Here is a 144179-nt window from a genome sequence, read left to right on the forward strand (position 1 = left end):
AAGCCAAGGAGAAAAGACATCACTTCGGAAACTCAGAACTCTTTAATGAATACGTCCTAAGCTTGAGTGTCTCTAGTAGGAGAAATATTTATTTTTCTATTTTTTTTCCATCCTTTTTCTTCCATCAGTTTCTAAACCCCTTTTCAAGTGTAAGGCCCCTTATGATTATGAGAGACTAAACCCTTAATTAGGGTCTGGTAGGTCTAAAAAGTTAAAAGATGTATTGTATACTTTATATTTATCAATGCAATCTTTTTTATTATCCCTTCCTATTATCCTTTCTTATTTTAATTTCATCCTTGCATCATCTTTAGGGGTTAGGTACTCGATAGAGGATAATCCTGAATAGAAATACAAGAAATGTCTTACATGTATCAGTTTTAAGGATTAATCATTTGACAGAGGATAATTTCTAATACAACTAAGCATCATATACATACCATATAAAATGGTACATACATGTTGTACGCCACAAATGAAGATAAATTATGGGCTACTCCATTTGTTATGTCAACCTTCATAATTTCAGTTATTTCAACATTTTCCATAATCGAGGGAGGTGTATTTTGTCTTTTCTAGAATTTTTGCATAAATGATTCTTGGAGGTATTGCACCTATGTAAATTGTCCCTAAGCCTTTGTAAAAGCTTAGGATGCCCTCCCTTTAATCCCTTTCATTATTGAAATGACACTCGTCTCATGATCCTTGAAGATACTTAAAGAGTTATCTTCATGACAAAAACAAGGTATAGTGCAAGCATAATACCGATCATTAAGCTTGTACTCGTTTGAAGTAATTTCAATAATTTAACTTACAGAAATTAGCGAAACTTAATAAATATATAGAGCTTAAGATAATAATTAAGTTCAATAGAATAAAAAACTTCCACCCCCAACAAAACTCCTGTATGGTCCTCCTACACAAACCAAAACATAAAATACACACTCACGACAGCAAAACATTAAAAATTATAAAGATAAAGGTTTGTAAGAAAAAATTGACATAAGGCAAATCCAAAAGTGTGCCTATCAGCAAAACTAGAAAGTTTTGCTCACAATTAAATAAAGAAAGAAAAAATGGTATTTACGAAGAGTGTCTTTTAGTATTATTTTATATTGTATGACTTTATTTTATTTTTACTATTTAAATTGTGTGGAATGTTTTGCTACATTAATTTATAATAATTGAAAACATGTTACACAAATAAGAAATTTACTACAAGTTTTCTTGAGATTCTTATTGGCCCTGTATGATATAATTATGGACTGTCTCCAATAACATATTCAATGAAGCTTTTATCACCCATCTAGAGGATTACTAATGAGCATGAAATTAGGTTATAATCACAAATATTAATCAAGTGGTTGATTATGACATCATTTTTTTTTACTAACAATAGATCTTCAAGTCACTTTTTTTTACTTGAATGAGATTCAAAAATAAATAAAACTGGTCATAAAGAGGAAGAATAATATATTTTGGACATGTGGGGTCTTAACAAATAATAAATTTGAGAATAATCCAACACATCTACAACTAATATTTGTCTGAGTTTTTTTTCTTCCACCAAATTATATTTTGATGGTAGAAAAATACTTCACTTTTCCAAATTAATATTTATACATTTTGTTCTATGTCCATTATTCTATCATCATAAGTCACAACATCTTCATTAAAATTATGATGAAATTTGCTAGCATGATTAAGAGCACAATTACTTTTCTATGATTGTGTCTACAGTCCATTACTTATGTTGTTGTGACTACATTTTAAAACAATGGGATATATTAATTTATTGTCTCAAGCAAGTTATTTCTACTCAATCGTATTTTCGATTTAAATTTTGCATCTCTTCCATTAAATCTTACCCACATTTACTTAGTCATTAAAAACACTCATACTTTTATTGGATTTCTAAATGACTCTATTGAAAAATAATCTAAGGTGCTTCTAATACTGAACAACTCAGGTATATTGACAATCACTTGTTAAGGTGGCAACCTCGTAACTTTCTACTCATCACCTGTTCTACATACCAAGAGAAAAGTTATTGTCATCATTTTGGATTACGAGAACTTGATCCTTAAAGAATATCATGCTAGTATATCTATGAGATGTCAAAAAGCTTTTATCAACCATTTGAAGTGTTGTTACTGAGCATGCAATTAGGTTTTAATCATAAAACTACTAAACTAGTAAAATATGATTAATTGTGACGTTTTTTGTTTCTAACCGTGGCTCTTTAGATTTGTTTTAACTTGGATATGATAAAAACAAACTCATTGGTCATAACGAGAATAGGAAAAATATTTTGGACAAGTGGGGTTTTAAAAAATAATAAAATTAATAATATTTTAGGACATTTACAACTTAAGCATGAATACTAAACAAGGATTAAAAATCCTTTAGCTATAAGTCATAATGATCAATCACAGCAGGTCGTTTATAATAACTAATACCTCAAGAATACAATAAATGAAACTATTACGTTCAAAATGGTTTTGGTTATGAAATCAGGGGAGGTTGTGAAATATGAAAAAAAAATCTTATCACAATATAAACTATTTATTATAAATCTGAAATGTAATTTATATGTTAAAAAATTTGTTTCATACGAATCTTAATTATAACATCTGTATATAAATATTTATTTATAAATTTTCGTTATATAAACACAAATATTTATTAAAATACTAATTATTTTGATTTTTTTTTTACAAATTTTTAGTTTAAATAAAATTAAACATCTCAGGAAAAAAGGGCCGAAATTAGGGTTTTTCGTTTTGGGCTCATTTGGGAATTGGATTAAACCAACCCACTTCACCTGGCTACCCTATTATTTAAAATTCACACTCTGCTTCTTTTCAAACCCAAAAAATTCCAAAGCCTTTTTTCAGGTACTTTCTCTCTCTCTCTCTCTCTCTCTCTCTCTCACACTTCAACCAGCACTTTAGGGTTTCTTAGCAAAGAAATTGTCTTCGTGGGGATAGTGATAAAAGGGGTGGATAAGGGTTTTGGACATTGTGGGTTTTATGCCCCTTTCTCTGTCTCTTGTTTGCTGGGTTAGATTTTTGGGGTGTTAGGGTTTCGTGGCTTGATTTTTTGGTTGTGCTGTATGAAATAGGTTTGATTTCGAAAGCGATTTTGAGGGAAGAAGAAGATGAGGCCGATTTTTGCTGGGAACTTGGAGTACGATACTCGTCAATCAGAGCTTGAGCGCTTGTTCTCAAAGTATGGAAGGATTGACCGCGTGGACATGAAATCTGGTAAAACCCTAGCGTTTGTGTGTTCTAATATACGTAATCACGAATACTTTAATGGGAATTTACTTGTTTAATTTTTTAAACTAGCTTTCCTTGCCTTGTGATGAAGTTTGAATATTTTTTAATTATATTTATTGATTTTTTTTCGTGTAAAAAACCCTTCTTTGTCATCCCATTTTGATTCTTGTTTCCGTTGTTTTTCTTTGGCATGTTCGAATGATCCATTGTCAAACCGGTTTAATGGTTCCCATACGGTGTCATTCAGTGATTGTGTGAAGTTAGTGTATCACTTAGGGCTGGTTTGGGTAGGTTAATTAAGCACTTATTCAATATAAGTGCTTGCTGTTGTGCTTATGTATAAGTTGGTTCGAAGAAAAGATAAGGTTTTTTCACATAGGTCGCAAGATGTTTTCATAAGTTATCGCAGAGAGCATAGTTTTTTCATATAGGTCGCAAGATGTTTTCATAAGTTATCGCAGAGAGCATATTAAAATAAGCTAGAAACAGCATATTGGCTGATCGTAGCTTATTTTCATAAGCTCTCCTAAACACTTACACAAGTGCTTATGCCATTAGATAAGTTCAAATAAGTTATTCCAAACATACGCAAACAAGCAAACAGTATTTTGTAGTTGAATAAGATGTTCATCTAAAAGCTAGTGATATTGGGGCGCCCATGATTTGGAATTTGGAACGTGGCTGCTTTTGTGGCTTAAATGTCTAGTTCCTATGTCCTGGTGGGAAATAAATGGAAGCCACAATTGCAATGCCTTGGAAAGAAAATCCTCTGGTTTTTAAGTGTTTCTTTTGGCGCAGGAACTTCTACTAAGGGAAAATATGCTGAGCTTCTGTCTTGGTTTGCCAACCTCTCTGCAAATTTTTTTTGGGAAGGAAAACTTCCTGCTTGTCTGCTCTCCTTCTACTCACAGATCTGCATTTTCACATCTGATCACTGGTCACTCACCTCATCATCTCCCAACATTGACATTTCCATCAGAATGTTGTTAGTGGGATCATCAATCAATTTATTAAGCCATGCCTAGCTTCTCTGAAAATAGGGGATCAATGAAATTCTGTCAAGTCATGCCATTCTATTTCTGAAATCACTTGTGCTGTCTGAATGGAGAAGCATGCTTGGCAGTCTCAGATATGAATTTTGGATTTAAACCTTTAATTGCAATCATGATTTTGTTCCTCATTCAACGCCTCTACAGCTTCATGTGCATCAGCCCTCACTTATATTCAGGTGTTGTATTCCTTTGTTCCTGACAGGGAAAATGATTTCCTGATTTGGCTGATGTACTTCTGGTGAGGAATAACATGCCGATGTCTTTCATAATCATTTCTGCCTCTAATACTAGTTATGTTACAGGTTTTGCTTTTGTCTATTATGAGGATGAGCGTGATGCAGAAGAAGCAATTCGTGCACTTGACAATGTTCCATTTGGTCATGAAAAGCGAAGGCTGTCAGTGGAGTGGGCTAGGGTATGATAGTATTTTCATGATCATGCTTTAGTTTTGTTTACTTATTGTTGAGATCATGAAAGTATAACAGTGTCATACCTGAAATTAATGAGAGCTTTCTTTGTTTTTTTGGCAGGGTGAACGTGGACGTCATCGTGATGGATCGAAGGCAAACCAGAAGCCAACAAAAACCCTTTTTGTGATTAACTTTGACCCAATCCGTACTAGAGTTCGTGATATAGAAAAACACTTTGAACCTTATGGGAATGTTCTTCATGTTCGAATTCGGCGGAACTTTGCATTTGTGCAGTTTGAGACACAAGAAGATGCTACCAAAGCTATAGAGTGTACAAATATGAGGTAAGTGATGACATTATATTGTCTTATGGTAAAATTCTTTTTTTATTTTATTTTACTATATACAAATAATGAATTTCTGGTTTCATTACACTTGCAGTAAGATCCTGGACAGGGTGGTGTCTGTGGAGTATGCTCTGAGGGATGATGGTGAGAGGGGGGACAATTATGACAGTCCTAGAAGAGGTGGTTATGAGAGATCACCCAGTCCTTATCACAGGCGACCAAGTCCTGACTATGGTCGTCCACGCAGCCCTGTCTATGATAGGTACAATGGTGGTGGACCAGACAGGCGGAGGAGTCCTGATTATGGCAGGCACAGAAGTCCTGATTATGGCAGGCGCAGGAGTCCTGATTATGGAAGGCGCAAGAGTCCTGATTATGGGAAACCCAGGAGTCCTGAATATGGTAGATATCGCAGGTATTGTAGTATAGTCAATATAATAATCTTCTGCAACTGTTTTCCCCCCTCTTGTCAGAGCTTATTTATTCTGTTATTTATCTGCAGCCGTTCGCCGGTGCGAAGGTCAAGAACATAGGTGATCTCAGGTTTTAGGGTAAGACGGAAGGCTTCAGTGGCACTGTTACTTTCTAGTTGTTAGAATAGCATGTGGTATATTGTAGTAAACGGTACTTCTCAGTTTAATGTGGTTTGCGTATTTGCTGTTTAGCAGTCAGTGCCAATGGTTCTATAGGACCTGAATATGAGACCGGAAACCCTGTTTATTGTTGAATTGATGCATATTTTTGCAATGACATCGTGCTTTGCTACAACTGAATATTTTTTCGTACCCTAGTTTAGACACTATTGTGAATTAGTGCGCTCGCTCTTTTTTCTTTTTTTCTCTTTTTCACAGCAAAAAGAGCATACATAGTTACATACATAGTTTAACCTTATTTGTCAGTTGTTCCTAAGTCCCAGACCAACCAAGTTACATACATAGTTTAAGATGGAACTGAACACCATTATACCTCGGGCATTTCCCCCATATAAACAAATCTATCAGTAACTAATAGCAGAAATGCCGGCATCAAAATCTTTGAGCAGCATCAATTTAAGCATCCAAACCCAACCAAGATCCCTTCACCTCGCAAATGCAACTTAGCAGTTATAATTTTACATTAACTGCTGTAAGCAAAAAGAAGGGTCCATGCGCCATACATACAAGGAGAAATCGATCCAAAATATAAATTGAAAATTGCTAAAAAAATTGAAAATTGAATTAAATTGATTCTTTTTGGATTTATAAAATATTGGTTTGATATGATTTGAATTTTATTTTAAATGAAAATTAAATCAAATTGCATATATTTTTAAATTCGATTCGGGTAATTTTTTTTGATGAAAAATTGAATCAAATTGAGTCGAAGAACGTGCCTAGTCCACGCTCTGAATTGGGGGTGCTTTATTCAAAATGCGTTCATTTCCTCTACATGACAGTTAAGTAAAAATAGAGGGGCTCTTTACGAAGAGAGAATATTTGGGATGCTTTTAAATTTGGTATGGTCAAATTGTGTGTATAAGCCTCAAAAGGTTAAACTCTCTTAGATCCCCTGAAAATAAACATTTTTGCTCGATTTCATAATGGGTGTCTCATATAATAAGGGTCCAAGGGAGTAAAAACCATAGTACATTTATGTGAAATATATCTTGTTATTCCGTGTTTTCCTAGCAGCAGCTTAAGATAAGATTTTAACGGTTGGGGTAGCTTTACCTTCATGAGATAAAATTTCTTGTCGTGTATGTGCAACTCTGTACTTTGGCATGTTTATGTGTGCATATTTTTGTTATGAATCAATTCTTAAAACAAAGTCCATAAAAAATGTTTATATTATTTAAGGGCTATTTAATTTTTTTAAGCCATCACATTTTAAGTTTTTATTTGCTTTATGTGGGATACAACAAAGTTTTAGGGGAAAGAATGAACAATGATGGGATTATAACACTCAGCAAGTGTTAAAATATGATTAATGTTGCACAGAAAATTTTCACACAATTCAGCCAAAACTTAGGAAGATTTGGGGGTGACACTTGGAAAAGACAAATGAGTTGAGATGACTTACATATTTAAATATCTTGGAGTAAATAACAATGTTAAATCATTCCGGCAAATGAATTTTTATTAGTAGCTTCTTAAAAATAGTTTTTTTATCAGCATTTTCTTAAAAGTATTTAATAGCTGATTATAACGATATTTTATCATTAAATTATCATAATCAATGAATAAAATGATAAAATATATTTTTCATCCTGTAATTTAGCATTTTTTTTTTTTAAATTTTTGTCTCTATAATTTTTTTTTTCATTTTAGTCTTTGTAAAAAGTATTTGTTTTGTTTTTCATAATAGCACTTTGAACAATAAAAAAAAATGCACAATTAAAATAAACACATTTTATAAGAATTAAAAAAAAATACTATGAAAAAAATGAAAAAAAAATATATTTAAAAATGTGTCACACCCACGTTAAAAGGAAAAATTACATGTTCAAATATAAAAATGTCAAAACAACTAGGTTGTTACTTTTTGTTGCGTTCCGTTTGATGCATACACAAACACACGCTAACCATGTGTTTGGTTTGGCACTAGATGTCTCTTATAAGCATCTATATCAATGTTTTAATTTGTTACTTCTGTGCCTTTCTATAATTTGGACGTGAAAATTTAGCAATAAGTGCGTTAGTGAAACTAAATCAAACATGCCCCAAGTCTTATTGCATTTACTCTATTTAATAACTAATTAAAGACATTAAATTTCATTAACTTTATCTTACAAAATTTAAGTTTTTACCAAGTAAATCAAATTTACGTAGCTTTCTTTTTTTTCCCATAATTTAAAAATTATATGATACTTACTATTAAAAAATATTATATGATACTTTCTTAAATAACTTTATTTTAATGTATACAATATTTTTGTAGGAGAATGTATAAAATATTTTAAATGTGAATAAATGTTTCTTATTGTAATTTACTTGCTTCAAAACTTATTTCTCAAAGATTTTGATCAATGGACTTGACTTCTATAAGTGAGGAGAGTGGACATTTGAAGATAAAATGTATCTACAATCATTGATTAAAAATTCAACAGATGAAATTGTAATTAATTTTTAAATTTATTGTATAAGTATATGATTTTTATTTAATCTCCATAACTATGTGTATTTTATCTTCTAAAATGCACTTTCTCTCATTAGAAAAATTGGATAATAATGACATCATGGTGTTTCCTGTTAATAACGAAAACCAACCAATTAACCATTTTTGAAACAAACTAAAAATTGATTTGAAACACCAAAACAAAATAACAAAAACCAACCAATTAACCACTGAATGATGAATCTGAGTTGGAATTTGTGGCTGAAAGTTAACGCAACTCCTTGCTCTTTAACTCTGATGTCCGCATCTTCTACATCAAGTTATCAAAGTTATTTTCCTCCGGATGGTCTTTTATTGACTGTAAAGTTTTAGGAAAAGGACTGACTCAATCATTTCATCAATAGCTATATTGATTGCTGATGAAGATGAAACCATCAAATGATATTAGAATTTACAAGTGAGGAAAAATGTTGTACACATGTACTCATAGTGTAAAAATCAATTAAAAACTATCATATATATATATATATATATATTAAATTTGATTTCTTAGAAGGATAAATTTGTTAATAACATTCAATTGATTGACTAAATAAACTTTTATACTAACGTATGTACCTGATAAACTCAAAACAACCTTACATAGATTTGGCTCATATTCATTTGACAAAAACGATATATATATCACATCAATATCGCGGTAACAAAAGAAATCAAAGAAATTCATTTCATAAGCCACGACCCATTAGGACAAAGATGAGTTTCATGGAACTTAAAAACTGGCAAGATTAAAATTAAATACATACTATCATAACTTACAATTGATTACAAAAGGGGACCAATTTATCTCTAAGATGATGACTTCCTAAGCTCTTCATCAATTGCCTTCTCCAGCCATGACTCAGCATCTTCCATCATTCCAGGGCTAAGCCTCACCATAAGGATGCAAAACTCAGTTTCATTAAGCTTTCCATCTCCATCAAGATCACCTTGTCTAACCATAGCATCTGCATCCTCCTTGCTCATCCCTTCCATGCCAAGAAGAGCTGAGTTTGTCCTTAGACTCTCGCTCGTGATCAAACCAGTTTCCGGGTCCGATAGAAGCTTGAAACCTCCACACAGTTCAGAGACAAAGGACTCCACATCAAGCTTCTCTGCCATCACTGGCAGCAAGTCCTCAAACTCAGTTTCCATGGTGCTTTGCCTCATGTTATGGCTGCTTTCCATTTTAATAGCAACCTTCCTTTTTTTCTCTTTTTCTTTGTGAACGTTGGAAAGAAAGATGGATGGGGAAAGCTACTTTGGAAGACTTTTCTATTATATAGGAATGAAGACTGAAAGAGAATTCGTTATTAGGACAATGGCCTTTTATAGAGATGTAAAAGTCCTTTCCTTTTTGGAATAACTCTATTCCTAGTGAGAAATTATTGTATAGCTCCAAACTATCCTTCCTGGTTTCGGTCAATTTTTACGTTACATGTAGTTAAGAATTTTCAATTTATAAGAAATAGCTAATAAAACTCGGCTACTTGTCACATAAAAATTAACAAGAATCATGGACAAGTAGTGTCGACCAATTTTTACATATGGAAGAGTTATACGATAATTTCTTCTTGCTACCGTTCTTGTACTTGAATGGTGTCAAATTGGCCAGCTTGTGTTTGTGATCTCAACCGTATGTTTGGAGGTTGTATTCTTGATATGCTTTACCTATTGATTTGTTTTTTCTGACTAAAGTAAGGAATCAAGTACTAATATTAGATTAGACTAAGTATTTATTTGGGGAGCTATAATGACTTAGAGTCTTCCTAATAATTGCTTACTCCTAAGTCTAACTTAGTTTAATTCCCTACGAGTAACTCACTCATCGCAACCAACCCATGACGCATATTTTTTTATGTTACAGTTACACCACTTTCATGCATAGGTACACAAATACACATATTGGGGGCATGTTCTAAACATAAAACAATAATATGGTAAATTTTTAATTAATTAAGAAATAGTAATGATGTGCACAAAAGAGAACCAAGTCTTAGTGATGAGGTTCACGAAGAAAACTAGTGTCTCCAATAATATTTAAGTTGGATTGAGGAGGTGGAAATTGTACTAAGTCAAGGACTTCAGGAATCTAGAGAAGACGGTATTGTTTGTCACAAGTAGATGTATTTCTGTGCCATTGAATTTTATTTCATTTTCATGAGTTTAATATGCATCCATCTATTTAGGAAGGTTTCTAGGAAGGTGCCTTTGGTGGGAACAGAAGGATATTCTAGCTAAGACGTAATCTTCATTGGCAGGAATTTTTCCATAGTTTGGCTTCCATGAAGCTTCCTCTTCTACTTATATGTTCTATCAATCGAATTTTGGTATTCTGTCGTGTTCTCAATCAATCATATATGTGACAAGTGCCATAATAATTTATCTGTTGTTAAACCACGCCAAGATTGCAACCTTTCCACACGGGACATCATTCTCAATCGCAAGATATTTGTTTTTTTGTTAATTTTTTTTATTTCTTTTCCGAAATAGCAAATCATATCACAACATCTTCTTTTACCTTGGTTTCGTTTATATTTTATATTTTTTTCCTTTACTTTTTTATTTGAAGATTGATCCAATGCACTCTTTACGTGTTTCACAACTCTACCCATCAAAGGTAGATCATTGCTTTTTTTTGCGAGTGATTCAATGAAATTTTTTAATCGGCAAAAGGAAACTAACCTCTTCAAAATGTAAAATTAAATCATCTGAATAGGCTTCATATTTATTGATAAAAAAAATCTTAGTAGCAATTTTTTTTATATACATGATTAGAAATTATTTACATCTAATTTATTGGATATGATTGAGCCAAAGGTTTGATGCTCAATCATCATAAGTTAGGAAATGTTGTTAGGCATAAGAATAAATGTCTAATTGTCCTATCACGAGCAACCAATTTACAATACTCGGTCAACCTACTTGATCGGCATTCTAAGTCTAAAAGAAGTAAGTTCTTGTTATGCAATATTGGCCTATCCAATTGTACAATCCACAATCTCTCAAGTGTTGAGCTTGAAAGTTGTGGGTGCTTATTATTCTTAGATGGCCTAATTGGTTGAGTGATTCGTAGTCCGTTGAGCTTGAATGGTGTAGGACTTTTTATGCTCAGTCAGCTTATCTAACTAAACGGTCCACAAACCCTCAAGCATTTAGCTTGACATGTGTGGACGCTTGGTATGCTTGGTTGACTTACTCGACGAAACAATCTAAAGTCACTTAAGCGTTAAGCCTAATTGCCTAAAAGGTGTGGACGCTTGTTATGCTCTGTTGGCTTACCTGACCGGATAGTTCACAGTCCTTCAAACTTGAAAGGCATGGACCCTTATTATTCTTGGTCGATCCACTTGATCAAATAATTCATAGTCCCTCAAGCCCTAAGCTTAAAAGGCATTGACACTTATATTTTATAAACAAACTCTAATACATATATTTAAGAGATTTAATTTTCTATAAACTATATTTACTTTAGTTGATTTTAAATTTTAAACATGGATAATGAATACTTAGGGAAGAAAAAACAAATTTGGAGATGTAAGAAAGACAATTAAGGAAATTGACAAGTTTCTTGAAATGGTGTTGTCATTGATGACTTGAATGGCATTCTATTTCCACATACGAAAACAAGAAAGGTAGAAATATTGGGTTTTTAATTAAATATTGCTCAAGTTGTTACAGGTTACTTATGAATTTATTCGTGCTACTGAATGATTTTTTTTATGCGAGTTTACGGAATGATTGACGAAGACGCAAGTATATATCGAATATATGAATAGATAGATGATCATGCAAACTGGAGCACATGTACTCTTGAATTTAAGCATGAGAATAATGCTTCTTCTTCTTTTTTTTTTGAAAGGCAAAGTTGTATTATATATATGATTGTAGCAAAAGCAACATGCACAAGGTGTACATATACATAAGATCTAACAATTTAAGTTAGATGTATTTCAAAAAGTCAATCTAAAAAAAACTGCCTCAATTCTCCTTATCCCAGCACATAAGTCTACTTATATCAGAAGGTTTTCACAGACAAGAAGTCATGCACATAACCGGATTTAAGTACCAATCTGATATGGAAATATAATGACATTTCTTACGCTTGTATAGTAGTCATTGCCATGTAATAAAGCGTATGAACTCAAAAACTTTAGCAACCTTGACAGCTTGTTGACGAAAAGCGCGATGATTTCTTGCGTTCCAAATGCCCCACATTGTTGCATGCCAAATCACATGGCTCCATTGTTTTTTGTCCTTTCAGAAATCAGGTGATCAAATTGTTCATACAGCTGAACTGGTTCCGCAGGTATAAACAAAGTTCACATTTAACCAATTGAAAATTGCCTTCCAAATCTGAGAGGCGATTTCACAGCTTAGAAATAAGTGATTCCTCCTTTCTTAATTGCTGCCACATAAATAGCATGAATTTTCTATATTCTGAATGTGGATGTTTCTCCTTTGCAATTGATCGCAAGTTGACAGCTTGTTCCACAATAGTCTCCAAGAGAATAATGCTTCTTCTTTGATCCTTAGAGATGCCAATTTGGCGCTAAGTGTGAAAAGTCAAAAGTTCAAATTAAAAAAAAGGTCATGTTTTAACTTTTATCTTTATCATAATCGTTATTAATAATATAGAAATCAGTAAGATTTTTTTTTAACGAATTTTTTAATACCTTATTATTGAGCCACATTCACGTGAGATTAATTAAATAGGAAATACGATTCAAATTTATAATGAGACTTGCTTTAATTTCATTTTAAAACAATGCGCGTTGTTAGACATTAAAAAGTGTATTGGGAGAATATCTATGTTTAATGTCCAACCTTGCTTTAAATATAATTGTCTTAATAAAAAAATATTTATGAGGAAAAAACTTATTAATATTTTTCTTACTAACATATATACACAAAAAAAAAAGCAAAACAAGATAAGAAATGGATGGCTAGAATTACTTTAATTGATGCTAGAACCTACAAGTTTTTCACAATTATATATCATATGTTTTTAATGAGGGACAAAGTTCTGCGGCTGAAAATTTTATTTTTGACCGTTGGTAAATGATAAGTATCACACCATTTTATTAGGGTAAAAAGAAATGCCTAGGGTCACATTTTTAAACGGACTCTTTTAAACACACTTCATCTTATTATTCCTCTAAGGGAGAAAACTAAAAAGTGCCAACATTACCAATCTGCTATCTGAAAGTGCTAGTCAAAATAGCAACTTTGAACGAGTCAGATTGCAGCTTAAAATTGCTATTCAAATTTCAAAATAGCATTTTCACTTGCCTTTTCTGCTCCGATTTAACAAGAGCTTGATTACTAGTTAGTGAATGTTTTTTGTGCTTCAAAAAAATTAAATGTATTTGTTCATTTTATTTATGAAGTATTAAAAGGATTTATAGAAAGATATAATTTCACTGGTATATAATAATAGTAAGAAAATGCCAAAAATATCAAAACACTTATTATTGATTAAAAATTTACAATAGAACTAGATATTTAAAACATGCAACATAAACCAATTAAGTAGACAAGCATTACAGTAGAGAAGACAGACTATGTTTCTGAAACCAGACAAATATGGGCTTTCTTGATTGAATTAAGAAGAACTTCGTCACTTTAATTAATCCACTCTTCTGCCAAAGGCAATAGATAAATATTGCAATCCTAGCAAATGCTGAGCTTTATTAGTTGGACGTGGTTCTTGTCTGTTGGATCAGTTTTAGACCATTCAATATTATTAATATAAACTTTGGAAAACTATTAGGAACATGTTCGTGTATGTTGGCATAATTAATAGTATTTTCAAACATCAACAAGTTTGCTGTCTTGTTAAGAACTTCAACAGATTGAGTTGGCTCTCAGGTTTAGGTTTATATTATAAATTTTTTTTATACATGTAATAATGACTTAATGATCAAAGTCTTAGGTGGGGTTCTAAAGAGAACCCCCTTAGAATTTGGATTTTTCATCAGCATAAAACGTATCTATGTGTAGATACAACCAACCTGCTTATGTGACAGAAAAGTGGCAAGAGGAAAAAATAAATAAATAAATAAAAGTGATGAAGAGACCGAGAATGGTGAGAAGAATAAGTGATGCAGTGTGGAAAGTGAATCAAAACTCTAGATAGTTTGTGTAAAAGAGTGGAGGAAGAATAAATGAAACTTTAATACAAATTAATCACTATGGTAATAATATTTATAGTTTTTCTAATTTTTTAATCTTTTTTTTGTTTGACAAAACTTCCTTATAATTAAAACTCATGATATAAAAATAATTTTATGATCCATTTTAAGTTTTTAAGGATTACACCATTGAGAGAAGACTAGTTAAAATTCTTAAATCTCATGTTACGGTAAAACTCACCAAAAATTTGTAAAGCTACTCTACCATAGAACTATTTGAGATGCTCCAACAGCTGAAATTTTGAATTAGTAGAATTCGAAACAGCAAAAGATGTGCCAAGCATATTCAATTTACTTTGTCCTTTAAAGGATAAAAAATCAATTTATTTTATGACAGAACTTAGTACAAATATCACAGATAATTTCAGACAGTACTTCCTGTTATCAATGCGGGGGCACAACGATATCTATATGGGGGTTGTGGGGAATCTGCTTAATTGAGAGTTACAATGTCTCAACTTTTTCTAACAGTTGAAATTTCAATTTTACAAGAAATGCTCACAAAGAAAAAGTTTCTACTTCATGCAAAAATAGAGCAGTCTAACTAGACGATATTCAGTTAAACAAATTAATCAAGTTATAAACTTAATAATAAAATTTATTAAAATAAATTATAGAAAATTATAGTTAAGTTATAAATTACTACTATAATATAAATTACTACTATTAATTACTTTAGTAAAACGCATAATAAACTATTTCATTAAATGTGAATGCAAGTTACGTTGGTAAAACCCCAATTGTGATTGGAGAACAACACCAAAGTACATAGAATTGTATCTCTGTTTTATCTATTCCTAAATAGTCTGTCATTTTGGCTGATAAAGTGAAAAAACAAAAGAGGGTTTTGCTAGTTGCCAAGCTTTATGTACCAAGACCAATGAATAACCTTCGTAATTTCTTGAAAAGAATCTTTTGTGCAACATGAAAAGGACCAACTAACTGTTCACATTAGGGGAGAAATCTTGTAACTTATTTCATTTAGAAAAATTTTAGAGTAACTATTAAAATAATGTTTTGAAATTTGAACAAATTCAATTTCTTTTCCCCCCTGATCTTTGCAAGAAACTCACAACCAACCTATGAGCAATTGAGATCATATGGCTTGGATCTAACATGGTAAAATACATTTACTATCCATTGCTCTTGATTATCTTGAACTTGTCTAGTACGCATTTTCCTTCTTTGTACTTTTGTGTTTCCTCATAAGCTTTAATATATTTCCAAACAAGTTCCTCTCCACAATCTGAGCAAAACACATCAACCAATGTGTGAAGACCAGTGATAAGCTGCCTAGCCTATCCTCTTTAGGACCCAAAATAATGTTCATTGCATGAATAAAAAAGCTCTGCCATTGCTTGCCTGTTACACATAACTCTTGAGAATCCTTGGTTAAACCGGAACTTGAAACATCTTCATCATCCACCCTTTTATCCAGTTTTTGCACCAAATTAATTCACACAAACAACTGAAAAATAAACTGTGCACTATATATACATACATATAGCCATGGTATGGACAAGTTTGAAGGAAAATTATAATATAATTTATCAAACTCAGAAAAATGTGTGGGTAAAATTGTGTGTTCTCCTTTGGAGAATTCTCATTTAAATAGAATTGATACAATATGATGTGTAGCCTTGAATATTGCTAATCTGCTAATCTACAATAATTACATAATTACAGCAATACAATCATGCAAGATATGTTGGTTTAAAGGGCCAATAAATCTGTGTAATTAAAGATAATTAATCTGGCAACAAATCTGTACAATTAAGGATAATTAATCTGCCTTGCCTTATTCTATTGTCATAATTTGAAGTGATTCACTCTAGATTAGTTTAATTTCAGGCCATGTTTGAAAAGGTTTTTGACATGATTAATACTGAGTATATAAATCTTAATCTTTAGCACAACAAGTTGTAGAAGTCTTGTTTATTATTATTATTATTATCATCATCATTATTATTAGGATCCTGTTGGCGCTTTAAGGGAATCATCTCGTTGGTAATTAGCCGTTTCAGACAGTTGATTAGTCAAAATTTAGCATCAACAGATCCTATTCTAAATAGGTTCAAATGGATGATCCATTTCAATCTAGAAAAGTAGCATAAACATGGAGAAAAATGCCAAGAATGGAAGAGAAAAAGGTTCACCTGGAAATCTTTGGAGACAATATCATCATGAAAAGCAACAAGGTTCTGGCACTTAAAGCAGCAGTATGCCTGTGATGCCATCAACTCCGCCATTGATGAATTTTCCTGGCACTGCCACTTTTGCTCCTACTCATAAATAAAAGTGTAAAAGGAAAAAGGTTGGTCAAAGACTCAATTATAGAAAAGTGACCAAACCAAACACTAGAAGCCTATCTTACCATGTCAGAAATGTGATAATAATGGTTATGGTTTGTCAAATGAGTATCTCAAACTGTCTATAAGGCTGGTTGAAGTGCATGATACGTACCTATCCAAACTGTGTGACGTCAACACATAGAAAATAATTTGAAGAAAAGAATATGCCTAAGAGGGTGATTGAGTAACGCAGATTCTTAAAAGAGTTTTGATAATAAGAATATTACTTAAATAAAAGGTGTCGATTATGATGGCATGAGAAAAGTAGTACAATAGTTTGGTGAGAAAGTGATGCAATTCTTTAAGAAATATTTTGTGTTGCTTGAAAAGCTAGGTATTCCTTTTAGCATAAGCACAAGAGAGAACAAACACATACAACATATGCAAAACTAGAATCAACAGAAAGGAATATTCCACTGAAAATGTCACCAATTGATATTGTGGAGTCTTGTGTTAATGTGTTTTCATTCATCATCTTGTACATTAAAGTAAAACCTACCTTTGCCCTTTTGGTTTTTGATGTGTATGTTTGTTGGTTTATGCATTAGTTATGCTTAGCGCTCGGTATTTATGTGTTTTATAATAGGAAAAAATGTAGTTTTTTATAAGAAAAAAAGTGTAGTTTTAGTCACTATTTTTGGCGAAATGTCCTACATTTTTTATATAAATGAATTTAATCTTTAAACTTTAAAATATATGGATTTAGTCTCTTCTAAGTTTAAAAAATATGTTGAATTTTAGAGAGGAATGATTAATTCTGCATGTTTTTTTTATAATTTGAGAAATAAATTTATCAATATAAAAGTATAAAGACAACTACTATATTTGACCAAAGGTATTGAGACTAAAGGCGCAATTTCTTTTCTATTATATAATCCTAGCTGTGGGAGTGGGTGTCGGTGCGAGAGAAAGGAGGGAGGGGTTGAGTTTCGGTTGCAAATGCTAACTAATTGACCCTTTGTATGTGCGGGGAATTTTTAGAAGATATAAACTCTGAATAATGCCTGATGTATTAGTCTAATTATTTTAGTTTTGGAGTTGTTAGTCTTCCCAACGGATAAGTCCTTATTTGTTGGGGGTTCAGAGATTTAATCTCGGTTCAAAGAATGAAAAAGATTATCTCGTGTAATTCACACGGTCACATTAATACACAAAATTTCTTACAATTTATAAAACTTCAATGTTCTTTTCCTTGCTTTTTGACAAGTATGGATCGTGATAATGTACATTTCAAGTCTCAATCACCACAAACGACTTCCTCCATCTAATTTGACTATTAAATATAATTTCACTTTTCATAATCAATATAATATGGTACTCAAACATACTTTTCATAATCACCACAAACCACTTCATCTATTAATTTCCTTTAAGGGTAAAGATGAATCACAGCTTTCACACCTGAATTTTAAAAAACAGGAGTTTTTTTTTTTATATTAGTTGGTTAAAATCAAGAGGATTAGATCCAAATTATCACTAAATATGGTTTAGTGGAGCTAAAGAAATGCTGGTTTTCTTTTATAAACACTTAATAATCATAAATAAAAAAGAATAAAGCACTTAATGTGATTATATTATCTCATGCTTAATTCGGGGAGTGAAGAAGTCTAATGATTTGCAACAATCCTGGCATGCAAAGTTGTAATGATGAACAATATACTAAAATTGCAAAGAGTCTGCATCAGAATGTGTCTTCTAGAACTATAAATTTTTCTTAAAGACACATTCTCCTACGTTATGCTATGCTAATTAGAGACTGAGAAATATCTCCAAAGCATGAAAAAATAGGTTGATGGTAAGGACACTCGCTTCCACTAAAAAGAGCCACATCCAATATACAAATTGCCGTTAAGATTACAAAATTTACAATGAAACAATTTTGACAAGGGTAAAAAGAGGTCAATCAACAAGCTCAAAATCACTGAACAGCCAATTTCTTCTTGGCCACCCAACTCCTTCTGGTGGAATCCAATGCCTCCAACATCATTTTCTTAAGTTCATCAATCCAATGCTGATAGTGTGCCTCAATTTCATCAAGTTTAAACTGTAGCTCAAGATCAATAATGTCCTCTTCTGTTGATGACACATAAGAACAACTATTTGTAGGGTTCTCAACATTAATGGACGTTCCAAGAACTGACCCTGAGTTCTTTGGGAATTCATTTATCACAACTCCTTCTCCAGAACAATATTCTGCTGGTTGCAATTTACAGTCCTCAAAATATGCACCCCCAATCTCAAGTTCAGACATGGAATTACTTAAGCTTTCAGAACTTACATCAGCATTGGAATCATGACAATTGTCATTTTTCATAGAAGTGTTTTCAACAATCATCTCAGAAGCTCTAGATCCTTGTGAATATCGATCTTCCAATTTAACCAGACTAGAAGAATTACAATCACCCTCAAAAGTAGCATTGCTATCATTTTTGGAAACGCTGCTCTTCTCAGATGCAACAAAATCTTCTTTGGGAGTTGTATCAGACCCAGAGAAGCCATCCTGATCAATAGCCAATTCAGAGGGAATACTAGTTAGGACAGAACCCCATGGCCATTGGCCATCTATATTTGTACTATAAGGACTTAATTCTCCACATGAGAAATGATCAGGTGAGGGCTTCCACCAAGGTAGAAGTTTCATTATCAAGTAATCAATAAGCTCAGCTATGAAATCTACATCATGATCTGCCAGCTCCAAATGTTCAACCATCTCTGTGGCCACAGAGACTGCAGTATCTGTATCAAGGTAAAAGAGAAAATGTATATTCCGGACTCGACCTGCTAGTAGCACAACAAACAACATTCAAGTATCAAATTCCAAGGCACAGGAAAGCATGTCAAAAACTAATTCAAAAGTTCTCTACTCCTCGAAACAAAAATAGCAAAAAGTGAAAGTGAAGCTAAAGGACAGACTAAATACTCACCACATGTATCAGCAATACGCAAGGTCAATGATACCGAGTTATCATCATTTTTAGTCCCTTTCAACCTAAACTCGTGTTTATTATTTGTCCGCTGCACTTCAAAAACAGGACAATGTGGGTTTTCCTGGTTGCTTTCAGAACAGATACTCATAGAAAACGGTTTGCAGTCAGAATCCATGTCCATAGATAGAGAACCAGACTTGAATGAATATGCTCTCAGTGTTCGGCTAGGCGGTTGTAAAGGATAAAGGATGGGATCCTTTGGATTCTCAACTTGTAGAAATGGGTCTTTAAGAAGCTCCTCTGCTGACAATCTCTCAGATGCTGGAACCAAACATTTCTCAATAAACTCCTTAAGTTGGGGATCACTCACCTTATTAAGGGAAGCAGGTTTGATGCCCTGCAATGACATGCATGACAATATAACATAAAGACGAGTTAAAAGTTTTTTATTATGAGCATGCAATTATAACTAATAAGGATATGCCAATAATTGATTTACTCACTGAGGTAACTTTCTTAAAGATTTGAGCAGGATTTTTGCATTCACTATAGGGATATTCAAGAGTAACCATCTCCAATATGCACATCCCAAAAGAATAGATGTCAACAAGTTCAGTGTATGCCTCTTCATATAGTTCTGGAGCCATAAACTCAGGAGTCCCTTTTAAAATAGAGAAACAACAAACAAAAGCATAGTTCAGTGCCATATGGGACCAGAATGATAAAAAAAAATCACATTTAAGGAAAGTAAATGTTACCAATAACACTTTGGGCAGTTGGTTGTTGCATGACAACTGCTAAACCAAGGTCCCCTATCTTAACTTCACCTTGGTTTCCATTCACAAAGATGTTGTCACATTTCAAGTCTCTGTGAATAATGGGTGGCCTGTGACTGTGAAGATATACTAAGCCATGAAGGATCTGCCTGGCCCAACCTTTTATAGCTTTCATTTCAACATATTTATGCTTCTTACGATATCTGTCAGCCAAAGATGTACAACAATTTCATATGTGCACATTACAACCAAATAACATAAAGGAAAGAGGGGACATCAAGAGAACCTACAGCCTTAAATTTCCTGATGTGAAGAGTTCAGTAATCATGTTAACAGTTTTCTGCTTATCATCAATCCAAGAATCATAGAACTTAATGATATTTTCATGTTTCAAAGACTTCAATAGATTAACTTCAGAATACAATTTCGCAAGATCATCTACTGAATGCATGAGGCCATCAATCTTAACTTGGTTCCAAGCAACTTCTATTCCATCAACTTCATCAAAACCCCTATAACTGCAAAAGAGAAAGAGATTAAATAGCATGCGTTAACAAGTAAAAACTGCCAGACCCTCCTAAATGTTATTGAGGACTAAATTTCTTGAAGAAATAATTCATAGCAAGTAAATTCTTAATCAAATTAAACTAGAAGACTAGGAAGAAAATATAATGAAATAGAGATAATGAGAAAAAAATATTAAAAATAGAAAGAAAAATAGAGATTAGGCATCAGAATCGTACACGGTTTTGAAGGCACCTCTACCCAAGATTTCATTGTACTGAGACAAAAACAAGAGAAAAAAAATCAAATGAAAATAACAAATATAAAGAACAAGTGAATCATAGAATTATTGAAAAGAAGTAAACAAATCCCCTTGGACGTTGTGTGCATATTGTAATAAATGCCCCTAGTTGTGTTTTACAGAAAGCAAATTTCTCATTCAGAGGATTATTTGTAATAATTAATCTTAAGCATTAGGTTTAACACTTCTGCTTCAAAAATGATAATCACTACCACACCTGATTTATAAAGTAAAAATGGAACTTAATATGTGATTCTGTCTTTCATAGCTGTATCAAGGTAATTCATTACAGATACAACCTATTAGGAAATTTACAACTTCTTTTCTCTAATGATAACAACACTTTCAAACCCGACAAAAGCGAGCACAATTCAAAGTGAAGGAGATGATGCATTTACACACATAATATACAGTCTGCAGCATCACGCCATTTATTCAACTTATATAGCTTAGGCCCCAAACGGGGCCTTATATTGCAAATTTGTAATCCACAAGTCACACAAGAAAAATATGGTTAATCAATATCAAATTACTATTGTTTGAACTTTGAAGGCCAGCATATGTGCAACCACGAATGCAGCATTGATTCCAAATGTGCCCGCCTAGCCCTCTAGCTCAACTAGCACTTTTTTTTACCACCAAACCAACCTAAGCAATTAAAACATTCCACCTCCCTCTATAAAACACAAAAACACAACACATTTCACACACATTGGTTAAAATGTAGTAGAACCACCAAAGTTGACCACAAATGAATCCAAAAATATATATAAATGAAGAATGGTCATCATGATACCCTTATGTACCGGCCAGTTGGATCTTTCTCCACAAAGTCATCCTCAAAATCATGAGGTTCCCTTGTCCTGAATACATTGCTTACTGGAGGCAATGCCAAGACAGCACCAGAATTCATTCTAGTGGCTGAGACAAACAGAACCAAACACAAAAAATTGCTTCTTTTTGTGTTTTTGTTTATTTGTGCTTATTGGATGGGGCCTAGTTTGTGATTGGAATGGAGAAAGGTTGGGACTGAACGAAGGAGGAATCGAATGCCGACCACAGCTGGAACCGACATTCGATGACAATGGTTGGAGGCAATGAACGTAAATCCAAAACCCAACCTTCCATGTCAGAGCAAAAATTCATAATCAAATGAAACCCACACCATCGCCTTCCTCTCAAAGTCCATTCTTTCCATCGACCCAGGTACCAAAACCTTCAAAGGGTTTAAAATTTACCAAATGGGTCTCCCATTATCCAATCTTCTGAGGAAAAAAATCAAAGGGGGAAAAAGGGGGGGGGGGGGGGGGGGGGGGATGGTGGTTGGTGAGGGAAGAAAGAGAAAATGAGGAAACAGGGGATGAGAAAGAGAAGGGGTGAACAGACAGGTGTATGGTGAATCAGAGAGCTAATTTGGTTAAGAAATTTGCATTTCAGAAGGAAGAAGATGAGGTTTGACTTTTGAGGTCAATTGGGGGAAGTTGTGAACTAAACTAACTAACAGAAAGAAACCTTAATATATATTAATGTGGAGATGAGAATCAGATGACTTTTATTATTTTTTATTGATGGAAAAAGAGAATATATATATATATATATATATATATATATATATATATATATATATATATATATATATATATATATATATATATATATAATTTAAAAGGAAGATTTCTTTTAAATTTTAGTTCTTAAAATAAGATTTTTTAAAAATAAAAAAAATAATTCTGCTAGATTTACGTTTCTCAATTTTACTTCCTTTAAGTTTATATATTTTTTAATCTATTTAAGTTTATATTTTTAGTATTTGAAATTAAAAAAACACAAATTTATAAAAAAAAATAAAAAAATTATAAAATAAAACTTACAGAAAATAAAATTAAAATAAAACTGACTAAAAATAAATAAAAATTATATGACCAAAAATTAAAAAAATGAACTTATAGAAACTTAATTCATATTTAAATTTTTATCATGTTTCATTAGTTTCATTATTCATATCAATTTTTATTAAAAAAATTGACTAGTTATTTTTAGTAGTGGAATTTTCCTTTCCAAAACAAAAACAAAAATTTACAAGAATCAAACATGGAGCAAAATTTTTGTAAAAATTAAAAATATAATAAGATTATATTTTAGAGAAATAGAAGAAAAAAAACTAGATAGTGTGCAATTTGTTCACGTTTTCTGTAATGCAACAAAAGGGAAGTTATTCTATTCGTTTATATTGCCTTTTATCTACAGCGGGTGTAAATTGTTATAGAATTATACAATCTTTATTAGAAATAAAAAGCATCGGTGTCGTGGTGTAGTTGGTTATCACGTCAGTCTAACACACTGAAGGTCTCCGGTTCAAGTCCGGGCGACGCCATGATATGTTTTTTTTTTATTTTCAGAGGAACTTCTTTCATTGTTTCTAAATATGTGGTTGTCCCATGCTTTTGACAGCTTTAGTCTTTTGTGAGGTAATTTTGAAAAGATGAATCCATTAAGATTTTTTTTTATTTATGAGAATAGAAAATAATATAAAGTTTACATCAAATCACATTAAGTGACATTTATATATGAATTATTTTTGTTACCGATGACAAACAAGAGCATTAACATTATAATATTTTAAATTTTTTGAAAATCTTTATTCTTGGGCCTCTATACACATTGAGTTTCTATAATGAGTAGATGAAAGTTGGGCCTATGACAGTAGCCTTAGTCATCTTCCCATATTGAGGACCTTCTTCATTATTGCTATGTTGAAAATTGAAAATGGGTGTAGTTACTGTTTTTTTTAGTACAAGGGGAGGCACATGTACCACTACCCCAAGGCTTCGGTAATCATGATATGCTATACTAGTGCTAGTAATTGAACAATTGTGAGGACTTTGCCCTGTATAGCAAAAGTGGTCTTGTAGTCTTGCTATATGGCCAAGAAGGAATGGAAAGTGATCAAATTTCTTATGTTATTGGCTGAAATGTTTCCTTATCCTCTTTAATGCCTAGTACTGTTTCAGTTGGTGTGACTAACTGACATTGATGTGATCAAGGGGACAGTTGAGAATTTGGCTTTGAATAAACCTATTGATATGCACATAAAACTGATGCATATGTCTAATTAATGGTTGATGTTGTTTAATCTTGTCAAATTGTTATTTCTTGCGGATTGCTATCTATTAGTTATTGATATCACTTTTATTTTTCTATAAATTTGTCTTTAGTTATTCTAGTTGCGTGCATTTGATGAAATGTATTGCCTCGAAATGATAATGCTGCGTTTGGATGTTTTCATCTCTATTTCCAATCAAATTACAGCAAAATTATCTGTTGAGTTGAACTGGTAAAGTGCTAGCAGTTAAATTGGGATTTATAAACCAATTTTATTTTATATTTTTCATGTGATATATTATATGAAAAATGGTGATATAAATTTGTAAGAGAATTACGATCAACACTCTCTCTATTTGTTTTATAAATTTTCATGTATTTTATTTCGTTCCTAACTTTATCTGGAAGCCGTAAAAGCTGATATAGTTCAAATTTATTTTCGTAAAGACTTTTAGTTCCTCTTCTCAAGTGCAATTGAACAAAAAAAAAAAACACTCTCTATTACATTTTTTTTTGTAACACTTTCCCTCAAAGCGTAACACACTTTCTCTTTAATTGATTGAAACATATTAAAAATTACAAAAAAAATTGTGGATTTCAATTTTTATTTAATGAATCTTTCTCTTGACATTATAGTTCAATAAATTTTAATAAGTAAATCTTTGTTTTAATCCTTAAACTTGTGAGACAGTATTGTAGTATTGCTTAAGGGACCAAAGTTTGTAATAAATGAGGATACTTCAGAGTATTAGCAAAAGTCAAATACTCTAACTACATATGATATTTATCATCTTTTTAATTCAAATAAGTTCTTAAAATTAAAACTCATTAGTCATGTTAGTCTCTTTTGTTAACTCTCTTAAAGATCATGAGTTTGTTTGCTTAAACTTATTTTAAAAAATATTTTTTAAATAACATAAATAATTTTATATTTTTATGTGTTTGTTTAAGTTATTTTTATAAAATAATAGTTTTATGTTTTCGTTAAGAAAATTTTATCTGCTTTTTCATTTATTTAAAAAAAAAATTTAAAAAATTTATTTTTAAACAAATTATTTGATATTTTTTAATTGTAATTTTAGAGACTAAAGACACAGTAACTTTATTTTTAAAAAAATATTTGAATTTTTTTTTAAATTCGACCACAGTGCTTCACAAATTCATCTCATATAGAGATTTAATCAAATTTTAACTAATTGAAAAAAGTATATTAAAAGAGTATATAAAAAAATATATGATTGGTCAAACAATCCTTTAAAAAAAGAAAAAAAAACAGAATTTAAAAGAAACTATGCTGGCTATTTCAATTTAGTTTTCCTTGTGTCAGTTGTGTGATAATACCCCTAAAAAAAGTTAAAAAAATAACAGCATCCAACTCTCAACAAAATCAAAGAAACCCCAAACGACGACCTTTAGCGCCCTCTGAATATGTGTATAAGAGGGGCACTTAGGCTTTTATTCGAAGATATTTTGTCCACTTTATCAATTTCTACTATCATTAATTTTCCCATTTAAAAATTGAATTTTCAGCTCTCATTTACATTTTTTTCAATTCCTCCACACACGCCATCCAATTTCTGTCTTTGATATTTTTAATTAGAGAGAGAAAAAGAAAAAGAAAAAACAAAGAGAGAAAGAGAGAAGAGAGAGGGTGTGTTTCTGGGTTTTGGAAATTTCAGCCAATATCGAAAAACAAGAAGCCCCATCAATAATAATCATCGAAGGAATTTGAAAGGTCGAAACTTGAGCATCTGGGATCGCGAAATTGGGGTTTTTGGTTAAAAGGGTATTATCTTCGGAACTGATTGATGGCAAACCTGTACGTGAAGGCGGTGCCACCGGCGGATCTGAACAGGAACACGGAGTGGTTCACGTACCCTGGCGTTTGGACCACATACATCCTCATCCTTTTCTTTTCTTGGATCCTCGTACTCTCCGTCTTCGGTTGTTCCCCTGGCATCGCTTGGACCATCGTTAATCTCGCACACTTTGCTGTATCCTTCTATCTCTTGCTTCCTGTCATTTAATTTAATTGTTGCCTTTTTTACCAAAAAAAATTGAATTTGAGTTCTGGGTGTCTTTTATTTGTTGATTTGGTTACCCTATTAGAAACCTTGCAGTTTAAGGCTTTTTAGGTTATATGCCTGTGTTGTTTCTGTTGAATCTTGGAAGAATGTGATTTATATCTTGGATAGAAGGAATTTAATTGTGCTTGACCTAGAGAAAAAATTGGGATGATAATTTATTGTGTCATTGGCGGTTGTTTAGTATTGGAGTTGTTCTTATATGGGGGCTTGATAAATGGTTTTAAGGGGGTGGGGGAAGTTATCACAAGGCATGTACAAATTGGAGGTACCTTGGTCATCTCATAAAATCACAATCTGGAATTGAAAGTTGAAAGTGATCAGTATTCCTATCATCCTATGTTTTACTATTTTACCTTAGTTTCCTATTGTCAAGGATTAAGGGTGGCCAGCAATTTGTTGTGTCTGCTCTATAATCTTGTTCATGTTATCTCATGGCCTGGAAAACTACTCTGCAATAATCTTGTTCTTATTCTCATGTGGCTTGAAAGTTAGTTATTTGGAATGAGGAATGAGGATGGGAATGTGATACGCCACTCAAGGGAAGCTTTGGAGTTATTATACACGCTTATTAAAAATATATGTACTTTGTGGATATAGTGTAAAGCCAAAGTAAATATTTAGTTATTAGAATATTACACAATTGATTTCTCTTTCCCATCTCCATGGCCCCACCATGTTCTTAACTATCTTTAATAAATATTTACTATATCAGATGTATCCTCTCCACGGCCCCAACCCTACAAGATACATAAGCATAGTTTGGTCTTTACTCGTTGTAGTCTCTTCTTAAACCATTATTTGCCTCTCTTAGTTTAGGAAGATGTTGATGCTATTAGAGAAAATTCACTTGGAAATGTACAAGGTTTCCTGTGTGTCTCTTAATCTCTTTGCCTGCAGATGATTTTGATGGTGATCTGACTTTGCTCCAAATTGCTGTCCATAAGTTTATTTTGTGTGTTATTGTGAAGGTGGAGTGCCAACTGTTTATGAAATTTTAAAAGAAGGCGAATGGGGTTCTGGGAAATTCCACAGTACAGAGGAGTCCTTCACATATTTGTTTCCTCTCTTGATTCAATTAATTGTTGTGGATCTTGAACTAGATTTGCTTTTATTTTGCTCTTGCTTTTCCTCTGTTTGACTCTAGAAGTATGACAGTTCAATTTTCATGGTTTCTTTTAAGGTGTGGCCATTTCTAAAAGTATAGTTCATTTGATAGTGCTTTCTCATAGAACCTTATATTTCTTATTTTCTTATCATCAAATAATTTTCAAACAGGTAGGTTTGGAATGGACATATTAACATAATACTTAGAGAATCCATTTTTGCTCATTTATTACTTCATGAAGTGATGGGCAGGACATTTTTTTTCCTTTTTATTTTCAATCAAAATTGAATGATTTAGTCAGGTTATAAATTAATATTTTGTTTGTAAATATTGTTAATGGATGTTAAAATAATTTAACTTCTCTACATGGCGCTTAATTGATTATGTTGTGTCCATCAGGTAACATATCACTTTTTTCACTGGAAGAAAGGAACTCCATTTGCGGAGGACCAAGGGATCTACAATAGATTGACTTGGTGGGAGCAGGTAGACAATGGAAAGCAGCTTACTCGGAACAGGAAGTTTCTCACAGTTGTTCCTTTGGTGCTGTAAGTTCTCTAATTTACTTGCCATCATTTTTATATACAAAGTTATCTGCTTCTGGTGATGTCATAGGGTCTATAAATGTGTGTGCACCCTTGTTATATAAATGTTAACAGTATTCATTTAAATATGGTCTACACTAAATCACTGGTGTGAACAAATGTCTGCCATTGTTTGTATGCATTTTATACTCTTTTTTTGGACTTAACTTCTTTTGGTGCTAGACTTGCAAATGAATGTTGTGTTTATGTGTGGAAACCATTAATCACAACCTATCCAGTTGCTAGTTGTCAATATGCCAATTAGTGGCAGTGGCACTATTGCAGAATTGTGTTGCAGAGCGACTTGGAGCATGCTACAAAAATTGAATAGCATCACAGTTTGAGGTAGAAGCCATTGCGGCTGCAGTAGTGTGGACAAAATTGCTGAAAATCACAGATGGAGCCAGTGTTCTTGGAGTGGGTTGCAAAATGCCTATTTTTAGTACTAATCAGCACCATTTAGGGCTATTGTGTGAATTCAGGATTTTGCCCCCACCTTTGAATCAGAACTGAAAACCATACTTTCTCAGCCACCTTCTTGCACTCTGTTATGAAGTGGCACCCACTGTTCTCCTTTCCAACAAACACTGACCCTTCTCTAACAACACTTCTTATATCTACGACAATTTTTGGCCTTCCCTAACCTCTGCAGCTCTGTTCTCCTTAGTTTCCAGTTATCCCTGACCTCTGGCCATTTTCTGGAGAACCTGTCATTGTTTCTGGCCAACCGTGACCTTTGCTGCTGTGCTCTGTTCTGTCTCTGTTGTTCTGTTTTTTAATCTATCTAAAGCATGTCTTTCATCTCACTGTCCTGTTCTAATTCCTACCCTTTAATTTTTTTATATTGTTTTAATTGGTTAAAATGTCAGCCATCCCACTATCCTGCCATAGCATGTTCAGGGATGACCACTCTGCACTGCTTTTTTGGGATTGAGAACTATTATCCAATTTAATAGATTTTTTTTCCAAAACATTTTTTTGGGTATTGTATTGCTTATTTATTGAATTAGATTTCCTTCTCTCTCATGATGTGTGAGCATGTGTGTTCACATGAACAGAAAATACCACTCTGCTGTGATGTAGCTTAATAAGTTGCATGCATTTTGTAACTCTGTTGTTTGTTAAGAAGTTCACGATACTTGAAGAGTTATATCTATATGCTTCATGACAATTCCACAAGTAATTACTAGAAAACAGGAATCTGTTTTAATAAGAAAAAGGAAATATAAGAAAAAGAAAAAGCCAAGTAAAATGGCTACATTTGAAAATTTCTGCACCTTATGATCTGTAGTAACTGTGGCCTTCCTGAACAACTTCTATACCATTGGATTGTGTCTGAAATCAAGATTTGTTTCCCACTTCTCTTGAGTGACATTTATTTCAGGAAGAGTAAGGATTTTATTAGCTATTCAGAATGAAAGTGTAAACCTTGTAATTATGGTCCAAAGAAGCCAAACCATATGTAGTTCTAATATATATTTCATTCATATCGTAAGATATTATATAGACAGGTTGTAAATCAATTGGGTAGCTAATACTAAATGTTGTTTCTTAAGGACAGTTTCCATCCTGTTACTATTTACATGGGCTGCTGGTGTGGGGAACTTGTAAAGTGATTTGAAGTTAGTATGCCTAAAGTTACGACCTATAAAATGGTTGTTATGGATGTGCAAGAGTTTTATTGGATGTGTAAGCATAAAAATATCAGGATGCAAATATAATTTAAGAAGCCATAGTGACTTTTCAAATGAGTAGTAATGTTTGCTAAATGAATTATATGAAACAAATAAGTTAGCTTAAGATGTGGTGGTTTCTATTCTTCATGGTGTGGTAAACTCATTAGCTGCCTTGATTCTTGGTTAGTTTTGCCATAAAATTGCTTTAATAGAAGAAATAATGTTTGATCTAAACATTATTAAGCCATTTCCTTTGAAACTAGGGGTGCTTTTTTAGAGAGTAGAAACTATAGCTATTTATTGGAAAATCAGTGAATTAAGTTTTAGCATGATCTATTATGCATGTTCATGATCTATTATGTACGTTTTTCTCTCTAAAGCCAGCCCCCCTTCACTTTAGAGGAACCAAATCTAAAATGAAAAACACAATTACATGACAGGATAAGAAATCCTCCTTAACGAAGGCACAGAAGATAAACATAGAAAAGAAGTTCAAACAAGTTAAAACAAAACCTCAAAAAGAGACTGTAGTAAGCACCAGAGAGGCAAAAAAAAAAAGTTAATTTACAATAGCAGATTTTTTTGCCTGAAGATATTCTTGAAAATGACTGCATTTAACATGCCAAATACTGCGGTGAGCAGTTTATATTTATATAGAAAACGTTGCCTAGAGCCATTACATTCTTGGTGCTACCAAAATCTATGGAGTTTATCATAACTGATCCAGATCAAGTGTACATTTAGTTCAATTTACTTTGAAGTTTTTTTTTATGGATGTTTTTAGGCGTTTAGCTTCCTGGAGAGCTTTTGAGGGGGCAAAAACAGTTATTTTCCAAGAACTAATCATTCCCAAAAGTGCCCTAAAAGGGTACACCCATCTTGTTTTTCAACTGAGAAGTTCAAAAGCAGGAGGTACTATTTATGGAAATGATTTGGGCTTCAGCTAGAGGATTGTATGTCAGCAGCTTTGCCATGATTCAGATTCTTATGGAAACTGTCTCTAACTTTAAAGAATTTTTTTACTGCACTGGTGTAAAACTCAGTGTTGTGTTTTGTTAAATGTTGGGTTATAGAGAGTCAAAAAGAGCATAAGCTTAGTGTTGCAAAGATAAATTATTATAGTGGAGGAGCAGAAAATCATGACAAGATGGGATCATGAATGAATGTGTTTAGGGCCAACATCTACGAGGAAAATATGGTAGAATCTCACCTTAGTTGGTTTGACCATGTGAGAAAAAAATGGATTTGCTGAGGATTTAGTTATTGACATAACATAATGATTTTGTTTAATCCGTAGCTGTCCTGCTTAGTGGGGAAGGGCTTGTGTAGTTGTTGTGAGGTTGCCTAACTTGAGACATTAGGTAAAACTAAACTCTCGAAGTAGTAAAAGCTCACATACTTCTAAAAGTTATTTTAAAACATATATGAATAATAATAACCAAACATAATTAAATAACATACTCATAATCAATATCAAAATTAAGACTTCTTAACAGAATAAGGTTTAATATCAATAGGCAACTAGACAACTAATCTTGTAATTGTATCTTGAAGATGAGAAGCACCGCAATACTTGATATTTCGAAGAAATTTTCCATATTTTGAAGGGTAGATAGAGTAGAGTGTAGTTAGAATTTTAAAACTTAGTAGTTATTTACTGTGTTTCTTTTTTGTACTTTTGGTGATTGTCAGGTACTTGATAGCCTCACACACAACAGACTATCAGAATCCAATGTTCTTATTCAACACTGTTGCAGTGATTGTGCTGGTTGTTGCAAAGTTCCCCCACATGCACAAGGTCAGGATATTTGGAATCAATGCTGATAAGTGAAATGTTGCTGTGGCCATGACACTTGGTTACCACTCCTTACCTGCTCAAGAGCCTCTTGTCCTTTTGTTCTGGAAAAAAAGGTCACACCTTTGTATAGAAGGCAGAACTGGAAGGATACTCAAGTAATGTTTTGTTGCCAACTGCTTTTTAAGCTGCTTCTAAAAGTATTATTAAACAAATAAATATGTTGAGTTATTTCTGTACAGTAGAGAAGTATATGTATCAGATTATATCGGTGCTTTTAAAATGTACCTTTCTTTTCTAGTATTTTTTCCTTTATTTGATGCTTTAGAACTGAGATATACAAGGATGATCCTTTCCGTTGGTATTAACTTTTTCTTTTGGAAATAATAGTCCTTTTTGATAACTCAAAAGCATAAATTGAATACTTACATTAGACGTCACCTGAAATTTGAGAAGTCAAATGGTGAAGACTTTGTGGTGTGAGAGACAAGTTGAATGGTGTTGTGGAAACTTGAAAACCACAAGTCACATTACGTTGGAATTTTAAGCATGTATTTTGGGCCAAATATAAATATTTGCTGCATGATATCAGATTCTGCATGAAAGTGCAAGGCTTATTTTGAGGTTGTTTTAAAAGCAAAAATATCTGTTTTTTCTAGATGTAATTATTTTGATTTTAAAAAAAAAAACTGTTCTACATGTAACCGAAGAAATTCTGTGGTTGGTCTCATACTAGCCGCAAGAAATTGTTATATTCCATTTTTCTTTCCTCCTTGATTCAAATTTATCCACTTATTTTTTAAAGATTAATTTGATCCGCCTCTTTAATTTTTAGAGAATAAAATGATGCCTTATTCGAGACTTCAAGCTAGTTGGTCTTCTATAATGCATTTAATATGTCAAGATGTTTTGTGACAAAAGTTAATGTAGGATCAATTTATTTGTCAGTTTTAAAAGGACGTATTTGACAATTGGTTTAATTACTTATATATATAAAGTACTTTTAATTTTGTTTTGATTCTTGCCATAAAAAAAATAATGTCATTAATAGTGGATGATATGGTGTTAACATGGCATTGATGTTTTTTTTTTTTTTTTGAATCAAGAAATGAATTAATTCAAAAAAACGATAAACACAAGGCGATCGCAACCGATCCAGCCCCAACAAGCCAAGAGAACAAAAAGACCAAGGAATTGGTTCTAAGCTAAACCAAAACCCCAAAAAAGAACCTATGTCATCAACTCAGCAATATACCTCCTATACCTCTTTCTATCCCACACTCTATAGATTATCGTATTGATAATCGAATCCTCAACTTTCCTGTTAATTACATTTCCACCAAAAACCCTATGGTTTCTATAAGCCCAAATATGATATATTGTTTCAGTAAAAGCACATTTGAGTAACATAGCACGCCATCCCTTTCCTTTACACTTCCTAGTAATCCAATTCAATTCTTCTGACCAAGTACTTGGCATATGAATTATCTGCAACCAATTAAGAACCGCAGTCCAAATAGTCTTCAACTTAATACAACCAAAAAAGAGATGTTCATGGGATTCCATAGAAGAACAAAAAGCACAGTTAGCATCAACATTCAAACCAAATTTTATCAGACGATCTTTGCTAGCAAGCCTGAAGTGACACGCCTGCCACAAACAAAAAAGAGCCCGCGGTCTGGCCAGATTGTTGCACATAAGAGTCCTCCAACTCATTTTCTCACTTTCCTCAAACAGAGCCAAATAAATTTTTTTCATTTTAAAAACATCCTGCATTCTGGACTGGTATTGCAGCAACAGGGGCCTCAACTTCATCATGTTGCTCATAATCCAAGAGTGACTCTTCTTCAAAACCATGCTCTAAATTGATTGACCTCGAATATAGTACGTGTGCAACCATTTAATCCAAAGATTATCAGATTTATTACAGACATTCCAAAGTAATTTCAGGATACTGATTTTATTCCATATAGCTAAGTTGATGATGTTCAAACCACCATTAATCTTCGGACTGCAGACTTTTTCCCAAGCAATTGGAGACTTACTAGAAATGTTGCTATTACCTATCCACAGAAAACTCCTACAAATAGCATTTATTCTCATGATCACAAATTTTGGCAGGGGCAGACATTGCATCCAAAAATTGATTGTAGCAAAGATGACACTTTGAATAAGTTGCACTCTACCAGCATAAGAGAGAAGACCAGCACTCCAATGAGTAATCCGACCAACAATTTTATCTATAAGAACTTGATAATGCTTTATGTTGAGTTTCTTGCTGGATAAAGGAATACCAAGATACCTAAAGGGCATTTTTCCTTCTTTAAAACCAGAAATCAACAATAATTGCTCTTTGACATTAATATCAACAGATCCGCAGTATATGTTGCACTTTGAAGGATTCACATGAAGGCCCATAGAACGGAGGAAAGTGTTGAGCTTGTCAAGCATAATCTGCACTGAACCGATATCACCCCTGGAAAAAAGGAGAAGGTCATCCGCAAAACACAAATTAGTTATCTTCATCTTCTCACATTTAGAATGATAATTAAAGTTAGGAAATTTATCCAGTTGGCTTAGAATTCTGTTGAGATACTCCATAACCAGGATGAACAGCAAGGGGGAGATAGGATCCCCTTGTCTAATTCCTCTCCTAGCCTCTAATCTTCTAGTGAACCTGCCATTGATATTAAAGACATAGGTGACAGATCTGACTGCGATCATGATCCACTTGATAAACTGATCAGGAAAACCAAGCTCTCTTAAGATATGCTCCAAAGCATCCCAATGCACCGTATCATACGCCTTTTGAATATCAATCTGCAACATACATTTAGGAGTACCATGTTTCCTCTCATAGCCCCTAAGAAGCTCAAAAGCCAGCAGAACATGATTATGAAGTTGCTGACCTGGAACAAAGGCAGCTTGATTCTTTCCCACTAAAGTGTCAATAACTTTACTCAATCTATTAGTTAACACTTTAGAAATAATCTTGTAAACAGTAGAACAGCAAGAAATAGGCCTAAAATCTTTAATCATCTTAGCTTCCTTATGCTTGGGAATAAGAGCCACCACAGAACTATTGAAACCTTTATGAAGCCTATTACGAAGGAAAAAGTCTAGGATAGCTTCTCTCACATCACTACCAACTATGCTCCAAGCATCTTTGAAAAAACCCACACCATAGCCATCAATTCCTGGAGTTTTATTCACATCCATACCTTTTATAGCTGTATCAATCTCAGCATTCGAAACAGGGCCAATGAGCATATCTCTTTGAAATTGATTTAGAGTATTGCCATTCCTAATTGCAGGAATGTTCAGACCAGCCAGATTGCTCTCACTAGAACCCAAAAGAGCACTGTAGAACTTTAAAACTTCTTCCTCGATATCCTCATGAGAAGTTATGCAGCTCCCATCCTCTTTAATCAGAGATCTGATAGCATTATGCTTATATCTACCTTTGATAGTAGCATGAAAGTAGCTGTTATTACCATCCCCCTGACGAATCCAATTAATCTTAGCCTTTTGTCTCAAATCACTGTCCTCCAACTCATTGAGTTGAAGAAGCTCAGAAGTCCTGTCCTTTACCCTGTTAATGTTATCCACATTGAATCTATCTCTGCATAGATCTTCATGAGCTTGCTGCAAGTTTCTTCTAGCTTCATCAATTTTCTCCCTTAGGCCATTTAGAGGACTGCTGAGGTTTTTCAGAACAGATTGAAGTCTACTGAGCTTAGTCCAAAGTTTATACATAGGATTACCATGTACACCCAAGTTCCAATTCTTCTTAACTTTATCATGGAAACCATTCAACCTAGCCAGACTGTTTCTGTACTTAAATCTACCCCTGAGCCTGCTACTTTGATCTTTACAACTGAGAAACATAAGGGCATGGTCTGAAACACTAGGAGCCAAAATTTTTAAAGTGGAATCAATATGCATTTGCAGCCAATTGAGATTACCCAAAAATCTGTCAATCCTAGAGTATATGGTATTATCAGCTTGTTTGTTGGTCCAAGTAAAGAAATCTCCACAAGTATCCATTTCATACAAACCAACTCTAGACATCATCTCTCTCAAATCAACATATTCAGACTCAGTTACATCTCTGCCACCAATTCTATCTTCAGCCTTTAGAACATTGTTGAAATCGCCCAAAAGACACCAAGGATCAGCCTGCTGAACTCTGAGATCTTCGATATCTTTCCAAAGCTTCCTTCTATCATCTAAGTGATTAAGAGCATAAATAGTTGTGCACCAATGCAAGAAATCACCATTGGGATTATAGACACCACAGTGAATCAGCTGAGAAGTACTACAAATGTGCTTGATCATAACTTTGCTATCATCCCAAATAAACCAGATTCTCCCATTTTCATGCTTATCATAGTTATCCAGATACTTCATATTCAGATTGAGTTTATTTCTAACAGTAAGAGTTTTATTCTTTCTTACTCTAGTTTCAAGAAGAACGATAATAGTGGGGTTGAGACTCTTGAGACGGGAACTGATCTCTATCGTCTTACCAACCTTATTTAGTCCCCTAATGTTCCAAGAAATCATCATGGCACTTTCTCCTGCACTACTAGAGAGTCATTCACAACTCCTAGTAGGCCAAATCCATTAGAGCAATTCAATTCAGAGGTACCTGTATCAGTAATTATCTTCTTTCCAGTTTTCTGCATTGTACCTGTATCAGTAACTGTCTTTTTTCCTGCCTTCTGTACTGTAGTCCACTCTGAAACCAGGTCCTCAGTATTAGTAGTGTTGATCATCTGTGTCTCCTTATTGCTAGGCCCCCCTTCCTCTTGCTCATTACTTTTCAGAGTAGGTTTTGGTACCCAAACTTTCTCTTTTCTGACTTTAGGTTTTTCACACACATGTCCAAACTTTTTACACTTTCCACAGTACTTCGGTTTCCATTCATACTCCACAGCTTGAATTAACTCATGCCCTTCATTATCAGCAATAGTGACTTCCTTTGGCATTTCTTGGGTGATATCAATCTCCACTAACATTCTAGCATAAGAGATTCTCAGCCTTTGAGCTGTGCATTCATCTGTAACTATCGGTTTTCCCAGTATACTACCAATTTTCCCCATGGTTTTCGCACCCCAAAGGTATAAAGGTAATTGAGGAAGCTTAATCCAGATAGGGATTGTTCTCAGCATGTCTCTCTTGAGATTAAACTCAGGGGACCAATCTCTAAGGAGCATAGTCATGTTCATAATTGTGTAAGGACCCTTCGATAAAATTTCATCCTTGTCCTGGGAAGAATGGAAACGCATAATGAAGTATCCTTCATCATTATAGAACAGATCTGGCAATTTCACAAAACTCCAATTCTTTTCCATGAATTGCTTAACAGAATTCATACTAAGATCTCTCCCTATGACATACATAATCAAAGCAGATTCCCAATATTTAAGCTCACCAATGATGTCTTCAGGTTCAATTTTAGCAATCGGCTTTCCTTCCACAATCTTTGGAGCAAAAAACTCAAGAGTCATCCCATTCTCAGGCTTACGATTTCCACTAATTACATCAGTCCATAGCTTTCTTGGTACCTTATTTTCGTTCGTCTCCTCTTTAGGTTTCTCTGGTACATTGCAGTTCGGTAGGTTAGCTGAAGGAATTGGGGTTTCTTCAGATTCATCATCCTCAGAGCTCACATAGTCTTCAACAGTAACTTCATGACTAGCATTGCTAGGTTCCGGGTTCAATTTCGGTGGTGATTTTTGAGTAGTTGTTGACGGTGGCATCGGAATTTTAGCCGGCCGCCCTCGCCCTCGCCCTCGTCCTCTCCCCATTCACCGGAATACAAAATTGAAAATTATCCACAACATGGCATTGATGTTTGTTTCATTCATTTTTTAAAATGCTTTTACATTAATTTAATTTTCATGGACTCTAAATTTGAGAATGTTGAGGTTGCAAAGTTCAAATGTGCTTATTGGACAAGACAAGATAGTTTGAGTAGTGAATTTGTATTGATGCTCCTTACAACGTTGGGGGCATACTGTATCGTTCTAATCTTGTTGCATGAAACACTTGGTATATTCGTCTCATGTAACTCTATTAACTTAAATATTTTTTATGGTTGTTAAATTGTTAGAAATTTAAGAATCAAAATGCTTTCATCACATATTGTTGTCAGAGGAGATTTTTGGCAATGAAAGTTGGTGAAAACATTATGTGATCTAGAAAATGAATTAAATAACTTTCATATTTCTATACAACAAGATCAAAATGATGCAACAAATTATTGCAACTAAAAGGACTGTTAACAAGAAATGCTACTCACAAGCTACCTCATATTGTCCAAGTGCCTCTAAATTATGCAACTTATACTCTTCAATTTAGGGTTAATGAGAATTAGTTAGTGTAGGAAGATTTAAAAGAAACAATCCTTAAAATAAAATGAGGAAGGAGATATTGATGAGAAAAAAAAGAAAAGAAAAGAAGGAAATAGACAAGGGACAAGAGAAGAAAGGGAAGAATATATAGGAATTTTTTAAGAGGAGTTTATAGGAATTAAAACGTAAAAAAATTAGTTATACAGGGACTAAAACAAAACAAGTGAGCATTATATCATGTACCTCTTATTTATCCTTACACTAATCTCTTAATTTTTTAAAAAAATATTAAGCTAAAAATATCTATATATTGACACCACGGCGGTATTACTCAAGAACATTATATCATGTACTCCTATAACTATAAAAAGCATCGATGTAAATGTTAAAAAATTAGAGTGATATGCAATACTTTGAGAGTGTTAATATAATTTGCTTTAGATTTTCTCATTATTCATTCGTTGACATCAAATAATTTCGATGAAGACTTTTATGTCCTTTAATTGTTATTTTAATACATCTTGAGTTTTTAATTAATTATATTTAGCGGACTGCACTTGTGCTCTAAAGTATAAACTGCTCTGATACTTTTATAAATGATTTGTGTCATCCGTTTCAAGATCGGTTATCTATCGTGGACAAAAAAAAACATTTTCATTTTCAAAGATGAATTTATACCCTGAGACTGAGAAGAAGAAAAGGAATAATTAAGAGATTGGCGTAAGAAGGACAACACATGAGGAAAGGTATTTTGTCCCCCCATCGAGCTCCCTCAAAGTGAAAAACATAACATAACAAGATAAAAATAAAATAAAATTAGTAGCTAATGAATTGTCCAGATGTAAAGCCAAACCATTGACCTGGCTAGTGGAAGAAATAGTTTCCACTTGCCCCAAGGGAATGTTTGAGGGCCCCACTAAAATACCGAACGAAGTTGTGCTTTTAAGAATTTTCTTAGTCCTTCCAAATAATCCTATAATTAACAGCAGGTGGATGGATCATGACATAGGAGACACTCATGGAATTAATTGAAGTCTTCAAATTAATTAAATTAAACTACAAGTGGGATGACAATTATATTATTATGTTAGTATATTTAGTTGGGGCAGGTAGTCCAATTTTCAAGATTTGTCAAATTATATGGTGTTACTATTATATATAGTATATTACATGTAATTAACTATTTGCTTGTTTTATTAATTGTAGCTTGCATTAAAAAAGTGGGTGTGTGACATTAATATTAATTCCTGATTCGGCTAAAACACTGAGATCTTAGAACACTCCCTTGTCCTTCCTTTTCAGATTTCTTTTACTATAATTCCTCCGAATAATTCCACCAAAGTGCTTTCATAGTTGGAAGAATCTCAGATGTGATAATGTAGACAACAAAGCTGACAGCCCACTAATTTATTGCACAGACAGAGATAGTAAAAGAGTAGCTGGAAAGAGCACAAAGCAACTCAACCAAAATTTATAATTATGGTTACACTTACAAACTTGGAAAACCTAATTAATTCTCTCCTTCATCACTCCAAAAGTCCTTAATTTGAACCAAACATTTGAAAATTCATACGTACAAATGAAGAAGATCTGCTAATTAATTCTCATAGAATTCAATGAATACAGGAATTGCATGTGCCATGGACAAAAACAGGTCCAGTATTCACCCCTTCTATGTCTATCTATATATAAAAATTGAAAACAACGGAGACGAGAAGTAAAATCCTCTTACGTTCTCTCAAATAAAACAAAGGAGGTGTGTACAAAACAAAGAAATAATTAACCATGTGTGTCCTATTGTTAGTTCCTGAACAACTTCAGCTGCCAAATGATATCCATATTGTGGAAAGAGAAAAAAAAAGGGAAGACCAAAATAAAAAAAAAAGATATATAAATATAATGTTATTAATGCATGTTCTCTTAATTTTCCTTTGTCCTCCCTTTTTTTTTTCTTTCTTACCATGTTCCTTCACCAATCATTCCAGTCCAATAACCAGTTGAATTTCCTTGTTGTTGTTGTTCCACTTGATCAGCAGCACCTGCAGCAGCAGAAAGCTGTTTGACGTCTCCAAAAGGGAACAAAACTCTGCCACCACCCCTCTCTTGATCATATGATCTATTATTTCCGATCCCATCAACTGAAGAAAAGTTAAGACTAGGTTTAACTTCTTGCATGGGAAACCCTGATGGGTAAAGGGCATTGTTGTTGTTGTTTGTTGAGTTTGGCATCAAGGAAGAATTAGGAGCATAAGGGTTCAAACCCCTAGATGCCATGCTGGACCTAAGTAGCTCAAGAGCTGAAAGAGAATTAGCTGGAGGAGCAGAACAAGAAGGAGAGGTTTGGTGATGATGATGAGTAGTGGTGGTGTTACTGTTTTGCATCTCAACGTTATAAGGTGACATGCCATGATGATGGTACTTTTCCATGGCTGGGAAAGCAAGATTGAGATCTTGGCCACCATGCATTATTTTAGGGTTGTGTGATGAGATAGCTGAGTGGTTTGGTGGGTTTAGGTCTGGAACCTTTGGTGATGATGAAGCTGTCACAGAGACCTTCTTGTTCTTTCTTGAACCACCTCCAACTGGAACGTTTCTCAGAGACCCTCCTTCTGTCCAATACCTTCTACAAGTCTTGCAGAAGTATCTTGGCTGTGTGAGGCTGTAGTTGTTGTAGTAGCAGAACTTTGTATTGGTTGAATTGCACCTTGGACAATTCAGTTGCTCTTGTGGCCTTGCTTTCTTCTCTACAACTGGCCTTGCACATGAATTGGGAGCCATCCCCTCCATGACTACTCTCACAATTATAAGTCCAATATTGTCCTGAGAAACCCCAAGAGAGAGAGAGAGAGAGAGAGAGAGAACACCTATAGTTATAAGTTTTCATTTGTGACAAGAATTCCTAGAACAACAACAATAACAAAACTTTATCATCCCAGTACATGAGGTCTACATTAGGTTGGTTACATGTATCACACACACGATATTCGACCCACAATGATAAGAATCTATACCATAAAAAAAGTTTCAAGAGGTATAGCTTGTGCTGATTTTATGTTTACATAAAAGATTGTTGAAGATAGTTAATTAACAACAAAATCAAGGCAAGGTAGCAAGGCTTCCTACTAAGACATTCATAAAGTTAAGAAAAAAAACAAGAATGTAAAGGAATCAATAATCAATAATAATAACAACAAATAGTATCTTTTTTATTTTTTGTGTTCTTTAACAAATGTTCCACGCGAGCAAAAAGGTAAAAAAGAAGGAAAAGGAAAAGCAGTGCTTTTTTGTGTTTTGGATTTGATCAAAAACTTGCTTTGGTAGGAAAAGAGAGAAGATGGAATGTCAATACATGAGGACCTTGAAGTTACCATGAAGATCTTCTCATATATATAGGAAAAGAGAGAAAATGAATTAAACCAAAGATACAAACAACTCTTAAATCTAGTGGAAGTTGATATTTTGTGTCAGCTTTTGAACAAACCCCAAAACCCAGAATAAATAACTCAGAATTGTGCTTCAAGGAAAAGACATGAGAAAAATCCACATCACCTTTGGCCACTGCAGTAGCTACAGCCATGAAAATTCAAAGAAAAGAAAGAGAAAAGCAGAGGATGATTTGAGAGAGAGAGAGAGAGAGAGAATTCACCTTGTCAATTTGTCTGCAACTGCTCCTTAGTGCAAGAAAGAATGTTTTGGTTCGTTTGTGGGGTGGCTTTATGCGTAGGCTTACTTTATGAATGCTACAAAGGAAAAGGAGAAAGCGAGAAGAGAAGTCTTTGACCACATTATCAATATTTCTTCACTAATGAATCATGTTTTAGCCTTTAGGATTAATTTTTTTATCCATAAAAATTAAATTTTATTTTTAGGAATCAAACATAATATTTATAATAATTTATGTATTACCAATTTAACTAGACTTCTTGAAATTTTTCAAAACACAATCCCATTCTCTTACATTTTACTTAAAATGAGAACTATTATTTTTAGAATACTTAAAAACCCAATCCCATTCTAAATAAGTTTAGTACTACTTTTTTCTTTATCTTTTTCATCCTTATACCCTAAAATAGAGGAGACGTTTACAATTTCTCATTATTTGTATGTTAAATGCAATTCTAAATAAGTTTAGTTTTTATGTTTTATTAATCTTAAAATTTAAAATTTTATCTTGTCAATTAATTAAAAAGATAAAAAAAATCAACTACTTTATCATATATATTTTTTTATTTAATGATAATATATAAAAATGCTCTAGTACATGTATGTATTGTTTATTCATTATTCTGGATTGGTTTTTTTTTTATCTTCTTTTTTTTTTTTGTGGTGAAATAATGAGTATGTACTAGTGTGGTGGGTTTCAACTTTTCAGACGATATAGACTTTTATTAGCAGTTCAAATTGTCAAACCTTCTTTTTTTCTCTAATCAAGTACCTTTCTTTATTTTTGGGCCAGAATCAATTAAGGACTCTATTCTTAATCTTAAACGGTGATTTTATCCAGTTATCACTTTTCGGAAATATAGGTTTCGGTTGCTTGCTTGAATTGAACATGCATTCCTTAAATTAATTGTCAAAAATCTTCTGCTGTTTGCATGGTTTCGCAATTACACCATACTGCTTTCAAACTAATCAACCACATCCAAGTCTTCAATTCTGTGGTGATTTTAAAAGCAAAATTATCTGTGGTGCTGATACGGTGCATTATTGTAAACAAGGATATCACCATTAAGATGACATGGCAAACCTGGTTAATGGCTAAGGAGCTAAATTGTGCTAAACCCTGATTTGCATGCTTGATACAGGTAATTATTTTTTGTTAATTATTAATAGAAAAAGATACTCTGGCATTACAAGTTTATTATTTTGCTTTAAGCTCATATATAAGAGGATGATATTTAAAATTTTCTTAAAAGCCAATGAGAATCACATATAAATAAGATTAGTATTCGATCCAATGAATTAAGTCGTGATCTCTACCTCATAAACATAAGTTATATAAGATGATAGTATATTGCTATTATTTCTTCTCTGGATCACAGTGTTTTCATAATGAGATGAGCCAATAATTATCGCATTTATGCAAGCGTCATTTTAGATGACCATTGGTCTGTGTTTAAACTATATATTTGCCACAAGTTTGTTTCCATCTAATAATATTATTTCAAATTTAAAGTTGGGGTCCGCTTGGACCATTGGTCTGTGATAAACATGATGGTTGTTTTCAACTTTTAATGAGTTTTCAGCCTGCACTAGGAACGTTTTTTTTTCCCTTCAGTTATACCAAACCTTGGTCACTGCTTGTTGGAACATACTGAATATAGTTTAAACATATTTTCAGTTCTTATATATGTTTTTAAAATTTAATTTTAATTTTTATATTTTAAAAGTTTAATTTTTGAGTTTTTATAGTTTTAAATTAGAAAAAATTAATTCGTGCTTACATTTATACAATATTTTGCCTTCATATTTTCTACAGAACCAAAAAAAATATATAGAATATTTAATTTTGATTCGTATTAAAATCAATTATTAGTTGTTTGAAATTTTAAAAGTCAATTAAACTTTTTTAAATGTAGAACTAAAACTAAAATTAAGAAAATTATAAGACTGAAAATGTACTTAATGCTTCAACTTATCTATGTAGAAATAATAACAACTATAAGATGAAAGAAATTTAAAATAATAGAAAATAGTAGTCTCAAAATATAACTGAGGCTCACGAGTCTAACCTATTCTTCCAATTGAAGCTTGATTTAAATAGTGTAAAGTATTGATTCAAAAAAAAGTGTAAAGTATAAATTTCTATCATTTAATATAAAATGAATCAAATAATGCAATATATCAAATGAAAATTCATTTTATAAATTTTCAGTTTTACTAAAATTTTAGTTTGGAATATTAGTCATATATATAATTATTATATACATACTTGTTGGATAACTATATATAAAGCCTACTAGATTACTATATGCAAATCACAATTGGATCAAACTATGTTAGATTTTGAGATGGAGTGTAGGAGAATTATAAAGTCTCAAATCAGACTAATACAAATAAATCAAATATTTTTTTATTAATAGTGAATGTTAATGGTTAGTATTGTTAATTTTTGTTAAGAAAAAATTTAAACTTGCGACCTATGTCATCTTTCCTTTTTCCTTAACTAACTACTAGATCAACCTTATATTTTTTTTCAAATAAACAAAATGTATATATAAGTATAGAGAGGTTGAGTTTAATTTATTTGAATCTTTTGAATAATACATTTCTTATGCTTATGACATAGCTGGATCCTTTAAAATAAAAAAAAAGACAGAGCTAGACACCCAAATTATATTGTGGCCTGGTGAGGGGTATCACCAAGCTAATCAGGTAGTTTTGGATAAATAAAAAATTTAAAATCAATCATAAATATTAATTATGTTAACTAAAGATAATATATAAATGTTAAAATAGTTCAAACTTTAAACTTGTAATTCGTTTACGTGCACATACATACATGTGTTTGTGTCACACCCAAATTAGCATGTATACTAGGTGATTTCATATTTTGATATAGTTAAACGATTAACATATTATTAATGTTATTGAATACGGTTTAAAAAAATATTATTGAATGCATTTCTTTTTGTACAAGTCATTAAATAATATCTACCGCGAAGCCAACCAGATGACGGATGTCCTAGAAATGAATGATAAAATCTTTGAAGTTGTTTCAGATTTTATCTTCATTCCTGTTTTAGCTGATGTAGCTACTATTTTGTTCCCTGATACATTTTAATAATATTTTATTGGGGCTTTAAGCCCCCTGATTGCAAAAAAGGAAAATAAGTTTTCATTCATGAATCTTCCATTCAATTTTGCAACTGATTATTTTTCACAATCATTCTCAATTGATTTCTCATATTTTTAACAGTTTTTAATTAGAAAATTCAATATCTTTAGTTGATAGGGATTATAAAGGTTAAAAAATGTCGCCCCCTAAAAAATGGATTTAACTATAGTTGAATTTGAATTTAGCCAGCAGATTTAAAATTACAGGGGTAATAGACAAAACATAAGAACTTGCAATACCTTTAAAATTCCGAATTGTAATTAACCCCTAAGTGAGGGACATTTGCTCACCATCATATGTGAATAGGTGATGTCAGGTCAAGACAAGTTTATAGCTTATGTACTTAACTAGTCAGAAGAAAAATAAGTATCATGTTAACTATCATTATGAAAAATGTCATATATGCCAACGATTAAGTATAAACTTTTCTTAGCTGATATTATTTAATTTTGAGTGCATTTGATAAATTATTCTAATAATTTATAAATTGATTTGACTAATGTATAAGTTGGTTTGTGTGTTTAATATAAATTAAATTTACAATAAAAATATTATAATTTTATATTATCTTAAATTTTAGATTATCATGATATTGATGTAAAATATTTATGTTTTTTTATGATAAAATCCAAATTTGAGACATTTTATAAGAAAATTGTATCAATTTTATTCGAACTAAGAACATATTAATTATAATTCAATCATGAATGTTTTTTCATACTAATATATAATTATATTAATTTTAAAAAAATGAAATATACTATTAATATATCATATGTTAGGATTAAAAAAAGAAGAGACAAAGACTATATATCAATGAAGACAATCTTAATGTCTATCATTTTTTACATTTAAAGGACATTTTTTCAATATATGACTAGTAATGGATAATTAACTCAATTAATAAAAAAATAGCATTGGAAAATAATTTGATTTTTATTAATTAGTAGTTATTTGTAATTAAGTTATCCATAAGTACTATCGTAAGCTTTTGTTAAAATTTTAAATTTGTATCATGCCTTGATCTTGAAACGAGTCAAGCCTAACTTTTACTAAAATAAGTCGGGGAAGATAAAAACAAGTGATGTGTTATTCTTTCGTCTTTTTGGTCAAGAATACTAATAGCTGTGTCCTAAACTCTGATACAGCATTGCTTTATGTGCTATGATTGTGTTCCTTTCTCATCAATGGAGATGACATTACTATAAAAAGGACAATGATAATACCAAAACATAACATAAAGAGAAGGAATGATGGAACTTGGAAGATGTTTTTAATGTTTTTTATTTCTTCTTCTTTTGGAAAAACAGTGAGATAGTCGAGAAAGGCGACAAAAGATGTTAAAGTGGGCCGAAATAATGCTAGATGGACAAAAGAAAAAAAAGTTTTTTTTAATTAATTAATTTAATACTATATGTTAATCAAGAATTATTTTAAATTATTTTAATTATAATGTATTATAAGCATAAATATTTTATTGCATTTTCAAATAATTATATTTATAATATATTAGATAGTTGACTTTTGTAATAATTAATAACTCGATTTTTTTTACTGCAATGATTTTTTATCATTGAGAGTATACAAATCTTCGAAAAAAATATTGAAAAATAACAATATACTCAATAAGATGATAAAAGAAAAAAATCACTTAATTATTAAGTGTATTTACGTCATTAAAGTGAATTTGTTTATCTGAACTTACTCGTGAAAAGTAAATGTTCCCTCTCAATCTCTCTCTCACTTTTTTTTTTTAAGAAAAAAGAAGCTCTCACTTACTTTTAGTTTTATATTAGTGACATTGGGTTATCTTCGTATAACTAAAAAGAATATTCTTACAACTTCTTCGAACGTTCATATGTTTTTGTAATTTTGTCTTCATGCAATTGGATTTTTTTTTTATATTTGTGTAAGAAAATTGCTTAAAAGTGCAAAACTTTTCTATTTTCTAAAATAAAGTTAGAGTAAAGTACACTTCTTTTTTTAGAGAAACAAATTATTATAGGTTTATTTGTATATTTTGTTCCATAGTTTAATAATTTTGTGAACTTTACCTTTCAAATTTATTTTATTTATTTTTCATACATTTTACTCCAATACTTTTATTTTTTGTAAAATTATCTTACCTAGATTGATTATTGAGTGACAAAGTTGACTGTTGTTTATGTTAACATGTCATTATACGTGACTTTGACATGGATCGATAAGATAACATTGGTATGATGGTGTGTAATTAAAGGGCAATATGTGTAATATTTTGAAAGTAAGAGAAAAAATACAAGAAAAATAATAAAATATTAAAAATGATATAAAAAAAAATGTTGGTATTTGATGTCTTTGAACCTCCTTCAATCATTCTAACCAACAAGCAATACTTTCTCACATATCAAACCATGCCGTTGTCAATCGCAGACCACCATTTGACACCTGTAACTAAACCCTACCACCCAAGCCATGAACGCAAGTCCCACTGCATAACAAATAACATAAGCTCTTCAGTTATCAATGTTCATTTAGTTCATTCATATGCCCATTCACAGTCATAGAGATTATATACCTCTCACTTTCATTTTTGCACAACCTCCTAAAAACATGCCCACTTTATTTTATGCATAGAACCTGACCTTTCAAGAAGCAGGTTTCCCATAGTTTTGTCCCTCATGGCTCAAACCATGCCACCATACCCATCAAGTGATTACCCATAAGCCATGCTCAAGCCATTATCTAACAAAATCGTTGCTCCTCATCTTTGTCCAAGCCAACACCTTTTCATTTTTCACTAATTGCACAACAAACACTTCATGTACACACCACAAATCATAGTTCAGCCTAAACTCCATTTCTATCAGCCATGAACAAGACTACAAATACCAGCCACCACCGAAGTTAACAAAAGTTATGATATAACCCTAGTGTCTATTTGGATGGAGTATTTTAAAATTTCAGGGAGTTTAAAATTCAGGAAAATTAAAATGTATTAATTAAAATTCTTACATTTTTAAAATTCTTTGTTTGGATAAATCAATTGTAAGAGCATTGAAACAAAATTAGCAAATTTTCGTTACTCGCATTCCATACCTCAACTTCGTGTTAGATTTCATCTTAAAACCAATTGGCATTAAGTGAAGTTGTCCAACAGGTATATAAGCTGCACTCCAAGGATTGAGGCAGCCGATGTGGGACTTGGGTATTTCCCAATACACCCCCTTCACGCCCAACACTTGTTGGGCTTGGTGCGTGAACCACAAATGGTGGGTGCTCGTCGCAGCGGAAGCGAAGGCGAGGTCCCAGGGTCAGAGTCCGCTCTGATACCATGTTAGATTTCATCTTAAAACCAATTGGCATTAAGTGAAGTTGCCCAACAGGTATATAAGCTACACTCCAAGGATTGAGGCAGCCGATGTGGGATTTGGGTATTTCCCAATAATTCGATTTCAGCGCATTGATTCAATCTCCTTGTAACTATCCTGCTTCTTCACTACACTTGATTTTGCCTCCACAGCTAAATTCTCGGCTTGTGAGTTCACCTGACTCCAATTCGAGGATAGCAGCTCAACAGCTTCCGGTGCAGTCGGCATGTCAACTTCAACGCTCTTTCCTTTTCTGAGGTTGTGAGATCTACAAGATCTAGAGTGGGTTTCGTTGGATTTGGGTTTTGAAGATTAAGAGAATGGTTTTTACTAAGTAAACAATGGAGTAAAATTTGATGTTGTCTCTGCTTGTCGATGCAGCATCATCGCCGGCAATAGGATCAATTTGTGAAGAGGAAGAGCCATGTTAATCCTAGATTAGAGAAGAAAAAAAGCAGAGATGAGAAATTAACAAACCAGAGAGAGCAACAGAACTGCGAAAGTGATAGTGAACGTGAAACTAGTGAGAGTGTGTGAGGGTCGAGCGAGAGAGTGTGAGAGAGGGTCGAGCGAGAGTGTAAGGGAAGGTTTGAGGAATGAGTTAACAAGAATAGCCGAGAATTTTCAAATTCTCTCCTTTTAGTCAGAAATTAGAATTCCTTAATTTTAGTTAACTGAAATTTCTGTTTAAAATTTCTTGAATTTTAAAATCTTCCAAATAAAATATCCAAACACCAAATTTTATCTTAAATAATTTTAAATTCCTATTTAAATTACTTTTTCTATTTTAAATACTTCATCCAAACAGCGTGTTAAAGTATTGTCAAAGATATTTTTTTAAAATATTGAAATTTATTTAAGAGACTAATATTTCTCAACAAATATTTTTTCATGCACACTAATGAATATAACAAATCTCTGACTCAATCTTAAAAGATACATTATCTATCAAAATGAGACACCATAATGATATCGGGTTGCATATATGGTGAATAAATCACATTTTCAATGAGTAATTGTTTCCTACACTTCCTTTTTGCCTTCCGGAATGATCAATCAGAAATGTATTTTTTTTTATTTTTGGAATGACCAATCTAAAAGAAAAAAAAAATAACAATCTGAAAAGAATGCAAGAAGTAACTAGGGAAGTGTAGAAAATAGTTATAGCATATCAATGATTTTATGCAAGTACTCTGGGGCCTTCATCTAAAAAGGGCCAATAGAAAAACTATTTGTGTACTTCCGGTTGAGAAATTAGGTTTTGAATCCTACACTCCCTATAGTGTATCTTGCACCTCCCCTTTCTCTCTGAAAAGTCAAAAATACCCTTAATGAGATACACCTTTGCCTTTTCCCCCTCTAACGGCATTTGGTTCACCCAATATTGAACCCTTCAACTTCTTCCCCCAATACCACCATTGTCTCCCTCCCTTTTGCTCGTCAGAGCAAAAGCAACAGCGCGTGGAGTCACAATGTCCTCTAGTGATCTCGCAAAGCAACCTGACTCACCAATGTCGTCAAAAGCTAAGCGAGAAAACGCGATGTCTTCAGAAGTTGATGTTGTGGGACAAGAAAATGGACTAGGCAACACTTCTGGAAGATGCCTACAAATACATGAAGTTCGTCCAGACAGAGTCACGCGCCTTCCACTCCATGCCTTCTCACTCTCACTCCCAAACCTTGTTCCGCTGTAATGACACCGTTTTTGACGACCTGGAGAAGCTAAACCATAGCCTAGCCCTACAAGTGCTAGTGAACTCCCCCATGGCTCAAACCATGCAGGGGTTCTGCCACCTATTCCAAAATGGCCATTTTGAAATAAGATACGCTTTCAAAATAGCTATTCTAGAATAATTATTTTAGAAATGTATCATATTCCAGAATAATTATTCTACAATAACTATTCCAAAATATAGGTTTTCATATTCTAGAATTTAGTTTTATATATTATGGATTAGTCATTCCAGAATAGAAGTGCTTGATAAAGGAGTATTTTTGTTCACAGAGTCTTTTACGAAATGTAGGATGCAAAGTGAGAGGTGCGGATATAAATGCCTTAAAAATTTGATTGATCAAATTCAAAGTATTAAGCATACCACTCGTGGGCTTTGTAAGCTGCAACCCTGGGCGGCCTTCTTGGGTTTTTTCTTCTTCTCGTAATTCCTTTAAAAATTAGTATTGATTAATCAGTTTTAAGTTTCATTTCTTTAAAATGTTTTAATTAAGAAAATATCGTCTCTGATTTGAAAATCATCGGTTAAACATGTGAATATACGTAAGTGTATAATAAATTATAAATTTGTTTTCTTCATTATTCATCAGTGTATAAAAATTTCCACTTTACTAACTTCAAAATGGTAAAATTCATTGATTTTAATTACTTAATCCTCCAACAGAAGAAATTTAATAAAAATTAATCTTAGATAAACAACACCTCAATTCACACAACAGTCAAAGAATAAATAAGCAGAAGTCAAATGAGCAACGAAAATATAAACTCCAACTCGATATCCAATCGAAACACTCAATCTTTTAGTTGTTAATTTTTTAAAATATTTAATTCTTTATGATGATTATCAATTTTTTGATAAATTATTTTCTTTTATCTTAAAAGAGGGGGAGGGGAAGCTTAGAAGCCCATTAACAATACTACAGGTAATTGCTTCCTGCACTCCCTTTTTGCTTCTTGCACCTCCAATAGAAAGGTGAATGGACAAAAATGCCCCACCCTCCTTTTTCCTCCTCTCTCTCTTCTTTCCTCCAATTTCCCACTTCCCTTTTTGCATCTCCGGCACCACAACAATAGGAAGCAATGACCCAACATACACTAACACTCACAATATCAACTCATCGCACCCTAGCTTTTTTAATTTGCCAATACTCCCTTAAGGAGCAGCCTATTCGGAACCCTCATGTTGTTTGTACCCTTTGGGGAACAGCCTTCTTGTAAGTACTAAAATATACTTTCGGATAGGCCTCTTCGGAAGTGTAAAAAAATAGTGTATTCTAGAAAGATCTTTCTGAAAAGTATATTTTTATTCTTCCAAAAAGGACTTTGCTGGAACTCCAACACATTGAATGTATATACATATCGTGTGTGTGTATATACAGTAGTTGTTAATGCATGTTTAGTTAGAATAAGATTTGCCAAAGGAAATCCTTGATGACTTAGGGGTCAATGGACGTAACATAAAGAGGGAATGGTGAGGAAGAGTTACCGCAAGCTGGGCATGTGGTGTTTATTCGAATACATATCAACAATATATATCACTTATATATAACAATGTTGCCTATCTCAGTTGGCAATATTTAAAAAATCGTTGCTAAAATAATAGACAATAGTCATTTTTACCAATAAAAAAATAGACAATAGTCATAAAGTTGTTTCATAATCCTACAAAATAGGAATCGATTATTTTGACATTGTGGTTTATAGTGAAAAAAAATCATTATCTATATAAGAAGTAACAATCACCTGGACCACATTTAAAAAACTAAGAAAATTTAGTTTGATAGATTAAGCAGTATGGGTATTGTTGTAAATAAATTTAATTCCTAGTAATAAAAAAAGTCCACACTTAAAAATCATTATCAAATATTGTGACATGATGGTTGTTGCTTATTAAAAGTCCAAGATTTTGAAGAATTTGGCTATTTTCATAGGGCAAAATTTGGCTTGATTGTGAGTAAAGTTTGGCAAGGTTATGCCTCTACCAGTCTACCTCACGACTATGCTAGTTATTTTTGCACATTTCAAGATTGCAGCCCATTTTAGGGAAATTGAGGTCCATTCTTGATATAGGACACTACTGTTCAATAACCTTTCATTTCATCAATCTATTATTATATATCTTGATGGCCTAGCCTCTTTTCAGATTTCTTAATGAATAATAGAATTAAAAGGTTGCGGATGTGATGTGAGGAGAACCTCTGGTTCTTAAAGACTTGAAGATTAGTTTCTCTAAAAAAAAAATAGACTTTTTTATACAATATTATTTTATGGATTTGACTATGAATTACAATTTTATGTTTATCTTCCTTTTTGAACATGTGTAGCTAATTCTATGTTAGGGTCATGATAGATCTTGAATTTATATATATATATATATATATATATATATATATATATTTGACCTATTGGATTTATTTTATTATGTTTATTTCATATTAGGACTTCATTAATCTTCATATGTGTTGAACTCTACTGTTAATCGTTCAATATTAATTAATAAATCCACAAGAAAAATTATGTATTTAAAATTGTTGAATGATCTTAATTCTCATTGGTAATTAGTTATGGAGTACATTTGAACTACATACATATATACTCTATATGATTAAGATTAAAATTTATTTAATCCTTTAAGAAAAGTTATTTAAAAGATCACGTTATCACTTAAAAAATTACATAATTTTGTCTTTAATCTTATTTTTCGTTATTGAATTCAATGATCATGATTCACTCTTCACACTCTATTATAATAATAAAAAAATCATTTGATATGCCCTTATATATATTTATAATATTTTTAAATAATATTAAAGAATATAATATCTTGCTTTGAACATTAATAATAATAGTTTTAAAGCATTTTTAAATAAATTTTTATTTTATTATATCTTGCTTGTACCCCTTTTAATATATTTATCATTTTGGCTGATAAGAAAATTGATAAATTTTATTAAATATAAATGAAGAATAAGTTCATTGATTTAATAAGTTTACATAAAGCTTATCTCACAATAAAAAATGATAAAAATTTATTACTAATATTTGTTATTTATTACCAATAATGATGCATTTTTTTTACAGAAATAATGATGCATCCTAAGCAAATACAAATCTCGCATTTCAACCCTCCTATTATTACCTTATATTTCCGAGGCTGTTTTACATCGATGCAATTTTCTTTACAGTGTAGTATATTTATTACTAATATTTATTTTATAAGAATAAATATTTAATAGCGGTGTGAATATAATAGCTTATCAAATAGTGGTGTGAATCTCGCATATCTTATCATTCAAAATTATTAAATAGTAATATTTATTACTAATATCTTATTTATAAGGATAAATGTTTATTTGTATACAATTGAAATTTATTATAAATAAATACTTATATATAAAAATTACATTATAAAAAAATTTGAATAAAAGAACCTATAGTATGTCATGATTGGTATTAATTATATCCCAACTGTACTTGGTGTCCTTGTGTTTTATTTGTATTTTTAGATGTAATTTGATCGAATATTTTTTTGGGAAATTTATAATGATTTAAGCTTATTTTGTGATGATTTTGAATCGTTATAAAGTGTGATTTCTTATTATTTAAAATGATAAAATTGAATCAATTGAAAAAAATTAAAAGATTAAATTAAATTTAAAAAAAACTAAATGATCAAATCTATAAAAATTAATAAGAGGACAAAAAACTAATTTAACCATATTTTTATTATATATGTATCTCTTCTTTTTTTTTACAAATATTTATCTCTTTTACATATTCAATATTAAAACTTACTATTTAATGACAAAATTACAAAACTATATAAAATAAAAACATGAGATACAATAATAAACTCCAAGCGGATCTAATTAAAACATAAGATGTAATCTAAAATAAGATCATAAAAAAACTAATATATATACTAAATTCGTAAATGTATACGTAATTATGTAAGCACATATACTGAGTTTTCATAGAAGAATTACACACACATTTAGTTTAAATTGAATTGAGTATGCTTTTAAAATTCAATTTGAAATCCAATAAAAAAATAGTATTTGATAGTATTAAATTTTTGTTCAAGTATTTTAATTTACAATAAATTATATCCGATTACAAACCTCTTTAAAAGAATATTTTTTTTACTGCAGTAGAACTATCTTGATCCTTCTTAAAACATTCACATAAAACGAAAATAGAAATTGGTTTTGGATTCTAGCATAAGAAGAGACACACTCAACCACTGACTTTGGAGAAATCAGTAATTGATAAAAAAAAAAAAAAAAAAAAAACCACAGCTTACGTACGAGCTGCCAAATGCCATCCATAACCATAGGATCACAGGGAAACAAAGTTATTGATTTATGACCCCTACATCATTTAAAAAATCAAAAGACCAGTGCAATCAGAAATATCATGCCTCTGCAATTGTTTGCATGTGTGCATCATAATAATTATGCAGATTCTAGTGCAGAGTGACTTGATGTGGTGCCGCATGTCCTTATATCATTCACAGTTTCACACTTTACAGTATAGGTGCAATACAAACGGAAGGTTTATTTATGCTATACACCTGTGACGTAAATGATTTACAATTTTGTTAATAGTTAGTATGTTAGTTTTTTAGTTAATGAGAATTCAAATTCACAGCTTATTTTTCACTCTATTTATTTTTAGTCAATTTTATTATATCTCTGGTAAATGATTTACAGTAGTAGTATATGTTTATTTTAGAGTTTAGAGACAATTATATTAAAATCAAGTAGGATTAACGAAAATCACATTATATTAATTAATCTTACAAACACCTACAGTAAAGTGTTTATAGAAAACCAGCTAAAAAAACATTTTTGAAAAATCTTTCTTAAAAATGTTATTTTTTAAAATAAATATCAAACATAGAAAATGAAAATTCCTAAACGAAGATTACTAAAAAATTAAAAAAAAAATCCTATCAAATATTCCCTAATGTTAATGATCATATCCTATCCTAACATTATACAATTGAATCACCAATTTGATTCTAAAACTGTAATAATTGGTTAAATTGATCTTTAAAATTAATAAAATGACAATAATATTTAAAATTATAAATCGTTAATCAATTTAATTCCTTAAATTTTAATTATTAGACAAACGGGTCCCTAAAATTATAGTAAATCATAATCAATTTTGTCACTTCATTAATAAATGATGTCATGCTATTTAAACCATGAATTAGAATGTTAACTGTTAAGTGTCTAAGTGGTAGTCAACTAGACACTCATGCATGTGATAACTAGGTCACATAGATAAAAATAACTAAAATATTGGTGGAATAATAATCGATATTCTCCTCCCCTATGTCTTTGTTCTTCGTTACACCAAGAGAATCCTACGTTGTTATTTTAGGTAGCAGGAAGAAACATAGCTAGCTGCTTACGAGTTGGATCTTTTAAATATACTATCTCTAACATTAATGTCTTCTCATCATAGAGTCAATAGTTATAAGTTGTATCAAAATATCTAATATTCCTATGTGTGATGAAAATGATAGCCAGAACCATTATCCGTACTGAGAAGTATATAGTGGTGCCGGTAATGCAATTACTACTCGTACTGAAGTAGATAAATTTACACAAGGGGGTTACTTTTGAAAACTATTTATGGAGGAGGATTTCTTTTAAAACAAATTACGGGGGGTCACTTCTGGATATAGGTGTCATCATTGATACTGGCGAAAAGATTGAACCGTCAGTGACAATGGCGGGATAGGGGATGCCGAGGGGTACCGCCAACAATATTTGCGGGACATGCTGAGGAGAGAGGGGTACCACCAACAGTAATGACGGGATGGGCTGATTGGCAGTCCCGCCACTGCCTTCGGCGGGACCATCATTTCTCAAATTCATGTAAAATACGCACATTCTAAGATTAAAATGCAGACACAAACTCAATTTGATAAATTTTAGTTCCATTTTACGGTTTTTGTTAATTTAATTGCTGTAGGAAACTATGAATTTACCGGGTATAAGGGAGAAAATTTGAGAAATTGGCAAGACTAATTAATTATAATATTTACACGAGTTTGCTTTAATGCTTGGTTTAGTGACATTTTGGCTTTTACTCCTGAAAAGTGTGGATAATGAGTAGGGGAGAACTTTGTGAACGTGAGTGTGAATTTGTTTATTTAAAATAATTATAATTTTTCTCGGCAAAACTTTAAATGAAGACGACGGACTAAAATATAGATTAAAAATAAATCATTTCCATTTCCACACTCAATTCTTAATCTCACTGCAGTAATTGGCGTTGGCCACATTCGCTTCCAAATGGATTATTTTCTTGTCCTTTTTATTAATGAAAAGAGAGAATGCAAATTTTTTAACAATTAGATTTTTTTTTTTTAACCAGAGGTATCTCTAGAGTTTCTTATATACAATTTTTTTTTAATTTGACATTTAACTAATTCTTTTTAACTGGGTCAGTTTTAATTCTTTTTTTACTTAATTAATTTTTTCTAAAACAAAGTGATATATTTAATTGTAACTTCATATCTAAGTTAAAGATTAAATTTAAATTTTATTTAAGAAATCTAAATTTAAAGTGATATATGTGGTACATAAAAGGGAGATATTGCTTCAGTCATGGCATGTGAAGTATAGGGTATGACATCTTTAGATTATTGTGAAGTATGGTGTCCCACAGAAGGCAGTGGCGGGATTGCCCAGTCAACCCATCCCGTCATTGTTGTTGGCGGTACCCCCTCTCTCCTCAGCCTGTCCTGCAAATGCTAATAGCGGCACCCCCTATCCCGCCATTGTCACTGGCGGTTCAAGCTTCCCGTCAGTGTCAATGACAGTACCCACGTCCAGAAATGACCCCCCGTAATTTATTTTAAAAGAAACCCTCCTCCGTAAATAGTTTTCAAAAATAACCCCCTTATGTCATAGCTAGTCACACTGGTGAGTTGAATTCAGAATCAGCCTGCTTGAATTGAATCTAACTCCATTGTATGACATCAACAAGGAAACTAGTGCTTGCATTAATATTGCACGAGGGATAGGTGTGAAATTGCTGCGAAAATAATACCATACCCAGTAAGAACATGGATTATGACTAGCCTGTTAGTCAATTGCAAATAGTTTGACATAACACATTTATTGTGAGATTGGTACAAGAATTAATTAAGGGGATCGAGTGGCAGTAATTGATATATTCATTTTTAATATATATTTTTATGTACTTTTTATTATTTGTTAAAAATTATAAAATTATGACTAAAAATCATTTAATCTTTGTAACACACAATTTAATATAGAATTTATAATCGAAATTAATTTGGATATAGACCCACCCTGAGGCTAAGTTGGAGGAGCAGTGACTCAATGCCAGGGGTTGGGCAGGGGAAAAAAATACTGTGTAAATCACCAAGTGATTTATTCATCTTGCTAATCAATTTAGCTATTTTCAGTAAAGCAAATGAATTTTTGTGAAAATAAATTAGGTATGCACAATCCATTGACATAGAGAATTAACTTGTCAGGTTGATTTTCTGCTGAAAAGTTCCTCCATCCATATAAGACTTAAATATGATTTTACTTCTTTATTGAATCATTTTCTTTTTAATCTTTTAAATTAATTTAAATTTATTTTTTTAATTTTTGGAATTTGCAAAATGTTTTTTTAATCATTCTGTGTGAGCCAAATTAAGAATAAAATATTTGTAATTTATGATAATTTTTTATCGTTAAAATTTTATTTACTATTTTATATTTTGAAGTATGAATTTTTGTGGTTAAAAACTATAAGAATTAAGTTAGTAAAAAAATTACAAAGTCATTAACCACTTGAAATACCATTTTAAATAACATCTCTCATTTCTATTTTTCTTTTTTACCAACCAACAAATTTGATATTTATATCTCATCTCCTCTTCATATTTTCTTTCACTCCATGAGGGTAAAAATAGGTTAAACCAAGCGAAATTTGTTTAGGAAATAAATTAGGTCAAGATTTTTATAAAAATCTATTTAATTATTAAAAAAATAGACTTGTTAACTACATACATTGGTTAAGAAACTAAAATAAAAAATATTTATTATACAAATCATAAAAAACATAAAAAAAACATAATTTTATATATTTTAATAAATATATTTTTCATTTTAATTCCTTGTTCACCGTTCTAAGAATATTGGTTAGCATTTTCATGAAAAAAAATAAGATTAAATTCTAAGCCATTAAAATGTCTCGTAGACTTAACAAGCTGGTTTGTTTAGATAAATATTAACTTTTTGTTATCGTCCCAACTTATAAAAACCCTAATTGGATACAATTTCAGTCACTGTGAACCAAATTAAAGCCAACTTAAAAAAAAATTGTTGAATTCTGAAACAAATGAAACCCTACACTCTGTGACTGAGTGTGGAAAAACATTCTTTATTCAGTTTATTGTATCACAAGTGGATATCAATATAGCAGGCCTTCAACGGTTGGACCACAATGTTTGGCATCGACACATCGATCGCAATGTACTAAGAGACACTCCCTTAAGCAAAATTGCTTCCTTCTTTAAATTATGACTAGATCAAATACCTAAAATATAGTATTAGTATCTAATAAAATCTTAGTTCATAAGTAATATTGATCATGTTGAGATTATCAAAGATTCTTTAAAATTGAAGTCAACTATATTGCATCTGGCACCTACTTCAAACAGCAAAACATTAGTAATCCCAAACGTCCCAATCTCAACTTAAGCATTATGAACGGGTTTGTTTAAATTTGAAAAAAAATATTTTTAAAATAAATATTTTAAAAAATATTTTTTAATAAGTAGATAAAATTTGTTTATCAAAATAAAAAATAATGTTTTTTTAAAATAGCAACAGTTTAAATAAACTTATTAAAAAATAAAATGACTTATTTTTATTAAAATAAGTGTTTTTTTAAAAAGTAAGTTTAAATAAATTTATCCTATATATTATGATCACGCAACGATGAAAACATAGGAAAAAATTCAAAACCATAGAATAAAAGGGAGAAAAAATTATACCCAATGAGCGTGTATATACCCCCATCGAATAGGCAAGAACTAAAACAAAATATGGTGAGTAATACAAGAAAATAGAGATTGAAATTAAAGAATGTAATATTTTTTTAGATATCCCAATAAAACAAATATCTAAATTAAAGTATCTTTATTTTTATTATATCATAAATGATAAATTAGATTTATTATTTATCTCTTTTATTTCTTGACTTTGACTACATGGATTGATTGGAGTGTGAGAGTGTCCACTGACTTACTGACTACATTATTTATTTTATATAGAAAACTGTAGGGGAGGCGACTGATGACACACTATCAAGTCAAATCTGCAACTGTTAATTAATTTAGTTCAAATGAGCCACCTATTTTGATTGTCAAACAAAGGAGTGACATGGCAAATTGCTCAAAGTCATACAACCACCTGGTCAAATATTTTGTGAAATTTTTTAGGTGCTTGCTTTTTAGATGAATTTCACGTCATGTGTAGAAATAAGACAAATATATATTATAAAATTACTATACATAATAATTTATAATTAAATAATACATCCTATATTATAGATTTATAATATATATATATATATATATATATTAATTGAAAAGAAGAGAGAAAAATGTTAGATAAGTGTTAATCAAAAATTATTATTAAATTATAATAAAAGTATTGTATAAACAGTATAAGTCGTACATTTCAACAATGAAGAATTAAACGTGAGAATCAGACATGTATGATCCGGCAATTTTCTCTCAATTGTAGATATTAGACAATAAACTACAAAGAATGTTGATTATAGTAACACATAAAAAATGTTATTATAGATATAATATATGTAAGTATAAATCTATTAGACATATATAATCTATTATAGGTACAATCACATATATGTAATATGTGTCACTATAGTATATGTTTACATTTTTTTTTAGAAAATATTGAAATAAATAATTAACATATGTCAACATATACACTTAAATTATAGATAATAGGTTTAATGCATTTAATTTTATATATAAAAAAACAATTATGAATAGTTGTATTTCTTTTTTAACCGCAAAATAAATATACTCATGCAAAATGTTGAAGGTAATCAAATCAAATACTGGAAGTCATGCAATTTTATTTATACTAAGAAAAAAGTCTTCACTCATTCAATAACCATAACTCGATTTAGAAAAAAAAATGTAAAAAATTTCGTTCATGACCTGAATTTATAACTATAAATAAAATCTTAAAAGATAAAAATATTTAAAAATAGTTTATTATTATTAATATATATATATATATATATATTAAAATATACACATGGTATTTATTTCTTTCTTTAAAACTTAACATTAATTTAGTTTATAATTTGCAATATTTTATTATATTTAATATTGATGTAATTTGTTAAAAAATAACAAAATAATCAATTTAAAAGTTTGATACATAAAAAATTATATAACATCTCTTACAAAATAAAACAAAAATATTTAGTTACAAAAATTATAATGATGAAATTTTTGTAAGAAAATAAAAGGATGAAAATTTAAATTTATTATTCTCTGTGTCCCATTATAATTGTTGTATAAGAGAAAAAAGTTTGTTCCAAAATAATTATCATTTTAATTTTTCAATGTAACATTAATTACTTCTTCTACTTACTCGTATATTTTTTATTTAGGTAAGCAATAATCTTACATTCAGTTAACATTTAATCTTGGCGCAAGGGTTAGAGAATATTTATTCTCATAGGATAAAAATTCCATTTGTGATTAAAAATATACTGTATTTCTACCTACTATCATAACCCCCTATTAATTATCTTTTAATTTACCCTATCTAATTTTTGTCATTTTCAAAATTTTCATTCATGTGTCTATTTTACTTACCATAAATCTTTGGAATTTTAGAGGAGTAGTGAAAGTGATTTTATCATGAGAATGTGAGATATATAACATTTTTTAGTATAGTTTGCTTGCCATTAGTCTTATAATAAATTTATTTTTTTTATAAAGAAAAAAACACTTTTAATATAATAATAAGGATATTTTAATAATTATAATATATATTTTCAGGAAAAAATAATTTAATCAAACATATGTCTTAATTATTTCTAAGAATATAAAAAAATAATTTTATAATTAACCAAACACATTTTTATTAAATAAGATTTTCATATTTTATTGCCTAAAATTATATTTTTGGGACTAAAAAAGTTATCCGTAGAACAAACGCTTCCAAAAATAATAATTATTTTGGGACAAAGGAAGTATATAAGAGTTAATGACTTTTTGAACTAGGTTTTTAAGCAGTTCAATTAAATTAATTACCAATAAAAAAAACTTTCCAAGCAAGTTCTTGATAAAAAAAAGTAATAATTCAATTCAACATAACTGAATTGGTAAGAGAAAAGGACCCTATGTAACAATAATATGATAATCGTTATAAGTCCACTATTTTCGAGTGAAAGGAATATTTAACCTATCCAAATTACCAAATATATTAATTAATTAAATGTACATGGAAATAACGATATTTTTTATTAGTCCATCAAGTAAGTATAATTATCATGGAGATATATTTTTTTTTTAATAAAGAGTGTATTTAAAAAAGTTACTCTAATGTGTTATAAGTTAGTTTGACTAACTTATAAGAAATTTTTCAAAATAAGTTTTTTTTTTAATGTATAATCTTATTTTTGTAGTTTCTCATTAGTTTTTCATACTTGTAATATAATTTAATTTAATTTTATTATTGTTAATAATGAAAATTATACTTCTTCGAAAAAGATATATTATTATAATTGAGTAATTTTCACAACATGACTCTATTAATAAATAAGTATTTAAAGATGAGACATATAATTTATTCTTAATTGTAAGTTCTTTTTAATCAAATAAGTAATTTCATAGTTTTCAATTTATCAAAGAATTTTTTAATACTTAACACATATAGTGATTTTGATAAAAAAATATTCATAGATAATTATAATTGTACCATAAAATGTTGTAATATAATTTCTAAGTAAATTTTATAATAGTGTTTTCAATTTAAAAGTTAATCTTAACCATCATTAATTTTCGACAATATTATAATCATAAAACAGAAATAGGTATTGGAAAAATAAGGGTTTCGAGAAAAAATGGAGATTGGAAAAAGTAAAAGAGTTTAGAAAGATACATTAAAATAAATAAACATGAATTCATAAAAAATAGGAATGAATACATATACGATGACTTTTTGAACTAGTAGTCAATTTTGATGTGCGACGTTGTCGATGTTTGAAGAGTTAAATGATAATAATTCAATCCACCAAAAATTGGCAAGTAGAGTTCTTTTTTATAAACTTCTAACACACGACTAAATTCTATGATTTCAACAAGTATACAACATTTTTTCTAAATACATAAATCTAATGCTATTTGATGATTCTTCCCAACTTCTTTCATCAACCACTTCAATTGATATTTCAAATTTCAAAATGATCTTGCTTTTAAGCGCTTCAACCCCATGTGCCTCAAATAGAGTCGTTCAAAACATCAATTTCTATCAAAATAAATTCCTTCAATGGCGCATTCAATTTCTCAAATTTTAGTTCACATATTGATCACTTTTGAATGCACTCTTCTTATTCTTTTGAGACAAGTTCATCGAAATTATATAAGTTTTGTATCTTAGACAAATTTTATATAAAAAAGGTAATAACTATCTAAACTTCGCATTTTTTTATTTTACTATATGAAATATTCTTATATTTAATTTTAGTATTTGTCGTCATGTCAAAGTCTATCAAGTGATGATATGACGAACTAACAAAATGTCACATAAGTTAAGTGATAATATGAGAGACTAACACAATATCATGTCATCATTTAACAAACCCTGACTGATAACAGGTATTAAAATCAAACATAAAAATATTTAACTTAATAAAATAAATAAAAAAGTTTAGGTAGTAAAATAAAAATGGACTACATTACATATATGAAAAACATATTTAAGTTTTTCTCATTTATTTTAATAAGGTACTTCAATTAGTTTATATTTTATAAGTTACTATTTTTTTCATTTTTTATTTTTATTCTTGCTAATATACTTAAAATCTCTTTTTATTTTTTTTAAATGAATCTTTTTTGCCCACCATTTTACAAGTTTAGACTCACACCAACATGATATTAAAACAAGGTTCAATTTTCCTTACGTGTTCAAATTAAAGGACTTAACTTTTGGAAGTAGGAAGGAAAAAGGAAGAAGCTTATGCTAAAAGAAGGGAAATTTTTCACCAACTAGCTAACAATTCACATTGAAAGGACAACAAACCAAACCAAAAACACTCAGGCATAAAAATAGTACTCACACAAGAACAAGTGATCCTATATAGTAGTAATAAAGGACTAAAAGTCCAAATATCGAACCCAAATAACTAAATTAAATGAAAGATAATTGTGGATAATTGTTCACTTTAGTAAATATGAGTAAAAAATAGAAAAGTTTATGTGAAAACACTTATAGTAAGCAACCTAGGATTGTGATTTCGTCACACTTACTCCAATTTTCCCCAATTCTAATTCCAACAAAACCCCAAATATTGTCTATTACTGGTATTCCCAAATTTCATCATTAACCTTTGGTCATGGTTTAATAACGCTCTTTGCCCTAATCAATACTCAGTCGATCATAGAAATATCATATTAGGGTCAAACGATTAACATCAAAACAAGGGTGATCAATTAATTAATATACTAGAATTTTCCATAACCAGTTTGATCATGCAAGTTACGTAGAAGCAGTGGCGGACCCAAGACCCTAAGTCAGTGAGAACAAATTATAAAAAATAAAATCAGTGGGTTCAACTATATAAATGTATATGGAATAAAATACAAAAATATAAGATTTTATTTACAATTTTTAATTTAAAAGAAAATTTATTAGTGAATTTTAAAAAATGAGGGGGTGCAAGTGCGCATCCTCACCATAGTGTAGGTCCGCCACTACGTAGAAGTAATCTCTTCCTAGGTCAATCAATTACACAATGATGGTCATTCTCATGCAATAGATTAAGATTCAAAGTGATTAATTCCAAATTAACAATCAAGAATAAAGAAGAGATTTAATTGACTAGAAAACATCAAGGATTTCATTAAAATCAAAAAATGGATACAAAAGTATGACTAAATCATAATTTTGGATTAGGAAGACTAGTCACTCATGCCATGACAAAACTAGAAATCCCAATAAAGAACACATACATACCAAAGAGAAGGAGACTTGGCCAGAGTCCATCCCAATTGTGTTTTCTACGCTCTTCTATAGCTAACAGACTCCTATACAATCATCTTGTCTCTTAGAACTCTCAAGAATGTAAATAGAACAAAAGAAACTAAAAACAGAGAACCTCATTCCTTATTTATAATATTTTGTGAAGGCCCTCCTTCCATCATTCTTAATTAAAGAGAATCAATTATCTCTTTATCTTATCAATTAATTAGGATTTAAATTTGGCATGTGACCCTTGCAATATTTAAGATGATCGTGATCATCTTATTGACTCCAAAAATCTAAGATTTTTAGTTCTTTTTCACATAAAACCTTTTAAGCACCTATCTTTCACAAACTTATATCAAATAGTGAGTTTTTCCAAATAAAGCATATTAAAATGCATGGATATGATATGAAAACTCACATCAAAATACAATCAAATATGAATTTATCTACTCCCAAGTTAGATTTTTGAACCACAACTTAGGATTTTTATGAACGTCGCTATGGTTGCTTCTAGAAGGTGAACATAATGGGTAAAGTGATAAGGAGAGGAACTTACCACTTCAAGAGATAATTGTGGATCTCTAGGAGAAGAGGAAAATGTATCCTTTGAGTTGAAGCTTCTAGTTTCTCTAGCCTCTAGGTAGTGGGTTGCTTGAGAAGGAAGGAAAATGAAAGTGAGATTTGTGGAAAGTGTTTCTCAATACTAGAGGTTTAAGGGAGGTTTTAAGGACTCTTCCTTATCTCATATCCAAAGGCTCAATCTTTAAGGCTCAAACACCATAAAATCTATTAAACACACAAACAACTACTACAATTTATTGGTTGAGTATGTTTAAACTTTTAAAAAGTAAATTTAAAATAAGTATTTTTGATATAAGTGCTTTTATAAGAAAATATAGGATTTGCTTCTTAAAATAAACAAAAAAAATATTTTTTAAAATAGAAGTAGATTAGACAAACACACTAAAAAAAGAAATTTGTTTATTTTATTAAAATAAGTTTTTTTTTCTTAACAAACAAGTTTAAACAAATCAGCTCAATAATTTAATTATTCAAATACATAAATTGAAATTTAATTCCTCTTGATTTTTTTAATTAAATCACTTATTCACTTAATTATCAAAAACACAATGTTACAATTCTCCCTAATAACTAAAAAAATTCACTTACCTAAAAAGAGATTCGGATACTGTTCGGGCATCTTGTCCTCAAGCTCCCATGTAATATCTCCCGTAGTATCACTACACCAAATTGATGATCTTGCCTTTAAAATGCTTGGTCCTTTGATACTCAATCCTTGTGGGTTGAGTCTCATAGGTCAAATCATCTCATACTTATATTGTGTCTGATTTTATGACATGCGTAAGATCATGAAACACATTATGCATATTGTCCTAGAAAGGTAATAATACTAGTTCATATGCCACAAAGCCTATATGTCAAAGAATCTAATATGGTTCAATGAAGTTAGAAGTAATCTCCCGCCTATCTGCTTAGGACTTCTGCCTATTCTTAGAGGTGTTCATCATTTCTTGAATCTTCTTAGACGACCAATTTATTAATCCCTAAAAATCAAATTGAAAATATATATATATATATATATATATATATATATATATATATATATATATATATATATATATATATGAAATTAGATAAATTGGATATAATTGGTACTCCATTTTATCTTCAAATATAAGTAACAAAAGTTGTTTGTTTTTTTCCTCAAATATAAGCAAATCTCAATTACCTATATCTTATTTAATGAGACTATCTCTAAAATATTTTTCATTTAATAAGGTCAAAGAGTATTTTTATACTTGATATCAAATTCTAATAAAAGATAGTTTAGAAAAAAAATGTTTATTTTTAATATAAAATAACATAATTTAATAAAATTAACTATGTTTCTTATGAAATATATCTTTTTTTTCTTATAATCGAAATCAGATGGAATAACAAATCTTGAGCTAAACGTATCATTCAACAATTTAATTTATTTAAAAAATCTCATTTTTCTATTTTAATTTCAAATATTGGGTTCATAATTAATTTTTTATATAAAGACTAATAATTCTCATCCAAAATGGCATTTATAATATTTATAAGCGAAATTTAATTTTTAATATTACAAAATTATAAATGTTATATTTTTTGTTTAATATTATAATAGTAAAATAATATTATTTAATTGTTTTCAATTTGATAATGAATCATGTATGATTAGATTAAACTTTGAACTGATCAATGCTTTCACTCCTTCAATATCCAGATTTAAAAAAGCTTGCTTATTACCGACGAGGACTCTGAATAGACATGCATGCATGCTGATTGTATCAGAGTCCTGACCATTCATCTCGTGGAACAACTGGATTACTCCTTCAACCTTTATGCAAGTATCCTGATTGCGGTACTTGGGACGTGTGTATTGGTTTTACTTAGCTTCTTTTGTAATACATGGAGCTTATGTATTACCATTTTGGATAGTTGGTATAACTAGTCACCTAGTCAAGGATTAGTGGTTAAATATTTGTGATTATTAGAATTTAGATCATTAATTAGAAATTTAGAATTAGTTAATTTCTCCATTGGTACACAAGTTACTTACCTTTTTCACTTTCTGCTCTTGTTACTTCCCTTGTATTTTTTTTCTCAGATTTCAATTTGTCATGTCTTTCAAACATTGCGAAGATATTAACCTTCAGGCACCCCCTGGAATGAGCAGCTTATTGCTTGATTATATGAAATTCAGATTGTTGATTAGAGAGTAGTTGTTGTTTTCTTTGTTCTACTCTACTATAGTTATAAAAGAAAAGAGTGTAAATATTAGCATTCAAACTTGGAAAACATCATAGACAAACACTAGGTGCGTACTGAATGAGATTTTCTTACATTCTTACATTTTTCTATAGATATTAATTTAGGCAGATAGAGATGGTCAAAAAGTATCGAGCTCGTGCGGTTGAAAATATAGACATAATCAGAGTGTGTAGTCCCACTTGCTGATGAAATAATGCATTTGTCCTTCTTCTTTCTTTTTCGTTTTAATATCTCCCAACGTGTTAAGTTTCAAATTTGAAGAATTTTTTTCTAACAAGCCAGTGGGCGTAATATTTCGCTTAATTTCAAATTGACGTATTCCAAATATATAATTTGGCATATATATTCTTTTACTTAATTTAGTTACTTTGGAATATACACTATTTGTTTTTATTTATTCTTCTTTTGCACAACATGGCACATACTAATTTGTATTTGACTTAGTCGGGATATGTAACCATCTTTTATTTCAATGGTATCTTTATTTGGCTGATAAAAAAACTTAATTTAGTTAATTATTGTTAGAGTTTAAGTATAAAAATGAAGTCTCACCTTTATTAGAAATAAATAATTTGAGTAATATTTAGGTAAAAAAAATCTTATAGATATAGTGTCTTAAAATTTTAAAAATAAAATATGATATCAAATTCACTTATCTCATTTATTTATGGTGTGAGAAGCTTTATGATAATTTGTATGCTTTTATTTTAACTTTTTAACATTTTATTTCTTTTACATGCATGATTTGTTTTATACTCATACTATTTATATTTATACGGGATTTTCTATAAAGGAGATATATAAATAAATAATCCAGAAAGTTGAATTCATCCAGTATGTTAATAGAAATTTACTTTTTGTTGTGTGCGGAAAAAAACCATCGAGAAGAATTAAAGTTTCATAGTTACTTTTTTAAAAAGTTACTTCTAATTTTGTATGAACACTGAAAAACTTTAATTTAACTCAACATTGAAATTGAACGATTATTTATTTGTTTAAAGAAACTAAATAATTTTATAAGAGTTTTATAAGTGATTTGTGGTCTCTCTTAATTTGAGTGTCTGTCCTTTTGAATTATTTATTTACAAGCAAAATTTATATGTAACACAAGAGGAATTTTTTGGTAAAGAAAAGAGAGGGGAAGTTCAACTCATACATTAATGCCTACTTAATTAAAATTTTAATTAATAACTGATCTTACAGAGACAGTGTACGCAATTATGAGTTTGAGAATGAAGACTTAATGTTGTGTTAAGACAGGACAAAGGACAAATTGTCATTGTTAATAGATTGACCGCATTGTTGTTTTTTTATAGAAATAAATCAGCAACATTGGTTCAAATAAACTGAATAGTTGTTGTAAAAGGAATTATCTTTGAATTATTCTCTTAATAATTAATTATCTTTGATTTCCAAAGATACAAAAAAATAAGACTAACTTGAGTAAAGTTGATAAGTTTTAAGCTTTAAACCTATCAATAAAAAATATTTGCTGTGAGTTTTTATAAAATAAAAAAAAGTTACGTTGGTAAAAAAAAAATATTACATATAATTAACATGTTTTTCGTAATTAAATTAAAAACAAGTAGAAATATAAAATATTCTTTTGATGTACTTTAAATGTATATTTGATTTATTTTTGTGTATTTTGAATCATAAAAACCTAAAAATTTAGTTTTAATTTTGAAGTGTTATTAAATTATGATATTATGTTTCTTTAATATTATTTTATACATTATTATTATTTATTAATATCAAGTCATTAATGTTAAACTACTTAATCTAACAAATAATGATCAACACAAATAATAATATTTTGTGTCTCTTAACCAAGTGATTTAAGAATGAAAGATTGGATGAGTCTTAAAATAAAATAATTGAAAAAACACTCCAATTTAGTCCCTCACCAAAAAACCAAGACAATTTGATTTTGTAATTTTGTTAGCTTAAAATTTTCTTATATAGATAATAGAATACTATATCAACTTTGTTGTTTTAAAATATTATTAAATATTTAATATATAATTATGTACTTACAATTTTTTTTAACCCATAATGTTTAACCTAAAATGACATCAAATAAGATTATCTCCTATAAATAATATTGATAGTCACTATCACCAAAAGAACTAAATATTATATGTTTTACAATAAATCTAATCCAATTCGATCCTAAATTATTTTTCACAAAAAAATTAAATATTAATTGTCAATAAATCTGGATAAATCTAATCCAATCTGGTTATAAAATTTCGATTAGATTGAATAACAAACTTAGTGAAATCTAATTGTTGAACAATTCTAGTTGTATTGATTTTTATATATGTTTTAAAATGAGTCATGTATATAATTATTTGTTTAAAAATAAATAATAAAACTTATAAAAAAAACTAAACATTTTAAAATACATAATTGGCACGTACTTCAACATGTGGGCAAATAACATAATATATAGACCGAATAAAAGTTGACGAAAAAGTAGAAGAACCAATGTGATAAAAATTGGGGACGAAAAATATAATTTGGTTTTATATTAAACAACATGATTTAGCTGTCGATGGAGAACGCATGATGCAAGTCATTTTAATAATAGTCATTTTTATTTTTTAATATCTATGCTGATACATTAGTCAAACGAAAATATATTAATATTTTGATTCAATTTATTTAACAGGAACGATAATTAAAAGATTTAAATTAATAGATGAATACTAAAATTTAAATTTTCATCTAAGATGAATTTGTCAATGTTCTATAAACACTTAAAAATAAAAATGACTATTTATTTTCTACAGATTAAATAAAAGTTTGCAAAAAAAAAAAAGAAGAAGAACTTAAAAAAACGAGAAAAAGAAAAAAGATTGAGGACGAAAAATATGATTTGGTTTTATATTAAACAGCATAATTTAGCTGTCAATGGAGCACGCATGACGCAAGTCTTTTTAATAATATTTTATTATATAAAATAAACCAAAATGTTCACGAGTGCTATTTCTGTATTTTTTATTTTTTTCCAAATATTGTTACCGCTGCCGGAAAGAGAGATAGAGCAGCCTGACGCTGCGACAGAGAGAGCAGCCTGATCTGATGCCGCCAGAAAGAGAACAAAAAGAAAAAACTTGTTCCGCTTGTTTTTATCGGTAGTGTTAATATTGGGATCATGATTGATCTAACTTTAATATTTTTTTAAAAACATGTTAATGGAGTCTTTTTTTTTTAATAACTTTTGTGCCAACAAAATTTGAACTCTATATCTTATTTAAGATTTCAGATTCAATTTCACTGGTAACAACTTTTTGATGTTTAACTTCATTACTTTAATTACACTTTGGTTTTTATTGTAATTTATTTAATTTTTTATTCTCATTTTATTTTATAAATCTGATCTTTTTATTATTTATTATTGTATATTTTTTACGTGAATTGATATTTATTACACTTCATTACGTTAAATTGATATTTAATATTTAACTAAAATATCAACATAACAATAGAATGTTGACGTGAATGTGTTGATATGAATGAATAGGCAAAAGTAAAATAATTAAAATAATAAAAAATCAAATTTGTGGGAAAAAAAGAGGCTGAAATTCAAGAAATAATAGTAGAAGATAAACATGTTAATCCATTAGGATAGATTGACCTAGTAGATACATAAAGATTTTAATTCGATTTTTATTTTTATCATTATAAAAAAAAATAAAGTGTTCATTAATTAATAATATATTTTTAGCCTTTATATTAAAGTAGGTTAAATTAAAAACTCACCGTAATATCTCATATTTTTTTGTGCATTTTTATCTTTACATAAAAATCATTTTTAAGTTAGTTATGTTCATTTTTAGAAGTTAAAATAGGATTAAAGATTTTATGTCAGTGTATGTTAGGCAGTAAAAAAAATTAGTTTGAAGTTAAAAAGATTAGTTGGTAGTCAGAAAATTTTAAGTTAACTTATCAAATCATAAATATTTAATAAAATTAACCATTCAAATAGATGAAAAAAATATAAAATGATATATTTAAAAATGATAAGAGGGAAATTGAGTAAATATTTAAGGATAAAATATAAAAAATTAGAAACTAATGTTTTTAAAAAAATTAAATAATATTTAAAAAAAAATTAAAAGTTACTAAAAAATGTTAAAATTTATTTACCAAATAATCAAACAAATTTTTTATATTTAGTAAATAAAAATAAAAATTAATTAAAATGATTTATCATCAATATAAATGATTTTTTTGTGAATAATATATATTTTTATAATTGACTATAACAGAACTTTGTAAGAAAATATCTCGAATGAATTATCAATGAGATGATAGATGTTTTTGCTGTCAACCACAAGTTTCATGTTGAATGTAATAGTCATATATATACATTTATCGTTAAGAAACAGTTTTTTTTTATGAATAAAAATAACTTTCTCATAATAATTGACAAAAAAAAAACATATTATTCTTAGGAAAATTAAATGATGATCAAACATATTTTATAATTTTTTCTAAGAATCTTATTCCTAAAAAGAATAATTTAATTGAAAATAAAAAAATTCTAATAAAAAAACGCCTAAATTATAAGAAAAACATGAATTTTAAAGATAATTATTATAAAAATCAATAAATTTATTATTATATTTTTTTTATTATTCTTAAGAAATATAATTTGTACAACAATATGTAAGATAATATTTTTTGCGTTTATCTCTTTTGTATATTATTTTTTAAATGTCATAATAATTGAGAGAGATAAACATAAAAAAATAATTTGTATAAATTGTTGTATGGATTTTTATATGTATCATATTCATATTTCTTTTTTTAAAAAAAAAACCCAAATAATATAAGAATCTTGATAGCCAACCAAGCAAGCTAATGATCTAAAAATCTGTTGAGAATAACAAAATTACTCAAGATACCTTCTGGTTTACTGTTTATTACTACAGGTGACTGATTTAAATTTAAATTTCCATTTATAAACGATCTTAATTTGATCTGTAATTTGCAATAAAGACAGTACCTTCTCACCTGAAACCTTTTATTTTTCAAAAACAAACATCACTATCCAACAACCATTTCGTTATTCAACATAAAAAATATTAAGTAAATGAAATGAAACAAGTAGGGGGAAAATGTGAATAGATAATAGCAGCCACTGTTGGCTTTCAAATTGTCTTCGTCCATAGCATGATATAGATTAAAAAATGAATAAAAATTGGTACATCTCCACTATTATATAAATGGAGCAAGGTGTTGGCATCTTAGGTGCTCTGCTTCAGTACTTGCTACCTTTCTATAAAGGTAGAGAGAAGAGAGGACCCTTCTCTTGCATAGTTCAAGTGAGTGAGAGTGCCAAAAAATGGGAAGGGCTCCTTGTTGTTCCAAAGTGGGGTTGCACAAAGGTCCATGGACTCCTAAAGAAGATGCATTGCTTACCAAGTATATCCAAGCTCATGGAGAAGGCCAATGGAAATCACTACCCAAAAAAGCAGGTAATTAAGGTTTTAGATGCTCAACTTTCCCAATTCATTTCTCAATTTGATGTCTCATGTTCTGGTTTCGATCACAAATTATTATGTGTAACTTTTATAATAATTATATTAATATTGATATATGATTGAATGACAGTATATAATTATATGTGTATAATCATTAAATTCATAATATAAAATTACATGTATCTTTTATCCGAAAAATTATGCTGGAGTCGGATAGAATAAATTCTGATTCATAACTCTGAATATACAGGGCTTCTTAGATGTGGAAAAAGTTGTAGATTGAGATGGATGAACTATCTGAGACCAGACATAAAGAGAGGGAACATAGCACCAGAAGAAGATGATCTTATAATCAGAATGCATTCACTTTTGGGAAACAGATGGTCCCTCATAGCAGGAAGGTTACCAGGGAGAACAGACAATGAAATAAAGAACTACTGGAACACCCATCTAAGCAAAAAGCTGAAAATTCAAGGAACAGAAGACACAGACACACACAAAATGTTAGAGAATCCTCAAGAAGAGGCTGCAAGTGATGGTGGCAACAACAACAAAAAGAAGAAGAAGAAGAAGAACGGTGGCAAAAAGAACAAGCAGAAGAACAAAGGCAAAGAAAATGATGAGCCGCCAAAGACACAAGTTTACCTACCAAAACCAATTAGAGTGAAGGCAATGTATTTACAAAGAACGGATAGTAACACCTTCACCTTTGATTCCAATTCAGCTAGTGGATCAACAAGCCAAGAGAAGGAGGAAAGCCCCGTGACAAAAGAATCAAACGTGGTTAGTGAAGTTGGTAATGTGGGAGAAGAAAGTGATGGTTTTGGCTTCTTCAGTGAGGACCATGACTTAGTCAACGTCTCAGATATTGAATGCCACTCTTATTTTCCCACAGATCATGGCAACCTACAGCAATTGTATGAAGAATATTTCCAGCTCTTGAACATGGACCATGGCCAATTCGAACTGAATTCATTTGCAGAATCTTTATTAGATTAAAAGAATATCAACAAAGATTTGTTCAGTTCATGAAGATCACATTGCTTACATATAAACTTTGTTGATAGATCATATGTAAATATATCTGTAAATGATCTCTGAGTTATGAGATCTTTTTTGTCTTTAATAAATATCGCCATCTAACTCAATTAATTTTTTTTTACCTAAAAAAGTAAATAATTGGAGGAAAAGAATAATGCTGACGCGCGATATTGATCCACCACTCATGTTACTTTATATTTGTATAATTTATATCCTCTGATCATATCTAATCTCATCTTGGTTTTTGTACATTTAATAATCTCTCACTTGTGTAAGATGCACTGCAAAAACAATTGACATTCACCAACTAAATAAACCAGTCCTTAGGATTACCTTAATTGATATAACAATTTTTTAACGGTAGTTGAAGGTATCATATATTTATATTATCTAAGTTGTATAATAATAGGATAAATTAACAGTTTGCATCAATAACATTGTATATAATATTGTTTTTATTTTCTTAATTTTTTTGTTCGTTAAGAAAAAATGAATTTTGACTGGTTTAGAGTTTAATTGAAATATAAGTAAAATTCGATCAAAAATTATTTTTTATCAAAAATTAAACTTAAATAGTATCCAAAAAATTTTGATATTAATTTCAACACATTAATTACTTATACTTAATTACTTTATTTATTATACTGTGCTTTTTTACTTCTATATTATATTATGTTATTAATATAAAATTATGATACTTGTACTAACATTATAAAATTATGATATTTGTAATGTGTGATAATGTACGCTTACTATGGACAGAGATCCACCAAGCATGTGAACAGAGATCTCGTCATTTTTAACTTTCTAGGAAAGTGAATAAACGTTTATTCAACAGAGATGTTTGAAGCTTGCTTCTCACGTGCTTTTTTTTTTTTAAAAAAAAAAAACAGAAGTATATATATTAACTCCTTATGGAATTTTATCATAGATGAAAAACCTTAACATTTATACTACTTCCTGTCAAGATGGTCTGGCTAGATAGATTAAATAAAATGTGAGTTGTTGTTAATTTTTTGAATTTGTCTTCAAATATAACAAAAAATATTTTCTAACATATATTAATCATAGATAAAGTCATTAGATATTTCACATTAATAACATTAATATGTTTTAAAAAATAAAATTGCATCTTAAAGAAATGTTACCTACGTCTTTGATTTGAAATAGCACCAACTATTATATTAACATCAGATTCTGCAATAATAGATGGCCAACAACAGCTGCATCTTTATTTTTTTACAGGAACAACAGCTCTATCTTATTATTTTTTTTGGCAGGAACAACAACTTCATCTGTTCTTATATTTTTGTTTAAACTATATATAAGTGTCAAATTAGTTCTATGATGAGGCCTTTTAATTTCATATTATAAACAAATTCAGCATTCTTTTGTATATATAAGTTGAGATTTGTTATCTGCTTTTTCCACATTCAGGCATGTAGTGCTTGAAACTGGCATCTTTTAAGAGTTCGTCTGAAATTTCAGCCAGAGGAAGTGATATATAGTTTAATAGTTGCGTACGAGGTAATCATACCTCGTTCGGCACTAGTTGTTTTTTAGTGCTAATTACTTGTAGTAATATATTACGTGGAAAAGTTAAATTATAATAATATTTTTAAACATTTCACCACTAAGATCCATTCATGTTGAGACGATATATGATGTCACTACAATACAATGACTACATGTACATCATACCAACATTGTTTTCTTTTCAAAAAAATAAAATCATTTCCCAAACATTTTGGTTTCAATCAAACATTTGCTTCTGTTGTCTATTAATAATCTAGAATTAGTCAAAATAATCTTTTTATTCAAACGAGAAGGCCTGCAAACTTGACTCGAAAGATATATAGAGACACTAATTGACGTATAAGCAACATTTTGAGGAAAAATCATCATATGCATTACCAGAAGAAAAAATAATATAGTGAAATATGCTTTCATTTAAAAATGAAAAAAACTCAAATTTATAATATAAGAATTAATAATAACGTTAAGTTGCGGCAGGAGTGTATATGTAAAATTGTAAAACTAAAACTTCAATTAACATAAAAATCGGTTTGAGATTATTTGCAGAAAAAAAGTTAAAATATTTATTAGTATTGCATCACTTGAGATGAAAATAACTTTGTTAACTCCCTGTAAATTAATTTGTAAACTCCTGTGATTTTAATCAAAACTCTATGTAATTTAAATATTTTAATTAAATATTTAAAAACTAATGTGGTTAAATTTTTGCTAAACATTGATAATGACCATGTAAATGCGTTTAGCATTAATTGTGAGGAGACCATCGTGAAGGGTTTTATACTTTTATTGATTTATTGTCAGATTTAACGGACCGACACTGCCATAGCAGGTAAACGGTGCTCTGGCAAACGGGATGAATTTCAATGCCTTTAAGTAATAATTTTTGAATTTCAAGAAACTAAATCCAAATTCTTTATTCAATTAAATACTGTAATATTATTTATTCTGTCTTCCCTGATCTAGGGAATCTTCAATCTTGCATTACTGATACACGGTGCTGCTGCTGCATGGGGATTTATAAAGAAATTTAGAAAATTGAGGATAAATGTTAAAATGAGACAAAATCTTATGAAAAATAATTAAAAATACAAAAACTTCGAAAACAGTTAAAAGTTGTTATATAAAAAATCTACTTCCTCCCCCGGGCAAACTATGGTTACACATAAAAGAAATTTAATAAATAGATGATTTTTTTTGCAAAATTAACCTTAATATTAATATTACTTAAAAAAACTAAAATAATACTAATTAGGAATATTAGTAAAAAAATAATTAATATTACATTAAAAAATTAAATACAACACTTATTTTGAAACAAATTTTTCATCAAATGTTACACTTATTTTGGGACGAGAAATTATTATATTAATTATTAAATTAAAATATAATTTTTGTTTTCTTAATTTCTCAAATTGACACTTTAGTTACTCCATTTTGTAATTAAGACAATTTATTTTTCATTTTTATAAAATTTGTAATTTTAGTCATTTATTTTTTAATTAAGATATTTTTGTTTACACTTTTAAAAAATTTATAATTTTAGTTTTTATGATCAATTTCAAAGGTTGACGGACATAATTTGTTTATTATTCACATAATTTTTTTTGAAATTATTTAATTGTTAATAAGTTTAATTTATTAAAAAATAATTAATAAAAATAAACCGTCAATATCTCTAAAAGTGGATGACGAAATATTTCGATTAAATAATAAATGAACTAAAATTGCAAACTTAAAAAATAAAAAGACAAAAATATATTTTAACCTATCTATTAATATAGATTTAATTCTATTAGTTTACAAATATTTATTACTATTTTTTAAAACTAATTATAATTAAGAACTTTGTTGTAAGTGAACGTGAGGGACAGATGCACATTCATCATTATGGGTCAATTGTTCCCATTAACTTTTTAATTTTATTTATGTAATAGATATGTATAACTATTATTTATTCTTATAACATCAAATATAACAAAATAAGTCTATAACAAAATAAGTCTATTCATAATATAAATACACAATTTTATTTTCAGTTTCATTCTTTTTATTCTCTCAATTAAACATTCATATTTCTTTTCATTTTTATGTGTATTTTACATACTATATTTTTAATTAATAAAAAAAATCTCTCTCATTCATTTTAAATCACCTCTCTTTTATATTTACACACATATTTAATATTTAAGTTTTTTAATTGTCATTTTCAACCTATATTATTTTATATTCATCTTTTAACTAAATTTCAATAGTTTTTTTTTCAAAATAAATTATCAATAGTTAAAAATAATCTTAAATCATAATTTAAGTTGATCATTCTAAATTCAAAATAATAATCTTAAATCATATATACTAAATTATCAATAGTATATTTTAATTATTTTTTTCTTATGAAATATAATTATAATGTAATTTATATATTAAATATTTATTTATTATTTAAATTTAATTATATAAAATAAATATTTAATATTTATGATCCATAAACTAAATGTTGATTTATGTATATGAATATTGTCTCCCCAACTAAAAAATTCTGTACGTATCCATCACGGAGTTGATTTAACCAAAACAACAAAAAGAAAAAAACTTGTCTTTCACTTAATTATTAGACATATTCTATATTTGAAGTTAAGAACAGAAAGGATAAATAAACACTTCTTTGAATATGGATTTCGGCCAAAAGTGTAACCGCCTTGGTTGACTAGTCGCTGAACCAATGAATATGAACACTAATAACCCCAGAATCTTGTTTATATATATATTCGCAAAAACAAAAACGAAAACAAAACCAAAATGGCTAAGGCCACCACAAACGTTGATGGAACAGGAAAGATCCATGCATGTTACATAAACCAAAAAAAAAAAGAAAGAAGAAAGAAGGGTATCTTAACAAACTTGGCTGTCCCCTACATGTAGCCTCGTGATGAAACTTTTGCTATTTAGCATTTGGATTTGCAATATAATAGTATCAAACACATCTGTCGGTACCCGTTGTACCTTTATATTATATAACTTCTTTTTTTTTTGTTAGAAAAAACTTTTAAAATATTTACAGTTTTATTTCTCCTATTTTTTAAACAAAATGTTTCATCTCTCACTTGTAAAAAATTCTTCGTTACCCATTTCAAATGTACGTTGAAGGTGTACCTTTTTAATTCTTTATTTATATAAATTAAGTTTATAAGTAATTAAATAATTTTAAGAAAATTGTCATGTGACTAATGAGACACACATATCATTTAATGTTAATCAAGTAATACAAATCAACTTTTGAAATTACAATAATTATAAATTTTTTAAAAATAGATAAGGAAATGTCTCGATATAAAAATGGAGGATTAAAATTGTGAAATTTTAAAATATAAGGGACCAAATATCTCAATTAATAAATAAATATGTGTCAATTAATATTAATGAAGTATACGAATTAACTTTTGAAATTAAACATAGGAACTATAAATGTTTTTTTTAAATAAAGGATGATATGTCTTAATTGAAAAATGAGATATTAAAATGATGAATTTTTTAAAAATAAAAAATGAAATATTTCAATTAAAAAATAAAAAGACTAAAATTATTAATTTAAGAAAATAGGAGAATGAAAATTATAGTTTAACCTAATTTATTTTATTCTTTAGAAAAATTTGGCCCAAAATCTGTGGAAATAATTTTAAAATTTATTTCTCATTCACACTTTTTATATAAAAAAAGGAAGCAAAATTATATAACAATTTTGGTCACAAATTTGCAACGAAATTGATAAAAAAAAAAATGGTCCCAAATTTTGCATATTTGGGATGGAATGCTAACACTAAATTTTGTCACAAGTATTTAAAAAAAATTATTTTTTTCATAATATATTGTTTCCTGATAAGCATAATGAAATTATAAAACAAGTAGTTACTAATTACTACTAATTCGTATATATGAATCAAATTTCATTGTATCAATCCATATGCAATAATGCAACTAAATAATATTTGTCCAAATTCTAAATTTAGTTATTTTCTTAAGCATAGTTTAAGTTATCTCCATGTAATAATCTTGAATTTATAAATTTTATCATTTCAACCAAATAAACCAAGATTTAATAACTAAGCTACACAGTGCAAAAGATCACCATATTAATTTGATCATCACTATTTTTTTTTTTTTGAAAGGCAATTTGGTCATCACTATAACTGTCACTAGCTTGTAGCATTACTTCAAATTGTATAGTATCACACCCTTAGGAGGATCAACTTCATCTAAATCCATTGCATCCAAATCAATGTTCACATAATAGCCTAAAATTAAAAAACGTTGTTCACATATATTAAAGAGATAATTTTGTTTTGCCGAGCAAAGACAATACATATTGAAGATACAATTTTCTGCCTTGATTGGCACTCTCATAAGTCATAACTTGGAGTCCTGGACAATATCAGTGTAGTTAGCTAAGCTTATTTAGAAGTCAAGGTGGTATTATGCATTATGTCCTTTCGTCTAAACTTGTTTTTTTTATAAGCTAAATATATATCATTGAAGAAACCAAACTTGACACAAGTATTGATCAAGTTTATTAAAAAATGGGGTACAAAACATAAAATGTACTATACTTAATTACAAAACCACCCCACCACAGAAACGACGGTCCTTAATTTCATCTAAGCTAAAACTATATACTATATTCTCAGCATTTTTCTTCCAGTAGCTTCAATCAGGAGAGCATCGTAATTAACTAGTTTTGGTTTACTACAACTCTCACTATCACCAAAGGTAAAAGCTTGTAAACATAGATTACAAACGTTTCTTATATATATAAAAAAGGATAGATAATATCATTACTCGCATGTGCGTCACCTGAAAATATTTAAAAGAAGAAAGCTCTAGAAAATTATTTATGTTTGATTTATTAATATGTGTGCAGTATTTAAAAAAAAAAAAATACAAGTGATGACATAGTTATTGATGAAAATATCAATGTTTATTGGTCTAAGTAGTAATAAGGAGTTTTGCTTTCATAAGTAAAGGCTTGAATTGAATATTAATTTGTGTTGTTGTTGGCACTAAAAATATTTGACAGCTAAATTAAATAAGGCATTTCTAGACGACTGATACGAGCCTAGCTAGAGTAGGTTCAATAGCGACCCAAAAACAATCCAAGTCTGAAGGAAGCTAATTAAGCTGCAGCAAAAATCACTTCAACATTTTTCCTCTACGAAAACACATACAAAGTGTTGCCCATTACACAAAAACCGTTCTCTCTATCTACAAGAACGGTTTTAAAAACATGGTATCTAAGGCGTTGCCCATTCCTAAGAGAGTGGTCTTTTTCATAAAGACAACTATGACAATAAAACTGTTACCCTTGGTATGGCTAAGAGAACAGCTAGCTTATAAAACTATTTATGAGAATAGTTTATCACCTTAGTAAGAAAATGCAACACATAAAAATCATTGTATAAAATGAAATAAAAAAACGGTTTATAAAACTATCCACATTAACGGTTTATCAATGTAATAATAAAACGCATCACATAAAAACCATTGTATTAAATAAAATAAAGAACAATTTTTTACTGTATCATCAAAAGGAAACAAACTTAAAACATTGTTTTTGGTTATATAATTATTATAATTAAGCTTAAATATAATTTTTTAAATGGAATAATATTTTTTGAATTACGAATATACTACATTTTTTTCTTATAATTAAGACAATAATTTTGGACTTACGAATATTCTTTTTTAATTAACAAATATTCAATATAAAAATATAACTTTGTATCCACACTAGTGAAGGAAAAAAAAAAAGATAGTGCCCCCATATCATTAATAACTTGATCACCAAAATTAGTTTGTGATAAACTAAAAGTCATGATAATGAAAGCAATTAATTGGGTCTCTAATGTATTTCCCAAACATAATGTCAATAATAATTCTTAGCCAACTATTAAGATAATAATACCAAAAAGAGATTAAACATCAAAAGTTACTTAAGAATAATCACCATACAAACAATATTCTTTATCTTCTACTTGATTCCAAGTTTTGATCTTCATTGGTTACCAGCAACATCCATCTAAAGAAAAAAGGAGATCAATAAATAATGAATTTTATTAATAAAAAAGTTTAAACAAAAGCACAAAAAGTGATAGCATTCTCCATAGTCCATATTAATGAACTAACATAGCATGCCACAACACAGGCAATCTTAAGCTTTATAGACTTTTCAAGAGTATTGTATATAGCATAGCAAACACAAGACAAATAAGATATATATAAAAATAAATGTATTGCAGTCCACGTGAGAATCATCCTATGTATAAAATATATTCTTACAACTAAAAGGGGCAACATGTACAGAAAAAGATAATCTAAAACGTAATGAATAGAAACAATCATTCATTTGTTTATCAATTGGGACAAGAATTTCACTAAAATAATAAAGAAATTATAGAAAGTTAAAAATAATATATAACATTAAATAATTGTAAACACATATATTTATTGTTAAAAAATAGTAGACAAAGTAGAATCTATTAAAAAACTCAACCACAATATCATAAATTCAAATCAAAGGAAAAAAATAATGAGGTTCCAAATCCACTGTCTAACCTCATAAATATAAGTTTCTCTTCTTTAGATTTTCTCAAACAAGTTCAAAATAACATACTAATAAGTATCCTAACTTGAACAGAGAAACAAAATGTTTTAAACAAATATATATATATATATATATATATATATATTTGCTTATTAAGAAAACAATTACTCCCTGCTATATGTTGCTATTTGATAGTATACTATATTGATTATCTCAATTGAAGAATGGCAGACCATAATTTTAATTTTTCTATCTGATCATCCGAGCCCTTATGCTGAATTAAATGCAGTTTATGGAGACATTCCGGCTATAAATTATCCAAGACTGTGGATCATGATTATGGACAGTGAATGTTTCAATGTTAGGTATAAAAAATGCAGGTGGATGGGGTTGAAATTATCTCAGTTTGGTACGAGAAAGAGATTTGTTCGTTTTCATCATGGCCATGATTTAAAATAACTCAGCCATGATTTTAAGTTTTAACAAACATTATCTAAGTTGTCCATTTGAGCTAAGCAATAAGCATCCATTAGTAAAAAAGAGAGAAGAAAAAGGAGAAGAGTGAAGACATTGACCCACAAAGTGAACGGAAGATGAGGGAAGAGGCAGGCCCAACGCACTAGCACTTTGTGTGAAGATAAGAATTCTAAGTTTTCAAAGTGATAAATAGTAAGCAGCACAGCAAAAACACGCTACCCCCCACTAACCCAACACAAAAAAAAAAAAAAAAACCTGCCCACAAGCCATTTTAATATACCATTCACCTAGACACTTGGTCCCACACACACAGCATCTCACACAAAACATCCTTTTGTCAAATAGAAAAAATGTTTTAGTATCCCCAAACTGCAAAACACTTTCACCACGATATGATATTCTCATCTAAGAAGCTTGGTCCCCACTTCCTAGGTAGAGAGTCACAAATAAATACCTCAAATCATTCCCAATCCCGTTTAAACCCAAATAAACAAAAAAAAAAACCCAAATACATACAAAAACTTGACACCATAACCAGCCCCAAAATTCAATTGCCTTTCTGTTACTGCAAGAGTGCCATGTACGTACCCAATCAGATTTCAAAAATAAAACTCACACATTGGTCACTAATGACTTGCTTAACCCACATGACACAAATCACACACTGACTCATACTCCTATTGCATGTTTATGACTTTATTTAGCTTGATTCTATCTATTTCTAATGTATAATTTTCTAAATGATGCAGTTACGTTCAAAAGGATCATTTTGGGATGAGTTAGACTTTGAGTTCCTAGGAAATCTGAATGGTGATCCTGATACAGTTCATACTAATCTGTACACACACAAGAAAAAGGTAACAGACCCAACTACAGATTTCCGCACCTATTCCTTTCTCTGGAATCCTGCACTTGTTGTGTAAGTTCATAATCTCCAGAATAATACAACCTTGCATTGGAATATTCAATATTCAATACTCAATGCATGGATTCTTTTACTTTTCAGATTCTATGTTGATGGAAGACCAATAAGGGAGTTCAAGAAGTTGGAGGGTGTGGGTGTGGAATATCCAAAGAACCAATCTATGAAGCTATATACAAGTAAATGGAACGTTGATGATTGGGCAAAGGAGAGGAGGGCTAGTGAAGACTGAATGGAACCAAGCACCATTCACTGCTTCTTTCAGGAACTTCAGAGCCAAAGATTGTGTTTGGTCCAATGGGGTTTCTTCATGCAACTAACGTGAAATACAGAAACAAAATTCAAAGCATAATAGCTAAATACAGAGACAAAAGCTTACCTCAGCGTTGGGGTTCTGTGAGAGTGCGGTAAGAGACTAAGGCACAGAAGAGAATAGCTGCGCAAAAGCGATTAAGGAAGAAAGAAACTAACGCGTGACGGAGCGCATAGCATCGTAATGGCGCGATGGAGTTCAGTGCGTGACAGAGTGCGACATCATTGACGCCGCGTCGTGGTACAGTGCGTGACGGAGTGCGGTGCTGCGCTGCGTGAGAACTGAAAGCTGCCTCAGAACTCAAATGGTTTTGGCCAAATATCATACTGGAGGGCAAAAATAAAAAATAAAAAATTATCACGCAATCTAATTTTTGTTGCATAATAGAACAATTTTTACATTTTATTATACCATGATTTTACAACTTTACAACTGTTTTATAAAAATAAAAAAGGCAAAAAAGGTTGCCTATTTCATATAGAAAACAATCTTAAAATGTTGTCTAAAATAATAAATATTTTTTCTGCCAATGACAACATCTGAAAAACCCGTTGCTTATTATTACCTAATGCAATGGTTTTTTTTCTCTCCAGGAAATGTGTTGCCGTAGGCCATAAATGTTGTAGTGAATGGATACGTGGAGGCCATTGGTGGCCATTTTTTTTTTCAAGACTAAGCATGCATGTTTTCTTTTCTCGATCATTGGTCCATGTTCACAACTTTACTTGCTGTGTTGCATGACTTGGGTTCTTGATGCGTGTTTTGGTTTGGTGGGAATGGTGGGCTTGAGAGTTCAACTAGTGGGTGATGCCATCGAAGATTGGTTATTCGATGGGTTCAAGCTTTCGAGTAGACTGTGAAGCACAAACCTAATTGACTTTTAACCTGTTAAAAAATAAATTGAGTTAGATTGATTTTTTGTTTATTCATAGAAATTGAAGTCATTCATATTATAATGAATTTAATCAACTAATGAGTTTTATCCCTTTAGTAGATTCAACTTGTTTTATTAATGGGTTAAGAATTTTAATCCAACCCTACTCTAATAATGAATTATGTGAATTTATAGGTTAAATCATTCAACTTAACCTAACCCGATTAGATTAATTAAATAAATAAATTTAGTTCAATCCTCTTTAACATCTTTAAGTCCTATCTCGGCGAAAGATTATACAAGTTGGTTACGTAGCAAACTAACCTAAATTTGTTATGAATATTCTCATATCTTTTTAATTTGTATTTATAGTATATATAGGCTATTACTCTTAAAAATAATACACACAATTCTTATTCTCCTTAAACTCTTATCTTCTTTACTTTTGATCTTTTTATTCTGTTACTCCAAGTTATATTTTAATTAACATGTTAGCACGATCGTTTTTTTTCCCTCCTTTTTATGTGAGTATTAAACAACAATAAACACATATTTGCATACTTAACTGGCTACATCAAAAAGTGATCAACCTACACAATACTCAGTCTCATCTTGACTATTGATCTTAAAAGATATATATTATATCCAACAATCTGGTTAAACTAATAAGTTATCATGCATGTACCACTTTGGTCCGGGTCCGTGTTAAATGCCGCCTTCTTCAAATTAAAACAGATGGTTTTGTTTTTATCTTAATTAATTTAATTTAAAGAAACAAGAGTTTAGTCTATGCAATGTACCTTTAATGCAGGTCCAATGGGTACAAAGTGTGGACTGTGGGGTTGAAAACTGTTCAATATGCATACAAAAGTAGGTTCAAAGTCATGTTTAAAAATTACATTTACTTATTAAACATGACGATTGAGTGTGTTACGTTCCAATAGTATAGAACAGTTACATCACTACATGAAATTATAAAAATATATTCTTGACCTTGTGGCACAATAAATTGAGCATGCGTTTCACGGTATAGTCGGCTACATATTTTACGTATTGAGTCTTATCGCACGCACGCAGCATCATCAAACTAGCTTTCCTCTTTAATTAGGTTTAGTCAAATTAAAATTAATGGTCAATTACATTTTTTTAAGTTTTGAATTTTATTATACATTATCGTCATAGTAGCTTTCTTTTTATAAAATCCAGTCTGCAAATTAAATTTATCGTGTACTCAAATAAGTGGTAAGTACACAAGAATCACTTATTTACATTATGATCATTATATGAATAATTACCGTTTAGTATCAGCCTAAGTCATGATCATGACCAGTTATGTCACTATAAGTAAGAATATTATTCAGAAATAATCTTCCATTCGTGGAAAAACATTGTCTCCTAACCTTTTTTCCTGTGTTAATAGCATTTTCTATATATATATATATATATATTGAAAATAACAATAATAATAATAATAATAAGAATAAGATTAAATATTGATTTGTATTTTCACATATTTCTAAAGCATACACTATGTTAATTATATGTGATGTACATGAATAAGGTTTTGAATACTTTAAGTTGATTTTAATTTTTTTAAAATATCATTTGTGTTATAAAAACTCTTAAATCAACTATGGATTTTTAGATAAAATTATCTAGTAAATTTTTTTTGCATAATATAAGAGGAAGATAACTCACGTATAAATTAAAGAATAAAACTTAAATACAGTTTTTTAGGTATTTTTTATGCTGTTTTCTAATTATAATTAAAATTAAAATTTTATCTCAATAATCTATATTGAATTTTAATATAAATTTTTATTGCAAGAGTTAATTAGGTGAAACTTCAAATCTAATTAGAAAAATATATTAAAAAAAAACCTAAGAAACTACATATATAAAGGTTTATCATAAACTGAATCCCTCCTCAAATTAAGTTAATTTATTGATAAATGCAGTATATGCATTCATGCATGCAATGCAAGAAGCCGGTTCCGTTACTTATTTGTTCCCTTCTCTAGTTTTATGACGTTTATAAATGTTATTGATATTTTGATTTGTTTTATCTATAAAAAAAATTGAATTTTATTATATTATTTATCTCTCTTATTAATTGATATTTCTCTTATTTATTTTTCCAACATTTCCCTCTGCCGGCATAATTAATGTTATTCTAGAATTAAAAATTATATATAACTAAGAGTATCATTAATTAAGATAAGAATATAATTGAAAAAAATATATATAACGAGTGTATTGGGTTAAATAACTTAATTCAGTGGTATTTATTAAGTTCTCATCTTGTAAGCACTTACGTGTATATGTAAGTTAATTTTATAATTGAAGAGAAAATCAGGTTAAACTATTTTTATATGAACATTTTATAAACCTCCCTCCCAAATATTTATATAAGTAATTAAGTCATAATATAAATCTAAATAAATCATAAATAAAATCTTCTAAATACACCCATTAAGTTGAAAAGTAGTATTAATTGATATATTACAAACTTAAATTAAAAAAACAAAAAAAAACTTCTATGTAAAAATATTTTTTCTCCAGAAACGACAAATATAAAAACCAAAGAGAAAGTAGTATATATTTAATTACTTTATTTCATAAGTTGTTATCACCCGTGTATAAAAGCCCTCCATCCGAAAATATTGACTAAACCAATGACACAAATCAGGTGTATAGCTTTGAAATTTGTTTTTGACTTTGAATCTTACATAGTTGTTTTTTTTTCTTTTCAATTATCAAAACGGATTAACACACTAAATTGTAACATAAATGTTTACTTTTGATTTAGATATTTTTATAAGTCTCTTTCAGTAATTCTGTAATTGCAACCTTAATTTGCTACATCATCCCTCAAATGAAGGTTGAATAAGAAGAAAGGAGGAGAGAACTTGCACACGTGAAATTTGAAGGAGTCATCATGACCTAAGTGAGAAAGGTGCTCATGCACCAATTAGCTTCTTGGAAAGTATAAGAAATTACCATTGTCCACACTCAACGTAGCAAACAGTTGATATTGTGGACTATCTTAACATGTTTGAAAATTTTCTCTGCAAGTATTTTTTTTAGAAGACAAAATAAAATGAGTTTTTTTTATAAGTTTAAATTAGTTTATGTATAAATTAATTTGTAAAAAAATTATTAACTTTTCTTAAAGATATTTTTAACTTATGATATAAGCAAAATTTTGACTTATGAGAAGTTTATTTTTTTCTTATATTCTTCTCCTATAAATTTATATGTAATTATGAAGAAATTTATTCAAATAAATCTTAAAACACTGACTAATGAGAAATATTATACAAAGGATAGTGATAGAAAGAGAGAATAATTATTGTTGTGTCTCAAAGCTTAAGTTGACGGTTCCTTATATAAGGCTAGTTTGTTTAAATATTAAAAAGAAAGTAATTTAAAAAAATGTTTTTTTATAAGCGCCTATTTAAGAAGTAGTTAAGATTTGTTTCTTTAAAAAACAAAAAAAAAAACTGCTTATTTTTATTAAGTATATGCAGTTTAAACAAAAACATCAAAAAATTATAAAGCTACTTATTTTGTTTTAAAAAGTAATTTTTTAAACATAAATAAACTAGCCCATAAGACCATAATGTTAGTGTAAGTTTGTCCCATTTGCAAATATTAATAATGAATAGTTCATAATTCCTAAATAAATATAATGAAATTAATATAAAGAAAAATTATCTGATATTGATATGAGTGATATTGAGTTTGAATTTTTTAAATAAGATTTTGAATTTAAGTTTTATAGATTAAAAAATATAATTAAAAGAAAATATCACACTAATTGTAACTATAGACAAATTTATTAGTGAAAATTAATCATTGACAAAGGTAATAGATACTTAATACTAATATTATAATGATTAAAAAATAATAAATTGTTTAAATATAAATGCAATTATTTGACGATAACAATAAATTATAATAGAAAAAGACTTTTAAGAATAAAATAAGAGGAAGAGGAAAATGAGAGGAAGAGAGGTGTAGAAGACTAGAAGAGATCAGAGTGAGAGAGAAAGAAAAAGAGATATAAAAAAATGAACGAAAAAAAATGAAAGAATAATCACAAACAGACATGAACTACCAATAAAGATGACAAAAAATGATTTTATATAAATTTTTTTGAGGTCAGCAAAAAAAATTCATTAAAATTTCTTTTAAAAAATACCCAAATCTATATACACAGATGAAGCAGAAAATATAAAAACCTACACACATGTTACCCCATATCTACACCACAACGTATGTGTAAATATAACATAACCAGAGGAATACAATTTCCCCTGCTGTAGTACCACGTGACAATAACTCGCACCGAAATCTCCGACCAGTTATGCACATCACACACCTTTGACTCCGTTCATTTGCAGAAGAAAGAGCCTAAAGAAGGAAAAATGAACAGTAAAATAAAATAAAATTTATATTTATATTTTATTTTAATTCAGAATTTTCATTTCATTTCAATTTTTTTTTCTGTGTTAACACATTCATAACTAGCCAATAGCAGAAGCTCACTGCACCACCATCATCATCATCATTCAAAACCAGTCTCTTTTCCCTTATTGAAGAGGGGCGAAGACAACTTCCAAATTCTCCGAGATCTTTCAAGGAAGAATGCGCAGTTAGGACTTTTTGGGCAGTTATGTGAAAGAAGGGCTTGTTTGCTACGTGAAATTAATGACATAGGTTCAGAAATCTTAATCATATTTAAGCCAAAAAATATTGTGTTTCACAAATAATTTTTCGAAAAAGACTATCGTGCTATAAAATGATTATCCAAACGATTATTTTACAGCTTTTAATAAATAAAGGACTAAATTAAAACAAATAGCCGACCAAAAAAAAAAATTAAAACAAATAAAATTAAGGGAGCATGCGAATAGTTTAGCCTATTTTTTTATATTTCATATTTAAATAAGTCATTAATATATAGTTTTTAAATTTATTTAAAAATGAAATTTCTGCTTTCAACATTCCAACCACGCCGTTAATTATTAAGTCCACAAATTTGACTCTAACGTATGTAAGACAAAATTGGTTGGTGGTGGTCAACTTAACTAATTAAAGGGGTCGTTTGTTGCTAATGACCTCCAGCACATGGTATATAATTAATTGCATACATAAATTAGAATCCAACATACTTAGGACAAAGACCTAAATTAAAAAGAAAAATGAAAAAAGTCATAGACGGACCAGATTAATACCAATGTTATCATCATGCATATGGACAAATATTTTCATTTGAAAAAAATTAAATAAATTGATGTATAATGCAACCAAGTTTGATCCTGCTAGAGAGTATATGCCACAGAAAACCATGTAAAGTTGATGATACTATATTTAAATAATTTAGAAAAATAAGCTGTAAATAAACTCTTGTCCAAATGCACCCATAAGTGTCAACTCGAGGTTAAATTTAAATATATATAACGATTAATAAAATAGAATGTAATAAAATGAAATAAATTATCAATTTATCTTTTAAATTCTTTTAACTTAATTTATTCATCATAGAAGAGATAACTAACAGTGTCACAATGATTCATGCTAAATGAGTCTACGTCCATGTGCGATTAAAAAATATAAAATAATTTAAGCTGCGTGATTTTCTAAATATGCATGTGACTTTGGACCATTTGCAAATTGCAACAGAACCGTATCAGGTATTAATTAAATTTGCCTGTGCAGGACTGTATTATTTTTGGTGTGCTGGAATGGATCCAAAAATTATTTAATTTAAGGGAAACATTAAAATAAATTAAGTTTGATCTAAAACATGCAAAAATAAGAAGGAGGAATATCTATACCTTGTGACATGATTCAAAAAGTTCAAATGAATCAAATCATATGCTTCATCACTGCACCCTCCTGACATTTAAACGATTAAAGTGCCTATAATATAAGAAATCTTTGTTATTCCATCATCCCATGGTGCAGGAGAGTTCCATCAAGCAAGGATAAAAAAAGTGTTAGCTACTGTTAGAGACTTGTCAAAAGAAAATACCAAAACTTGTCACGCTATACCATCATTGAATTATGTCCAGGAAGCAATTGTCCTTGTAGTGTTTTCCTGATTTTCCAACATAACTGGGCCCAGTCCATGAATTCCTTTTTTGATTCGCAGGCTCTGCATTGAGTGTGCTTGTCTGGGCCTATCTTTTAGTATTTCGTTAACAACATCGTATGAATCAGTATTTAAGAGTTGCGTTTTCCTTTTCTTCTAGTTAATAAAATAAAGGATAAATTACAATTTTAATTTCTCTATAATTTTAAATTCATAATTTTCGTTCTTTTATTTCTAAATTAAGATATTTAATCTTCTATTTTTCAAAATAAGCAATTTTGTTATGAAAGTCAAACATTAACATTGATGTGAAATATTGATGTTGGTGTAAGACTTATGTAGACGATTGACATGATACCTATGTAGAAAAAAATCAAATAAAATAAAAAATAAGAATAATTTTGATAGTAATTAAATTCATGATCCTTTATTCATAGACAAAAAAATAAACTATTAAGACACTTATTTTGTTTAATTAGCTACATTAACATTATTTTCTATGTATCATTAATAAAGAGTTACTATTTTGTTAATGTATTTAAGTATTTAATTAAACAAAGTAAGTATGCTAGTGATTTATTATCTTGTATATGAAGTCTATGGTAGGCAAAAATAGTTGAAAAACTAGTTCATTAAAATACAAATATTTGATAAAATTAGTTATTGAAGTAGTTGAAAAATATAAAATAACATTTATAAGGAATTTGAATACATATTTTAAGGATAAAAAAGAACAAGACATAAAAACCTAGAAGCTGCTATTTTAAAGAACTTTACTTCAAGTAGTATTTTAAAAAACTCTAGAAGCTACTAAAAAACGCTAGAAGTTAAAAACTTATTTACCTAACAATAAAACAAACTTTTTTAGCTAGTGAAAAAAGTTAAAAACTAACTAAAATGTCTTATTGAACGTAACCGAATTAAAGATCATGAATTCAATTTTTAATAAAATATTTTTTATTTCTCATTTCATTTAATCTTTTTTTACATAAGTGTCATGTAAACAGCTTACATAAATTTGATGTTAGCATTAATATAACACATCAAAGTCAACTTCGGACTTTGAATGATTAATTAACGACCAACTAATGAAAAAATCAAAATTACTTATTCTAAAAATTAGGGGAACTAAATATTTTAATTTAGAAATAAAAGGACCCAAATCACAAATTTAAATTATTAAAAAACTAAAATTATAATTTAGTCTAAGACCATTATATCTTTTTTTTTATTTTCTTTTTTTTCGAAGACTTGATTTTCTTTTTTTGCAATTAAAGTGTGAGATTTTTTTTTATAAATTTGATATTTTTTAAAAGGACAATTTAATCTCCAATTTTTCTAATTCTAATTCGTAGCCTTCGTTCCATTCTCTCATTGCCTCCCTGGCCTTCTTCCAATATTTATTTTAACAATTACCCTATTCACATTATTTTTTGATTTAAATATTATAATTTTAGATATTTTAACTATTACTCAACAAAATATAAATATGACATTTATTTAAGTGTATGTTAATTTATTTTATTTTAAACTCGGATGGAAATATTTAATTTTAAGATGTAATAAATTATAAAATATAGATTAATAGTAGAATGCATGATATAAAAAAGATATTAATTAAAAAAATTAGAATGATATATAAATAAAGTTTTTATGACACTTTAAAATTAATTAAAAAAGATTATAATTTCACCAAAATAAATTTAATAAAAAAAATAAAAAAAAGAATATAAACATTTATATTTGTAATTTTTTATTTATCAACTCTTATATAAAAAAAGACCATCAAGCTTATGGATTAATTCAAGTTGTTTGAATTTAATTAATAATCTGGGATTGTTGTTATTGCGAGTATTTAGATGCGTTAAATAACTAAAAGAAAGTTTTTACAGTCCATGTGATCCTATTTGCCTCGAAACAAAGTAATGGGGAGCTTGGCGTGGAAGCAGCTTCTTCTCAACGCTCTGGAATCCAACGCTCACCTCAAGCACTCTTCTTTCATGCAGCTCGTATGTCAATCAACCAATCTTTTTTTTTTTTCTTTTTTTTATAATTTATGCATTTTTATCCTTTTATTTGTGTTTCGGACAGGCAACCCTAGGAACCAACGGAACACCTTCCAACCGCACTGTCGTCTTCCGAGGATTCCAAGACAACACTGATAACATCCAAATTAACACCCATGCCCGCACTCCCAAGGTTCTTCTTATTTTCGATCAGTTTTTCTCATTTTTTTTGTTATTACACTGCTGGGAATTGGACTGTGGCTCATAATATTATTATGAGTATGCATTGTTAGCGTAAAAGTGTAAATGTAAAAAAAGTTAGTTTTATACTATCAACCAACTAATACTGGGTATGACTTTTGAGGTGTTTATCGTAAAAGTTAACAAATTTATATACATACTGGGTAAAACTTATTTACATTTTTTGTGCGTAGACTATTTACTCTTGATTTGTTAACTTATATGATGATTTTTTTTTTTGGAATAAGTTATGTTATCTATGGGCGTTTTAATTTTTTTTTTTACATTAGGAATCAAGTACTCGAATTGTGTACACGTTTTAAGTTAAATTCTGTTTTGAGATTAATTTACAGTTTTGACATGCATTCCAATTACCTTCAAATTCAATGGTTCAAATCAATTACATTAAATTCAATTCTATTCGACTATAGAGGCACATACTTGTTGCCATGTTTGAAATTTTCATTGAAAAGTTACTTAATTAAATGTCTTGATTGTCTTACTCATAGTGTAGATTGAAGAGCTCAAGCTTTGCTCCTCTGCCGAGGTAATTATTCCATGAGGTACTTTTTTTAATAAAATTTTGTGATCGGGCGTAGATTTTGAGACTAAGTTCAGTTCTTTCGGTTAGATATGTTGGTATTTCACAGATTCCTGGGAGCAATTTCGGATAAATGGGGATGTAGATATCATTGATGGTTTGAATCCTGATCCGCTAAAACTTCAGGTTTGATTGGAGATTTTCAGTTAAGATGAAATTGTCTGTTATTCCTTTTACCATTTGTTTGATCGAGTGTGGTTTGAACATTCTGTATAACTGTTGCACGTGTTTTTAATTTTTTATGCATATTTTGTGATGTGGAAAAAGAAAAATAGTCCAGGTAAAGCAATTGTGCTCTTTACAGCCATTTGCTTCTTTTACTGACTGAGAGAAGTACAATGCACACACCGTGATAGATGATAATGCGTTGTGCTTTAAACTAAGGGAGATAACAATGTTGACCTGTTCTGTAAAAGCAATTTGAACCATCTCTAGTGACTTCAGGATAAGACGAGCTAAAGATAACTAGCTAAAGGAATTGAACGTATCATATGACCAACCACTTCTGATTTTCCTCAGAAGTATATTAGGCATATGAGAAATCACATATAACTTAACAGACTAAGTAACTCAAACAGACCTGCTACATAACCAAAAGTCTAAAACTGCTTAAAGCTACTTAGGAGTTTTAGCTTGCATCCTTATGGACAAGATGGCACATTTGCTACCATAGTGGAACTTGGGGTTTTACATTATTTGTATGCACGTGCACCGTGCAAAATCAAGAAACCTTTATTCTCCCTCATCAAATCAGGAGAAGTAAAGCAAAACACTTGGGCCTTTTTCAGTTTGGTTGTAAGTTTTAAGTTTTGTAAATTTTAAAAACTTCAATCTTGCAAATCACTCCCACTTCCTCATTCACTCACCTCTCTCCGTCTCTCTCCCTCTCAAACATAATTCTTTATAGTTTATATTTCATCGATTTCCCAACCAGTCAACTATTGCAGCACTTTGGGGGAGGTGGCGGCAACAGTGATGGTGATGGTGTGGTGGTAGTAATGATAATGGTGGGTGGTGACAGACTAGCGGTAGTATGTGAGTCTTTTGGAAGAGATGGTGAAAGTGAATAATTTGTTTTTACAACTGAAAACATTAAACCAAAACTACTTTTTATTGTATTTTAAATATTGAGCTAAAAGTATTTCAAAATTGAGTTAAAAACCTATTTAGCTTATTTTAGCCAAAGTGTCAAACATTTTATTTTTAAATTTACATTTGAAAACCAAAAACTGTAAACTCACAACTTCCTCAAGCATGCCCTTAAATGAGCCCGTTTTGGTTTACATCATTCCAACGTAAATGTTTTTGCAGGTTATATAACAAAGCTTTCTTATTTTCAATTTTAAATGCTGTCAATTGCTATAATCTTATCAATTCATAATGCAGCAAAGAGAAAAATCCTGGTTTGCCAGTTCATTGAGATCAAGATTGCAATATTTGTTGCCCAACCCTGGACTTCCCTGTCTAAATGAGCAAGCACTGCCAGAAATATCATTAGATCCTTCTATAGGTCCAGTTGATGCTTTTTGTCTACTAATCCTAGAGCCAAATCAGGTAGGAATATCTCTCATGGTCTATAACATAAATATTTTCCTTTTTGCATCTACACATTCCATTTGGTTTCAACCATTTACAGGTTGATTACTTGAATCTGAAGAGTAACCAGAGGCTAACTTTCAAATCAAGTGTGAGTGATGCAGCAAAGAAAAGCTGGATTGTGGAGAGGGTCAACCCATAATCTGCTCTCTGTCAGTGCCATGTTCAGATATCACTGTAAACAATAAATTGCATGTTATAAAAGTATATTAGAGGATTGACTATGACTTAAAATGTTTTAGATATTCATTTTGTAATGGTTACTAGATTAGTTTTTGTGCTTCCCCTTGAGGGTTGTGCTTCTTCAATATAAACCGAGTAAGATTGGATGTGATATAGCCTCGTGTAAAGCAACTTATCTATCTGGACACCTCACTGGGAATTTGTATAGAGGTGGAACCTGGGAGAGAACTGGAGTCACTTTTTATCAATTTCATTTCCATTAATATTATATATTTTAGTTAATTTCAGAATACTGATGGATTAGCAGATATAAATGAAACTATAGAGAAATAGTTGCTTATTTTTGTCAGCTTTCGAATAGAAATTTTGAAAAATATCCGATTATTTCTCCAAATTTAATCTTTACCAAACATGCTATAGTCTTTTGGCTTTTTACATCCATAGTTTTTAAAAGAAATGCCAATGCTTCATTTTACAGTAACAAACATGGAGCTAAAGAACACTTGAACTGGAAGGTCTCAAAATCATCTGCTAGGTCTATTTGTTATGATCTACTGTGATCCGTTGGCAGTCTTAACATTGTGGCAGGTCTGGTGGAGGATGTGGTAAGGATTCCAGCTCTCCTTTTCCATTATTCACTATAAATACCATTCCTAGTCCCCATGACTTGTGTATGTCAAGGCGGCAGTGCATATACCACACCCCTGCAAAAACATTTCATGTTATGTTGATAGTAATAGAATAAATCTATTATTCAATTGATAAAGAGGGAGAGAGAGAAATCAATAATTCCTTGCAGTTGCAATAAAACAATAGAGAAATTAAATACAGCACTAGGGTCTCTACCTGGATTATCAGAAACAAAGCAAATTGCTGCCCATCCAGCCGATGGAACTCCAATTGTGTTCATGTATGGAGGAACCACTAAATTGAATTTTGCAGTTCATGGGCTATAGTTTCCTGTGCCATACCCTACCACATAAAAGCTATAGCCATGGAAGTGCATTGGGTGGTTTTCGGTTGCAGAATGACTTGTACCCTGCTACTATATTTAAGGACCTTTGTTCTAGTACCATTCAATGACTGTGTGTCGTGGAATGTTATTTGGGGCACCATTAACAAAGTCAGAGAAAAAGGAATGCAGAAAGATTTATCACAATTACTTTGTTAGTTATCTTTTGTTATCTCAAATACCATTAGTGGAGCAGTTGTAGTTGGGTCCTGGATGATCGGTAATGGTATATGCATCTGCTACAGGAGGAGGTCCTCCACTTGCTATAGTGGCATTCTCAACTTGTTGGAGATCCTGCAGCCAATATTCCCCTGCTATAATGCAAATCAACCCACAAACAAAAGCATTATATGAAAAACTTATTATTAATAAGTAATGCTCTAAACTCAAAACCAAAGGGAGCTGGTACCAAGTTACCTAGTATAATTATGTGCTCCTGATAGGGAAACTTAATGGGTATGGTACTCCTGTCTTTGGATACACAATCATGGCACCATAAACTATTCCTCTTATCCAAGAAACATGAGCTTGCCAGAAGAAGGTGCCCTTCTGCTGCACCACTGTAAAATTATAGGTGAAACTCAGGCTTGAAAATAGAGGGCACACATGCCTATCACAAGGCACGCTTTGCTGTTGCAAACATGCTATAATGAAAGAAGTGACTTTCCTGCTGAAGTACAGAACACATTATCCTATGAGAATGGACTTTGCATGAAAAATGGACATTCATTTAATGCAAACATTAAATGTTCCAACGGACTCAAAAATATCCTACAAAAAACAGAGTGGAGAATCCATCCGTTGAGAGACAACAAATACTTAGAGATGAAGATTATATATTAAAGGGCATATTCTTTTTGTTATGAGTGCATAATCTGTAAAAATTAAGGACACTACTTAAATGTTATATTAGATCGTCTCATTAGTGCATCGTCCGAAAATTTTTAGACGTACAAAGACAGATCATGATTTGATAGCATATCATGCACAATTTTTATTGTTTGTATTTATTTGCATCTAATCAAAATAATTAAGAGTCTTAATTTGTCTTTAAGACATAATTGTCTTTTGATTTAACAATCCCCTTCTTTAATGATGTCAAACAAACACAAATGTAAAAGTTAAAGATATAAAATGATAGTTTAAGTGTTACTATTATCAGATGCAACAATAAAACATAAAACAAGACTCTGAGGTAAAACTAACCATGAGGAGGGAGGAGTGAGAGAAAAAAACAGAAAAAGAAAGCAAAAAAGATGAGCGTGCCGTTATGTTTTAAATTTGTTGGTGTACACATTATTTTCCCAATTTTATCATTTTACTTTTTACACATACTGCAATTACAATTGAAATAGAGTGAGGAGTTGCAAAATTACTGAGGACAAAAATGTATAAAATTGTGTACAGTATTTCCATTATTATATTTTGTTATAAATTATAGATATATTGTTATAGATTCAATTTCTGTCTCTTATGTTTAGTTGTTGATTTCAGGCCTAAAATTCAGTGACACTCGTTATTAAGTTTATGATTTTGTAATTAAAAAAATCACAATGTAATAATAAAAAAAGTTATTACATTTATGATTTACCTTCACTTTGATTGCCAAAACGGAAAACGTGCAAATTTATTTGAATATTATTTCCTTCGCATCTTATTATAAGGTTGAAATTAAAAGGGTGAATTGATCATTTTTTAAGATTTAATGTAATACCTTTCCAAAAAAAAAATTCAATCTAATACCCTTTCAAAGAAAAAAAATTCAATCTAATATAAATCCCTTGGCATGTTAACTCTAGAATGGTATGAAAGGGAGCAAAAATAGTAACTCAACGTTTGTTAATTAGTTTGTTCATCGTGAATAGTTTTGAAAAAAAAAAAAAAAACTCTTTTCATCCCTTCTATGGGATCAAACTTAGGTTTTCTTTTCCCCCACAAATTTGGTATATGTCATCAATTGAGTTACACCCATTAGATTAAATAATCATTAATATTTAATCCTAGATCAGACATCATAAATGTTCCAATCATAAATGTTCCAATCCATTTGATTCAACAAAATTTTACATCCAGTGAAAATCAAACATGTTTTCTTACTAAATAAATAATTGTTAATTTACTTATTAGCATTAAATTTTTTATAATTATAATATTTTTTTCAAAATTATCATTAACTCTATTAAAAACTTATTCATCTTCTCTGGTCTCCATAAGAGAGAGAAAAAAAACAATGCAAGATATTTTAGTAAAATATAACTAATGTGCCAGGAAATTGAAATAAAGTCTTATAAAAGAGGATGAACAAATTTTCAAAACCATGTCTTATAAACAAAGACAAATGAAATATTAATTTAAGACAAATTTAACACTTCAACTAAATTAATGTATTTTCTTAATTTTGGTTAATTAGTTAATTAAACCTTATAATAAGGACATAGGAAGTATAACATGAAGAGAGAAAATTATAATAATAGAGTGTGTTTGATAATATATTTAAATTAATTTTTAATTTTTTTATTACTTAAATAATTTATTTGATTGTTTAATAAACGAGTTTATTTGATTGTTTAATAAATGAGTTTTTTTAGTATTTATGGAAAACTACATGGAATTAATTTGCAAAAAATTACTCAAGAAAAAAATAAGCGTTGAATCATTTTCAAGTCAGACGTGAAATCTTTTTTCTAAAAAGTAAGCAGTTATTCGATTCTTACTCTTTGTAAGCTATTAGTTATCATTGAAGAAGAATTTAGCTTCTTTTTTAGAGTATTAGTTATTAATTAAGAAATGTTCATTGTAATGTGCGTCTATGACCACACGTGTGAGCCTTTATTTTATTTTATTTTATAAAAAATACATTTTATGAAAATGTTGTTGGTATTGCGAAAGGAACACACAATTTTTTTGTATTCCGACTATAAAACTGAACATACATAGAAGAAACATGACAACAAATCAACCATTGAATCTCCTTAATTATAGCATTAAATTTCCTAATAAAGAAAGCAAATCAGAACAGAGATTTTAGGAAACATTCTTTCTAATATTAAGCATCCACCTAGTAAGGATTGATATCTGAATTAAAACGGATCTAGAAATTAGAATTCAACACTCCCCCAAGTGGGAGAGTAGATGTTGATCATTCCTCATTCGATCTTCAAATATTCAAACTTGGTTCTAGAATGAGCTTTTGTTAAAATATCTGGACTCGGAGATGAGTGTGTGGATCAGGTTCATGATTGTTCACACATACCTTGATCTAAGGCTTTTGTACTATGCTCGGTATAAATGAGATTTGAAATGATTTTTTTATGATGTTTCCTGTTTAGTGTAGTCAGATCATTATTTTGAGAATAATTATAAATATTTATATTATTAATAAATATTGTGATTTATAATTTTTATATAGTTAATATGATTGATGATAGAAAATGAAATGAATCTATTATGTTTTTAAATACATTAGAGAGATTGATTTGTTAGGTAATATATTTACGATTTTTTTTATTTAAAATATTTAGTAAATAAAATTTATGATCTTTATTAATAATTTTAAATATTTTTAAAAAATTCACACAATTTTTTAAAATTTTAAAAATTTATAATATGTTTTTATATCCTATGAATTTATATTTTATAAATTTATTAACATGTGAAGTAAAAAATCTTAATCATAAAAATCTTTTAATTTTTTTTTAAATTATTACATTTTTACAAACTTTTTTAAAATTCACAATATTTTAAAATCTTAATCTAAATCCTCTTTTTTTTTTAGTAAACATTCTTATTACTGTACATTTTACATACTTTTCTAAAGTTAGTTAAAAAAATTATTTAAAATATCAGTTCCTAATGACATAAAAGAAGCTAGGTGTAGCACCAAACGCAACTGCTATGGCACACCCCTGCATAACTGCATTTTTGTAATAGAAGCCATTGTCGTGGTGTAAGCAATAAAGCAACTGCAATTCGCATAGCCAAAGGAAAAAGCAGAAGAAATTATTAGAAATAAACTTCCACAACCACTTCGCTGTTCTGCTCTGCAATCATGGACTTTATTTCTCTGTTCTTCCCTTTTTTCCTAGTGAAGCTTGTCCTCAAATTAAAGTATCCAAATTCCCCCATCATCACGCGTCTCTTCCAAGCAACCTTCCACCACTACCACCCTTAATCCATTCCATTCCTCTTTCTCTCTCTATTTATTTCATCCCAAATCCCCAAATACAAATCATGAATCTTTCGTCGTTTTATCACCCCCCAGAACCCAAAACCCACAATTTCAATTCTGGGCATTCAAATTAGCCACTAAAGTTTCAATTTTGAATTCTGGGTATTCAGTTTCCGGCCATGCCACCTCAAATGCAGCCCTTCGCCGATTTCCTCCGCGCTCCGCCGGCGGCGGCGGCGGCGAAGCCCATCGTGAAGAAAACGCTAATAGTAGAAGAATCTTCATTAGACAACCCGGATCTGGGCCCATTCCTTCTGAAAATGGCCCGAGAAACAATAGCTTCGGGTGAAAGCCCGGTAAAGGCCCTAGACTTGGCAATTCGGGCCTCAAAGTCCTTCGAGCGGTGTGCAGGTCCGGGCCTGGAACTTGCCACGTGTCTCCACGTGGTTGCTGCGATCTACAGCAGTTTGGGGCGGTTGGATGAGGCGGTTGAGGCCTTGGAACGGTCCATTTTGTTGCTGGATAGCGAAACCGGGTCGGGTCATATCATGGCCCAGTTTTCCGGGTACATGCAACTTGGGGATACTTATTCCATGATTGGACAGTTGGATAGATCCATTAAGTGTTACGAGTCGGGTTTGAAGATCCAAATGGATGTGTTGGGTGAGTCCGACCCGAGAGTTGCTGAGACTTGTAGGTAAAGTATAGTAACTCTATCACCTTATCCAATATTCATCGTCTCATTGCTATTTATTATGGCCCACATGTCATTGTACTAATGAAAAGCTAGTACTTAACCTACATATATAATATATAAAAATAATAATAATAGCATATTAAGAGAAATGCTTCTTTCATAAATAATTCTCCGTACAACATAGGATAATGTTGCCATCTTTATCCAATATTAATGACGAAGAAATGAAAAGTAAAGAAGAATACAATGGTTGTTGACTTTGTGAATTGATTCTTTAAGTTTGTTGATAATGGCTATTTGTCCTTTTCTTTTGAGTTTGGTACTCTACAGCTACATGTTTAGTTGTTAATTAATCAATTTTGTATTTGAGGTTGATTTTGGATTTGGATTTGGATTCATATAAACTAATTCAATTGTAGGTGGGTGGGTGGCTAGCTTACTTTCGTTGTTCATTTTATTTAAAAATTTCAGGATCTTTATTGCTGTTGTTTAAAAATTTAAGGATCGGTTGTTGAAATAAATAATGACTTATTTACTTTAAAGGTATTTTTTCTCCAAGCAACTGGTGCTTAAACGAGAGAGAGTCAGAGAGGACCCACTTAAGAATATAATCCAAAATAGCCCTCAATTTCTTTATAAAAAAAAATTGTCGGCGGAAACATTAGATTATGAGGAAATGTTCTGGTTTGTGAAAAATCATTAATATTGGTTATATAACTATTGGTTATATAATTATATTAGGACATGCTTGGTGTAAATTACTTTCGTAGAAACAATTGTTTATTTAAAAACAACTTTTTCCAATAATAAACGATTAGTTTTTAAAATAAGTTGATTTAAACTAATATCTAAGAAGAAATACTATCAACATTAATGTATCTAGCTATCTGCTGTAATATTTCTTAGAAAAAAGTTTAGAGTCTACTGCCAAATCATTTGTACAAATATTAGTTAGAGATAAATGATTTATAGCCTTTATTCATCACATTTGCAATGAGACACATGCATCACTGCCAAATTTGTATAATTTATAATATCAATCACTGATGTGTGTGCTGGACCCGGTATTGATAAACATGTAGTTGTTGGCCACGCATTGGTTTTGGAATCTACTGTGAATTTGGGGACGTTAAGTTTCAAAATCTAAAGAATTTTCCTAAACTATAAGGAACTATTGAATAGGCTGAACCTTCTTGGAACTAAGCTATGATGGTCCCTCTCATACACGTGTTTCATTTCTATTTCCAAGAGTTCTTTTAGTTTTAAAAAGAAAAACAAAGAAAACAGACACTTACACCAAGCTTATGTGATTATGTCTCACTACATATAGTACCACTCCAGATGACCAACATTTCTTGAATTAGGATTAGGACTTAGGACCATAAAGCAGAAGAAAAGAATAAGAAAACATCTCAGTTATTTTAGTTTTTTTGGTTTAAATCAATTTGGAAAAAAAATTAAAACTAGATATTTTTTATGAGAAATTCATTGTTGGGTTATGAAATTATTTTAGAAAATCATACTGACCCTTATTCCTTCACCATATATCAAAATGCTCTCTTTTTTCTTTTCTTTGTGGCATATACAAAAAAGATCCTTCCTTTTGTACTTGAAGAAGCAGCAGAAAAATGCTGCATTCTTAAACTTGTTCTCGTAGCCATCTTATGAGAAACTAGATAATTAAGTGAATGAATAACCTTTAAAATCACAAGAGGAAGTATAACCAGGGAGAATGTTTGAATGCAAATTGTTTACTTTTCTTTTCTTACTCTGTTAGGTGAAACCCTTGTCATATTATCTATTTTCTAGGTGGAAACTCTTGGAAGAAATAGTGTGTTCTTTCTGTCATGTGATGGGAATAAGAGAACAGAGAAATTGACAATGCATTTAATTTGCTTGATATTTTTTATGTTAATATATTGTCAATATCATGTCTGGTTTATAGGGTTAGGACACTTATGGGATATGGTGCTGAAAATTTCCCTAAATAATTGCTTTCCATGAAGGGCAGGTACCTAGCTGAAGCTCATGTTCAAGCCATGCAATTTGACCAGGCAGAGAACTTCTGCAAGAAGACCCTTGAAATTCACAGGGAGCATTGCTCTCCTGCTTCCCTTACCGAAGCAGCCGACAGGCGTCTAATGGCCCTTATATGCGAGGCAAAGGGAGATTATGAACTGGCACTTGAGCACCTTGTCCTAGCTAGCATGTCAATGATAGCAAATGCACAAGATAACGAGGTTGCAGCTATTGATGTTAGCATTGGAGACATTTACTTGTCACTCTGTCGTTTTGATGAGGCTGTTTTCGCCTATCAGAAAGCACTAACAGTGTTCAAATCCACCAAAGGTGAAAGCCACAGTTGTGTGGCATTAGTGTACATTCGCCTTGCTGACCTTTACTACAGGACAGGAAAATTAAGAGAGTCAAAATCGTATTGCGAAAATGCCTTAAGAATATACAGCAAGCCTGTGGCTGGAACAACCGCCGGGGAGATTGCGAGTGGTTTGACCGAAATCTCTGCCATCTATGAAGCTCTAAACGAGCCTGAAGAGGCGCTGAAGCTGCTACAGAAGGCGGTGAAGTTGTTGGAGGATATCCCTGGACAATATAGGACAGTAGCAGGAATAGAAGCCCAAATGGGAGTGATGTTCTACATGGTTGGGAAGTATATGGATGCTTGGAAGTCTTTTGAGAATGCTATCACCAAGCTGAGAGCAAGCGGGGAGAAGAAATCTGCCTTTTTTGGAGTTGTATTGAACCAGATGGGGCTGGCATGTGTGCAACTGTACAAAATAGGGGATGCTGCCAAACATTTTGAAGAAGCGAAAGAGATATTGGAGAGAGAGTGTGGAACATATCATTCTGACACTCTTGGGGTGTACAGCAATCTTGCAGCAACTTATGATGCCTTGGGGAGGTAAACATCTTTTTGTTTCTTTATATCATTATATGTGTCCCTAGCAAATACTAAGACTATCATCTTGTTGCACCACATTTCATCATTATCACTCAATGTGCTGGAGACAATTCTTTCATGGCATGTCATGAGAAATGAGTGGTTCCCTCTTCATAATTTGACTTGAAAATGAAGTTTGATGATTGTGTATATCATTTTGTATTCTGTTGAAAAGAACTAGTGTAGGACTTTTTGTGATCCATGAAGTATTGAATTTATTGGCATGAGTATATGAATATGATGATGTGATAATTGTGTCTTGGTGGATGATGTTCTTTTTTTAAAATGTTATTGTGTGCAGAGTTGAGGATGCCATTGAGATATTAGAATACATACTAAAGATGAGGGAAGAAAAACTTGGAACTGCAAATCCAGATGTTGATGATGAAAAGAAACGGCTGTTTGAGCTTTTGAAAGAAGCAGGAAGAGTTCGGAATAGAAAGGGGAAAAAATCACTTGAAAACCTTATAGATTCCAATTCCTTAAAGATGAAGAAGGAAGGAAAAAAGAGATGGGCTGCTTTTGGCTTGAGAACTTAAAACAAGTCTTGTTCTCTTTTACTTTAACGAAAAAAGATACTCCCTTATGGTATATTTTTAAGAGTAATGATAGTTTCACATAATTTTTTTTCACTTGATAATTTAATTTGGATTAAAAAAAGAGGAAAGAGAAGAAAGGAAATGACTACTGGTGATTAATATTTTGAGAATTCTGTGAATGAAAGTCATGTAAAAGTGATATATAGTACAATTTTGTCTTTTACTCTTGCTGATTTTATTCACCATACGCTTTTCTCGATAATGGCACAATGCTGCTAACATTATTTTGATCCTACGTTAATAATCATACGCTTATGCACTTTACTTTTTTGGTTAATCATACTAATTTTTGCTGGCTACTTATACGTACCCTTTGCTCATCGGAAGCAATGAAGCAAATCGTGTAACATTGATGGTGTATCAAGAAATAAAATAAGACCATGACAGACTTGATCAGTTATTAATGTTGGCTTATTCATTGAGTCAAGCGTCATTAAAATAAACAGTTTCTTGAACACTTTTTTTTTTAGGAGTTCTTGCATACTTCTTTCATTGTTCAAAATCAGCTGATATATGATAGCCCTTACTAAAGGAAAAATAGAATTGCATGTCTTTATTTTCTCTAGCATTCATGGAGATAGGTATTAGATATTAGTTTTATCGATAAATAAACTTATAAATTTGCCAGCACACCGCATGCTATTATACAAAGCTCAATTACAACCTGGAACACTGCCTTAGGGAAAGAAACAAATATAATGAAGAAAAGATAAAGGCATATTTTGTGTAAATTTTCTCATAATTTCCCCCTACTCGGATTTTTCTTATTCTGAAAATGCTTATTATTTATTCTTGCCATATATGCACATTAGACATGACGAGAAACTATATAAGGATTGCACTCCACAGTCCACACACCCTTGAACCATTTTGAAAAAAAAAATCCTTAAAAGGTTTAGCATATAGCCAATGAATTTTAAACACAGAATAAGAATGAACTATTGTGAACCAAATTCTGAAGTATTCCATGATAAACAATGAATGAGCGGATGACCACTAGACAATTTTAAATCTTTAATCACAAATTTAATAATGTTGACAGCAATATCATCTATAAGAATGAATGGTTTTAGAATGTGCTCATGCCTGATTGCCTTCGAAATCTATGTGATAAGATAAATTTGCTCATAGTGTGTTCTTTAGCTCATAGATAAGATAAGAAGCAAGGCTTAACTTGGAATGATATATATGTTTCACTTTGCTGTTTTTTGCTATAAGTTTATTTTTCATAACAAAAATATACTACATTGAGTTTTTCAAATAAGTGAAAATTGAGAATCAGCTGTACTACTATTTAATTATTTTAAGCAACTTCTATTAGATTTGGTTCACTTTACCATGTAACACTTTCCCGTCTTGTTATTATATTAATATTAAGGATGCAAAATCAGATTCTTGTTTACTCAATGCCAGAGCATTCAAGGCTACTTTCATACATAGCATTTTTTCTTTTGTTTTGTTTTGAGTTTCTGTTCAATGATTGGAAGATAGTAGTAGTTGCAGATATTTATGTGGCTGGTAAATGGTAACTGTGCCCTGAACTGTAACTACAGCGTACTTTCCACACTTGATTATTTGCTGGAAGCAAAAGCTCAGCTAAATGTGAAACCTGTCAGTCATACATACCCTTACCAATTTGACTGGATAGACTGTTGTTGTTTAAATTGAGAGTTCTAGAGCATCTCTGACGCTAGTTGCCTACAGAATTGTTTATTTTTAAACATTGTTATTTAATTTTTTTTATCATTTGGAAATGATTTATATGTGTAAAATTTAGTTGCTTAAGTTGAAGTTATTTATATAATCAACGGTTGCTTATGAATAAAAGAATATTTTTTTATCATTTTAATCATCATTTAAGAAAATAATTTAAGAATTATTTAAACTCATATCATTGAAGTAAAATATATATGAGTTGTGTTAATTATGATATGATATTGTAAGAATTAATTAACGTAAAATAAAAATCATGCTCATTGGAAGTACTCTAACAAACAAGAACAATCTTATTACATCAAATTGTGTTTTGTTAATTGATGCATCATTACTCGTGAGGATGGAATGGAACAAGTAATTTTTTTTAGCACTGTTTTTGTAACAGATTGCAAGTCCCACATAGGAAATTTTATAAGTGAAGAGTGGGGAGCTGAATATAAATATATCTAAGCAAGAAACTGAAATTTGACGTGTCCTATAGAGACAACGAGTTGTGCCAATATCTGTTATTTCGAACACACAACTTTAAGACGGTTTTGTCTTGCCCTACTTTGGTTAATACTTTACCGTCAATTTTTGGAAGCCTTTCCTCTGAAGGAAGACTCGTATCCCAATCAAAATAATAATTATCTCAAAGTATAGGGGATCAGTTCAATAATATGTTAAAAGAAAAAAGAACCCAACAATAAATATGAAAACTTAAACTAAAAGGTCAAAAAGATATAAAATTACTAGTGAAATGAATTAATAAAATAGAGAATAAGACCCCACTTATTTTGATGGTCTAAAAGTTTAGTGAATTGGATTTAAAAGTTGATCGTATTTTATTGAATGTTTATAAAGTACTTATATATTATTATTATAATGCAAGAAAAAAAAACCAATTTCTTTTAACATCAACCCTTCATATTACTCACTAATGAATTGGTCAAATACATTGTTGAATTTGAACGAGTTTGATTTTTAACAACTGAATCAATTTTTATTGATTGTTAATAATTAGATTAGATAATAATGTAAAGTCTATATATCATATTGGAGTGTTCAAAATTGTATAAAAATCAATAGTTATTTATTTGATTTGATTTTTTATTTTTCAAACAACATAGTTTGATTCGGTTAACAATTTAACACATAAAAATTAAATTAAACAAAATTGAATTGTAAATATCCCTAAAAACATTTGTTGCAATTAGTGTTTTTTACTAGATATTTACTTTCTAAGTTTACATAATTGCAAGCAAGTATCATAAATGTTGTTTTATTATTTTTTATAAGTTTAGTTGTTGGAACTTATAAATTGATCTTATCTATTATTTTTACTTTTAAGTTGAATAATTATTATTAATTTTTAATTAATGATAAACATTTAAAACATTTTTTAATACTTACTAACAAACAAAACGGTTAAAAATTAATTTGGTTTAATTCAAATTTCATAAATAATTTAAGAAAAATCAAATGATATCATTGCTTGTTTATTTCCAACTAATTTTAAATTAAATTTAACTCATTTATGTTTTATAATTTCATGATTCTTAAGTCTATAATTTAAAAAGGATCTTTTTAGTATGTTATATTTTAATTCTTGTTTAGTTCTAAAAACATTCAAATTAGATAAACTACACCAGAATATTAAAATAAATTATTGAAGATCAATTTCAAAACATAAGAAATAAAAAATAAGAATGATGAAAGTATGTAATTTAACTTAAATTAAAAACACATCAAACCCCATTAAAAAAAATCCTACACAGGCATATGTTCTTTTTCTTTCTTGTTCATCCTGTGATGAGATAGGAACAATGAGAGAAGCAGAGAAGATGAATCCCATCGATCATCTTCCCCTCCGTCTCCTCAGATCCGACACGGTCCCGCCCGCCCCAACCTTGTCCGAATCCACGGTGGATTTTCTCCCTGACTTCTCCGGCTACTCCTGGATCGCCTACGCCGCTTCTTCACTTCTCACCATCTCCCACTTCCCTTCCCCTCTTTCCCCTCACCAAACCCGCATCGGCCCCATTTTCCGCCAATCCTTCCAGCTCTCCGCCGATCCCCTCGCCGCCGTCGCCTGGTCCCCTAGTTCCCCCTCCTCCGGCGACCTCGCCGCCGCCGCCGATAACTGCATCTCGCTTTTCCGCCACGACTCCGCCACCGCTAAAGGTAACTCCGAGTTTCATTTTTTAATGGCTTGAATTACTCATTTGGTCCCTGTACTTGCACAATTGTCCCTACACAAGAATTAGAAACTACTCGTCTTAGTTCTTAAAATGCACTGTTTAAGAAGGTAAAATGAATTGAGCTTCTCCCTAGAAGTTAAAATCAACCTATTATGAACTTAAACTTTTATAGAAGCTCCCTCTTTTTTTTTTTTTTTTTATCTTTCTCCAAAGGCTCCTTATAATTTATTTTACTTTCTTATTTTCTTCTCTTATAAGAAAGTGAAGATTTCAGTGACCATTCGAAGGTTGCTTTTTGCATACGTTTTAGTTCAGAGCTAACTCAATTACTTAGTTTACATGCTTTTTAAAGTCTTTCATATGGTATGGAGTTAAAGCCTATTAAACAGGCTGCCCAGTGTCCACCTTTATAAGAGTTAATCGTAAAATGGTGTCGATGTGTATTATGGAGAGGTTTAGATATATGAAGAAGTTGCCAAATTTTGATTACTTGTTTTGCTTTTCTTGTTTGATGAGGTCTTGTTTTCATCTTTGGAGGATATCTTACCTCTGCTCTTGTTTTTAATATATTTACAGAGAAAAGAGAAAATTTTACAATAGGATGAGTCGCTGTCTCTTTTGTTAGTTCTACATATTAAAAACATGATCTTGTCACTCATATTCAGGTTCTTTTTGTTGGAGCCAGAATGCAGTGCTTGTACAACATACGAAAGTGGCAAACATCAGATGGACAGGATCGGGAGATGGAATAATTTCTGTTGGAATGGAGGTGGTTTTCTGGAAAAAGAGTAACAAATGTTGGGAAGTTGCTTGGAAGTTTAAAGCAGATCAACCCCAAACTCTTGTTTGTGCAACTTGGTTTATTGAGGGCCCTTCAGCAACTGCAGCACATCCTAGTAAAGAGCACATTGAAGGGTCCTTGACCAATGAGAAAAGCAAATGTGTATTGGTATGTCAAAGCAACGGACTATCTGAATATTCAAAAGTCAAACTACATCATCCTTTACCTGTCGTAATGATTCAATGGAGACCATCAAGAGGAAAGCTATCAAACAGATATGGTAAGTGTTCAGTAAGGCATGTCCTGTTGACATGCAGCTTAGATGGGACTGCAAGGTTATGGAGTGAAATTGATAATGGAAAGGCCAGGAGAACTGGGAAGGACATCAATGATCAGAAGAACACGGGATGCTCTTTTTGTGTTGTTGCTGTTATTGAGATTAATCAGTCCTTAAATGGAACTCTTGGTTCAGATATATTTGTGAGATGGGGGACAGACTTTGAGGGAATATTTAGAACTGGCGAAGAGGCCGCCAAACAAGTTTTTTCCAAAGAAGGATTTGAGCATGATGTTAGAAATTGTGATTGGCTTGTTGGGTTTGGTCCTGGAATGTTGCTTAGCTTTTGGGCTGTCCAATGTCTTGATGATGTTTCTCCGCTGAGATTCCCCCGAGTTACGTTATGGAACAAACATGAAATCCAGAACCACGACATAGCAAATGTTTACAAGTTTAACTCATCTGATTTTAAAAATGCATTTTTTCTTCATAAGATCATTATATTGAGAAGTTCCCTGTCTGGTCCACCGATTATATGCTCTTCACTTCAGCTATTGCCTTGTAATTCCTTAGTTTGGTCAAATTTTCGTATTCAAATGATACATGATGCTGTGGAGAAATCCATTGATAATGTTAACACAGATAACATATCCTCCCATTTGACTGGTGGTGTTTTAAACTTAGATGGTCATAGTGGGAGAATCTTAAAGGTTTCACTTCATCCTTGTACAAGCAAAGTTCAATTAGCTGTTTCTCTGGATTCTAATGGACTGCTTCTTTTTTGGTCACTTTCTAACATTTCAAACTGCATTTTGGGATGTCCAACTTTGGTTCCTACTATGGAACTCTATGGAAAGCTTGCAACTCAAGACTCATGTTCCTTGTACACAAGCTTGACATGGGCACCTTCAATACTTGATGACAAGCTGGTTTTTTTTATGGGGCATACTCGGGGGATTGATTGCTTCATTGTCAACATTTGTCAAAGTGAAGAAGAAAACATAGAATGTCACTACTTATGTACTATTCCTTTCAGTGGTCATGGTCCTTATGAGGATGGCCCTTTTGATATCTTTACAATTCCTTTAAATTCCACTTGTGACAAAACTTTCCGTAATAATAAACTTATGTTATTGGCAATATGGATGGGGAGATTTCAGGCCCTATCATGGGAAGTAAACTTGCACTCATTTGACATGTCAACAAACTGTTGTGAATGCAATTTTGATGTTAAAAGCATTGATAACTGCAGTGTTTGGGCATTTGAAAGTACATTTGCTAATAAAAAATATTGCATTACTGTAAATCCATGTTCATGTGAGTTTCTAAGTTCCAATGATCTGGTTACTAGTTTTGCGGTGGCTGATTCAGGCACTCTAAGCCATAGGCAACAAGAGTTTGGCCTTGCGAATGATCTGTGTAGTAGTTATCCTGCATATATCTTGGCCACAGGCTCCTCTGATGGCATCTTGAAACTCTGGAAAAGTAAACCTGGCAACTCATTGACCCAGCACTTGCCATGGGAGCTTGTGGGTTCGTTTGTTGCACATGATGGTCCCATCAAGGATATATGTTTAGCTGATTGTGGTGAGAAGATTGCCACATTCTGCTACGAAAGCAATTCAAATGCTATCAATACCATCCATATATGGGATGCTGTACCACTAATCAGTGCTGGGACTTTTATTTTGGAGGATAAAATAAAGACTGAAAGTGATGTTATTGCTCTAAAGTGGTTACCTTTAGGAACTGGGGAGTTATTGCTTGGAGTTTGTTTGCAAAATGAATTACATGTGTATGCTCCTAAGCGTTGTGTTGGTACAACATTGTCAAACTCTGTAAATTTTCCAAAAAAGAATATATGGGTTCGCATTGCATATGCTCACACTTCCATTCCAATTTATGATTTCTTGTGGGGACCCAGAGCTGCAGCAGTGGTGATTCATGGAAATTACTTTAGTATATTTAGTCATTGGTTGTTCCATGAGGATAAAAGGCAAGGGAGTAAATTTCGTCCCGGTGATTCAAAGCCTAATACCTATAATTGCGAGGATGAAATATATGAAGACATACTTTCTTCAGTTTTTACTGAATATGACATTGGTGCTTTCAGAGAACAGTCACTTGGAGACAGTCATGCAGATTTTGATTCTGTGCAGTCCAGCAAAATCAATATGAAGGACAATTCCAGTAGCTTGTTTCTGGCCAAGGAACAATTAAAATCTGAACTTCTTACCAAGGTTGGTTTATGGAGCATCTTAGAAGTAGCTGAGATAATTAGTGGATCATTGCCTACTTATCACCCTGATGTACTAATTACTAATATAAGCTCAGGTAATGGTTAAGTAAATTGTTTTCTTTAAGTATGACCGATGACCAACTAATTTACTCGAGCATGTAATGGGAATGATAATATGTCTTTCATGTATTTTTATTGTTATTTTTAATGTTTTCAGGAAACTGGAAACGTGCTTATGTAGCTGTGAGGCATCTTGTTGAATGCCTGACTAGTTATGATACTAAAAAGAGACACATCTCCAAGAGAATTGGCCTTCCAAATATTTTATTGTCATATTATCTAGAAGGCTGTATATCAAAAGGTTCCCAACCTAAGGGATTCCAGTGGGGCGGTGACACTACATCAATCACATCAATTTCACAGGCTCAGGGTAGCTTGTTCCAGTTTCCATATCACTCAGGTTCCATTGTTGAAAATGAAAGCATTTCCTCCTCAACAAAATCTGAGCTTAATGGCTTTATTGAATCTCTTGAGAAATTTCCTGATTTACCATTTTTGATCGACATAGAGAAGATGCAGATTCTTGCAATTATAGATCTGCTTAGTGAAGTTAGTAGTCCTCACTCATCTTCTGCATATCAGAGTCTTGATGAACCTGGACGGAGGTATTCATGAACTTATTTAATATTTTTATGGTTTCCTATTACATTTCTTTTGACCTTTTCCTTTTATCTGTTTTTTTTTTCCCGTTTGATAAATCTTAAGTAAAAATTATTGGAAGATATTGATGAAGTTTTTCCCAATCCAACTCAATGTAAACAAAAAGGATAACCTGCAATGGACCAGGATAAATGACAAATTAGAAGATATTACATCATTTAAATGATGGAAATTTGAGAACAGAGAACAAAATACAAGACCAAGTCTTAGAATGAGTTTGAATCTAATTCAATTCCAAAAGCTAGTTCATACTGTGAGGGTTACCTCCTACTTATATATTCTACTATGGCCTTATCTCTAGTCAATGTGGGACTTGAGTTTTTCTCAACACACTCCCTCACACCCAACACTATTGGGCTTGGTGTGTGGATGACATGGTGGGTAGCCCGTTTAATGGATCTAGGATAAACACTAATACCATCTTAGAATGTGGATTTGGGCCTAACTCAACCCCAAAAGCTAGCTTATAGTGGGAGGCAACCCTCACCCTATAAGCTAGCTTTTGGGGTTGAGTTAGGCCCCAAACCCACATTCTAAGACCAAGTATATGAGGTCTTGAATTTAAGACTTCTCTCTGAATCTCTGCAATAGAACTTGAACTCTCTTGAAATATTATCCACTCGGCTTCTTACACAGGTGGCAAATAAATGGATATTAGAGACATGCAATTGGCAAGCTAGCCCAGCTTACATTTTGAAACATTTATAGCTTGGTTATTTCATTTTCATATTACTTTGTATTGTTGTTGTTGCATTTGAAAATCAATGGCAAAGCACCTGTGGTCACCTTGTTTCAGGACATCTTTTAATATGATCACTTTGTTAAAATCATGCTCTATTGCATTTACACATGAATTACTAAATTATAAGGTCATGAGCTATCATGGAAATAATATGCTGACATATGGAACATACTTTAAGGGCCATATTTGGGTCTGGGCAGATTCTTAACTATTTAGAGTTAACTATGTCATGAGAAGGGCTGATATAATTTTCATGCTAAAAGAAGTGTAAGAAGAAGGCTGGCCAAATAGTTAGTTTCTGTTTTTTCTATTAGGTTAGTATTGAAAGTTGGAGTTTTTTTAATTTATTATAAATTGTCAGAAATTTTCAGAAATTAGCTCTCCATCTATGCCATGCTTTTGGAATCATCCAATTTATGTTGTTGTCTATGTATCCTCTGTTTCTTTCTGAACTATCCATGCTGCTAATATTCTATTATTCTTATCATGGAGATTCTATAACCTATCAATGATATTGTTCACATGTCAAAATTCTTTTAATAAATGGTTGTGAAACTGGAAAATTATGGAGTGTCATTGCTGATGATAATTATGAATATGATCTTAGATGGTGAATTATATATCTAAACAACATGTGGCGGCGACTTTGGGATCTGATGTGTATATGGCTTCGTTTTGGTAGTTGGTACATGAGTGATGTTATTTCTAAGCTTTTCTTTGTAGGTTTTGGGTTGCACTAAGATTTTGGCAACTGCTTTTTCTCCGAAAGTTTGCCAGAGCTGCATCTTTTGAAGAGTTGCCCGCTGACTCAAGGTTATTTGTATGGGCTTATCATTCTGATTGCCTAGATAATTTATTTGGTTCTGTCATACCCAATGAACCATCATGGCAAGAAATGCGTGCTTTGGGTATGGGCTTTTGGTATGCTAATATACCTCAATTGCGTGCAAGGGTAATGCTTAATCCTTTCCTATTTTCCATTCTTCTCCATGTTCTATATGTGCTAACAAACATGAAACAAAATCTTGGAAATTGAAATCTTAAGTTCTGGCATATGAGCTGCTATATCTCGTAAGAATTTGCGTTTCTTGCTGGTGTTATATGACTTTTGGCTGAGATCAAATTTTGAAAGAAAATATAGAATAGTTATACTTCAATGCATCACTGACTGCAATTTATTTCTTTCCAGTATAATAGGTTGGTAATTTAGTTTGCCTGCTAATTTAAACAGTTCCTTGTTTCATGCATTCCTTACTTGATTTCAATATCTGTATGCTACCTTTGTTATAGTGTTCTTTGACAAATTCAATCTGGATTTTTTTTTTGCTTTCTTCCTTCTAAAAAGTATAAAATATTTGGGAACCTATTTTTTGCTGTCGAACCAGATATTAAGAATTACATATTTTTGTTATGAACTTCGCTAGAGAATATTTTAGTATCCTTTTACATTTATACAGTTTGTTGGGAGTTAAGACCCTGGGAAGTAGTTGTGGTGTTTATAAAGTATCAACCGTTGTGATGCTTTAAAATGCTGTTTATCAGGGTGAAAATCCTGCCTCTCATGTTTATTTCTTTTACTCTCTCAATATTTGCTGATTTCATGCTGCCATGGTGTTGAAAGAAAAACTGGAATTTCTCGTCAGCTTTGACAAATTAGAATGTGGCAGGAAGGCTTTTGTTTTACTAATTGTTGATTTATTTGTTGTTTGGGTTTCTCATCTGTTGATTATTGTTGTCAGAACTCAAAATATCTCATTGTTTATTACTCTTTTCCAATTCAAACAGTTTAATACTTCCTTTGCTCCTCTTGCTCTCTAGATGGAGAAATTGGCAAGAGCTCAGTATTTGAAGAACAAAAATCCTAAGGATTGTGCTTTGCTGTATATTGCACTGAATAGAGTTCAAGTTTTGGCTGGCCTTTTCAAAATCAGTAAGGATGAGAAGGATAAGCCTCTAGTGGGCTTCCTTTCTCGCAATTTTCAGGTAAATTATCTTATAAATCTGCAAGAACAGTATTTTTATAATGGTTCCTTGTTCATCAATGTCAATAAAGGACTTGGTGACTTACATTAGACTGATAGAGTCATGTAGATCTTAATTTTTAGTTGTTCTTTGAATGTGGATTGTGTAAGTGTTGAAATCCTTGTTCTACATGCATTTGTTTTTTCATATTTATGGTATTAAGTCATTGATTCAACAATAATAGTTTTATTACAGGATGAGAAAAACAAAGCTGCTGCTTTAAAAAATGCTTATGTCTTACTTGGAAAGCATCAGCTGGAATTAGCAATTGCTTTCTTTTTGCTTGGAGGTGATCACTCTTCTGCTATAAATATTTGTGCTAAGAATCTTGGGGATGAACAGCTTGCCCTAGTCATTTGTCGTCTTGTTGAGGGTCATGGTGGATCATTGGAGCATCATCTAATTACAAAGTACATACTTCCATCTGCAATTGATAAAGGAGACTACTGGCTTGCAAGCCTTCTGGAGGTGCCCAAAATACTTACATTCATTTATCCCTATAGGCTTTCTGCTATACTCTACTTTTAAGGCTTGCTTGGCACATGTTCCTATACCATGTATAAATTGCTCTCCTTGATTTTCACTGTGAAACAAGTGATTACTACCAATCTTTTTTAAAATACTAGATTTTTGTTGAATTCTTTTATAAATAAGATACAAAACCTTAGTGTCCAAATGTGCAGAAGATAAACATGTTACAGGTATAAAGCATTTAGTTCCTGATGACAAAAAGTGGAAGATTTTATGGACCTGATTGTGGTAGCATATGTCTAGATGACATTATTTGAATTTGGTTCTTGCTAGATTCGTGCTTATAAGGACTAGGGAGTCTACACTCATGAATATGGATTCTGATAGCAGTTAGATTGGTCTTGTTTAGCTTATGTGATCTACTGAGAACAGTTACTTGTGTTTCTTATTATCATGATATGTATATTTTTCTTTCACCACCCCAAGAAGGAGCAAGGCTGAAATTGGGCTGGCCTTATCTAATTAATATTTTTCCTTTCTCAGCCTAGAGAAGGGCTGCCGCTGAAATTGGGCCTGTCTGATTACGTTTGGTGTGGTTGGCCTGATCTATTTTTGTACCTCCGAGATGGAGGTGCCCAAAATACTTGCATAATTCAATTTATCCATCGTGACATTTTGTTATATTCCGCTTTTACTAGTGACTTGCTTCATATGTGATCCTAACTCTAACTAGATGTCCTTGATTTTGCAGTGGGAAATGGGTAATTACTACCAATCTTTTTATAGAATGCTAGAGTTTTCAGTAAACCCTGTGCCTTGGGAGTCCACTGTCATGTCCAATTGTGGTCCTTTTCTGGACCCCACTGTTGGTTTTTATTGCCAAATGTTAGCAACAAAGAATAGCATGCGGAATGCAGTGGGGGAGCAAAATTCTGCAATTCTTTTAAGATGGGCGACTTTGATGACAGTTGCTGCCCTAAAAAGATGTGGTAATCCTGTAAGTTTATTTTACATATTGTGCAATTAATCTACTATAAGTTAATTGAGTTTTGTATATGTACATAAAAACAAGTTTGCTTGAACTTCAACATATCTAATGAGTTCTAGTATTGTCAAAACTTCAACCATTTACTGAACATGTCTTAAGCTCTGTTTATTTTGTGCTGGTTGATATGAAAACTGTGTAGTGTGAACAGGGCCACTTCTGTCTTTATGTGAGGAATACTTACTGTGCCTTTCATAGCCTTATATGTAGGTGTGGTAAATGATTTTAAGATGGAGAAGTTAGCATCTTATTGGACTATCCTTTCCTTTAGAAATTCTTTTTGCAGTATGTTTCTTAGGCCTTTTCATGTAACTGTGTCCACCTGTTCTTGTCAATCTAGGAAGATATTGTGGAGATGATTTTTAAGCCCATCCAGTTACCCAGCCATGTTGATGAAAAGAATTCTGAGAATTTTTTAAGAATTCTATGATCCTAGCAGAGATATTGGACATGTGTCAGTACAATGCCAATATGTGACATATATATTTGTTTGTGTACTCTTCCTATGTTACTGGTCAGTAATGATTCATAATGTTTTCTTGATTCAAGCTTGAGGCGTTGGAATATTTCTCGTCTTCACTGAGCATGTCTGAGACTGCAGATCAAGAGAGTGAATTAGGTGACAGTCATGATGTGCTGTCCAGTACTCTTAAGCCTTTGCCAAGAAAATGCTCTAACTGGTTGTCTGCTAATGTGTCTGTGCATCTCGAGTTCCATATTAAATTGAATTTGGCACTTTGCTACTTATCAAAATTGATAAAAGAGCATCCAAGCTGGCCTGACACTTTTGCAGAATATAATGGAGAAGCTTCTTATTCTGACGAGTACATGATGCAATATGCGAAATCAGTTGAAAGTTTTAAACAAAAGTTATACACAGGACTTGCTCTATTTGAACAGAGGTTTTTATTGGCTCCCCACTGTCTAATCAGTATGGTATGCTTGTGTTCCAGTTCCTCCTCCCCTTTTGTATATGTGTCACCATTCATCTATATACTTCTGTGATCACTCTTTAATTTCCCTTTTCTGCAGATTTTACTCTTACTTTTTCATCATGGATCATTGTACATTAGATATGATATGACTGATGGATGCATTCAAGGAGAACTGTCTCAAAAGAAGAGCAATATATTTGATGATTTCAATTTATATTACTCTTGGATTAAACCCCTGTTTAAGACTGCAGAAGAAGTCTCCTTTTTCTATTCAAGATTTTTTTGTGCCTGCAGTATGGAAAATTCGCAACAAAATTCATCTATTGATAGTAAACCTAAGTTTTTGGATGCTTTGCAATGCCGCTTTGAAGGTGTTTTGATTTCATTGTGGTTTTTTAGAGCAATTTTGAGGATCCAGTTGAGTTCTATTTGCAAAGATCTTGTCAAAACACATCTTGATATCCTGGATTTGTATGAATATTATTTACATTTTTCATTAGCTTGGCTTCAAAAAAACTCGGAAGCGCTTTTGTATATGTCGGAACCATTCTTGGTTGCACAATCTAATGGTCGTAATCCTTATGACATTGATATGGTGAATCTGAAGAAGCTTATCCCAAACATTGGGCAGTTGTTGGCTCAAACTTCTTTAATGTCTAATATAGAAAACCTTCAACTATCCAAATGTGCAGAAGATAAACTAGTTGCAGATCTAAAGCATTTAATTCCTGACGATGAAAGATGGAAGATTTTAGGGACCTGCTTGTGGCAGCATTTCTCTAGATTCATGATATCTAATTTGAATCTGGTTCTTGCCAAACTTGAAGATGGTAATTTATCTGGGCCTTTCCACAGAAAATATACTTATGGGGAGTCTTATCTCATAAATATGGATTCTGAAAGCATCAGCTTGCCAGAGAAGATTCGGTTAGTCTCATTTAGCCTATGTGATCTACTGATGACAACGGTTACTCACATTTCTTCTTATCATGTTAAACAACATGCAGAATTTCTGTGGCAGAAAGTAGGGAATGATTTGAATGTAATGACTCTTAAATGGTTAACACAAAAATCAGAATTCAGTCAGAACCAAAACCTGGACATTTTAGAACAGGGGAACAGGAAAGATAACTATTCAGTTCATCAGTTATTATGGGATCACTGTGCGGATCCCAAATTGATATCTGATTGCTTTGCACAGGAAAAACTCAATTGGCCTAATGACTTGGATCAGATGAATACTAAAGGTTGGAATGACTTGTCTATAATTATGACAGGACTGCATAAAACTGATGATACATGTGGTGATGGATGTAAATTTAGCACTGGATCTTCTAATCATGAAGTTGGAACTCCTGTTAAAGGAACATCTCTAAGTGGCCATGCTTTTGCAAGAACAAACCAGAAAGATATATCTTATACAAATTTTGCAGTTTTCCAGAGTCCCAGAGAAATGTACAAGAGAAATGGAGAACTTTTGGAGGTGATTTCCCCTTCTGTTTAATCATTTTCACATGGCCACATATATGTATATATAAGAATGACATTGTTGCTATATTTGAGCAGGCATTGTGTATAAACTCTACTGATCAACGGGAAGCTGCAGTTGCTGGCAATAGGAAGGTTTGGCTCTTAATCAATGTTTTTCTGAAGTTTTGGATGCTTGGATGTTGATTTTTCATTGGCATGCCTGTATGTTTTATGTAGAAAAGATTGTATAAATTTTAGGGTTCTGTGTTGAGTTTTTTTGTTATGGGTGGGGATTGAAGGTGGAGCCAGGAATTGAATTCAATAGCAGAAGAGAAGTACTATAGATTGATAATCCTGGATTTTTTTAAATTAAAAATATGGTTTAAATTAAAGCATTAAAATTTAATTATGAATAGCATTTTTTTTAACTATTTGTAAATATTAACATTACACGATGTTAAAAAGTTTGAAGGTAAGTGTTATAAACCTTTGTGTTGGATTGAGTCACAAACCTGAACACGGAAGAATCCGTCTTGTGACCTATGTGAAAGCAAAAAGCAAACTGTCCCTTGACAGAGATCATCCTAAGTCCTAAACTAACAGAAGTTTCTTCTGAAAATAATCTCATTGATACTATTCTAATCAGGTCTGCCCTTTAAAAAGGCTACAAAGATATCCCTATTAATAGTATCATAACTAACAATTATCCTAATTGATAAGAGATCCTTAATTAGTAGGATCATATCAATTCCTCAAAAAATAAAAAAAAGGATCATATCTAACAATAATCCTAATTAATAAAATAAAAATAAAGAGATTCCTATTTAATAGAATCATAACTGTTATCCTAATAAAAGAATAACAATTCTAAGGATCTAAAACTGGGGATTTTGATATACAGATAATATCAAGATAGGAAAGAAACAAAATAAACTGAAATAATTCAATATTTAAATTGATAAGGAAATACTAATTAGTGATCCACATCATTATGCAAGAGTTTATATATACTAAAACATGCATAATATTCATTTATAACTATTAATGAGGAGGATATTGAAGGTTAGCACTAAACTGAAACCTATATTTCCATATTTTCATGTAATAAATGTCCTTATTTAAAATATTTTTCTAACAAATAGTGCGGTGGTTAAGAAGTTGACAGAGTGGCCTATTATCCTAAGCCACTTACTGTATATATTCAGGTTAAAAAATAGATAGGATAGGAAATATGATAACTAGGGTGCTGGCATTATAACTTGGGACTAAACTGTCTGAAAAGAGAAAGGGGGCTAAAAAAGAAAATAATATCCATGTTACACATACCTATGAAGGTATTCAGAATATCATGAGGAAATTGCTGTCTATGGGCTCTCCTGAACTGTGCCATTGTTAATTTCCAAAGTTTAACATGTGGCTGTGATCCACATAAGCATGGATATAGGGTTTGAAGGTAATATGAGAAATATTTCCAACATTAGTGTTCAACTTAATTTCCCTTTTTTGGTCAAATGATCAGTGGACCAATGTATTATGTAAGTAAATAAGTAAAATATGGGTACAGTATGCAAATGGTAATGGTGATTTATTTGTGTGTTTATTGTTAACATTGTTTGAAATGATGATTATTTTGCATTTGCAATTATACTTAGTCCTCTTTTAGATGTTTTCTTTAAAATTTCATTGCATTTAAACTGATTCTTTAGAAAACTCAATCATCCAACATCTGAATATACAAAAAAGTATGTTAATATCTGTTTCTGTTCATCTAACTCAGGGTATAATGTTCTTTCATCTGGAAGATGAGATTCCTTTTAGTGCTAAATCAGATGATCTTTTGTGGGCTACAGCTGATTGGCCTCAGAATGGATGGGCAGGTTCAGAATCCACCCCTGCTCCAACATGTGTTTCTCCTGGTGTTGGCCTTGGGAGCAAAAAAGGGGCACACCTTGGGCTGGATGGAGCAACTATTGGCGTGGACTCTTCAGATTGGCCCAGCAATGACTTGACAGGTGGCAAAGTATTAGGAAGGCTAGGTTACACTGGTATTGGTGCCTCTGGATTAGGTTGGGAAGTTCAACAAGATTTTGAAGATTTTGTTGATCCACCTGCCACTTTGGAGAACATAAGTACCAGGGCTTTGTCTAGTCATCCAATGAGACCTTTCTTCTTGGTTGGCTCTAGCAATACACACATTTACTTGTGGGAGGTTAGGAAATTTCAAGTTGCTATGCATACATGATAGATGCATTGACTTATGTGCTTATATTTGTACAAACAAATATAGAGACAGTTTTTCCCCCTATGTTATGGTTTCTTCCTTTTTAGGTGATCAACTTTTTCAATTGTTTCTCTTAAGTTTGCTTGTTTTACTGTCCAAGTTTCATGCACAATAGCACATGCAATTCTTGTCACTAGAGAGGAGGGTGTCATTTGAACCAATGGTTTGTTATATTTGGTTCTTTTTGAATATGACACCCTTGTTCAATTATTTGAGTTTAAAACTGAAGATCTATCAGCCTACATAGACTTTTTCATTATTTGATTATTTTACAAGAGGTCATAGGTTCAAATTCTTGTGTTGTAAACACCCCCCCCCCCCCCCCCCTAAAAAAAAAGAAAAGAAAAGAAGATATTTTGTATACAGTATCTGGATTACTGCATATAATTAATTAATTGCATGTGTGTTCAATATTTCAAGCTTATGGCTAATAAGGAGCATTATAAATACAGTTCAACAAAGACAAAGCTACTGCTACATATGGAGTGCTGCCCGCTGCCAATGTCCCTCCACCTTATGCCCTTGCATCAATTTCAGCCTTACAGTTTGACCACTTTGGACACCGATTTGCCAGTGCTGCATTAGATGGAACTGTCTGCACGTGGCAGCTGGAGGTTGGAGGAAGGAGCAATGTTCGTCCAACAGAATCATCTCTTTGCTTTAATGGTCATGCATCGTATGTACTTTCTCTTTCTCAACTTTAGTTGCAATTGTTGAGATATTGATAGATATTAGCACTTCAGCTGATATTATTCAGATTTCATTGTTTCACTTGATTCTTTCCTAGTTTCATTGTATCCCTTGCAATCATTCCTTGATTTTTTTACCTCATTTGTTACCCTATGTTGTGTGGTGCTAGTTGTGTTGACCACCCACAAATGAAGGCCAAGGTTAGATTTGACAGCATGTCATTAAAAGTTAGAACTTGCTTGAAACTAAAACTGCATCCATAATCAGGAGTGATGTAGTAATCATTTGACTCATGTTTACGATGGGGGGTTCGACAAGTTTGAGTTTTGTATTGTTGGTGTGTTTATTTGTGATTTTTCTCCTTAACAAAGATGTCATTTTGCTGTTATTTAAATGTAAACCTATTCTACACTTGATTTCAGGGACGTCACATATTTTTCCTCAAGTGGATCGATAATAGCTGTGGCTGGATATAGCTCTAATGGTGTTAATGTGGTCATATGGGATACTTTAGCTCCACCCACTACTTCTCGAGCTTCCATTTTATGTCATGAAGGTCTGTCTCTAAATTAGGTTTATTAATGAATGTTTGTACATGCTAAGTAAACAGGTTTAACTCACTCCCATAAGCTAGCTTAAGGGGAGAGGATTGGCCAGTCTTATAAGTATTACAGGCATTTGATTTAAAGCATGAAGTTTACTGGACTAGACATGTGTGAGTGGCCTCACATCATGGCTGGATAGGCTCTATTACTATATTAGAAATGGACAATGTCTAACTCACTCTATCATGTTAAAAATAGGCTGGCCTAACTTGCAAAACCTAACTCAAGGGGAGAGAATTGCCCAAGCAATGTAAGGAGTGTTATGGTCATATTCTTAGACTGTGGGGCATCTTAACATTATGAACTAACTATTCCAAAAGGATAAGCAATTAGATGAAGGTACATGAATGGTTTAATACTTTTATAACATCTCTAATACACCCCCACACTATACCCCTTGAGCTTTACATGTAGATAATAGGCCCACCTAACTTGTGTGTAATTTCAACTTTTTTATTAGAAAAATGGTGGTGGCAAGAGTTGAACTCTAGGCCATTTGGGTGAAGAGACTCTGATGCAATGTCATGAATCAACTATTCCTAAAGCTTAAATAGTTAGGTGAAGGTGCATAAATGGTTTTATATCATGAAAGCTTAAACTATTGGGTAAAAAGAATGGTTTTATATCTAACATGTTCCCTCACACAAGTCCGTTGGACTTAGCATAGAAAACAGACCCACCCAACCTTGTGCTAAATTTAACCACTATTTAAAAGAACAGAGGCTAGACCACTACGTCATCAAAATTGAAGATTTAATTTCATATCATGAATCAGTTATGCTAAAAGCTTAAGCTATTGGGCAAAAGCACATTGATGGTTTTATATCTAACAATGTGTAATATAATTCAATCATTGAACTTTCATGTATCCATATCGAATTTATTGAAATTGGGATGGATTTGCAAATTATTGCTTAATTAAACTTTTTTTAAAGAAAAATAAAATTTTATTCAGGGTTGGATTGGGGGTTTGCATCTTGTCTGTAAAACCTGAAACTTCCAGTGCTGAAATGTTACTCAAGCAAAGGTTTGGATGGCCTATAGCTCATAGTTTAGATTTGAACATGCATGCTGACTTTTTGCTTTTGTATATTTTTCTGTGAAGGATGAATTATGTCCTAAGGTTTATGTCATCCCCCCCCCCCCCCCCCCCCCAAAAAAAAAAAAAAAAGAAAAGAAAAAAAATAATTAAAAAGGGTTTATGTCTTGTCACATTACCAACCTTGCTTGCCTTTTTGAAGGTGGTGCACACACCGTGTCTGTTTTTGATAATCATGTGGGAGGTGGTTCTGTATCCCCCCTTATTGTGACTGGTGGTAAAGGTGGTGATGTTGGACTTCATGACTTCCGCTATATAGTTACTGGAAAGGCTAAAAGGCATAAGCGTGCTGATAACATTGGGCAAGGCTCTGTCTCATCTTTGACTTGTGATAAAGATCCGAATGTAGATGGGATGCTTTGGTACATTCCAAAGGCTCACTCAGGTGATGAAAGTTCATTTGCACTTGTAGTAATGGTTTATTCTTTTTCTAACGATTTCTGTTTGAATTTTATGACCACAGGGAGTGTAACAAAAGTAGTTACCATACCAAATACCAACTTGTTTTTAACTGGAAGCACAGATGGAGATGTCAAACTCTGGGATGCCCAGAGCACAAAGTTAATACATCACTGGTCAAAGATACATGAAAAGCACACCTTTCTGCAGCCAAGCTCTCGTGGATTTGGTGGTGTTGTTCGGGTAAATTTTTCATAATTTTATATTAAATTCTTATGTTTCTTGATGTGTTTTGCACCAAATTCACCTATTTTGGGCATAACAGACACCCACCATTGCCTGTTCCTGCTGTCTGTGAAAGTCAGCTGCTTTACAGCTGATGCCGTGGGCTGTTGTAGCTCTGTCAAACTCATGGCCTCTTAAAAAAAAATACCCCAGTGTCATAAGGCTCTTCACTATGCGAAAGTATGGGAGAGGGTCATTGTATGTAGCCTTGTCCTTGCTGATGCAAGGAGGTTGCTTCCGAATTCAAACCCATGACCAACTGGTTAGGCACAACTTTACTGTTATTCCAGGACTCGCCCTCTAGCCAAAATGACCTTAACAAAAAATAGTCTCTAGCTAAATGAATTGTGTCAATGGTGTTATTTTAAAGGTTAAACAAATGTGTATAGTCCATCAGAGACAAAAGAGTTTACACACTAAAACTGATAGCATAAATTGTCACAGGCTGCTATTATGGATATACAAGTTGTTCCCCATGGTTTTCTTACATGCGGTGGGGATGGAATTGTAAAGCTGGTACGGCTGGAAAATAACTTGCTTGGCCATGGAATTGAGTTATGATACTTCTGAGATCCTTTGTGTTGATGACAAACTCGACTATGCTGCAAATGCTTCATGACAGTGGTCATCATGGGTCAGAGGTTATCTCTTTCTGCATTACTGGCTTCATCAACAGCTTATAAGAAATGTGAACATTGCTGAAGCCACCATCCATTTTGAAAAAGGATTTTTCATTGGTATGCTCAGATATCCAAAAAACCTGCAACTTGGGCAAGCCATACATCCCGGAACATAAACATCTCGTGCTAGTGAACCTCATTACTTCTTTGAACGGATTGGCTGGGTTCATTTTGATTCGAGTCATTCTTTCTACATGGAACAAAACTTTAGTCAGTGGCCGGGCTATAATTGTATCAAGTTATGAAATACCTCTCGAGGCTGGCAACATTTTTGAGAGAAAACTAGTCTTTGTTCTTGGTGTACATCACCTGTTTGAATTTGTTGATGGATGTGAGTATAGTGTATACATATACGGCAGAAGGTCCTGTTTGGGCTATTTTCTACCAGATTCTCTAGTGAGTTTTGTTTTGTTTTGTTTACATTTGTAGTCATGCTTTACAGCATGTATATATTAAGAAATTAAGAAATTGTGTCTGATTTTAATTAGAAATTGAGAAAAGTTATAAAATACTACTGTTCATAACTCTTCTTGGGAATCAAAAGCTTGGACCTTTTCCAAGTGCAACTTTAATCAAAGATGAGAAACATACTACCATGTGTGTCTACTGTGTGCAGCATTTTCGTTGTCTAAACTTGGCACCTTGTTAACTCACGCAATTAAGAATGGTATTAAAGATTATTTAGCACTGATAATTAGAGGTGCTAAAAAGAGAACGACAAAGGTGAAAGTAGAAAAGACTTGTATGAGAAGAATGCTTGAATTTGAGGGTTTGAGCCTAGAAAAGATTGTGAAAGAATACTTGATTAGTGCAAATTTAATATATCCTTATATCTAACAATCTTAGAAAAAATCATGGTTATATTTTATGCAATCTTTAATTATAAGATGAGGCAATATAAATACTATATTAATATTCCTTACCCCTACATCTTTTTAAAAGGTATTTTTACTGCAGTATCTTAGTCCTAAGACAATATATTCGTTATAAAAACTATTTTTTCTGTACATAATCTTTTTAAAGTTTTTTTAAAAAGCCATAATGTTTTTTAAAAAAACCTCTTTTATATTATTTTTTCGTCTTTTCACTACTTATTATAAGAGTTAAACCTAAGAATCTAAGAAAAACCAATTTGATTGTTAAATAAATAAAAAAATATTAGTGCCCCTTTCCCTCTTTGAAATGCAGAAACATATTTTTTTTTTATGTACACTTATATAACAAATTTAAGTCATTATTATTTAAGGATAACTTCAGTATTCTCATTTTCATAAAGTCATGTATCTTTCTTAATTTATAATACATATGTCTAAATTTATGCATTAAGACAGATTAATTATTTTTATTTTTAATTAAGTATTTAATAGAGATATTTACCATAGTTGGTTTTTAATTAATACTTAATTTTCTTCTACTATCATATACATAATAAAATATTTACAAATTTCTAGTAACACTTTGTTAATTGAATTAATTCTTAAAATTTTCAAAAATTAAAATTTGTGAACTTATATATTTTATATTTCAACTTATTTTTTATTACTAGCAAAATAATTTCTTTATCACTTTAAAAAACTATTATATATATATAAATTATATTTTATATAAATCCAAGATAAATCATGATTTTTTTTGAAGAAAAAATTATCATGAAATTTAATCCCCATAAATATGATAACATATATATCCACCTCAAATAAACATTTTCATTTTCTTGACTCAAACACACTTTTAGCAAACTCACAAGCGGGAAGAGATTTAACTAGTTTGTAGAGAAACTTAAGTTTAAACCTTGATGTGTAGACACGCATTGACATAAAAAGAAAATATTAAGAGACATTTTTTACTATAATAGATAAACTTTATTAAGATACATTTATTAAAAAAAATTAAAATATGTGAAAATAATTTTATTTACAAATAAATAATTTTTTTAAGAGTCCTTGTCAAAAAACCTTAATGGACTATAAAAACAAAAATAGAAAAAATTACTTTCAAAGAAGTGTTTGTTTACGGTAATTAAGCTGCTGTTAGACTCACCTACCAAGCTTGAATAATGACTAATCATATTTTCTTAACTGGCAACCAAAAAGTGAAACGTGGATCACAATCATGCTCCAAAACCCATTGTAATTTGTAAATACCAACCCCAACCACAATAAAAACTATGGGTAAGCCCCCTGATTATGAACTTTGTGTTGACACAACACGTAAATATGATCTAAATGCACCCCACGCCATGTTTGTTGTGATATGATATGTCTTATCAACTGTACAAAAATAACACCTAAGTGAAGAGTTATTTTTTAGTAAATATTTAAATTAGTCTTTAAAATTATAAGGTGGTTTAATTTTTTGTTAATTCTTAATTTAATAAAATTTAATTTGTTTTACTATTTTTGTGTAAAATAATAGTTTAGTCTTTATTCTTTAATCCATATGTATAAGTTCAATATAAATATTAGTTATATCACTACTTGATGAATGGTATTATGGTGAAATTCTTCAAAATGTTTAGATGGAGGGAAGCTCCACGCCCCTTTCTTATCTTCGATATTGTTGGTATAAACTATATATAAACAAATCTTTTCACTGTATCACTATTTTCTTAATCACTGAGTGGTCATTTAAAGGCATACATCGTGCAAGCAAATTTGAAAGTTTTTTTACGGAACTTGACAGGATAAATGGCAAAAACTTAAAATATACAGTATCGTGCATCTTCATAAATGTTCATTAGTTATTTTTTTAACTATTTTTATATATAAGTTTCTATAATATCCTAGTAAATTTCAATTAAGTAGAGCTTAAATTTATAAAAATATAATTATGTTACGCTTTAAAACTTAAAAGAGTGTTTTATTGCTTAATAATCTTAAACAATTCAATTTAAATCAAACACATGATGAATATATCCATGTAAAGAGATGCTTATATTTAATGCTTAATTATGTTTGAAACAAAATTGCTATGAAAGAAGATACCAAAAATATAAAAATAAATAAATAAAAATTATCTAACAGTGATCCTAAAAAAAGTGACAATTTTGAATGTAGAAATGGAATTAGTATCTTGGCAATCAGGACACACACAGAATTTATGTGAATCTTTGGAAGAAAACTCTTGTGATGTAATAATTGCAATGTCTTTTCTTTTTGAGAATTTGGTGTATCAGCGATCAGCCGTTCAAATCTTGTTCATGTGACACGTGTCAGGCTGAAATTGTTCTGATCTTATGATGTTGGTTTTGATCCTTAAAAAACCTGAAACCACCGACTCTCGTAGAATGTTTTTTTTCCCAGTGGACCCCACCAACTAACAAAGACCCGCGAAAGTGAGAACATAGAATCATAACCACCGCGGTTGTGGAAACCGACAACATAGAATCATAACCAAAAAACAACGTAAGCTGACACGAAAGCCATCATTAATTCTCGTTAAAAGAAAAACTACCATTTTCTTCTTCTTCTTCGCTGCTTCTGATTCTGATTCTTTGTGATCCCAATCTGATTCTCTTTTTTTTTTTCTTCTTCCAATTTCTAACTTCCTTTCACCTTCATCAACTCAATCTTCAATTCCAAGCCTCAAATTGTTCAGTACACTACCACCCCTCAAGAGATTTTGCATTTTCTGTAGATGTTATGTGCTCCCTGTCTCTTTTGAAAATCGTGGATGATCTAGTGAGTTCTGTAGTGGCTTTTGTGAAAATTGAGAACCTTTTTTGTTTTCAATTTTCTTTACTTTGGATGTATGCATGTAGCAGTAAACTATTATCTGTTTCTATTTCTTTTCATACGGATGTGCGGAGTACTAGTTCCAATCTTCTTCATCTCAATGTTTGTTTTTACTTTTATTTGATTATCATCTTGAATGAATAATACATGTCCCATCATTCAATCAGAAACTGTCATGTATGCATTCAATCAGAAACTGTCATATATGGTAAATTTGTTGATAACTACTTTTGATTTTTGATTGGTGGATAGTCTTACAACCTTCTAGATTCATAGTGCATGTTTATTGAACTCTTTGACACATAATGCATATATATTCCTTTATTTGATTTGGGATGTTTAACTGCCAACATTTTTGTTTTGGGCAGAGATTATGAAGAATAGATGAAGAAGTGATGGCCACAGCAGAAGTGAGAGCTGCATGGCAGAGAGCTGTTAATCGTTGTTTTGTCCAAGAAGATGCAAAAAGAGCCCCTAAGTTGGCTTGTTGTCAATCTTCATGTGCAACATCAAAATTGTTTGATGCTGGAGCAGCCAGTGCTGCTGATGAATATGATCATGCTGCTGCTAGTGTCACCCATTTTAACCAGAAATCTTCATTTTCCAATGTGATTCCTGATTCAAGATGGTGGTTGTTGCAATTGCAAGCTAACTATGAATTTCAAAAAGGTTTAACATATGAACAGTTAAATGCGTTAGAGGATGAGGTTGAAAATTTGAATGTTCGTAATGAACAGAAAACATGTAAAGGAGATGCTAATCACTTTGGTGATGAGAACCATGAGTATATTTCTTCCATGGAAGGAATGCAAGAGGTTTATAGTAAAAATTCTAAAGCATATCGTCAACCAATGGATATGATTGCTAAACATGAGACTATGAAGATTGATTCTGTTGGCTGTACAATGTCCAAGCATACAAATGATTTCTTCTTTGATTCTGATTATTCATGGATTGGAGTTGAGAAGGCACTACCAAGGTGGAGAACTACAGATAGAGATGAGTTAGCTTGCTTTGTTTTGCGCAAATCACTCAACCATGTTGAGAATTGTGACCTTCCCCCTCCACAAAAGTATCTTAGAGGACAACCATGTGCTGATATCTGTGATATCAAAATAAGAACATCGTCTTTTGACCAGGAAGCCAAATCCTGTGCCTTTTCCAATTTAAAAGTTCAAGCAAAGAGAAGTTTAGAATCAGAATTGATGCATAGGATGCTTGTGCCTTCAACCAATAAAGGGCATTTAAATTTTGATTGGGACAAATATTCAAGGTATTCTCCTCGTCACATTTGTTTGGTTCACTTGGTTGCACTAGCACCTTATGTGGCTATAATTTACTCCCATAACACTTTAAATCAAACAAGTTACAAATTGAGAAATGCTGTATGGTGGGAAATTGGTTCATCCCATTATTTTTTCTAGAGTCTCCCGATGCTATATTTCTAATCTTTAAGCAACTTACACGAACATCTCCTGAAGTTTTCTGAGATTGATTATGACTCCATAGTCCATACTTCTTTTAACGTTTTTAATGTTTACAATAACTCTCTTATAGTTGTGCATGGTGTAATATGCTTCTTGAGTAATAAAAGGTGTCATTATAATGTATTTCAAACAATTAACGAGAGTTAGTGTGAGAGTAAAAATGAGGTAATAAAAGGTATCATTATAGTGTATTTCTGTGGTTGAGTGAATAAACTATGTACATTTTATGAGGTTCATTTGGGGCATGTTATTCGGTTTTCAAATCAATTTGTTTGGACTTGCAATTTGCAGAAGTTATCCCATCATCCATGGGGGTGTCACAGAACAAGTTTTTGAGGGAAATCCCAACAAAGCTCAACTTATGGAAGCATTGTGTCATTCCCAAACACGTGCAAGGAAAGCAGAGGAGGCAGCAAAACAGGCTTGTGCTGAAAAAGAGCACACAATTGCACTCTTTTTCATACAAGCTTCACAACTTTTTGCTTATAAGCAATGGTTTCAGCTGTTGCAGCTGGAAGCTCTTAACACTCAGGTTAAGAACAAGGATCAACCAATATCTACTCTCTTCCCATGGATACGTAGGAAACCGGGCGAGACAAAGCTAAAATTTGGCTATGCCATACAAGAGATGCTTGGCAAGCCAGAAAGTGAAATTGCAACATATGCTGTTGCATTTGCTTTAGGATTGAGTCTTGTTGGGGCTGGCTTGCTCTTAGGTTGGACTGTTGGTTGCATGTTACCTAGTCCATAGTTTTGTAGCATTTAGAGTCAAGTCTTGCTTTGCATGAAGAATGGTAAACAAAGGAGGAAATTGGTTCAATTAGAGAAAGAAGAGAAATTTGTTTTATCAAAGGTGTATGCAGTTTTGTAGATTTTGTTAGTCTGTAATGTACATTCTGCATTGTATTTCCGAAATGTATACTAAGAATTGTTTTGTACATAAATATCTGTATTTCTTTGAATCTTTTCAAATATCCTCTAGGGAATTGTTCTAAACCGGAGAAAGAAGAATGCACATTCTGCATTGTAGTGTTAGGCCAAGTCTAAATGAGGGCAAGTTTTTTCCCCTCCATTTTTTAGTTCAACTTGCACATTTTGTTGGGTTAATTGAGCTAATTGGTGGGGTTTAACCCACCACCTCTACTGGTGCATCGTGTTTTCATCCATTAGATCTTAAATTTTTGGGGAGTTAATTTTTCGTGTACTGGGAATGTAAATATTTTTGCACTGTATATAAATTAAAAAGGACTTAAGTTTGAGTTTTAAGTATTATGAAGGAAGTCAAGAGTCTTGTTCACGGCCGGATCTCAGAGGCCCCAAAGTCAGAGGCTTTAGAGTTGTCCACGAAATTTTAAATTATGTGTGAACTTAAAGTGACAAAAGAATATCACATTTATTTATAAAATAATGTCTATGGCCCAAAGGTTTGAAACCCAAATATTAAGGTCCAACTGTTTCATTATGACTTGTTCGTTATTTTTTATTGGCCTACTAGACAAACGGTCCATAGCCCAACAAGCTCTTAGCCTTTAGGCAGAATGCTTAAGCACACATGTATGACTCATCCTTGGTGGAGTAATCTCAATCTAACAGTCCAAGTCTTCTTATTTATGGCTATTTATGATTAAGTGATAACATAAAGAAATTTACACTTTCATCAATGTATTTTAATTGAATTCATTTTGGGAGTAGAAAACTCTAAATTAGTCTTGGACTGATGGCTAGATTGTTGAATTTGCCTATTGCTGCAGAATCTGTATGTCAAGTGTCTTAGGTATGCAATGAATAACATATGACACTAGTCTTAAATTGGCTTGTTTTCACAAAGTCAATAATACAGTCGACAAAAATAATAGGTATTCAAAGTATGTTATATCTTGCTTCTAACGAAAATAATAGGTATTAAAAATATGTTATATCTTGCTTCTAGATGTGGAGAATAAGCCTTGTAACTGCGATTGCAACCGTGAAGAATAATGACTACAGCTTATCTGTTTGTTGAAATAACTTGTGCTTGGTGACAATATTTTCCAGCATGAATTGACCATTGAATCATTGATTTCATGGTCGATTCTTTTAAATTCCATTAGGACAAAAATCGTTTCCTAATAAGTCAAAATAAATAAATGCTGTACAAATTTGGAAGCACGGAACCTACTTCAGGCTTCCAAAAAGTTCTGAAATTAACTTATGTTAAAAGACGTTGTATATATATTATTTAGTCCTAAAATGAAATAATTTTTGTTGTTTTGATTCTTGAAAGAGCACATTTATATGGTCTCCAAAAGTGTAAAATTACTAACAAGTTTTTTCTATCAAGTTGCTTCCTTGTAAACAATTTTATTTGATGAAGAACTAATTTGTATAAAAAAAAAAACTTTTATGAACAGAAAAAGCTGACTTGTTGATGGACAAAATTCTATATTAATTCTTTAAAAGTGAAAAGTTAATCTTTTAACTAAATCATTCGCATGTTGATCATATTTTCCTAAATAATTAAAATAAATTTTTGAATAAGACAACATATTTGTGTTAGTTTCATACTTAGAATTGATGCTTGAAATTGAATTTAGTCTCATTAGTCTTAATTTTTCTATTTGAAAATCTTTTAAAAATTCTAGTCATAATTATATAAAAATTTTATGGGATTACAAAATAATTAGCTTAAGCCATTTCTAACTTCTAACCAACACAATAAAAATTGTCTTCTTCAGTCACCAATTCATTAAAAACTATCAATTCCTCACTCATATTCCACAAATGCTGTGCTTACTTTAATTGTGGCTGCTGTTGTCTCTCTAACTGGATAGATCAGTTGTTTTCCAAACTCGATCCATCCAACGGACTTATGTACGCTCCAATTAGAAGTTTCAAAATGTACGCTTTTCTTTTACATATTCAAAATGTAATTCTTTTCAAATTGTACTTATAGTTATAGCTAACCAAATCAAGTTGTTTTTAAAATAATAATTATACTGTTATACTTAAGCTATTTAATAATAATATATTTTTTTCAACGATAAATACTCTATACTAACATCATGATCAATAAAATAAAAATGATTTAATAATTAGCATATAAAATATTTTTTAATAAGAGATTTATAATTCAATTCCTCTAAAGTGACCAACTCATAAAAAACAAGGTAAATAATCTTGGTCATTGACAAGAAAATCAATTGATGTTGAATGTACGTAAGCAGGACCGTGTTAGAATTTTTTAGGCCTTAGGTAAATTTTATATTTAAAAAATTATTAATTAAAATTTAATAATCAAACAATTTAAACATCTCATTCAATAATAATTTATTCAAATCAATATCTTTGTAATATAATTTATCTCAAGTTAATTTAAAAACTAATTTTTATTTTCTTTCAAGAATGACATGAATTACTAATATTATTAATAATATTATGTAAATATTACCTGCATGTAAAATTAATTATTTTTAATATAATTTAATTAATATTTTTAAGATTACTAATATCAAATTAAAGCATACCAAAACTTTCAAGATTAATATAATATTTTTTTTAATTCAATCTCTTTTAAAATTCTTAATTATTATAAACTAAGAACTTGAAGGAGTCTAAGGCAATGGCCTCATTCGTCTTGCCATAGTCATGGCTTGATACATAACAAATCATGCATTTGATTGTTAAATTAATAATTAATTTTCTCATCAACAACTAACAACTATATTTACTTTTATTCATTTCAGATGAACAAATCAAACCGATAATTCAAACCAAATCAATTAAATTTGTTCAAATTTTTTCTTAGTTAGGGTTCAATTCAATTCAAATCAAACCAATTAGTATCGATAACAATTGGTTTGAGCATCGGATTCAGAATTTTCAAATTCGAATCAATATGAACACACTGAATATATATTATTAATTTTTATTATTTTTAAATAATGAAGTTTCTTATATGAGTTTAATGTTTATGCACTAATAATTTTATAGTATTATCCAATCACAAATCACTGTTTGAATTAATTTAAGATTAATATTTTAAAAATAAAAAAACTTACAATACATAATGAGTTATGATTGAATGAATGTGTAAAATTTTGTACATTATCAGTATATAACCATCTTTTAATTTATATTTTTAGGTCGTTTTGTGTATTTCCTTTACATTTTATGTTAATCACAAAGACTTAAAAACTCACTTTAACACTTTCATTTTCCTTTATCATGCAACCCTAAAATGACGACTCACTTGCACTCTTACAAAGCCCCATACAATCATCATTATGCTTTCTCATGATGGTTGTTGAGCCTCCTCTAAACCTCCACCCAATCTATGTTGGTAATACAACTTTGATATTTAGACCTCCTAAAATGGATTTGACTAATTTAATGTATGTCACATGATTATCGATTAATTTTGGGATAAAATTGTTATTTTATATTTTTTTTTCAAAACAATTTTTTATTGTCTTTTTTTTTTATCATATGTAAGGTGATCTGAATCAAATCAACCTATTCAGCATATGTTTGTTTTGGGTTAGACAAAAAAAATCTAAAATCCAAACCAATTAAAATCAATTGATTCAAATTTCATTTCCCCTAAAACCCAAACCAACCCAAACATAAACACCCTTAACAACTTATATCTAGACAACAAAATTGAAATTGAATTTAAAATTTTGATTCTACGTCTAATTCCTTGTATAAGTCAAACATAACATCTATAATTTTGAACCCATTCCAATTCTATTGGAAATCAAATCGAAATTGTAGAATATAATTTTTAATTTCATTACCTAAAATATCCTAATGAAAAGTAATTATTGACTAATGCATTATATGGTTTCTTGTTAAAAAAAAATATTTTAACGACAATGAATCAATAAGGGTGGCACCGTCCACAACGGCTATGAGCATGATTACAATTTAATAGATATCGCACCTGCCAGATTCCATTAAGATACCATATAATGAAGGCTTGAAAATTTGTACATCTTATCCTATGACAATAACATGTAACATAAAGTTTGAGCAGCAACGAACGAACCAATCCAAAAGTGTTACAGTGGTATAGCAGCAGATGAAACAAGTTATGAATGCAACCTGCGACTCTGATTTTTTTCATAAATACAATAGAAAGATAAATGGAGAAAAAAAAAAGTAATTAATATGGCAGTGAATAAATAGCATCCAAGGTAATCGATTTTGACCTAACCATGACCAAAAAGGTCCCAGAAGCCTAAGGCCAACACCCATATTTCTTCAGTTTTTTACCCCTCCATGGAACCACCCGCTTCAACCCCTCACACATCGTTGTCTACAGAAATCAAAACCCGTGCAATATTAGGGACCATGTTAACTTTGTCGATAGAATCTTACACAGAAAAAAACAGACAATTTTATGACACAAATCAACCCCTTTTATGGTTACACCCTCTACCCCAAATTACAACTTTGGTCAAGTGGAATAAGCACCCTCAATTTTCAGATTCCTATCTAACTTCTAAGCATTATTATTAGGACAAACTATGCTGACACCTTAGTATTTTTTGAAAATTTACACATACTTCTTTTTAAGAACTAAAGTAGTTTTCCTTAATTATTTGAAACACATTATGTGAAATTTCAAGAAATAATCCAATTGCATATATATACTGCTAGATCAATGATAACACACAAATAGATTAGATGACTATCTTCGTACACTAAACTAAATCATTTAATATGACTATGAGTCAAAGAGAATTTTATACACAGTTTCCTCCACTAAAAAATAGTAACTATAGTTCACTAAAATCCCTCATTATGAATCTCCACTACAGGATGCTGACCAAATAGCCATTCAGGGAAGCTTGACTTCAAAACCACACCAGCCCAGATATAAACTGCTAAAAAGTTACATGCTTTATACATCATAACACAAGTTTTAGCAAAGTAAAATTTCAAGCACTGAGAAAAAAATCTATAAACCCAATTAAAGCAGAGAAAAGCAAGGCATAATAAAGTGTGTTAAAACTTAAAAGCTAAAAAAAAAAAACTTACCCACACACTAGACTTGGCATGGAATGGGTTAGTAAAGCTCCCAGGACGATTCCTCTTTCTCATACTCCTCACCTTCTTGTGAGTGCCAACACATTCAGGATCTTTTTCAACAGAAGATGGAAAGACATAACTACCCCCACCACCACTAGCCTCTCTTTTCAAGGCCTTTTCCCTCCATGAACCAAACCACCCTTTCTCCTTCTCCTCCTCCTTGATCCCCACTCCTTGGTTCAAAACCATGGTCCCAAGTTTCCCTCTTTCAGACCCAAAAGAACCGTACAAGTCTTCATTCATTCTAAAAGAAGGAGAGTTGCAAGTGTTGGTGGTAGCCACATAAGGGTATGGTCCCTCCAAAACAGTGGTGGGTGATGAAAGTTTGTTGCTTTTGTTGTTGTTTTGGGAATCAAGTAGCAACCTTGGAGGAAGTTCCAAGCACTTTGGAGTTGGGTTTGAGAAGCTCACAATATCAGTGCAAGGCCTTGGCTTCCCTGGCTCCTCTTCCCAACCAAATGGAACTGAAGCTGAAGTGAAAAGTGGTGGAGTTTTCATCCCTGGTCTCTCTGGAGAATGCATTGTTGGAGGGTTCAACAAGGGTAGTTTTGGTATCTTGCACTGATCTGCCTCAAACTCTACTTCACAACCACCCATCACTACTCTCTTTGTCTCTCTCTCACACTCACACACACTTTGTGTGTTGGAACAACTATAAGTCTATAAGTGTTAGCTTTTGACTATGCTTTTTTGTGTTTTGATGACATAAAAGAAGAAAAGACAATATTGAAATGTGGAAGAGATGAAGGGAAGCTCTTTCAGCCGAAAAGGTTGGATCTTTCGGTCATATTGGTATTTCTGTGAGGCAAATTAAGCTTCAAAATCAAATGGGGTCTCATTCATGATTCATCAATATATTACGTGTACTTTGTGAAATAATGTGCATAGACTACTGAGGAGTGGGGACTTTAATTTCTTCACACGTTAACGTTTTGCTGGAGCCGGATAATGAAAAAGAAAATGAACTCCTCCTTCAATTCAATTCAAATTTCTTTTTTTTTTACTGCGTAATTATTTCATCATTGAATTCTGCTTTTCCAAAAGTCGCCAAGTGGTTTGATTATTATCAAATCAAATCACTTTGTTGGTGTCAAACTAGAAACTTAGCATTTTGTTGAATTGCTTGCGTGGGAGAGGCTAGCTCGAAATATTTGAACGTGATTTTTGGTATAGAACTATTAGATGATCGTTTACAAAACTAATTTTAAAAGAAAATTATTTTGGAAAATTGATTTTAGAGTAAAGTAATTTATATTTTGACGTTTTAATTTAAAAAAATAAGTTAGCAGTAAAATTAAGTGTAACTTTTTTATTTGATATAAATGCTACTTAAAGCTATTTCAACTGAAAATTAATTTTGATTCATAATTATTTTATTTTTTTATAATGAATTCATAATTAATTTCATAACGTAAGTTACCTACCAAAAATCATGCTATTAAGTATTAATTACTATTTCAACTTAATTTTAAATTATCCAATGTGAATTTAAACACGCATATAACATCAAAGTTCAAATAAAAAAAATGAAATTGTGTTGAATAATTTTTACATTTTAGTAATATAATAATTAGATAAATTCATAAATTTTTTATTTGAATAATATTTGTTTTCTTTTCTCATTTTCTCCCCACTCGAGAAGAAATAATTTTTGTGAGTCCTCCCACTATCTTTCTTCTAACCTTTCCATTTTTCTCTTTAACCCATGGTTAAAATTTATGATTTTTCTTCCCACTTTTCTCCACTCATTTTCATTCCAACCACACATACTATTGGCTCAAATACACGCAACACTCCTTTCTCGGTCTCGACTCATTTAACATGCATTTCTCTCGTTGAAAAACTGTATTGTGACAAAAATATAGAATATTTTTTTTATAAATATGTGTGAGTAGCGTTATTTATTAAGAAACTTAATTTATTTCATACTCTTCAATTCATACATTGGCTCCATTTAATTATTCCTTGGTGCATCACGTGACACATCAAATGATCCAGATTAATTTGTTTTATACCAATTTCACGTAGGTAATGATTTGGACCTTAACCCTTTCACCTACACAAACATAAGACACTTGATTTGTCTTGTTGGATCAAGCCATATTGGACACAGATTGTGATAGAAAATTGAGTGGCGTGAACAGAGTACTCTTATAGGCTTCATTTGCATTCTAAAATGAACTTTCCGAAAAGCAATGAAAAATACAGGAAATAATAGTGGAAATGCATGTCCTGTCTAGACTCATCTGCCCTATGAAACGAGTCATTCTTATTTGCCACCAAATTCCATTAGATTTCCTTCGTATCAGGCAACAATGAAAATTACATACTATGAGTTGACGTTCATGTTTGTTCAAATATCAGAATACCCAAAAAATTGTATCAAAGGCTACATTTTTAACTCTTTTTTTTTTGGTTAAGTTGGTTTAAATAACAATATTTCAATTATATATAAAAAAAATTAAGGAATATTTCAAATATAGGATGCATTACAATTAGAGGTGGGTATATGAGTTTGTGTGTGTGTTTGTGTAGTTGTTTAACCCTCTATTTCCCACATTCTGAGACAAAAAACGTGGTTGAAGAAAATTGTTAGATTCATCATGTTGAAAAGAGGATGAATAAACAAGTCTCTTTATATGTGGTTCGTGTTTAGTCCAATAAGCCCATGGACTAACGGAGTAGTTTGCATGGCTAACTATTTTTTATAATTAAAAAAATGATTGAGATTATAAAAATTTATAAAAAAAAAAAAAACTTTATAAAAACGAGAAAAAAAGAGAGTCAAAGATTAACGAAAATGTAGCAAATATGCATGGATGATTCAAATTCAAATAGTAAAATCTAAAAGAACATCATCTACTCCACTTGGACACCAAATAAAACATTAATAAAACTCAATAGCTTTAAACAATAAAAGATCAGACTGAGGAAACCGGAAGTGTTAATTTTCTAAGTATTGATAAGACATTAAGCAATAAAAGTATAAAACAATAATTAATATTAAAAAAATTGCTCTTAAAGTTGATAAGGTAACATGTGGATCCAAATGGTATAACCCACAAAGTTAAATGAATTGGGCCTAATAGATTTGCATGTGAATGGATCAACATATTCTGAATCAAAGAAGGGAATTAATTTCTGCACCCAGCAATTCCCCAAAATACTCAAACTACCCTCTACTTATTTCTTCTTCTTCCTCTTCCTTCTTCACTTAAAATTTGTGCTTGTTTTTCACTACTTCTCTACTGAGAGTTCTGTTAAAGGTGGTGTGTGAATTTTGGTCGAGCTCATTGGTTACCCTTTACTTTTTTTTTTTTTGCAACTATGATTTTGTTCTATATGGATTAGCAATACGTATAAAACATATGGATTGACAATTCTATATGTTTTCTATATGTGTCGACACTGGTAATGCCTTCCCAGACTTCCAATGGCAAGCACATGATTTTATCTCATGATAATCTTCGACGGCAATAGAAGAAACAGCAATAGGAAAATGCTCCTTGATCCAACACTGCATATATTTAAAAAACAAAAATCAAAACAATACTCAATATAAAATACAAAACAAAAAATTAAATTTAAAATAAATTATAAATGCTTGTAAAAGTGTGATATATCCTGTAAGTTGTCTGGTCATTCTCTTTGACACATCATTCAAATTCTCATACATATGGACTAGTGCAGTAGCTCCCCATGCATAGCTTCCAGTTTGGCTGAGGTCACGAAATGTATCCAAGAATACCACATGCATGTGTGTGACACTCTTGCTAGCAAAGAGTGTGCAACCTACTAGATGCAAAAGATATGCTCGAACTGCTACGATCCACTCTCCTGCATCACATTTGCTACGATAAATGTCTTACATCAGGATAGTCGAACATATGCCCCCATGGCATTGAAATGTCTCATCTCTTGCTTCTTGTGAACTGACTTCAATCAACTCCACTAACAAGTCCACAACTTGGTCTACATGGAGAGCATCAAAGGTATGGAAGGCGCCTGTAATAGGTAAATGTAGCAATGATGTCACATCATCGAGGGTGATAGTGACCTTTCCTACCGGAAGATGGAAACTACTGGTTTCCTTATGTCACCTCTCGGCCAAAGCAAATATAAGTCCTCTGTCACCAGTGTCCAATGAACATGCAATCAGAGGACTTAATCATGTGGCAGTCATTATGCTTTCAATCTATGAAGCAGACCTTCAAAATTTCTCTATCTTCCTTCCATGAGAGGACAACTTCAACTCAGGATGTTCTTGAAGAAAAAAAAAATTAATCATTTCAACTTAAATTAAAAAATAGTTACAAAAATATTACATATTTTAAAAAATCAATATCTCTCCATTTCAAACTCTGGTTGTTACATGATAAACATAATCAGTCAAAACAGATGTATCGTGGGACCTGCCTAGAAAATCCTGGACATCAGCACACACATCATCAATAATGGGTTCCTGAGGTTGCTCATGAACCCCATCAGCTGCATGATCAAGATGCTCACCATCCTTAGTAATAGGTGTAGCTGCCCGTTGTCTACGTGCAAATGATGTCATCCTTCGTCGTCGAGGGACTTCATCCGCTTCACCACTAACTTCTGTTCCAGAGGCTCTTCCTAAAACTTTGACTAAAGTCCAACACAATTCTCTGGTTTTAACCATAATTTACACATTTAAACAGTAATAACAATTAATGTCATCATTTAAATAATAGTTGACTTTCATAAACTAACTAAAAAATTGACTAATAAATAAATTTAATTTGAAATATTGAATAAATTACTATTTAATTATTCACAATATATATTTAATAATTTTATAATTAAATTTTTTAATACTTTTATATATTCATTAATCAATATACAAATTCTTTTAAAATATTTATAGACTTCACATCACTAATTTTAGCAAACTTAAATATATGATAAAAATCTAAGTACAATTTTTTTATTTCAAATAAATGAGTATGTTTTTTTATAAACAAATGACGAAATTTTAATTTTATACTTTCAAATACTATTTATATAAATATTTATTATTATTAGTGTAATAATATTTATGACTATATCAATAAAAAAAATTGTCATTTTCAACGTTAGATTTTCTTGTTAAACTAATTCCTACAATATATATTTATAAAGATGTGGAATTAATGATATTTAAATATTTTATAAATAACTATTTCAAATATCAAATATAATTAAATTGATTAAATAAAATTTGTAAATTAATTATTTATTGAATTAATTAATTATTAAAAACCAACTTCAAGAAACAAATATAATTAATTAATTAAATACATATTAAAAATATACAAAAATATTTATTTATTAAATAAATATTATAACAACAAATTATTAATTTATTTTTAAATAATAATAAGTTATTATATTATTATTTTATTAATTAATAAATTAAAAATAAACTCAATTTTACGAATTGAGAATCCATATAATGCATACAGATTGCCTTATATGAATTCTCAATCCGTATGGCTTATACAAATTGTCAATCTGCTTATACAGATTGTCAATCCGTATGCATTATACATATTCTCAATCATTGTAATGGTTGCACAATCCCATAGACTGGAAAAGTGGGACTTACGGCGAAGGCGAAGACGATGACGGTGACAATGGCGGTGATTGGCGGAAGGGCAGGAACGACGGCGCGACGAGAAGAAGAAGCAAAGAAGAAAGAAGAGGGATGTGCAACAACAATGAAAATGTACAAGAAGGAGAGGGAGAGGAGAGGTTTTTAAAATTTTAAATGAAAGGCAATTTTTCTTCTTCACTTAAAATGTTGGGTGCATAAGAAATTATGCTAGGTGCACTTAGCAAATCCCATCAAAGAATAGACCAACATATTAGCAGCTAAAAAACAAAAGAATAGACCAACATATTACCTTGTCCTAACTCACTTGATTTGTAGGTTAAAAGATTGTCTACAAGTTCAAACTCATACCTAACTTTGATTACTATGTATGTGTTGAGACCAATTTATAAGACTAACTCCAACAAATGTACATATGTTTCTTCTCTGGGTTCTCAAACTAAGAATCAATTCTTACTTATTTGTACCATTAGAAAGTGTTGAGGCAAAACGAGAATGGAGGGGTATCAAAGTAGGGTCTCTCTCACAGTTCGATGTGGCTCAAGGATAAACCAAGCAAAAGCTAGTAGACATTTAACATCCCAAACATTGATGAGGTTAAGGAGTGATCATCGGTGCAAAAAAAAAAAAGAGACACAAATAAGGAAAAGCTCATGGCATGCTTCCTACAAGAAGGACACACGAATGAATCAAATAATATCAGAATGAGAGGGATGAAACTATGTATAATTGATGATGACTTAAGAAAATTAATATGACTTGTACCAACAAAATACATTTATTTTTTTGTAGCTTATCAATTAAGAGTTCTACCATTAATGGTGTTTGACTTGTAGCAATTATGGGTGGTGATCTCTTGAAAAAAAATTGGAGATGCATCCAAGTGAGATCAAAATATATTAAAAAGTTTTGTGTTGATCTGTAAGAATAATTATTAAATCTGAAAATGATCCAGTCTTACAAAATACACCCATGAACCATGATCAATTTGTGGTAATTTTGTGGTGATTGGTGAGAAACGTTTTGCTAATACTTTAATTATTAAACATTAAGTTACATTTTTTTATCCAAAATTTGGTGAAGGTAACAAGAAAAAAGAAATAAAAGAAAAAAAACAATACATGATCTTCAAACCATGTAATGTCTCACTCGTTACATCATAAAGTCTCAACTTAATTCATTTTATTTTTTAATAATACAATTCTACTTATTAGATATCTCATACAATGTTTAAATAAATATAGTGATTTTTTTTCAGATAACTTTTTTTCAAAGATTGAGACACAATCATACTTTAAATATGAATATTTCTAGTAACCTATTCAAATCTTATTTATCATCTTGTTATAAATTAGTCACTTATTCTACACCTAACTCCATGGGTTTACTTTCGCTTTATTGCTTTCTCTACCTAATTTCTTTGCTTATTTTGTCACGTGCATAATATTAATTAAAATAAACTTTTTTCATATTTACATAAATGTCAAGCTTGGTAAAAAAATACCAAATAAATCAAACATTTCTTATGCATGTGCAAAGCAACAGCAAAGAATGAGATTCAATAATGTAATGATGGTACGATGAAATGAGAAAAGATGGCAGTCAATTATTAGATCTCTACTTCTGAATCGTACATATGAATCACTTTTGGACAGGATTTTATTTTATTTCCGTATAGATGCATGCATATAAAATCTTAAGACCATTTGGGAAAACAAGAAAAACAAATTACAAATAAATTGTTCATGAAAGATATTGAAGCCATTAACTTTGATCACACAAGTACGTAGTGGACACTATGAAGAAAATATAATAACCATCGTGACAATAGGCCAATCCAATACAAAATGTGCAAGAGAATGAGTGGTGTAGTGGGAGTGGGCCTCCTAAAGCCTCTAATTAAAAACAAATTTGGATTACAAGACAATAAAGGGAAATACGTCTAGAGATAGTTACTTTCTAATTATTGCACTTAATCAGTTCCTTTTACTACTCAACGGTGAGCTTGCTTTCAGTGTCTGCTTTCTTTGCTTGTTTTGAAAATTTTCTTTATTGTTTATTTATCGGTAAGACAAAGAATCTTGTTGGAAGCGACCTTTGCCTCCACTTTTTGGGCAACTTATTACAAGGCAAAACAAACATCAAACCCTCTCATTCCAGCAAGCAATGTGGAACTAAGACTCAGCATTCCACCATTGCAATGTATCCTATATATC

General features: G+C 30.9%; 12 protein-coding genes, 1 non-coding gene and 1 pseudogene across 21 annotated transcripts; 8 read left to right on the top strand and 6 right to left on the bottom strand.

Annotated features, from left to right (window-relative positions):
* Nucleotides 1-2835: 2835 nt before the first annotated feature.
* On the top strand, nucleotides 2836-5880 carry LOC114390705 (serine/arginine-rich splicing factor RS31-like). Of its 2 annotated transcripts, none has more exons than XM_028351549.1 (6): nucleotides 2836-2897; nucleotides 3125-3266; nucleotides 4636-4748; nucleotides 4864-5087; nucleotides 5185-5505; nucleotides 5593-5880. In XM_028351549.1, exons 2-6 carry the CDS (start codon nucleotides 3161-3163, stop codon nucleotides 5621-5623), a joined length of 795 nt encoding a protein of 264 aa, XP_028207350.1. In that variant the 5' UTR covers nucleotides 2836-2897; nucleotides 3125-3160; the 3' UTR covers nucleotides 5624-5880. The 2 variants fall into 2 exon arrangements, with proteins under 2 accessions (XP_028207350.1, XP_028207351.1); XM_028351550.1 differs by lacking the exon at nucleotides 2836-2897 and adding an exon at nucleotides 4080-4509 and having other exon boundaries at nucleotides 3128-3266.
* Nucleotides 5881-8291: 2411 nt separating this feature from the next.
* LOC114389390 (calcium-binding protein KIC-like) lies at nucleotides 8292-9538 on the bottom strand. 3 transcript variants are annotated; one of them, XM_028350058.1, is made up of 2 exons: nucleotides 9003-9538; nucleotides 8292-8493 (listed from the first exon to the last, which is right to left on the bottom strand). In XM_028350058.1, the coding sequence occupies exon 1, from the start codon at nucleotides 9408-9410 to the stop codon at nucleotides 9033-9035; it is 378 nt and encodes a 125-aa protein (XP_028205859.1). In that variant the 5' UTR covers nucleotides 9411-9538; the 3' UTR covers nucleotides 8292-8493; nucleotides 9003-9032. The 3 variants fall into 3 exon arrangements, with proteins under 3 accessions (XP_028205859.1, XP_028205858.1, XP_028205857.1); XM_028350057.1 differs by having other exon boundaries at nucleotides 8292-8541; XM_028350056.1 differs by having other exon boundaries at nucleotides 8292-8599.
* Nucleotides 9539-15097: 5559 nt separating this feature from the next.
* Nucleotides 15098-16921, bottom strand: LOC114389702 (annotated as a pseudogene).
* Nucleotides 16922-18394: 1473 nt separating this feature from the next.
* LOC114390872 (probable serine/threonine-protein kinase WNK10) lies at nucleotides 18395-22753 on the bottom strand. Of its 2 annotated transcripts, none has more exons than XM_028351784.1 (7): nucleotides 22072-22753; nucleotides 21214-21251; nucleotides 20761-20988; nucleotides 20453-20673; nucleotides 20198-20355; nucleotides 19692-20091; nucleotides 18395-19545 (listed from the first exon to the last, which is right to left on the bottom strand). In XM_028351784.1, the coding sequence occupies exons 1-7, from the start codon at nucleotides 22186-22188 to the stop codon at nucleotides 18686-18688; spliced, it is 2022 nt and encodes a 673-aa protein (XP_028207585.1). In that variant the 5' UTR covers nucleotides 22189-22753; the 3' UTR covers nucleotides 18395-18685. The 2 variants fall into 2 exon arrangements, with proteins under 2 accessions (XP_028207585.1, XP_028207584.1); XM_028351783.1 differs by having other exon boundaries at nucleotides 18395-19548.
* Nucleotides 22754-23575: 822 nt separating this feature from the next.
* TRNAV-AAC lies at nucleotides 23576-23649 on the top strand. Its single transcript has one exon. It is a non-coding gene; the product is annotated as a tRNA-Val (tRNA).
* A 2109-nt stretch (nucleotides 23650-25758) lies between these two features.
* LOC114390691 (ORM1-like protein 3) lies at nucleotides 25759-31992 on the top strand. Its single transcript, XM_028351528.1, has 3 exons — nucleotides 25759-26371; nucleotides 27969-28117; nucleotides 31522-31992. Exons 1-3 carry the CDS (start codon nucleotides 26186-26188, stop codon nucleotides 31658-31660), a joined length of 474 nt encoding a protein of 157 aa, XP_028207329.1. The 5' UTR covers nucleotides 25759-26185; the 3' UTR covers nucleotides 31661-31992.
* A 4197-nt stretch (nucleotides 31993-36189) lies between these two features.
* On the bottom strand, nucleotides 36190-37389 carry LOC114391059. The gene has a single exon (XM_028352059.1). The coding sequence runs from the start codon at nucleotides 37387-37389 to the stop codon at nucleotides 36190-36192; it is 1200 nt and encodes a 399-aa protein (XP_028207860.1).
* Nucleotides 37390-39428: 2039 nt separating this feature from the next.
* Nucleotides 39429-41755, bottom strand: LOC114389008 (dof zinc finger protein DOF2.5-like). 2 transcript variants are annotated; one of them, XM_028349581.1, is made up of 2 exons: nucleotides 41630-41755; nucleotides 39429-40803 (listed from the first exon to the last, which is right to left on the bottom strand). In XM_028349581.1, exon 2 carries the CDS (start codon nucleotides 40768-40770, stop codon nucleotides 39940-39942), a length of 831 nt encoding a protein of 276 aa, XP_028205382.1. In that variant the 5' UTR covers nucleotides 40771-40803; nucleotides 41630-41755; the 3' UTR covers nucleotides 39429-39939. The 2 variants fall into 2 exon arrangements, with proteins under 2 accessions (XP_028205382.1, XP_028205383.1); XM_028349582.1 differs by lacking the exon at nucleotides 41630-41755 and adding an exon at nucleotides 41533-41556.
* Nucleotides 41756-72256: 30501 nt separating this feature from the next.
* Nucleotides 72257-73662, top strand: LOC114389378 (myb-related protein 308-like). The gene is made up of 2 exons (XM_028350039.1): nucleotides 72257-72494; nucleotides 72751-73662. Exons 1-2 carry the CDS (start codon nucleotides 72362-72364, stop codon nucleotides 73497-73499), a joined length of 882 nt encoding a protein of 293 aa, XP_028205840.1. The 5' UTR covers nucleotides 72257-72361; the 3' UTR covers nucleotides 73500-73662.
* Nucleotides 73663-92227: 18565 nt separating this feature from the next.
* LOC114389326 (pyridoxine/pyridoxamine 5'-phosphate oxidase 2) lies at nucleotides 92228-95271 on the top strand. The gene is made up of 6 exons (XM_028349970.1): nucleotides 92228-92364; nucleotides 92447-92554; nucleotides 93116-93148; nucleotides 93233-93328; nucleotides 94589-94756; nucleotides 94839-95271. The coding sequence occupies exons 1-6, from the start codon at nucleotides 92281-92283 to the stop codon at nucleotides 94938-94940; spliced, it is 591 nt and encodes a 196-aa protein (XP_028205771.1). The 5' UTR covers nucleotides 92228-92280; the 3' UTR covers nucleotides 94941-95271.
* Nucleotides 95272-99863: 4592 nt separating this feature from the next.
* On the top strand, nucleotides 99864-104579 carry LOC114391188 (protein KINESIN LIGHT CHAIN-RELATED 1-like). Its single transcript, XM_028352207.1, has 3 exons — nucleotides 99864-100858; nucleotides 102870-103778; nucleotides 104119-104579. Exons 1-3 carry the CDS (start codon nucleotides 100341-100343, stop codon nucleotides 104354-104356), a joined length of 1665 nt encoding a protein of 554 aa, XP_028208008.1. The 5' UTR covers nucleotides 99864-100340; the 3' UTR covers nucleotides 104357-104579.
* A 3296-nt stretch (nucleotides 104580-107875) lies between these two features.
* LOC114390088 lies at nucleotides 107876-125649 on the top strand. 3 transcript variants are annotated; one of them, XM_028350769.1, is made up of 16 exons: nucleotides 107876-108295; nucleotides 108978-111704; nucleotides 111827-112274; nucleotides 113795-114023; nucleotides 114890-115054; nucleotides 115289-115561; nucleotides 116316-116561; nucleotides 117159-117545; nucleotides 117642-119027; nucleotides 119111-119167; nucleotides 120792-121223; nucleotides 121748-121971; nucleotides 122408-122541; nucleotides 123832-124074; nucleotides 124153-124331; nucleotides 124818-125649. In XM_028350769.1, exons 1-16 carry the CDS (start codon nucleotides 107938-107940, stop codon nucleotides 124932-124934), a joined length of 7605 nt encoding a protein of 2534 aa, XP_028206570.1. In that variant the 5' UTR covers nucleotides 107876-107937; the 3' UTR covers nucleotides 124935-125649. The 3 variants fall into 3 exon arrangements, with proteins under 3 accessions (XP_028206570.1, XP_028206572.1, XP_028206571.1); XM_028350770.1 differs by having other exon boundaries at nucleotides 108165-108295; nucleotides 108998-111704; XM_028350771.1 differs by lacking the exons at nucleotides 121748-121971; nucleotides 122408-122541; nucleotides 123832-124074; nucleotides 124153-124331; nucleotides 124818-125649 and having other exon boundaries at nucleotides 120865-121156.
* A 2793-nt stretch (nucleotides 125650-128442) lies between these two features.
* Nucleotides 128443-131419, top strand: LOC114390382. The gene is made up of 3 exons (XM_028351103.1): nucleotides 128443-128733; nucleotides 129156-130060; nucleotides 130566-131419. The coding sequence occupies exons 2-3, from the start codon at nucleotides 129183-129185 to the stop codon at nucleotides 131023-131025; spliced, it is 1338 nt and encodes a 445-aa protein (XP_028206904.1). The 5' UTR covers nucleotides 128443-128733; nucleotides 129156-129182; the 3' UTR covers nucleotides 131026-131419.
* Nucleotides 131420-135172: 3753 nt separating this feature from the next.
* On the bottom strand, nucleotides 135173-137302 carry LOC114390711 (uncharacterized protein At4g00950-like). Of its 2 annotated transcripts, none has more exons than XM_028351561.1 (2): nucleotides 136296-137296; nucleotides 135173-135570 (listed from the first exon to the last, which is right to left on the bottom strand). In XM_028351561.1, the coding sequence occupies exons 1-2, from the start codon at nucleotides 136941-136943 to the stop codon at nucleotides 135493-135495; spliced, it is 726 nt and encodes a 241-aa protein (XP_028207362.1). In that variant the 5' UTR covers nucleotides 136944-137296; the 3' UTR covers nucleotides 135173-135492. The 2 variants fall into 2 exon arrangements, with proteins under 2 accessions (XP_028207362.1, XP_028207363.1); XM_028351562.1 differs by lacking the exon at nucleotides 135173-135570 and adding an exon at nucleotides 135917-136138 and having other exon boundaries at nucleotides 136296-137302.
* Nucleotides 137303-144179: the final 6877 nt, after the last annotated feature.

The sequence above is a fragment of the Glycine soja genome, chromosome 16, assembly GCF_004193775.1.
Source record: "Glycine soja cultivar W05 chromosome 16, ASM419377v2, whole genome shotgun sequence".
NCBI lineage: Eukaryota > Viridiplantae > Streptophyta > Magnoliopsida > Fabales > Fabaceae > Glycine > Glycine soja.

Bases quoted from the DNA above. Each gene is read 5' to 3' on its own strand.
- LOC114390691 (XM_028351528.1), top strand. From the start codon at position 26,186: ATGGCAAACCTGTACGTGAAGGCGGTGCCACCGGCGGATCTGAACAGG. The intron at 26,372-27,968 runs GTATCCTTCTAT...TGTGTCCATCAG, and splicing joins TTAATCTCGCACACTTTGCT to GTAACATATCACTTTTTTCA. The intron at 28,118-31,521 runs GTAAGTTCTCTA...GGTGATTGTCAG, and splicing joins ACAGTTGTTCCTTTGGTGCT to GTACTTGATAGCCTCACACA.
- LOC114390705 (XM_028351549.1), top strand. From the start codon at position 3,161: ATGAGGCCGATTTTTGCTGGGAACTTGGAGTACGATACTCGTCAATCA. The intron at 3,267-4,635 runs GTAAAACCCTAG...GTTATGTTACAG, and splicing joins CCGCGTGGACATGAAATCTG to GTTTTGCTTTTGTCTATTAT. The intron at 4,749-4,863 runs GTATGATAGTAT...TTTTTTTGGCAG, and splicing joins TGTCAGTGGAGTGGGCTAGG to GGTGAACGTGGACGTCATCG.
- LOC114390088 (XM_028350769.1), top strand. From the start codon at position 107,938: ATGAGAGAAGCAGAGAAGATGAATCCCATCGATCATCTTCCCCTCCGT. The intron at 114,024-114,889 runs GTAATGCTTAAT...CTTGCTCTCTAG, and splicing joins TACCTCAATTGCGTGCAAGG to ATGGAGAAATTGGCAAGAGC. The intron at 122,542-123,831 runs GTCTGTCTCTAA...GCCTTTTTGAAG, and splicing joins TTCCATTTTATGTCATGAAG to GTGGTGCACACACCGTGTCT.
- LOC114391188 (XM_028352207.1), top strand. From the start codon at position 100,341: ATGCCACCTCAAATGCAGCCCTTCGCCGATTTCCTCCGCGCTCCGCCG. The intron at 100,859-102,869 runs GTAAAGTATAGT...CATGAAGGGCAG, and splicing joins AGAGTTGCTGAGACTTGTAG to GTACCTAGCTGAAGCTCATG. The intron at 103,779-104,118 runs GTAAACATCTTT...TATTGTGTGCAG, and splicing joins ACTTATGATGCCTTGGGGAG to AGTTGAGGATGCCATTGAGA.
- LOC114389390 (XM_028350058.1), bottom strand. From the start codon at position 9,410: ATGGAAAGCAGCCATAACATGAGGCAAAGCACCATGGAAACTGAGTTT.
- LOC114390711 (XM_028351561.1), bottom strand. From the start codon at position 136,943: ATGGGTGGTTGTGAAGTAGAGTTTGAGGCAGATCAGTGCAAGATACCA. The intron at 135,571-136,295 runs GTAAGTTTTTTT...TGATTTCTGTAG, and splicing joins ATGCCAAGTCTAGTGTGTGG to ACAACGATGTGTGAGGGGTT.
- LOC114391059 (XM_028352059.1), bottom strand. From the start codon at position 37,389: ATGCCACCGTCAACAACTACTCAAAAATCACCACCGAAATTGAACCCG.
- LOC114390872 (XM_028351783.1), bottom strand. From the start codon at position 22,188: ATGAATTCTGGTGCTGTCTTGGCATTGCCTCCAGTAAGCAATGTATTC. The intron at 21,252-22,071 runs GTATCATGATGA...TTTTTGTCTCAG, and splicing joins CAACTGGCCGGTACATAAGG to TACAATGAAATCTTGGGTAG. The intron at 19,549-19,691 runs GTGAGTATTTAG...TTGTGCTACTAG, and splicing joins GCGTATTGCTGATACATGTG to CAGGTCGAGTCCGGAATATA.
- LOC114389378 (XM_028350039.1), top strand. From the start codon at position 72,362: ATGGGAAGGGCTCCTTGTTGTTCCAAAGTGGGGTTGCACAAAGGTCCA. The intron at 72,495-72,750 runs GTAATTAAGGTT...CTGAATATACAG, and splicing joins ATCACTACCCAAAAAAGCAG to GGCTTCTTAGATGTGGAAAA.
- LOC114390382 (XM_028351103.1), top strand. From the start codon at position 129,183: ATGGCCACAGCAGAAGTGAGAGCTGCATGGCAGAGAGCTGTTAATCGT. The intron at 130,061-130,565 runs GTATTCTCCTCG...TGCAATTTGCAG, and splicing joins GATTGGGACAAATATTCAAG to AAGTTATCCCATCATCCATG.
- LOC114389326 (XM_028349970.1), top strand. From the start codon at position 92,281: ATGGGGAGCTTGGCGTGGAAGCAGCTTCTTCTCAACGCTCTGGAATCC. The intron at 92,555-93,115 runs GTTCTTCTTATT...CTCATAGTGTAG, and splicing joins CCCATGCCCGCACTCCCAAG to ATTGAAGAGCTCAAGCTTTG. The intron at 93,329-94,588 runs GTTTGATTGGAG...TTCATAATGCAG, and splicing joins CTGATCCGCTAAAACTTCAG to CAAAGAGAAAAATCCTGGTT.
- LOC114389008 (XM_028349581.1), bottom strand. From the start codon at position 40,770: ATGGAGGGGATGGCTCCCAATTCATGTGCAAGGCCAGTTGTAGAGAAG.